Genomic DNA, 144,179 nt, shown 5'->3' with positions numbered 1-144,179 from the left:
AATGAGCTAGTGTTCTATGATGATTAATTTTATGAAGTCTAACAAATTCTGCGAAAAGTTGATTAGTGAACTCAGTCCCGTTATCTGTCACAATAGTCAAAGGTAGTCCATGATGAGTACTGAAATGTAATAGACCTTGAATGATACTTATAGCTGTACCATCTCGTAAGTGATATGCTTGGCCGTATTTTGAAAAAGAATCTACAAAGGTAAGATATTTTTCAGCTTGCGCTGTGAATAGGTCCATATGAACTATCTCAAATGGCTTTGTTGCAGGTGGTACTATGTTAAACTGTGGTCTAATTGGATTTCTATCATATTTAGTTTGTCCGCAAATTGTACATTCATTTATGTATTTAGTAATTTCTTCCCTCATTTTAGGCCAGTAATAACGACGTGATAAGGCTAAATAACATTCATTGATACCTCTATGGTTAGTTTTACCTTCATGATAGTGTTTAATTATTTCTTGCTGCCGTAAATACTCCTTAACATCTTCTAACTCGGTTTTTACTAAAACCAGATGCATAGAGTTACATTTAAAGTTATTTTGTAAGATTGGGATTATCGAATACATACCTAATGGTGGAGTTATTTTAATAGCAGTCTTTATTTTAGGATTGACAAATTCTTTTATTGCATTTATGACATCTTGTTCTAATGAAGACTCTGAGACTTGTATATGCGTACGCGTATGGGTATCAAAAGGTTTAGTAACATTCGGTCTTCTTTTAATGTCACCTACTATAGTCAAACAAACCTGTCTATGGAATTTGTTAAGTGGTTCATCTGTGATAGGTATTTCAAGGATAGGATTTTCAGCGGATGTGTGTGCTGTTACAGTAGTAGATCCTGGTGGTTCAGGTCTTACTGACACATCTATACCACATTCTTTAAGAAGTGACTCTATTTCCTCGTTATTAATTTGTACACGGGATAAAGCGTCAGCGTTGGTATTATATTTTCCTTTTTTGTAAATCACTGTATAGTCAAACTCACTCAATTTAAGTCGCCATCGCGTCAGTCTCGAGTTCGGTTCCTTCAAATTCATAATCCACTGGAGTGGTTTATGGTCTGTAATAATTTTGAATTTCCTACCAAACAAATAGGGTCTAAAATACTTAGTTGCCCAAACTATTGCCAAAAGTTCTTTTTCGATAGTACTGTAATTCAATTCAGTGTCACTCAATGTTCTAGAAGCATAGCAGATCGGTTTGTCAGAGCCTACTGTGCCTTGTGAAAGTACTGCCCCTAAAGCTACGTTGGAGGCGTCTGTTGTCAGAATGAACTCTTTGTTAAAGTCGGGATATTGTAAAATAGGATCGTTAGTAAGTAAGGTTTTGCATTTCTCAAAACATTTGATATAGTCAGAGTCTAAAGTTATTTTGTTAGTCTTTTTAAGACATTTAGTCATCGGTTTCGTTAGTCTTGCAAAATCAGGTATGAACTTCCTATAATAACCTAATAGTCCTAAAAATTGTTTAATTTCCTTTGTTGTTTTAGGTAAAGGATAATTTTCTATGGCTCTAATTTTATCGGGGTTCGGTTTAATACCTTCATTACTAATTATATGACCAAGGTAAGCGGTTTCAAGTTTCAAAAATTCAGATTTGTCCATCTGGATCTTGAAATTGGACTCTCTCAGTCTGTCAAATACTTTCTCTAAATTAATTATATGCTCCTGCAAAGATGTACTAAAAACTATGATGTCATCAAGGTACACTAGACATATCTCATTTTGTAAACCCTTAAGGATGTTATCCATTACACGCTGAAATGTCGAAGGTGAATTTTTGAGTCCCATTGGCATGCGTAGAAATTCAAAATGACCGTGTTCTACGTTAAATGCTGTCTTCGGTATGTCTTCAGGATTCATCTCGACTTGGTAAAAGCCAGATGCAAGGTCAAGAGTCGTAAAATACTGACACCTACCTAATTTGTCTAAAACGTCAGTGATGTTTGGAATAGGGTATTTATCGTCAATAGTCTTGTCGTTTAACTTCCTAAAGTCCACTACAAGTCGCCATTTTTGTCTACCAGATGCATCAGCTTTCTTTGGGACTACCCAAATGGGTGAGCTCCAAGCAGAGTCAGAAGGTCGTATTATACCTTGTTCGAGCATTTTACTTATCTGTTCCCTAACTTCCTGACGATGTACAAAAGGATATCTGTAACTTTTGGTATAGACTGGGTTTTCATCATGAGTTCTAATATTATGTTTGATTTTATTAGTGAAGGTTAATGGTTCACCTTCAATGTAAAATATGTCAGCGTAGCGCTTACATAGGGTTTCTAAATTAACTCGTTCCTCACTATTTAAATGGTCAGTTCTAAGTCTATCTAAAACTTGGTTTACCCTGTCTGAGTCTAGTTCAGTATAAGAACTTTCAAAGTTAAATAAGTCAAGTTGTAAAGGTCTGTCTATTGGAAATACAATGTCTTCGTCTGTCATATTCTCAACTTCTACTATACCAGTCCAATCAGTCACATTAGTAATGCATTCGTGAATAATGCAATTACTTATTATTTGTTCTGGTATAAACACGTCACCATCGTCATGATGTATCGGTATACCAACTAAATGAGATGATTTCGCTGGTATTATTTGTTCTGTGTATTTTTTACATTTATAACGCAATAGAGGGATTTTTGCATTGTCAGTGATTAGTATATCGTCTTTAAAATCGATTCTACAGTTTTCTAATAAATCTAATCCTATCAAACCATCAAAATAATTATGAAATTTATAGATAAATAATTTTATATTTTTAGTATCATTAAATTCAGGAAAACTAGGAATTGATATCGAGTGTTCATGAACGCTTGTTAATCTAGAATTAGTAACTTCAAAAGGATCGTACATTTTCGGAATATTAATGAAATATTTATCTACTGCTTCAGGGCTTATGAATGATTGGTTTGCTCCTGTATCAATAAGAAGTTTTAAAGGTGGATTGCTAATTTTGATATAAGGTAATTCTTTTTTTGATTGTATATTTAATTCTATTCTGGTGGGGATTTTCGATGGCTCTGTTGAAAATCCTGACGTTTTCTACCTTTGGAATGTCTCGGTTCAATGTCTTTACTAGTACTAGGCATGTTATTATTATAGCGAGTATCCTCTATTGGTGGTAAATCTTGTTGTTCATAGTACTGATAATTATCTGAGTCACAATAAGAGTATTGTCCATAATAGTCATTATAGTCATAGTCAGTATTACAATAATTATAGTCAACATAATCATTGTCGTATTCATAATCATTATAATAATTAAATTCATTAAAATTAACTTCTCTAAACTTAAAGTAATTAGATGGAGGAGGATTGCCGAATTTTTGCCAATCATGACCGGTAATTCTAGGTGGTAAAGGTTTTGTCACAAAATAACTCACTCCACTCATAGGCTTAGGGCCAGAATTATTCTGTGGAGGGTTCCTGTTAGGTATTCTAAAACCACTGTTATTATTAGGCAATGGTGCTCGGAACATTTGCTGAGTACGCGTTGGTTGCATAGGCATGCGCTGATGACTATGAAATTGGGGATTAAAATTGGGTTTATGCCAACTAGGTCCGGGTAAAAATTTAGGAGAATTAAAGTTATTATTCATAGGAGGAAATTTAGGCTGTGTAAATTGTTGGTGTGAGTTGTGTGGTGTTAATGGTAATACTGGTTTCTTCAGATCTGTTGCTAAATTATTTCGCTGCTGCAAGTACATAACATTAAGTTCATCCTGGACAAATTCCAAAGCCTTCTCAATAGTTTCAGGTCTCATACACCTTATTCTGGACCCGAGAGGATCTTTTAAACCTCTTACAAACGCTTGTAAAGTTAATTTTCGATATAAAATTCTCTTAGCTTCTATAGTTGTCTCTAAAGTCTCGTGCAACGATACATAAGACATTATAGTGCTAAAAAGGTTTTGGCATTTGTCATAGAATTCTTGTGGAGTCTCATTACACTGTGTCGCTAATGCTAAGTCATTGTAAAGGGCGGTCTCGTCCCTTTGGTCAGAAAAATTATTAATTAAAGTATTCCTAATTCCTATCCAATTTTCAGGAATACCATTTGAATTTATTGTACGAGCTGCGGAACCAGTAATTTTATTTAAAATGCCATTTATAACACATAAATTCGATAATTCATATCCTAACTCGTCCTTCACGCATTGAATTACGATCTGATCACATATTCTAATAAATCTAGGGAGAATATGTGGGTTACCGTCAAATTCAGGAACTGGGCGGAGAGCCTTATATACTGTATCAGGATCCATTTTATATTTTAAATTACTAAAACTTAAATTCAACCTACTATCTAAACTTTGAGGGCAATTCGAGCTCTCAGGAAAATTATTTAAAACTACTGGAGGGCAATTCGAGCCTTCACTTAATTGACGATTCGAGTCTACACCTAATTGACGATTCAAGTCTACTAAGCTATCCCTACGAATTTTATGCCTGGAGGACACAGGACTATTTTTCATAGGACGGAAAATTGTGACGAGGAGAAAGCAACACTGATGGAAAAATAATTCAATGTACTCACATAACTCGTCGACTTCCCTGGTTTTCTTTGCGTTGTACTGAAGTTTGAGTACGCCCCGGCTGCTTCGAAATGTTCTTTGATATTTCGGTGAACGCTTAAAAGCGATAGCTAGAACGACCGCGCGCGGTGTCGAATCTAGACCCCGGAAATCTTCTTTATAACGATCGTAGTAGCCCCGAAAGTATCCTACCGACTGCGCCAATTACGATTTCGTCAGCCCGGACTCCCAAAAAAAACCAATAGTTAGTTAGGTATTTATTATATTTAAACTTATAATTAAATTACAAAATTACATCCGTTATCGATGCTAGATATATACGGAGTGGCAAACATATTTTATTTTATTAAAATGTTAAATCGCGGTAAACACTGTGTCAGCAGAGTAATTCCATGAAGCCGGCACGTTGACCATACACGTGCCGCGATGTCAGCGATCTTCTTTAGGGTACCGTATGTAATTAGTTCGAATTACTTAAAAAAACAAAACAGAGTTGCAGTTACTTACGTTATTTCTTATTTATTGAAGTTATACTTCTTTAGGTGCGTTATGAAAAATTGATGAGAGTAAAATTTTACGATGCGCGCGCACCGTGACACAAAATTAACAGAATGAAGTTGCCCACGGAAGATGCTACGGCATTGGACATAATTTAAAAACAACATTCGAATAATAATAGAATTTATGTTACACTTAATGTAAGAGAATAATAATAAATATTTATTTATTTAATTTTTCAAATGTAAACTGAACTTTATTGACTATAATGACTCCTTTTCCAGTCTTTGATTATTTAATTGTAATTAATTATTTGCATGCAATCAAAAACTATTTTTAATAATGCCAAAGAAGTATAACTTCTTACGCGCGTACATAAGTACACGCACCCTTTTCAGTTTTTGTTTACAAATCTATAAACTGATATTAATTTAACATATAATTCTCGTAACTATAGTTTAACAACGAAACAGATTTAATAGAACCGAACTTTGTTTTAATTTTACTACGAGTCAAGTATCCATTTTAAAATCATTGTGAATACGCCTGCAAACTTTCCTGGGTAAATTAGAGTAATAGCTAATATTTAGAAAGTTACGTTGAAGGCTGTGGGGGCAGTTTAAAGTCCGGGGCTGTTAAAACTCTCAACTCAATCTTCATATTCACGGTGGCTGCCTCAGTCTTCATCATTTAATCATATTTTAATATAAGTGAGATCTTAATAGGGCGAGAACTTCTTTCATCGCACTATGACTTCAAATTTTCACGTATTAATGTATTTCTGAAATGTTATTACATCAATTTTGTCTTAACATAACATAATTTATTATAAATACTCACCGTGACCACGCACGCTGTAAAGCACGAGAAACGTCGGTTATATTTAAAATTATGTAAAATAATTGTAAATTTATAATAATTCATAACTTTAATCCGGTTAAAAAGTGTTTTCTTTAAAAAAATTTTTTTTTTTTTTTTTTTAATAACTAAAAGTCATGAAAAAAAAACGAAAGTAACATAAAACTGACTAAGATTATTATTATAATAACCAAGTAACTAACACGCATCAGAGGTTCTACTTCCGGCGAGACAATTGTTTTAAAAAAAATCAGTAAGATCCATACAAAAAATCAAATCAAAGTTTAATTTCATTTCGTTCATTTCTAAAACATCTGTCTGTGTTAATTCTTTAGTTATAATAATTCAAAGACAAGAGTAAACAGATAAGGCTTTGCAGATGTGATGCAGTGTCGCTAACAAACCTCGTTAATATGCGGCGCGTAGCTCTAGACCGTAGCATGCTACGTTCGTAGGCATTCTGCGCCACTGTCGGTTACACCACAGGCAATTTTATTCAATAGCCTAGAACCTGGGTATGTCTGATTTGTTGCTAAATTTATTAGGAAAATATAACATATTACGTCCTACCTAATTTATTAAATTTCTCGTTAAAACGAATAACTAAGAAATGTTTTAAGTAATACAATATTCATAGATTTTTTTTTTTTTTTTTTTTTTTCTGCGGTTATTTGCAATCAGCCCCAAGGCTATGAGCAAATTTTTTCTGTGGTGCTGTCATGTGGAGTGACTTCCCATTGGAAGCATCTACTCATCTTCTGTCTAGAGCTACTGCCGGTCTTCTAGCTCTAGAATATGGTGACGTTTTAGTCGACTCACATACTGTCTAATGGTGAGTTGGCGAGCAAGTGTATTCGGGTGACAGCTTAGCCGCTCTTTGTACTTAGCTGCCAGTCTCCGGATTTCTTCTTTGATTGTTCTTATGTTGAGGTGCTCGTGAACTTCGTTGTTTGTAATGTACCAGGGTACTTTTGCAACTGCTCTTAGGATCTTGTTCTGTTGTCGCTGGAGTATGTTTATGTTGGTATCACTTGCGCTGCCCCATAGTTGGAGGCCATATGTCCAAATGGGCTTAAGGATGACTTTATATATAAGAAGTTTGTTATCTAGAGAAAGTCTTGAGTTTCTACCTAGCATCCAGTAAAGGCTGTTGTACTTTAGCTGTAGCTCCTGCTTTTTACATTTGATGTGGTGATTCATAGAATAAAAGCTTAATTGCATTTGTTAATTGGGTCAGGCAAGACTGATCTGTGATCCTATGCATTTATGTTCCTTATTAAACTGCATTGCACTTCCCACGTTTGGTATATATGGAGTTAGGTTCATTTCCACATTACATTAAAACAAAAAAATATATATAAGTAACTACGTATACGTATATAGTGGTTAGAAATAAAAATTAATAAAAAAATTGGATTAAACAAGATATTATGGAAAAAGACATCACCTCTCTCCATTTATGAAAATCGTTTAAAATCGTTCTCTAGTTTAAAAGATGTAAGAGTACAGACAGAAGCAAGGTGAGATATCTCTCTATGTACATACATAGAGAGATTTAACATACATATGTTAAACACTAAATAAGCATTTAAATAAATAGTTTAAACAAAGCAATGTCTCGAAATTATTTATAAAGTCGATCACAATCTTGGTAAGCAAATTCAAGCCTGGTTTAGATAGTCCATTGTTAAAAGAGCCGCCAGCGCAAGCCTAATTGATATCAATTACCAACGAAATCTCTTCGAATCGCAGATATAAATGTCCTCGCTCTTCAGTATCTTAATGGAGCTTCTAATAAATTTTAATCATTCAAAGTTTCCCTTATTACAAGGTTTAATGAATTCCAATTTTATATTCAGAGGGAAATTTTGTATTAGGATAGAAATTATTGTTAAACAAACCAAGGGTAGTAAAACGAAAATGCCTTTAATTTGTATAGAAACTGCCCGAGTAACTTAGTTGAATAACAAGTAACACACGATATTAGACTAATAGACCCTGGGTTTCTTTCCTAATATTTCTTTGGGGTTGAGAGACATAGAACACAAAACCTTTATTATTTGAATAGAACTTTCGAATTTCAAATGTTTTTTTTAAATATGTGCTGAATCACTGAAGTACTTTCAAACCAATTCGACTTAGGTCCCTTCAAGAAAAGAGCGTATTAATTTATAAAAGGCTGGCAACCCACTTGCGAGGTGGTCCATGGGCGCCGGTATCACATAACATCAGATGAGCCTCCTGGCCGCTTGCCTCCTGCTAATAAAAAAAGAAGATTTCGAACATGAGTACAGAAGTACAGAAATAAAGGATGCCGTAAGATTACTGACTATATTTCCAAGAAATGCTAAATTTTAAACTTAATTATTACTTAGTTTTAATAAAGAATATTTTTTCAGGAAGTCATAGTGTTTATTTTATTGAGTGTGTCACTCCTTATATACATTTTCACTACATTAAAGTCGGAAAACATTTCCGTAAAGTAGTAATATAAACGACACTTCCAATAGCTAAACGCAATATGGACGACTGACGACTCTTTGTGAACATTGGAAGCCTGTAAATGCGTATGAATCGACGCTTGCAACTAACGCTTTTCAATGTCTCCAGTGGGGTATGAAAATGATTCCCATAAAAGGTTCTCCGTCGCACCTGAACTCACTTAACCGTAAATCTTAATCGTGCAACCTTCATGCATATGGCTCAATATATACGTAGTATTTATTTTATATATTTACAATTATCAAGTCAAGGAGGACGAAAACGAAATTCGAAGAACCCAATTGACAAGATGACCAATGACGCAATGACAAAACTGTTGTGTTTATGAACGAACCGGAACATTTCCTTAAAAACAAAGATGAAATTGGATCCGATTTTCCTTTATACTCCTGGTATAAACTGTCATCTGAAAGAAGAAAAATAGATGCTCTGCCTTGCGATTCTGTAACTCACTTTTCGAACTCTCACAGCGGTTTTCGCAGGGGCGGTCGCGCTCATATCAGTCGTGAAGTGAAGTTATTTTATGATTTGGCATACTCGCTGGACCGATCAAGTAAAAGCCATTACGTGTCTTACCATCACCCAGGCTCAGACGCTTGCCGAAGACTGGGAAGAGTGAAAGAAGTTGCGTGACGCCACTATAACGACCTTCAGAAATGAAGAGTGCGACTGAAAGATGATTTACGATTGTTGAGAATGGTGTACGAGTTCGACTTAAGGGGGCCATAGACGGACCGCATGTTGCAGTCAATATCGACTGCAATATGCGATTTGCTCAGGAATTGCTCGAGCGGTCCGTGTATTGCGAATATGAATTTAGTATGGAAACTGCAGATCGCCATGCGGCGACCGCATATTGCAGTCGGTCTTGACTGCAACATGCGGTCCGTCTATGGCCCGCTTTAGAGCGTGTAAATTTCGGGGTAAATGGATTTTTCTTTCAACGTGACTTACTCGTAGTAAAATAAACATCTCGAGGAAACAATTAACGGACTCTTTGCATCTTACAAGCTTGCTATCAAGCTTGTTTGATGTTTGGTATCACTTCGGTTTGTCAAAAGTGTTTTAAATTTCACTTAGCGCTATGTCTTGACTCTGAATCTGAGGGTTAATCGACAACAGACACTGAACATTTAGTTGCCTAAAAAGAAGGAAATTCATTCAGGGGCTAAAATCTATAAAGGGTTGACCTATTTTGCTCATACCTTAAAAAGTAAAAATATATCACATGATATAGGGGATAGTGGTACTTTTTGTCTATGTGCGAATAATATACTCGCTTGTATGATGAAGGAAAACATCGTGAGTAAGCCGACATGTATCAAAACCAAAAATCGACAACATCTATCATTTTTAAGAACATTTTCGACACGACGCGAACAAATGTGTTCTATATTTAAAACACAAATTATTTTATTCAAACTTATTCTTTTTCTTTCCAAGGAGAATGTATAGGTTTATCACTATTTATTAAACACATCTCGTACATTTTTTTAACACTTATTTTGTTCTAATTCTTTGTTGAGGAACGGAACAAGCTTCTATTTATATTAGATGCTTAAACACGATATCTGTAGCATCTCTCAAGTAATACACGTCTTTCAGCGAGAGCTCTCACCACAGACAGGTACAAGCATTCTTCAAACCGACTCATAGGCAATTCTGTCTGAATATCTCCTAACAAGTAACTCCGTACCCAATAAGATTGTATAACAGCTCTCAAAGGTTCTTAAAGTGGCTTTCATTGAATTACTGTAGTCAATCCATAGACAGACAATTATTAAAATTAATTACATTTTCTCTAGGGTTTGATGTATTTTCTATCTCTAACATGAAAATACCAACAGTTTACAGAAATTTTATGAATGTTAACATTATATCATTAGAAAAATATATAATTAATAAAGAAAGTAAAATGTTACTTTTTACTTTATTTTTCAGTATGTATCTGAAAAAAGGAATGTTTATTTAAAAATAAAAGTGCACTACCCTACACGCTAGTATTCCCTGTCACGTGGGCAGGTAGTCTCTTCCATTTAACATGTTAACGGTACTTGACGTAATAATTTAAACATAATACTTACATTTTAAAATTAAACTATTGTTGCGCAATAACAATATCTTCCCTTTCAGCATAGGACTGGTTTTAAAGATGTTATTTTAGTGAATTTATAAAGTTTAAGGTTAGTTAAAATGTTATTTTGAAGAAAGTGGTTAAATATGAAGGGACCGCCGAAGGAGAGAAAGTGTTGGTCGGAGAAAGTGCGTTTTTTTGGTGGCTTATATGCAGGTTTGCATTGTGTATGATGTGGGGTGGTCGGTGATTGTTTCCAAAAATATAGTTATTAAACATTATTTTAAACGAGAATCTATGGATACACGCACTGTTTCCAAGGGAAATTTCGCCACTGCTTGCTCCTAAGGTTCTGTAAGAGACTCAATGTCGCCGTTTCGTTTAGAGCAGGCCATATCCTCTAAAACTGACCGTAATTTGATGTCTATAGGGTCTAAGTCTGGGCTAGATGAGGGCCAGTCTTCAGCTCTTATAAAGTCCGGAACGTTGGTTTCAAGCGAGGCATGGGTATCTAATCGTTTGTGTAATTACTGAAAAATTTATAGTAAAGTACTTGTTGTGTACATCAGTTTCTTAAGTTGAATTTTCCGCAAACTGCTGAAAATGCACTCGTATAAAACGCCAGATTTAATTTGTCGCGGAAAATCATATTTCGCAGCTTTTCTTGGCTTCCAAATCGTGTTGAAATGAAAATGCTTTACATACTTCTTGACTTCGTATAGCTCGTTGTTTTGAAGATAGAAAATTCACTTTTAAGGTACTATTGTAAATAACTATTTTCCTCAAAAATAATCCATGAAACAGCCAATGCCAATTAAACACAGAAATGTGTCTGTTTCGTGTCTAATTAAAGATTTTAGACTTAAAATAATCAAAAGTGCAAATAATCAAAGTGATAATAATAATAATCCAAACGCTACTCAATGGGCTTTGGTCTCAAATCGCATCTGTTTTTTTGATATTTTTTTATAGGCACAGACTTTGTGATTGTTTTTGTTTAAATCCGAGGTGGAAATGTATTAGCGCATCCTCTGCCCCTGATAGTAGCAGGGGTATGTGGGACTCGACCCACACCAGAATCTCTGCTAGCGGGAAGTCAAGGCCGCATTAGAGAGGCTCCGGAATCGCTCTCGTATTTTACCGGGGCAAAGTACATTACCATTCTGGAATGCCCGATACATTTTGATTTTAGTCTAAATGATACTGGTTTCCTCTCAACGTTTACCTTTGCCAAGCGATTAATTGCCCGCATAGAGAAAACAATATATTGGTGCACATATTTAGATTTACGATCTCAGGGTTTAGACACTACTACGCTAACGATTTTTACAATACCTACTTTACTATATTAAAACTCAGCGCATACTGTGACTCTCGTGTCTCGTGTGTTGTAATTGACGTGTGGCAGTCATAGTTCGCAGTAAGTTTCTCTAGGCATTACCCTTGGGGTGGAAAATTCTAACGATTTACTTAAAGGAAACCTGAGACGCAATCACGTTCTTCTTCGTCACTGTCGAAATCGCTGACTCACGTTACAAATGCTTTTAGATAATTAGCTACGTGTCCGCATCAAAGAGGAGGAAAACATTTCATCAAATCTTGGAGTCCATTAATATCTTATGTTTCTTGAGATAAGGTGTCCTTTTTAATGAGTATATACGAATATAGATTATCTTTATAAAAAGAGAATTTAGAAAAGAGAAACTATTCACGTGTATGTTTGTTTATTATTTAACTTATTTCGTTTTTCAAAGTCAAACGATTTTAGTTTGGTTAAATAATTATGTTTACAAAGGAAAATTAAAGTTGAACACCTGGAATAAACACACTTTATCATTATCAGCATTTAGTTTAAATAAAATAATTTAATTAAGTAATAGGTGAGACGTAACAAAGTATTTTATATTAAACGTAAAAGTATTTTAATTTTCAATTTGTATTGCTTCAAAAAGTATTTCAATTGGAAATTGCTACTTTTTTTAATGACGCGCACCTGGCCTTTAAGGCTCTAGAGGCAGGCACTAGGACTTCCAGCGATCCCTGAGCCTAGAGCTAGAAACCGAAGAGAACAAACGACTATGGAATTGCATATTTACCTTAAAATCTTCTATTGGCCTCTGACAGCCTCAGACGCCAGGGTTCCTTTTTAAAAACTCTTCACCACAAGAACGTCGCATTATGTCATAAGATTAATTCAAATATCTTCGTTTATATGAAAGATTAATTTATAGTACATGGCCGAGTATATAATATAAGATATAAACCGTTGCACAGGCAGGAACTAAACGATTGAGTGTAATCCGTTCAATTACTGTAGGATTAGGAGATTATCTACATTAGAGTTCGCGATAGTTTCAAATTCGGTAAGGCAAAGCGCAGTTTGCTTGTTTCAGCGAGATAGCTAATTCGAGTAAGTGATTAAACCAAGATCTATTGTACTCCCCACACAGATGGATGGATTGATATTCAAGATAAGTATTGTACGAGCCAAGGCTGTATTTCTGCTCGATCAAGTTTTCTTAGTTTTACTGTTTATCAACGTCGTCGAAGTGATTCCCGTTGAGTTGGAAAATGTGAGGACGTACTATAGTTCTTCCTTTTATTTTCTTTTAGCATTAATATAATTGCTAATTATTTCATAAAATGGGATGGCAAATGATAATGAATAGTTACTGGTAAGGTATTAAGTCTATAAAATCAATATTTTTCGGGGCATTCATATTTTTTTGTGAAATTAACTCTGTCGTTCTCATAGAATAGAAGCCACACGAAACAGATGTAATAGAGTTTTTAGTTCACTTGAGGTCTGTATTACATAAACTGGTTTATGAAAAATTTTGATTAACGGAGTTTTTGAAGTTTCATGCCATGACCATGGAATGCGCGATATAGTTTGAGCTTCAATAAATATATATGCATATATATTAAACAAAGCCTTTATTGGAACGAAGTTCCTTATCGCGCGTTGTGAAAGGGGGCTAGACGGAAAAAATTCTTACGAAAAGTTGTCACGACACTTTTTTGCTATTTGCTATTGTAATACACCGGTTCTCGTCCGATCACCGAATTTAAGCAACGTCGGGCGAGGTCAGTACTTGGATGGGTGACCGCCTGAGAACACCTCGTGATGTTAGCTTTTTTTTCGTCGTAAGATTGGTGTCGAGAAAATCTATCATACATACATACATCGAAAGGAATTTCGTTTCATCCGGGTGTCCCTTGACACCTCTAAAGTTTTTATTTTTGATTATATATTGTAAAGTTATGAGTATACTTATGACGACTTCCACATCCCAATACATAAACACTTTTTTCCGAAGGCATTTTTAACAAGTTCCAAAGCAAAAGTGTGAAAAATTATAAGAAATTTGTTAAGCGGTAAGAAAACACGGAAATTTAAAGTTAACCAATCACAAGGTGAGCGAATTACTGAAGTATGTACAGTGCTGTAGAAAATGGCGGAAGATATTATATTATTACATGTTCTTGTTCAGTTACTAACGAGCTATCGTAGCGGATGAATTAACAAACGATTATGTTTTAATTTTAATTATCTATGTACGCTTTATTAAACATATTAATTATTGATTATTATTGTTATAATAGATTTTTTGTTTGTTTTAATGCTAACCTCTTAAGGATTTCATGATTTTGATCCGAATTATGAAATTTACCAAATCTTTTATACACTAAATTATTTACGTTATACAAACGTAAAATAAGTTTTAGTGAAACTTTATAATGATTGAATCTAAAATTTTTCCTTAGAATTAATTATATCAATGATTTGTGCTTATTTGTGGCACCATCACCCAGAATTTTCCATATTTGAATATTTCTCTTATATTACTTTAATTGTCGTTGCTAGATATTTAAGTTTATTTTATTTATAAATAAGCGTCATCTAATCGAACTGTAACAAATTATTTTTGAAGGTGCTTTTACATATAATCCATCCGCCATCTATATAAGTATCTGTGAAACAAAACAAACTAGCTATACCATTCACATTATGTTTCCAAACGCCATCTATTGGAAAACGTAAGAACTTCTACAAATACCTGAATAGTATAATAAACTTGATAACTGCCATCTACAAAAATTATAATAAATTATCATTCTTTAATTTTTAATAGTTCCTGTATGTTCCAATAGATGGCGCAATGCGTGTCTGACGGCAAAGATTTTAATATTAGTTTACTTAAAGAGTTTAAAGTTTGGAAGTTACTCATTGAAACTGATTCGTTTATTTTACTTGAAATTAAAAAGTAATTGATTTAAGAAGTTCAAAGTATTAGAAAGGATTACTAGTAAATTATCCATTATGATACAATCCTACCCATTAAAAAATTCACGCATTCATGAAATTTAATTAATTAAAGAATCCGTGGTTTCATAACGGAGTAATGAAAACAAATGATGATCGCTCGTCTGCAATTTTTATTATTATTTTTTGAAAGGATTTCGTCTACTTGCTGTTTGGATTCTCATAACAATACCACAATAAAAAAGACAGCCCCTTTACTATGTAAGACCTATAGAATGATTCATTTAATAATTTTAAAAAATCGTTTTTGCCAGCATTAGTACTCTGTAACTTGCAATACCGAGCTCGAGGCTGACAAGACTGTGGGCTATCTGACATGTTGTTCTAGCACAGATCGCAGCTGGAAAAATACTGCCACAGAATTGTCAAATGTGTCAGTAAGATGAATAGCACAAGAGGTGATAAATATCATGATATAATATTTCTGGAGTAGTTGTCGCCCGGGCCCAGTGGGAGACGCCAAGCCCATATGACCTTGTTGAAGCAAAAAAGACCCTTTTTATGAAAGGGGAGATTTGACATGGGCCCCGTAGGGTCTCGTGTAATAAAAACTTCCAATACCCCGCGGTTTTTTAATGCTATTTCTATGTAGTTGTCTTAATATCTCTTGGGATCGCGCAGTACAAAAACTTAACAGAAGAATCTCAATGCAATTGGGAGTTACATAGTAGCAAAGCGCTAGCAAAAAAATAAACACTTAAGGATAAAAACCCAAAAAGGATAAGGTCGTGTCGTTTAGAATTACGTATTACGAACGCCAATTTATTTACCATAAACATGTAGTATGTATGTAAGAGTGTGGACTCAGTTTCCGCACTTAGACTCCCATTTAGTCCGTTCTGCGTTTAGTCCTGGCTATTTAAGTCAGCCTAGCACCTTCCAGAAGCTCAGAAGTTACCTGGGCACTTCGCAGGCTTCACGGAGCGACCTTACTGCTCCGAGGTGTTCTGTTCGTTGGGAAGTTTTCAGGATTACGTGGGTGACTGATTTCTTTGCGCTGAAACAGCTTCTGCTCAAGTGACTGTCTGTCACGCCAAGGAAAAAGAGAGGCTATGTAATTCAGTTTTTTTTAATATAATAGGGGGGCAAACGAGCTTTCGGGACGACCAAAAAGGGCAGTCTACGCAGCCCATAGACACCCATTTTTAGTGAGTGCGTTGCCGGCCTTTGAGGGAGGAGTAGACTCGCTTTTTGAACATTTGGAGGTCGTATCTCTGAGGGAAGACCCCCCTGGGAGCCGATTCCACAGTTCGCTAGTTCGCAAAAGAAAATGCCTTGTGAAACGGACTGTGGAAGACCTCCAACCATCAAGATGATGCTGGTGAAATTTTGAGGTCGTTCGGCTCGTACAGTGTTGAAAAGAGGCAGAGGCAGGATTCGCTTAGCTCCTTCTCTATCTTCCTTTAAATCTCTACTGTACAAGCATTAGGTGTCCACATCATATCCTTAACTTTAGTACTAACGGATCTGAAATTATCGTGATTCATGTGCACTTTTTTCTTTTTCATGAGTCCTTTATTTTATTGTCCAGTTCACTGTTTACGTATGTTTTAATTGCTTTGTTTTGTTCCATTAGTTTTGTCTAAATGCACTTCTTGCGCTTACCTTAACTTTTTAATTTTTTTCTCACAGTAGTTGCCTGGAAAAGATTGCTCGAAAGCGATAAGCCCACCAGTTTCCCACCTTTTCATTTATTTATGTTATGTCAATAAATAAATAAAAATAAAACATTCTAAATACTAAGTTAAAGCTCGACTATATTTGCACCATATCTTGCGCAAATATGTTTCTGCCAAAGTAATAACTTTGGCCTGTTTATTTGTGTTTACGCTTATATTGTAGTAGCAGTTTCCCGCGGTTTCACCCACATTATTGTTAAAACCGTGCAAATCATATTGCGCATTTGTTCTTATTTAGTCTCAGAACCTTCGCAATCCTAATAGCAACCTGAACGTGTTACTGAATACGGAGAGTATTCAACGACTTCTCGGCTATAGGCTGCACGAGTAAAAACACTGACAATACGCCTTGAACTGAGTAACATCGAGTTATTCATATAAGTCTTACAGCTAACGCTCTTCTTTCTCGCTCCAAATGAACATCATCAGACAAATCCTCTGCAACCCAATGACCAAATTACCTCTATCCCGTCACTCTTATGAGTAGGTTACCGCTAAGCAACACTGGTGGAACTGTATCAACTTTATCGAGTGAAAATACTAATTTACTTTAAGCGGTACTGTATCTGCGACCCTCACGTATATACGAACTCAAGTAACCACGAGCAGCCTATCTGTTATAGTTGCTAATTTATTTATTTTATTTATTTATTTGAAATAAGTCTATAATTATCATTCTCTACTAGATATCGGTCTATAAAAATCTCCTGTTTTATTTTTGATTATTGGCACAAGAAACGTTTTCATACATCCAGAAGACTGGAGTACCTTATGTAAAATGTAAAAACATATATCCTAGGCGAGTGCAGGCCTTCGTGCAACAAGTGTTCGATGCTAAGATCATCATGACCCCGAAGATTTACCTCATAGAACTGTCGCAACTTCTGTTACGACTTCTGGAACAACCCTGGCAGCGGGCACCGTTGCAGCAGTTGTGAGTAGTGGATCGACCATAAAATACTGCCTAATCATGTTTGCTATTGGATTTGGGTGAGACAGCACCCATATTTAGAGGAACACCTGCACTAGAAGTTAACCTATTAGTATGTTTCTGTTGTGAGTGGCTAAAACACCATGCCCCTTTTAGCGTTATTTTGACATCATTTAAATATTTGCCTCGACTGAGCCCTAAATGCTGTTGTGGTTTTATTTAAAGATGATTTTGTCGATCATGATTATTGCCAAACTTTCGCTTTTCATTCGGCACACGCAACGAAGGCCTACAAATCATGCTTCCCGGTTTTGTAATTTTTCATTCAAGTAATTTTTTAATTCAAACAGTTCTTGAGTTTAGCGAGTTCCAACATTCAAACAAACTCCTCAGCTTTGTTATATTAAAATTCACGTCACCGTAACCTTGTAAAACTAGTTAGATTATAAATTGTCTAACGATATTGTAGTGTTATAAATTTGTAATTCATAGCACACAATTTACAATATCGCGAGATTGATTGTAATGTAACGGAATTTCAAAATTCGCGACATTCAAAACTAATAAGGTTGCCTATAAGTCTGTTTAAGACGCAATATTAGTGTCTAAGAGAAACTTGATTTAATGGACCCGAAGTTGGAAAGGTAGGCAAATGAAACGATCTATCAAACTGGCTCATGAAGACATAAATCAAAAGCTGTGATTGCTTTACTAAGCTGACCAAGATTATATATTAAATTAGTTCAGATACGTCATGATTTTAGGGTTATGATAGTTCGCCGTTAGGCTACACTTATTTACACATGATAAACCTAACAAGTATAAAACTATTTATGTTGCCTATAGCACCACAATTTTAACTTCGAACCTAAAGCAGAGTTTTCGAGAGATAGGTTTGTAGAACTCTCTGTTGTATCTTTCTGTTTATATAACATTCGCGGATGTACGTACCATTTACAGCGTGCTATCCTGTTGTTCCTTCTTTATCTTGTAATGGCTCCTCATTACTGGAGTAATTGTTACCACGAGCCCATTCAATGCAAGCTAACTCAATGAAGTAAACCATGCAGCGGTTAACTTTTATAATGTAATTGTTCTGTCTATTTTTTTATTATTTCTTCGAGTATGTTATGTTTTCCTATAAGTGTTTCATACGTTAAAATCTGTGTTTTATTTTTTTGTACTAACCAATATATCAGTGTGCGCAACTTTGGCAAGCGTGTTTTTGACGTGATAACGTCTTATAAATCGATAAAAGCCGGCTGCACGCACGAAAAAACATGACTCTTTGTTACGTTCCGCCTAAGCCAAGCATAACATGGCTGGTTGTCACGTTCTGCCAATGTAATATCAAAATATTTGTAAATCAAATCATCAAAATTTTATAAATAAGTAAATGCTTTTCACTATGTAAAAACAGTCCTGCATTGGAACACAGTAGTAAAACCTTAAAACCAGGGGTTATCCGCATCTATAATTGTCTAGGCATAATCTATGAGAAAGTCATGAACAGTCGACAAAGTCAATCACACGTATCCAAACATCTATTGTTTCGTTATCTGAAGCCGCCACGCGCTACAACCTAAATGTTCATATTCCTTTTGAATATACATATCTCCAATTCACACCTCAGCTATCTCTCACATAGCTTAGGCATAGTCTTCAATCGTTTCTGATACAATAAACGGAATATATTACGGTTTGAAGACAAACAATTCATTTATTTTATATAGGGTGAAATTTTTTATTAGTATAATCGAATTAGCAAAATTCACTCAAGTAAACATTACTTTATTAAGACAAACTATACAGTTTAAATAATTTTGTCACATTCGGAAATCGAATCAGCTATAACGCGGAAAAAAGTTCTGTATGTTTATGGCTTACATGGTAAGTAAATTGAAAAGAAAATAATGAAATGTAAACCTTACTAAATACTCAATCACACAAAGTTTAATAAAAACGAGTCCTATTTTTCGATATTTCGGTTAAACTCCTCCGAAACGACTCGACCGATTCTCATGAAATTTTGTGTATATTGGGTATGTCTAAGAATCGGACAACATCTATTTTTCATCCCCCGAAATGTTAAAGGTAGTCCGTCCACCCCTAAATATCTTTAGATATTTTTTTCTGTTTTTATGATACAGCATTAAAATATACATACAACCCCTAACTTTCACCCCTCTACGATCAACCCCTATTTTTTTATTATATATGTTATACATGACAAAACGGTGTTTGCCCGGTCAGCTAGTATTTTATAATTCCCAGCCTCACACAAACTTTTTAATAATTTTACAGCTTAAAAGAGTTGTAACATAATATATCGCGTTACTAACATAAAAATACAAAAGCATATCTTATAACATGCATTATACAAAATAAAGTCGATTATAATATGAAAAATGATACGCTTGGTAACAAAAAATATCAAACGCAAACGGCAGGAGGCTCACCTGATGTTGCCGCCCATGGACACTAACAATGCCAGTAGGTTCGCGAATGCGTTGCCTTTAAAAATTGGTACGCCCTTTTCTTGAGGGTAAACATACAAATTCAATTTTGTATGCTAAGAATATGACGACAATGTATACAATATGAAATTTAATAGGAATATACAACAAATATATTTGTTAATTATCTCAGAATGTGGGTTAATGAAACCATATACTATACATACTAGCTGTAAGTATCGTTAACTAAATTTATAACTGTTTTTTTTTATTAAATGTAATCTTAGTTAATTGAATTAAGTTAATATTTTTTCTTTAATTTGAAGATCAAGACAAAAACAAAAAAAATGGAAAAGGACCAACGGATTTTCGATCAAACACACTTCTCCCGGCTAGTCACCGTGGGGGTTATCGAGTTATTAGTTCAAACACTCAAACCCCAATCGAGAATAAGATAGTTTATATCGCCACTCTGAATTGTCTTTGAGAACACTGGAAGAATGAAAAGAGAAAACAGAGACACGCAAACAATATAATGAGAATAGGAGACACGACTTGGACAATAAGAGCTAACATTAGAAAAAAATGGAAGCAGCTTGAAGAGGCCTATCTGTCACAATATACGCTGATCACCAAAACCGACACAACTAATGTATTAGATTTAGGTAGGTTTTGTAACTAAAACAATATTTATATATATATTACGCTAGAAGTCAGCAATAAAGGCTTATTAATAAATTGTCTATGTTGCTAGGTTTATTGAAAGGCACGCTAAACGAATTATATTACACTCTTCTATAGAATGCACTCCGGCAAATGGGCCTTTGAACACAATCTGGTTCCGTCATCCACTTTCAAACTACGCTCGTCTAAAATAAAAAAAAGCACGCTGAAATTTTGACCCCTTCGTTGTTGATATCCCTAATCCTTTGGATCGTGCGTTCCTGAACAGCGAAGGACTCGTGGAGTGCCCTCTTCTTCCAAAATATAGATATAAATAGGTTCATTCAAGCGGCAGCTAAATAATCATTTCAGATCACCTGGACAGGTGATCCCTTCAATAGGCCACATCTTAAATCAGGCAGGATTGCGGCCAAACGCCTTGTCAGTTCTGTAAAATCCAGAGTTAATGTTTAAGAAACTAATACAACACGTAATTTATATCATTATTTAAACATATAACAGAGAATCGATTTATTTTCAACACACAATTATACAATATTCTTATATGTAGGTTAAGAATGTAGTAATAATTAAAAATTGATGAATAGTACAATTAAAACAAATATAAAAAGTTTGGTAACAACGTGTTACTATAATATTAAAAGATTGAATGTTAAAAATATGACGTTTGACTTCATAAGCTAAGTAACATTTCTTATTTACTCATCACACTTGTCAAAAAAATAATTCACATTCTGTGGATTAATGATTTTTCATCATAAACTTGACTTAGGTTTGAAATATTAACCGGAGTGCGTTATCTATCTCAACCCTTGTCAAGGTGAAAATGAAATTCCAAATATAAAACGCTGACACAGCGTATTTTGTAAATTAAATACAATTTTAACGGAATATCGCATATAATCCCGAAAAACAATTAATAACTTGTTCATTTATAAATACAAATTACGTATAGTGAAAATACACATTTGAGGGGTAGTTCTTTAAAACTTAAGACCACTCAACACAACACAAATTCCCTAAAGAACTTTTTCCCAAACCGTGTAGTGGCCGACTGGAATAGGCTTCCGGAAAGTGTGATCAGTACACCTTCTGTGAACACCTTTAAAAATAGACTGGGTAAGTTTCTCCAAATCCCATAATACACACGCATCAGCTTATTAAAAGCTGCCAGTGTGTTAATAAATAATAATAATAATAATAGTGAAAATTCTCTGTTTTTACATATATTTTAACTATGTTCACGCAGGTATGATCTCATTTCATATGTGTTTCAATCTAAAAAAAAAAACGTGTGGCACTCGGGGACTGCCGCGATAAAGCTATTGCATAATTTTTTTTACAACGTATTCAATTATAATTATTTATGCAGTATTTTTTTTCTTTGATATTAATTCAAGTTTTTTTCTTTGATAAATTAATTCAATCTACCACTCTACCAGACTCAGACTAACTCGCCTATATAGTCTGTCTCACTCTAACGCGCACCGGCTGCACCGATCTTGTCAGAGAGATGTGAATACGCAGTATGCGTTCTGTCCCGCTCTAACGTGTATTGGCCGCATCTATATTACGTCATCGCGTGTTAGGTTTTTTTCGTTACGGAATTTCTTGATTCGGTCGCCGCGCTCAAAGCCCGCGATAAAATCTATGCAATAGCTTAATAATAATAATAAAACTTTATTCATGAAAGAAATATGGTTGTAACAAAATTGATCTAACGCTACTCCCCACACTAGGGTGCCCCTGTATTGTGAGAGAGATCACAATTATTCCGTGGTGCATGGTATTTGTTTAAAACAATTTTAAAAATAGTAGCCTTAGTGGTACATCTATTCAAACAAAAGTCGTATAGCTGACTTTATTTGAGTGTGGCTGAGAGTTGTAATAAGCGGGCGCTGTCTGTGTTAGTTTTTGGAACCATCAGAGTCATGCTAAAATATTTAATAGGTCTCTGCAGAATCGAAATCCAATTCAGCTAGCATAATTTTTATACGTTTTGTGAGCTTATCTGGACAGTTAGACTAACTCAGAATTCATAGTTTGGAAGATTTTATTATAAAACAATAAACATGTTTTAATATATATTTTATCTAAAATGTATTATGCTTGCGTAAATAAAATGCTCCATTGCTGTAGTCTTATCACACCTTTTCAGGCTAATACTTTGAAACAAATAGCAGCAACTAAATATTGTCATTTCTCACTTCACAACTAAGTCCAAAGAAAGTTGACAAACTCCACTACAAAACAAGGTTTCCATTAAAGTTCTTACGACAGTTTTTTGAAAAAAGAATGATAGAATTTTTTAAAAGACTTCTTTTCTTAAAACAGAACAAAGCTCACTCGCGAATCTAGGTTTCTTTTAACTTTTTAAATTCCTTTACGTAAATAGATTGTATTCTTTGCCGAACACATTTTTAACGTCTTAAAAAAGTTGTATTCCTAAAAAGGTTTTATATTTAGGACTTTTTTCATAAAAGTTAAAACATTCTGTGAATAAGACAGGCCATTTCATAAATGATTTGCGTCATAACATCCGAAATGATCTCATTAGATATCTTAAGCAATTCGCGAAGTAATTTCGTAGATAGATAAAAGGTTTTCGTCGAATTATTCAAAGAATAAGACATGAGGTATTTAGAGTTTTTTTAAAGTATTTATTATTCTTTTTTCTTATTTAATGTAATAAAGCATTATATAAAGGATTTTCTTTCGCATATTTTGGAAATATATTTTCACGTGTTAGTTTTATGGTATGATAACTTTATTGATATTTATTTTAATAACATACTGGCAAAGGCGGTCATAATGTGCACAAACTAAAATTAGTTACATAATATAATCACGTCATGATAAGAACCATAGATAAATAGAACGTTGACGAAAGACTTGTGCGGGCGATAACCACTGTTAACTGTTTTAGTCTAAATCCTTTCTTTGTAATAAAATATATCTGTTAGCGCAATTTTTCAGAGTACCTAATACTTTGAATAGGTATAGTAAACCTTAATAGATATTATATTGCTATCGCTATTGGTAAATATATGAGGTATATAGAAATATAATATGATCAAATAGTATTTTAATATATACTAGAATTTTTTTACGGGAAATCTTTATTTAACAATATTTCAAATCGATTCCAATGATTGAAGTAAAATAATTTTTTAAATCAGTAATTACCGGAATCAAATATACAATATGACTTTCAACAGTCGTCTATCTCAAAGGCTGCCAACGCCTCAACTCTAAGGGCTGTTTCACACGTACCATAATAGACCAGTGCAGATAGCCTTTAAAATAAATAAAAAGTGAAAAAAATTACAGTAGGATGAAACCCATTAGAAAAGCTGGAGAATATGATCAAAATGAAAGGAAAAATAAATTACGGTCGATCTGAGGTCGGGAAGGGGTAGGGGGGGAGTTTTAAGGGTAAAAAACGGTTTATCTCGATTTCCGGCAAAACTACAAGTCCTATCGAAGAAAGTTAAATGGCAAAGTTGGAGATAATAAAAAGATCTAAAACTTTTGTATTCACACATTTTTCACATAACCTCAAAATTTATGTGAAAATTTCAAAAAACCAAGTTTTTGGTTTTTTATTTTTATCTTTAACAAAACTTATTTTTTTTTAACAAAATTTGGTGAAAACTTACCTTTCTATGTCCCAAATACACTGTAATTTATTTGATTAAAAATATTTATTTGTTCACCTTATTTTGAATTAATATCGAAAAAACACCCTAATTTTCAATCGAAAATTCTGACGTCAAAATTTCAGCTTTTTTCAAAAAGTTGGTATGCTTTCAGTTCGTTGAAATCTCTACTTTCCTATGGTAAAAAAATATATATATATTACCTTAGTAAATCTTCTCAGAAAACGCAAAAAATCGTATGCAGTAACGCCCTGACCTGTCATCCCCTTCCCTACTTCTCTATGAATCTTCTTTAAATTATAATCAGATGCCTATTTATTACTATTTTAAGATAATTTATATATACCTGAGTGACTTAAAAAAAAAATTTAGCCTTTAGATGGGCTAAAATTTTCGTATTTCATAGAGAAGTAAGGAAGGGGATGACAGGTCTGGGCGTTACTGTATACGATTTTTTGCGTTTTCTGAGAAGATTTACTATGGTAATATATATATATTTTTTTACCATAGGAAAGTAGAGATTTCAACGAACTGAAAGCACACCAACTTTTTGAAAAAAGCTGAAATTTTGACGTCAGAATTTTCGATTGAAAATTAGGGTGTTTTTTCGATATTAATTCAAAATAAGGTGAACAAATAAATATTTTTAATAAAATAAATTACAGTGTATTTGGGACATATAAAGGTAAGTTTTCACCAAATTTCGTTAAAAAAAAAAAAATTTTGGTAAAGATAAAAATAAAAAACCAAAAACTTGGTTTTTTGAAATTTTCTCATAAATTTTGAGGTTATGTGAAAAATGTGTGAATACAAAAGTTTTAGATCTTTTTATTATCTCCAACTTTGCCATTTAACTTTCTTCGATAGGACTTGTAGTTTTGCCGGAAATCGAGATAAACCGTTTTTTACCCTTAAAACTCCCCCCCTACCCCTTCCCGACCTCAGATCGACCGTAATTTATTTTTCCTTTCATTTTGATCATATTCCCCAGCTTTTCTAATGGGTTTCATCCTACTGTAATTTTTTTAGGTTTCAAAAATTATCGGCACTGGTCTATAACTACACCACATTGCAACGACAAAATGCTGTGAAGCAGTATATACGTGTGAATAGTGTCGCTGCAACTTTTTGTAGTTGCGTTGTGGTACCGACAAAATGTCGTTGTGGTTGCATTGTCGCCAGTAGTTGCGATGCGGTTACGTCGTGTGCTGACTCAGTTGCGGAACGTGTTTCCGCTATGAAAGCCGGAGTTGACTGACCAAACTCATGGAATTCGAAGAGGAAACATTGTCACCTTAGTCGAACGCAGAATGAATAAACCGGGGGAGGGCAAAAGCTGCGGGCGCGCACTGTCAGTGCGTCTACGCAACGTGTTGTTTGCGATGTGGTCGGCCACTAGTTCGCAGTGCCGCTGCTGGTCGCGTTGTGGTTGCGATGTGGTCGGTATCACACACACGGTCGATAACGACTGCAAGATGTGGTACGTGTGAATAGTCCTATTCATTTTCAATACAAAATATACGCCCGGCCACGTGGTGTGGTTGAGGTGTGGTTGTGGTGTGGTATGGTTGTGGTACGTGTGAAAAGACCCTTAGTGATCGGCCTGCTTTTGTATTCTATCTTCTTGAAAAATCTGCTTAAACCAATTACTGTATTTTGTTGATTCGTGTTCTTTAGACTGATGTTTGTTTAATACAAACCAATAGCTGATTCCGTTTATATTAATCACGTGCTAACGTATACGTAATTAGCCCTAGAAAGATAACGTGCGCCTCAGAGGCGCCCGCGAAATATATATTTCGCTGCCATTTTGTTACCGACGCGCATACAAGTTTGTGTTTCCGGGCCAATTCAGTCCTTGGTCATCACTTCCGAGAGACGGCTTCTTCTGTTCGGTAAGTACCACAGGTTTGCTGATAGAGCGATGCGTTGCGCTCGGGAGGCGCATGTTTATCTTTTGTGTAACTTTCGCCACTTTCATAGTGATTTTGTTTTTATAATTTTTTACCAATGTACGGTAAGTTTAAAGGTAGGTTTTTTTTATTGGTGAATACTTATTGTAATTAATTGTTTTTAGGAGCGTTTTCGCATCATGGCGTGCAGAAGAGAGTTGGATGAAAGAGAAATTGTTTATTTATTGAATGAAGAAGATGAAGGCGCAGATGTCGGCAGTGACAGTGAGATCGAGGACCATGTAAGTGAAGACAATGTGCAAAGCGATACTGATGATGAGTACGTAGTTGAAGCTATGATTTATAACAATTCGATTGATCCTTCATCGCAGAATGTCACTGAAAATACTGGACATGACCAACGCCGCCTAATGATATGATCAGGGGCAAGAATAGGCATGTTTGGGCTACTGCTAAAGGACAAAATAACAGAAGAACGTCTGAAATCAATATAGTTCATTCCAATAGAGGGCCTAGTCGCATGTCTTGAAATATTTTTGAACCACTTCCATGCTTTGAGTTATTTATAACTGACGAGATTATTCAAGAGAAAGTATTGAGAATATCCTCCCACAGACTAACCGAGAGATGTCTGAAGAAGCTGATGAGGAACCTCCAGCTAAAATTCGACGGTACTGTACTGCTTATATACAAAAAAAAGAAGAGAATGTCCAAGATGAGTTGCACAAAATGTAAAAAGACAGTGTGCGGAGAACATAAAAAAGATATTTGCAACAATTGTCTTTAGCCGTTGATTTTTCCAGTATTTTTTTTAAATTGAGACTGATTATATTATAATTAATTAATTAATAAGAAAAAAACACTATAAAAGTTACCTATTTTTAAAAATTTCTACCTAAGTACAGAAGACTTCAAATTTTTGTTAAGGGTTTATAAATACCTACAAATTTTCATATTTTGAATAAAAATTTATGATAATACTTATGTATTTTATTTACTTATTAATAATTCAACAATTTACAGTAGTGAATGAAATAAAAAAAATTGACATTCATAAAAAAAAACTGCTATTAAAACAGTGCGCCTCTCAGGCGCATGTTTATCTTTTCAGTACAAAAAAATAACGTTATCTTTCTAGGGTTAGTGTGCGTGGTAACCGCAAAACGATAATCATTAGACAGGCCATTAACGTGGCAAGTCACCTGGCCTAAACGTTACGCAAACCTTTGCTTAATTGCTTTTTATATGAAAATATTATTTCTGTAAAACAAAACTTGATATACAATTATAGGGATGTCACTGAGTTATTAATAATTTAAATTTGGTATTGAAAGTACAGAAAGCTGATCACAGTCTATGTAACATAATCTATGAAACACCGTAGAAAAACCGGATTCCCACCTGCTTATATATTATGTGTCTAGATTATTTAGTTTTATTTTTTTATTTATCGAAATAGTTGCTGTCGCTTACTAATTTGAGGCCAATTTTGGAAAATTAATTATGTCTCCCAGACAAAGGATCGGATTACGCAATCACAGTACCTGTGAAAAGTTTACTTTTAATTAAATATGTTACACTTTTACACCAGTTAAAGCTTACCACAACTTCAATAGTGATCCTGATAGTAAGTTTTCTTAGTACACAAATCCAAGTTTGCGTCATTAGCGCTACGGATATAAAAAAACAAACGTCGAAAGTAGCTTTCATCGTTAAAGGCCACCATTAAAATAGCGATTAAAGATATTTGCCGTTCGCTTGGAGATTAGAGTAAGTAAAGAACTGAAATGAGCAGTGTTGGCCTAGTGGCTTCAGCGTGCGACTCTCATACCTGAGGTCGGAGGTTCGATCCCCGGCTGTGCACCACTGGACTTTTTTCTATGTGCGCTTTTAATATTTGCACGAACGGTGAAGGAAAACATCGTGAGGAAACCGACATGTCTTAGACCCAAAAAGTCGACGGCGTGTCTCAGGCACTGGAGGCCAATCTCCTACTTGCCTATTAGATTTAAAAAATATCATAAAACAGATTCAGAAATCTGAGGCCAAGACCTAAAGAGGTTGTAGCGCCACTGGTTTATTATATTTTTATTTAAAGAACTGAAATATTTGTAAGCTTGCAGTTCTACCTGTTTTGGAAAACCAAATTAAAAATACAAGCTAAACCTTGGTCCTACTAGACGTATAGAACTGGTCAAAATCCGTAGACTCTCCAACTCGGGCGCACTAAATTATTCAACGCACGGCCACTGCTGACGTCCTGTCGCACTCGACTTATTCCCCTATGTACAGTACTTACGGAATAATGTATTACCTTGCCGTAATACGGGGATTATTATAGGAAAAACTAGGGATAAATCTCTGCATAGGTTCACTAAAAGGACTTAAATGTATTTTATCGCTTCAATGTTTCTTTTAAGTATTGACGTGTCAGTTATCTCAGGTCTGTCGTAACTTTTTAAAGATTGCCCTTTATTCATCAAATCTAAATCAGTCTAATTACACAGCAACTAGTCTTCTGTCTCTTTCTATCAAACCCTGAATACAATTTGTCAGAAAGAGACGACGACTTAAATGAGTGCAATTAGACAAAAGTTTACAGATAGATCATGTTGCTGCTCATAAATCGAATTTGAAATAGACAAAATAAATACATTTTAATTATTTTTTTAATAGATACAATTGCATGAATTATAATACTAACAGTTAGTTATCTGTGCCAATGTGCGAACGTAGATAATTATTTAGTTTTGAAGATATTTTTATAATCTTTCTACAATCTTGATAACGTAAAAGTACTTATTATAATGAGTAAATACAATATGCTGTTGTGGGTTAAATGGGTTAAGTGGGTCCGTGGAGCTAAAGCCCAGATTAACTCGAATCCATTTCCAAAAAACTTATTTTCCAAACTTACAAAGGGTTTTTGGTCGATTGCCTTAATAGCGAATATAATGTTAGTTTAACGTACTCTCTCCTAAGTGTAAATCGATTTTCAAATATTTTTGTAGAGAAATAAAGACGTACTCATTTGCCTTCCTCCTGGTGTATATTTGTTTTTTTTTTTTAATTTAGGCAAACAGGCACGATGCCCACCTGATGTTAATTAATACCACTTACCATCTAACACTTAGACCAACCATTTAAGAGTTGGTACGCTCTTATCTTGAACTCATCTCGCAGTGAGGTTACTCCGTGAAGCCTGCAAAGTTCCCAGGAAACTTCTGAGCTTTTGGAAGGAACTAGGCTGACTTAGATAGCCAGGGAGTGTCTAAGTACGGAAACTGAGTCTACACTACACTACATACACTTTTTTTTTTACTTGGGGAAATGCATTGCGCATACCCTACCGCGGTGCGACTGCTTAGTGCGGGAGGGTTATGTGGGACTCGCGAATGTGCATACCCACTAAAACCCCAAGGTGCCACCAACAATCGCCTTAGGCGGGATGCGGTAACAGCAGAGCCTTATCCGCTTCCCGACATGCGATGCGGCGGTTGTGTCCGCCTCTCCCCGCCCATTGCTGATTTGTGAAGATACTTGACACAGCAAGTATCCTTCACAGATCGGGCCATACGCTTTTAATAGCTAGGGGAGATCGGGTCCAGTGCTTGCAGGGATGGATCTCCACCACCATCCCACTACATACACTACGCTAAGTGCACACAAATCCATTAGTGCGCAGTCAGGATTTGAAAGCACGACCATGAATTGTATGTCCGCTGAAAGCACTAGACACTTATCAACTATTATATATTTATATTATGATCAAAACGAACAGTTAAATTTAAAAAAGATTTATTAATTATATACACTAATACACTTATAATGTCTGGTATTTATCCTTATACTCAAATCTTAACAAAATGAAAAATACGATACGCATAGCGTGAAGTTAGACATGAATCACTATTGACGAACTTCACTCTTGTGTTTTTCTGCTTACAATATATATATATATATATTATATTCATCTCGTAAATTGCAATTTAGTCCATAAATTCGACAAATCTTTGTTAAAAACTGAACGTTACGAAAGATCTCTAGTTTTCGAGCAATAATGGTACTAACTAAATGGTACTAGCCACAGTACGTCGCAGTCTACGTTATTGCAATTCCCTCAATACCTGAAGCATGTGAGACTGAAGATAAAAAAGATAGGCAACTATTCTTTTTATCTTTAAAACATTAGCTACACGCATCACTGAAGTATAATGAATGGCAGTAGAAGCACATTTAATCGTAAATGCCTAAACTTGCGACTATTTTGTTATTCTTATAAATATTGAATCTACCAAAATATACTAATTTTCTTCTATTGAGAGACCTCTCTTCGGTGCTTCAGTCTAATTTATTCTGTCATAGTATTAAATCGCTTAAACTGCGGCGTACTTACTGCACACTTACAGTAAAACTATGATTCAAAGCCAAAATCTTCTTTCAATACGTTTTTGACATATGGCAGATATACTTCGTAATAATCGCGCTTCTTAATTTCTTTGTCAACACTATACTGAGGTCCGTAAGATTTCAATGATTATCTTATTTTTTAATTATGCATTTACCAAGCCAATGCTTACATACATGCATATAAGGGTTATTTCTCAGGGATATCTGATCTCAAAATTTATTTTTTCGTTAAAGGAGGCAAACGGGCAGCAGGCACACCTAATGTTATGTCATTGTCAAGAATTGGTACGCTCTTTTATTGAAGGACCCTAAGTCGAATTGGTTCGGAAATACTTCAGTGGGCAGCTGGTTCCACATAGCGGTGGTGCGCGGCAAAAAGTGCCTTAAAAGCGCTCAGTTGTGGAACGGCGGACGCACGGGTATAATACGGGTGGAATTTTGTATTCTGCCTCCACGTCCGGTGATGGAACTTAGCTGCAGGTCCGAACAACTCCTCTGAACACTCTCCGTGGTATACGCGGTAGAAGATGGTGAGTGACCACACATCTCTACGCAATGCCACGATATGTCAAGTATTCCGATGCTGGCTGTGGCTTTCTATAGCTAATACTAAATTTGCATCAATATTTCGAAATCGCACGACTAGTCGCAAGTCTAACTCAGTACCAGTATGTGAGACAAAGGAACCGTTGAAACGAAGTAGACAGGAAATTAAAGCTTTCGTGTGGACGGTTTAAATGTTTGTGGAAATATTTCATGAAATTTATTGAAATGACAGTATAGCGACAATGTATGTAATAAATGTAAAACTTACCTTCGCTACATTACATAGAATATTTTCATTTTATGAAGCAATTTTTGCTCGACTAAGAACAGCCCTGCGATTCTGTAACTCACTTTTCGAACTCACACAGCGGTTTTCGCATCGGCGGTCGCTCTCAAATCAGTCGTGAAGCAGTCATTTTATAATTTGGCATTCTGATAAGGTGGGAGCTTGTAGTTTATTGTTTATATCTGTGTTGGAATTAACTAAATAAATACAATATTTAGAGATGTTATTCGAATAGTATGTAGTGATTATAGTACAACATATATTGCATATTTCCATTGAGTTTTTCTTTGTTAGCGGCTTCATTAAAATACTTTGAGTGTATCCCTCTTCAACATACGATAAATGTTTATACGGCTATGACGAACTACGAACTAATTAAAATAAATAAATAATGACTGATTCACGACTGATTTGAGAGCGACCGCCGATGCGAAAACCGCTGTGTGAGTTCGAAAAGTGAGTTACAGAATCGCAGGGCTGTATACTTGTGGACAAACTAAGGGGTGCAGTGCTAGTAGACCAATCTGAGCACTGACTGGTAAACCTGAAGGCCAATAGATATTGAGATGTTTTTTATGAGTGCTAACCATGGATACCGGCAACACTGGGATGCTTACGAGTGTGTTAAGAGTGTGGTAAAATAGTAAGTACTCTTTTCTTGAAGCCTCCTTAGTCGCAATGATGCAGAAAAATCTCTACTGGCTGCTGGATCCACTTCTAGTTGGTGCGTATCAGAACTGCCTTAAGCGCTGTGTTGTGGAACGCCAGGCGTCGAGGTGAAACAGATGCAATTCTACCTTACCACGAAAACATTCAGACACATCTGTGTGCTATCATCTGTTAGTCCGAACAACTCTTCAGAGAACTCCCCATAATATATGCAATAGAAGATGCAGTGGGAACCAATATATCTATGCAAAGCCAATTGAAATACTCCACTTCCACTACAGTCACTTCTAAACGTTGCGACAGCGCCATTCAGTGCTTACATGCCGAAACGTACAGTCATTTTCTTGAGTAAAAAATATTTAAGTGCTATAAACATTTTAAAGTGATATATTTAGTGCGTCGGTTTAATATTATATAACAAAGTTTTAGGGAATTTCCTTGTCGTATGTTGTGTCTAAAGGTAATAAGGTAAATAATATAGGTAAGGATAATGTTATGAGTTATATACGAAGCGATGGAAAGATTTTGTAATGTTTCGAAGAAAAATTTAAAAAAACTATTTCATCATATTCAGCTGCTGCTTTTGGTTTGAAAGAATATCCAATTATCAAAGTCAGATGATATTTTCAGAACTCACCAAGGAAATAAAATTAATGAAACCCTTTCAAATACGTAACTATACAAATAACTAGTTATATTTATTTAATTATTGTGTCCCCAAATATTCTACATAATTAAAAAAAATAAAACACAGATACAAAATATAAATTAAACTATTTACATACAAAAATTACATTCTAACCGCCTTGACCGCCTGCGGTAGTTGTATTGCAGTAACGCAAACGCAGCTAAATAGTAAAGCCAAATAAGCAGATTAAAATTGAATTATTGCTATAACAGACTATAACTAAAATCAATACGTTAAGTAATGGTATTACCAGTAAAATTAACTGTTCCATACACAGATGATAAATGTGCTTAGGGCCTCGTGGGAGCCACTCATCAGCCCACTATCCTAATAATTTATATTCGGGAAAACGAGACAAACAGTATTGATACATAAATCGATTATTAAATTGTTTCTTAGGAAATCTTTTACCAACACATAATTATAAATATATATCATACATGTATTGATTTGATTTAATGATTTATTTTTCTGGCAACCCAAATGAAACCTACATTTAAATTAAGAATGTGCGAACCCACTACTAAAACGTACATTAATATCGTTCGATGTTATTACTTCCTGTTCTTACAGTATACAATGAACACCTATTTAACAAAATGTGTATGCAAATCTCTTTAACTATTTCACGAATGTAAATTCATTCATTTTCGTCATCCTTGTGTCTCTTTATTTGCTGATTTATATTCTGCAAATAATTGGATAAGCCAACTTCCCTTCTCAGTTTTGTTGGTGCTACATAATTCTTAGGTGTCAATAGGCTTTTGCTATTGCATGAAATTTATTATCATCAAAATTGTGAATTGTAAAAAATGTAATTTCTTACACACTTGGTACGCAGAAATATTATCGATCAACAATTTATATATATCAACCTGGTATAGTGATGATATAAAAGAAAAGAAAACCTGCGTCGCTATCTTTTAGATGTGTGTCAGATTTATGTTTCGTGATCATTTGTTTTATAGGTAGATGTGCCTTCTGTGCCTGACACAGCCGTCGACTTTTAGGTACAATGCCGGTTTTCTCAAAATGTTTTCCTTCACCGTACGAGCAAATGTTAAAATATATGAGTGTATATATTTAAGACTTATATATTAGATATTATATATAAGACTATTTCAATAGTACAATCGAAAATAAATAAACGGCATAACTGTATTGTTATAACACGTAATGGAAAAGAAAGTTGTCGCCTCTGGGGAGAGCAACAAATTTTTGTCTCGGAATAGATACTGTACTAACAATAGATTGATTGATAATTCCACAGCGACTATAAGGCTATCTACAGAATACTAAGGAATAATATTTTAGATTAAAATTAATGGCGACACTCGCATATTGGTAATAAGCTGGAACCTTGTCACATCAAAATACATATAGCACAAGTCTTCTGCCACCTATGCATGAATTAGAATCATTCAATAACTTTGTTTCAATTTTAAATGAAACTAAGGCACTTAACATGTAAATATAGGTCACTAATCTGTTGTTGATTCATTAAATTTCACTTTATTATACTTAATTACACAGTTTGTGTGTGTGTGTTTTGTGTGGGCGTAGTTGAGCGACTATATCTATATACTATATTAAAATGAAACCCGTTTTCCGTTGTCACGACATAACATGAAAACGGCTTGACCGATTTGTCTGATTCTTTTTTTATAATATTCCTTGAACTTGTACGGGGATGCTTCTTACAGAGAGAAAAATTTTAAAAAAATTGAGTGAAAAAGTCTAAAAACAACACTTTTCTATATTCCCATACAAAATATTCATAATAATATTTAAAGGCAATTTGAACTTTAATACCATTTCATAAAGTTCAAGTGTTAGTGGAGGGGTTCCAGGAAGGTAAATTTTTATTTTTTGACATAATGTATTTGTTGTCTTATCAACTTTCTTTTTTTTATCTTACTAGCTAGATCGGTGTCCCGAATAGCACAATAAGTATTTAAAAAAATAAAGAAGCGACTGTTAGGCGGTACGATGTTCGCCAGGCCAGCTAGTAATATATATTACTCCAGCGTACGGTCTTTTTTTATTAAAATATAGCTAAATCTTATTCTTATATAATATTTAACGTTTATTTTTCTTAAAGAATAAAATGTATTTTTTTAAGGTAACTAAAAAATTGTTTTCACCATGACATGCGTAAATAATTCAAGTTTATTGAAGTATTGCTGATTTATTTATACCTAATCATGTATAGTTTCATAGACACATAAAAATAAAATAAAATAAAATAAAATAAAATAAAATAGCCTTTATTGCTGAACTTATTTTTACAGTAATTTTTCTTACAAATACGTTTATAACTTTTAACAGTTTCTTTTCTTTTCATAAATCCGGTATCGGTAAACGGTCGTTTCTACATTTCAGCTTGTCTTTCGACATAGGCCTCCTCTAAAGATTTCCACTCTGTTCTATTTTTCGCTATGCGCGTCCATATTGGGCCCGCCACTTTTTTGATGTCGTCCTCCCATCTTCTAGTCTGTCTGCCTCTGTTTCTTTTACTATCTCGTGGTTGCCATTCTGTTATTATTCTCGTCCATTTCTCCTTCTTCTCTCTTATCATATGTCCAGCCCACCTCCACTTTAAGCACTTGTATGTTGTGTATGCATTCTTAAATTTTGTTTTGTTTTTGATACATTTTAGTTTAACTCGGTCTTTTCTTTTAATTCCTATTGTGCTTCTCTCCATTCCATTCTGACAAACTTTTATTTTCCTTGCTTGTTCTTCTGTCAATGCCCATGTTTGGCACCCATATAGTAAGCATGGTAAGATACACATATTGTATATTCTCCTCTTGTTCCTCATAGACATATCCTGGTTCTTCATGACTTCACTGAGTGACCAATATCTCTTCCAAGTATTAGTTATTCTTCTTTCTATTTCTTTTTGCATACATTCCTCAGTAGATATTAACTGTCCCAAATACACATACTCCTTTACATACTCTATTTCTTCATCATTTACTGTTATGGACTCTGTTTGTGAGGAGTTAGACATTACTTTTGTTTTCGATAAGTTCATTGACAGGCCTGCCTTCTTACTTTCTTCCGCTAACTGTTGCAACATTTCCTTTAGGGTTTTCGGGTTTTCCGAAAATAAGATTAGGTCGTCTGCAAAGCGTAGGTGGCTCAGATTTTCGCCATTTATATTTAGTCCTTTATTCGTCCAATCCAGATTTCTGAATATCATTTCCAGAACTGCTGCAAATATTTTTGGTGAAATTGGGTCTCCCTGGCGTACACCTCTCTCAACCGGAAATTCTTCGCCTATAGATTCTAGTTTTACTTGTGCGGTGCTTTTTGTGTATACGTTTTTCAGTATCCGTATGTATTTTGCATGTACGCCTTGATCTTTTAGTGCGTCCCAGATAAATCTATGTTCAAGTGTGTCGAATGCTTTGTTGAAATCCACGAACCCTATGTAGTAAATTTTGTTATATTCTTTAAATTTCTGGAGTATTTGTCTAAGGGCGTGTATGTGGTCTATTGTTGAAAAATGTCTACGGAATCCAGCTTGTTCTTTGGGTTGATTTTCTTCAAGTGTGTTTGTGATTCTAGATAATATTATTTTTGAAAACACTTTGTAAATATTGGACATTAAACTGATTGGTCTGTAATTTGCTATATCTCCTTTGTCACCTTTTTTATGTAGTAGTATAATTGTAGATTTTGTCCAATCCTCTGGAATGTTTTCCGTTTTGATAATTTCATTAAATATATCTGTAAGTCTTGGAGCGATTACTGGTAACGTTGCTTTTAGAAGTTCGTTTGTAACAAGATCAGATCCAGGGGCTTTATCGAGTTTTTGTGTATTTATTGCTTTTATGGTTTCTTCCTTCATTATTTCCGGTATATATTCTTCATTAGTTATTTCGTCGTTTTCTTTTATAGTGTCTTTCTCTTTTTGACTTTGGTATAAGTTTCGGTAGAATTCTGTAGCGATTTTTAATATTTCGAGTCTTTTACCTGTATTATTGCCATCTTTCTTTCTCATACTTGGTATCCAGTCCTTTTTGTAGTTTAACTCCTTCAATGCCTTTTTTATTCCTCCTGTCTTTTCTATGTAACTTTTCATTGTATTAGATCTTTTAGTTTTTCTTTCTTTCCTAAGTTGTTCACTGATCTTTTTGCTTACTTCTGTTACTCTTTGGCGGTTTCCTTTAATTTCCTTTTGTCGTAAAAGTTCTTTTCGTTCTTGTAATAATTGTTTGATTGTAAGTGAGACTTCTTTCTTGATACTTTTGTTTGTTTTTCTGGTTACTGTTTTTAGTTGATTTAGTAATAGGTTGTATTTTTCTTGTATCGATGGATATTCTTTCTTCTCTAATTCCGCGGCATCTAGAGATGTTTGAAGATTATTAAGTAATAGTTTAGGGTCACCTGAGTATTGTACCGCTAATTGTTTATTTTGAAATCGTCTTGTTTTCTTGAACATTCCTGACATCGCAACTCGAACCATCCTATGGTCTGTGTGGAAGTTTAAATTGTTTATGATCGAAATGTTCTTGAAGGCTTTTCTATTATTAGACATAATAAAATCGATTTCATTCCTATATTGTCCATTGGGTGAGATCCATGTCCATTTTTTTGATGGTTTCCTTTTATAAAAACTGTTTAGAATACTTAATCTGTTTTCCAGTGCAAAGTTTACTAGTCTTGTTCCGTTTTTGCTTCTATTTCCATACCCATAGTTTCCTATGGTATTTTCTTCCCCACTATTTTGAATCCCAATTTGTCCATTAAAGTCTCCCATCACGATGACGTTTTTGTGTGCGTTATCAATAGCGTTTTGGAGATTTTCATAGAATTCCTCAATTGTTTTTACGTCCTCTTTTTTATCAGATTCAGTTGGTGAATATGCCTGTATAATAGACCATCTCTCTTCTTTATCTCCGTTCACGGGCAGTTTTATATTAAGGATTGCAATACGTTCCGAGAATCCACTAAGTTCTTCTATGTTGTTGACTAGATTTGCTTTCACCATGAATCCAACTCCATACAGCCCGGGCGTCTCCCCTTTATAATGTAGTACGTATTTGCCATGGTTTTCTATACCTTCTCCAAATCTGCGCATTTCGCTAATACCTATAATATCCCACTTTAACTCTTCTATTGCCAGCTCTAGTTCTTGGAGTTTTTCAGGTGTTCTAAGAGATCGACAGTTAATAGTTGCTATGTGGATGTCACTTACTTTGTTTTTCATGTTAGTGTTATTTTTCATGTTAGTGTTATTTTTTTCCTTTAGAGGGTCGTGGTCATTTTTCCCCACGATGACCAGTCGGCTTGGGGAAGTATTTTGTTTTGTTATTTTATGTTGGTTCATGTTGAGCTGTTTATTTTTCCGTTTACCGACAGTTAATTGTTATTCTTTGTTAGTTGTTGTCTTAGCGGGAAAAGACGAAAGAGAATTAGCTCTAATCCTCATTACGTCGAAAGCATTTGGTCTATTGTTAATCGGCGGCATTAGAGTTTGTTGTTTCCTTGGTTGAGCATTGTTTTGTGGGGATGATGATGTTTCTCTTTTGCGCTTTTCCTTATTTATGTTAGTATTTTTTTCTTTTACTACTAGTTTGTCAAATTTCAGGTACGCGATATTTCCCTTTTCTCTCTCCTCTTTTAGCTGCGCCTGCAACGTTTTCCTTTTCTCTATTACTTCCTTTGTGTAGTCTTCTGTAACATATACATTTTTGAAGTTTTTCTTCTTTCCCATAACTTCATTCTTCTTCCATTCGCTCGTAAAGGAAATCAGAATTGGTCTTGGTTTTCCAGAAGACTTTCCCTTTCCTAGACGATATATTTTGTTTATCTCATGTTCTTGTAATTGTATGTCAAGGTCAGTTTTGAAAATATGTATTGTATTTTGTATTAATTCTTGTGTAGACCTTTCGCCTTCATTTACTCCAAACATTATCAAATTGTTTTGCTTCTTTCCTCTTTTTAAACTTTCTACTTCCTTTTCGAGATTTTCTACTTTTATTTTTAAGTTTCTATTTTCTGTTATAATAGGTTGAAGTTTTTCGTCTAATCTCTCCATTATATTATTTGTTATCGAATCTTTCAATTCTATTGTTTGGTTCAAGATTTCATTCTTCATTTTATCAAACAATAGTTGAAACTGATCCTCCATTCTTGTAAACTAAATCTGCGTGTTATGGAACGTAATTAGTGGTAGTTTTTATTTACTTGCTCTGGCAACACTAGTTAGCTGTTACTGTGACAAGTGTCAATGTCATTGATCTTTTGTCTATGCTCAATATGATTGGTGAATTTCTAACCTCTAATTATCACTTTTTGGAGATACTTTTGTTGAAATTCAAGAACTTACGTGATATTGTGTGAAATCGGTAGTTCCACTACACGGACGACACTTCGATTTGTGTTTTGTGACGTCGCAGTCTCAAGAACAGTGTACGAAATTATTTTTTAGCACTCAATATTACGGAGCTACACAATTACGATGCTTACAGTATGACAGCCGGAAACGGAACCTATAGACACATAAATTGGGTTTAAATCGATTAAACCAAAGGTCAAAGAAAGGTAACGTATAAACACAAACACGCAAAGCGGGCGGCCACAGATACGACAAACATTAATTTTCCACAGACTATAGGAACTGCGCACTTCTATTTCAAATAATAATCAATTCGGTTATACAAACTTCTTGGAATTTACATTTCGCCAGTATCGTTATGAATATTACAACCATGAGCCTTAGAACAATTATGTTAAGTTTTTTTATTGTTAAACTATACTCTATCGTTACGATTTTTTATTAGGTAAATAATAGATTAGATAAATACAATTACGTTACAATACTTTTAATATTGTGAGTATACATTATTCCTTATATCTTTCTCGTGTATAAAGAGCTTAAATTGTTTCACAAAGATTTATGTCTGGGCCGTTATGGAAGGGCTGTAAAACTGTTACGTTTTTATTAAATTTTATTGAAACAAGACAAATCTATTTGACAATACCGCTATAAGCAAGGAAATAATAGGTACATACAAAAAATATCAAAACTAATGTTTGTTGCTTAGTCAGAAACAAAAATTACTAGAGTCTGGCTAATAAAAGAAGATAACGATAAAGCGCGGCAAATTAAAAAAAAATTAGTACGGTATCCCTAAAAGTTTGATATATTTTGTGGATTAAACTTACTTGATACTTGATTTTATTTTATTATTTTTTACATTGATAGTAAATGTATTTCTATGAAATTAAATACTATACGTATTTAGCCTTTTATTATAGATACTTAAAATGACAAGCATTGCATGGAAAACTAAAACTATATTTACTATAAAACACAACTTTATTCGGAATAATCAGAATCCAAAAAATCAATAAAACAAAGTTCAGGCTATTATACCTGTTAACTATTCGGAAAAAATATATAATAGAAATAAAAATGCGTAATTGCATGAAGTATCAAGACAATAAATCATACTAACCTAAGAAATTCAATGACATTCTGTGTTGCCATCTGAAAGTTTTCAAATAATTCAATTATCTACTTTCATTAGCCAGACTAGTATTTCTTTATGTCATAGATTTTTTTTTTGTAACATTTATGGTTACCAAAGTTGTCATTTATTTTAGAAAATATAGCTTGTAACATATACTGTTAATATAACGTACCTATTATGTGATAAACTTTAATAATAGCCTTCCTTTGAAAGGGGGCACGTTGCTTCGTCCGTTTTATGTATCTGTGCCCAATTCGAAATAATTTTCGCCCGGAATCGATCCTAGGACCTCTGATTTTAACATACGTAGTTTTCAACAAAGCTACATTAATAATATTTGAAACATAAGATCACTAATAAATAATTGTATGTGTCTATCCTTGTATATGATAATAATTACCATACGCATTAGCTTAAATTAATATTACTATAGAAATACTATGTATCTTAATTTATATTTACTACAGCAAACGCTTAACAAGGTGAACCCGTGTTGGGTCGTATAAAGAGAAAATTAAAAGGTTTGTTAAAAAACCCCAGCATAAAGCACACTGTATTAACGTTGATTACAAAGGGGTCGCGGAAATAGCTCTCATGTACATAACATTTTTCTTGGTTTAATTTTTAAATGCGCTGTGCATGTTTATTCTTTTTTTTCGATTTCTGGATCATAGACATTTTGTTGCGTAATGAGTTGATAGAATTCGAAACTTAAAAATGTCGCGTGCCATATTGAACCATTTGAATTAGTGTTAGTGCGTGTTAAGTGGAAAAGTTTAACACGAGAATAGTGACTGTATAGAATGTTATTGGACACTTTCTTTTGTTAAATATAAGTAAATTAGGTTAGATTTATATTACTTTACTTCTTAATCTAGATTGTATTGTAAATGATGTGTCAGTGAAGACAATTAAATTAAAGTAATTGTAATTTTAAAAAGAAAGTAACATTTGTTTTTAAAATTTGAATTTGGAATCGTTGACGCGTGGAAACTCATAGATAATAAAAAAAGACAAGAATAAGTTTGCTTTTGTCACTTCATGTGTTTTTAGAATTCCGAATTAAAAAAGCGCGGCAACGTCAAGTATACAGTAGTATACATCAATACTGTATCCTAAGTATCCAAATTCCTATCATATCATAGTTACACGTATCCCATTCAAACGATACATCAATTTAGTTCCTAATAAGTCCACGGAGCGATTCTCAAGTTTTCCATATAAAATGTATACTTTATTTGCTATTAGGATAGCAGCTATTGTGCGAAGATTCTGAAGGTGTCGTTTATTTCTGCTTATGTAGTTCCCTTTATGATTATTAAATATGTTCATATATCCAAATAAACATAGTAACGTTTATATCTTATTCAATTTCCACTCGTATGTACTTAGTTCTCGAATTCTATTGTTGGTTGAGCATTATATAGCGTGTCTCTATTTAAGTACGTGCTTAAACGCGTCGAGATTTCTCGTACGTTTCGAAGGGAAACTAATTGATTTACATCGTGAATATGTCTATTGGATTTATTTGCCTGTTAAGGGAGTAAAATGTATTTAGTTCTATTTTTAAATTCGTATCTCTAATCACAGTCTTGAGTAAATATGTCAAACTACATACAGAAAAAAAAAGACGGCTTGCACTCCGGGAGTGCCGGCAGAAGTGAAAACTTTCATATTAACGTTGTGCATTTTTGATATTTTGGAATGGTTAGGGAATAGTTTTGCACGAATTTCTTTGATTATCAATATAAAAGTACTATCATTTATGTGGTAGAATACAATATTTATTTATTGCTCTATCGTACACAAACATGACAATGTATATTACATTAAATACGCCGCGCCAGCTGTCTACTCTCCATCCGTCTTACGAATTTTCGATCAGGTCACGTGTCCTGACGCGAGTTTAACATGTTTTGCCCATTCCAAAAAAAGTGTACAACGCCGCTAAAGAAGTTTTCACTTTAAAAAACTTGGCAGAAACCTTGATTTAAGTTTGATTGACGTTCTAGAAGGTCTGTAACCTTAGACTTTCACGCTGTTTAACCCTTGTTAATTGAGAAAATAATGACTTTTGTCTCTGGGTTTCGTATACTAACTTTTTTAATAATTCTTCGCTCCTCTAGGTAGCGTGATTTCATTCACAAATTAACTTTAAACAAAGAAATAATCTTAAGGTTTATAATTGAGTCGAACATTGACGATGCTTAATTATTTATTTTGAATTTGGAACGCGTTAAACTATAAATACACATATTCTAAGTTCATATGGTATATGATATCAAATAAGAATAATAATTCATAAATATCTTCACACGACGCGATCTCTATATCCTTTGTAATTTATCGGTTATCCCTCTATTTAATTTATAACCAAATCGACTTCACTCGTTTTAATGAAATAGAAAATACATGGAAGCCTATAATGTGAAATAATTAACCAATTGAATATTAATTAGCATAAATTCCGTACTAAATGATTAGTTAGGTATGATAACATAAAATGCAAATGAATAAAATAATTGGTGTGGTATTAAAATATAATGATACTAGTGGACCCGACAGACGTCCTGCATGATATTTCAAGCAATTAGTAAAGCAAAGTATGAAAGTACCGACTGCAGCGTCATCTGGCGGGCTGATTTGTGAATCTAAACCATTCCCAGATCCCCTTGAACACACACAAAAAATTTCATCAAAATCGGTCCAGTCGTTTGAGAGAAGTTCAGTGACATACACACTCACAGAAGAATTATATATAATGATATAGCCTTTATATTCCGTAACTCTGTGATCTATGATCTTTAATGTATCTTTTCGATTGTATCCTTTGCGAGTCTTCGTCTTCTTCTTGAGCGATGCTAGATATATATTATGTTTTTTTGTTAAAGGGTGGTGGTCTGATCTTCCTGCGGGGACCAACCGTGGTGGGAAGGCTTCTTGATTAGGTTGTTTTAGAATGTGTTTTTTTATATTTGTTTTGTTAGGCTGGTTGTTTGTTTGGTGTGGTATTAGTGTTTTAATTAATTCTATATTAAAATCCTAAAGTATATTAAATATTGGAAAACTAAATCCTTCTTAAAATACAAAAATAAAATAAGAACTGTTTTTTCTGTGTAGAAGTCCTTTAATAATGTTGGTTATTTCGACTATGTGTTTGCGTGTTGTTCCCAAGAGAATGTAAGTGCGTGCTCCTATTTCACCATGCCTCCTGCTGATAGAGGACAAATCTTTGTTTTTAATTTATGTTATTATTATTAATTACTTAAAATGTCACATGGGACATGGTGTAATGGTTGCAGCTCCTTTCAAACATGGCGATTAAAAAGAGTGGCGGAGAGTTTATTGCCAGATCTTCTCTCCCGTTCTACGCCCTTGATTTGAGAACTGGCAGTAAATGTAAAATTAGAAGCATTAATATGTATTTATTTACTGACAATGTGTACATTATGTTACCTATTACTTTTTTTTTACTTTTTACTTTAACCCAATGGGGCATGAAACACACTGCATGAGTTTTGTTCATTTTAGGGCTTGCAATTTTCGTGAAACCAGAACCTGCTCTTACTCTGTAACCGCTAAAAAATCGCTGTTCCAATAGCGACAGCGATCCCGATCCCAACGTTTTTATGCCCATGAACACTCTTTACCAGGGTACGCGAGCGCGAGAATGTGGACGGTGCACTCCAGCCACCTCGTGTCGTCTCGCCTCGCCTCGCCGCCTCTCTAACGTCATTGATGTCGACTTTTAAAGTACACCTAAGAACGAAAAGTTATGAGATATTGTTTATTTGTATTTGTGATATAAACACAAGACACTATAATATTGGTAGGCACATAAAGTAGCTGACGCAGTAATACAATCACGTCCGTCTTGTCGTAGATGTAGCGAGCAACTAAAGCGAGAGTGTGGCTATCATTCGCGCAGCCTTTACTCAATATTCGTGGCGAGGGCTTCTTGAGATTCTGGAGCTGGCTTTAGTAGTTCGATGTAGTTCTCTCAATATGAGCGCTGATATCTCGACGTTGGGACCGCGGAATAAAATCATTATTGAGATCGGGATCGCGGTTGGACTTTACAGAAAGCTCTGTAGCTTATATTAAATGTTTTGTTTATTTTATATTGAATAAATGTTTCAATAATAAATTTGTAATAGCCACAGTGAAGTTTGTATCTGAAAGATGTTTTAGCTGAAGATCCGCTGTACATCTTTTATTTGTTCTATTTGTGATGTCAATAAAGTGTTGTCACTATAACAAAACTATATATATTAGGGTTGCCTGGAAGAAATCGCTTGTTAGCGATAAGGCCGCCCGTTGCCTTATAACTTTTGTAACCCGTTTTTTATTTTTGTTATTTGTATGTTTTTAATTAAGGTAATAAAGTATAAATAAATAAATATATTTTTGAAGTACGAAATATATTTCAAACGCCTTCATATAATTGTAATAAACTGACAATATTAAATTTTCCAGTAATAAAATGGTGCTGTTTATTAAATTTCATTCCTGGCTTACAGAAAGATAAAAAATGTTGCACCAGCCTCAAAGATAAGTGCCGCTATAAAAGTTTTATTTGAAAATCCACGAAATTAATTGTACCGGAAGTTTCATAATAGTGCTTTCCTTTTAATGACTGTTTCATTATTTCTAAGAGAATTTTATTTAGCCAGTTGTCGTTTAAAACAACCTTTAGTTTGCCCTCAGATTTCCGTATTGTTTTCTTGATTCTTAATAAGCAGTATATGATCAGCTTTCTGTGCCTGATAAACAATGTTTTTGCCGCGATCCGATCATAATATCATTGCTCTTTATGTAGTCATAGTATAAAAAAGTACACAAACTACCTTCATAAATTTCAAACAACGCTCACCTAGAAGCACGCTGAAGTTTCACCCTTTTGTTGTTAACAGATGCCGAACTGTACGATTTGGTTCGTCGTTTCTTATAAACAGCAAAGGAATCTCCTTGCCCCCCTTCCATATTCTCTAGACAGTATGAAATGGGTTCATTCAACCGGCGGTTGAACAAGCATCTCCTGGACAGGCGTGCCCTCCAATAGGCCAGATCTCACTTAACATCAGTTGGGATTGAGGCCAGATTGATGGATGATTAGCGCCCGTTTGCCCCTAGTTCTTTAAAAAAAGCTGAATCCTAAACCCGTATAGTAGCGCCACTAGATTATTATTACCCTTACAAAATAAACTACCTAAAATCTAATTGTATATAATTTATGTGAGTACATTTTCGCTTATTCGAAAACTTTTCCTTATCAGCCAGTCCACTTGTATTTGCAAAGGACACATTTGAGGCCATTGAGAATCCTAATGTTACCCGTTTTACCCGCATTCAATCTGCAAATAGACAAAATTAATCTTTTGATCCTATCCCTTGAGGTAATCATACAATCTTGCTAACCATGCCAACCATTTTGGGACGAGTCACACATTATATTTTATTTTCAAAAGGCTCAATTCATTACAATTATGGGATAATATTTCATATTATTGTATATTAATAGATTTTCTATTTCTGTTTCAAATTAAACTTGTAGTCTACCTGGACGTTCCTTCCTACATCCTAGTTTTTTCCAGTCTGTTCAGTAACATTCTTCTTAATCAGGGTCTGAGGAAAATGGGGTATTTTACTGGGGTTTTCTGTGGTTTGCTATCGTGGCGTTCCTATCATTTAATATTTTTAGGAAATTTTGTGTACTTTATTATATTTTTATTTCTTATTTAATATCCATTTTCGTTATAAGTCCTAATTTGAAACTTTTTATAGCTTATTTATTTATATAAGTTAAAGATTGACCCCAGTTCAGTTTGTATGCTTATTAGTTATTACCCTAGTCTTATGAACATAATGAAAGTGTTAGTATATGATTAAATGTGATTTTCAGTTTAAGAATGTTTATAAAGTACAGTAAAGGTATTGCGTGTTACATATATACATAAAGAGACATAAAAACAATTCAATTTAATATATAACCTTATTATGAAAACTGAAATTATATATATCTACTATCGGCCAGACAGTCAGTCGCAAGACCTGTACACACGTCGAAAAACAAAATCATCTGATTGTAAATTTAAACCATTGCTGTATCCACTGTGTGTATGTGTAAACACTCCACCCGTATAGGATAAATTAATTATAAACACACGCACAGAATATTTATATATAAAGATCCAAGCACATAAATAATTTAATTAATGTCTTAGGTCTGATCAAAACAAAGCAAATTATAAACGCTCCAGTACTTAGACCAAGTAGTTTAGCTGTTAGACAAATAATGCCGTCGGCTCATGACCTTTGTTAATTAAATGTTGGTAACTTACCCATTCAAGTATACACTGTATTTAGGCCGACATAGAACGCCTGTTAGTCATTTCAATATTAAGTAACTTCATATTATAACATGCTGTAAAAAAATATATTTCGTGTATGCTAGATAAAGACAGCCATCGTTTCGAGAGCTTTTATTGATGCAAGAAAACCTTTAAAATATCTTTCGAGCTATTTGCAAGACAGAAACATGAATAATTTCGACTATGTTGGATGTTATAACCTAATTTATAGAGAATTTTACCGTAATATGAGTCGAACAGCAGTTAATGTAATGTATTTTAGGTTCTAATATACAAAGCCTTTAAGATAACATAAAGAACTATTTACCTAGAAGTATGCGCTACCTATTACTAATATGTTCACAAGAATGAAATATGAAATGGGCGTAGGCACGAATCTGTGCAGTGGCGTAGGCGACTCAATCATGAGTAGATGAATTCAAATCCCGACAGAGCTATAATACTATCTAATCTAGCGAAATAAGTACTTAAAATAATAGATAACACAAGTACCAAAAATCTACGGCGAGAAGGATGACAATCTAAAGCCAAAGCCAATGGAGTGTACCATCCTTTTCTCGAAATAGTTCAGCCATTTTTGACCCCCTTACTACTTCGTTGTGGATAAAACTAGAAGCCTGAATTGTATTGCGGTATATTTTAAATTTCATTCAATTTGAACTATTAGTTTAAGTTTCTTAATTTGTCAGTCACTCACTGACTGACTGACCGATCATCATAACTCAAAGGCCCTTCAGAGATAGAAACTTAAATTTAGAATAAAATTAGGGTTTAGTGTATAAATCAAGTGAAAACAATAATACATTTGGTCCGGTTTTCTAGTTACACCAACTGTATAAATTACTTTGTAATGAATCAGAATTTTGAAGAAAGGGAAAAAAGTAGGTCTATTTTTTTTAGTTCTAAACAAAACAATATAATCACTAACACTAACATCTTATTTAATGTAACATTCACGAGATTGTGTTTTTATGCGATCGACAAATCAATCTATTTATTTAAAATTAAAAGACTTTAATATTAATATGGTCACTATAAGATGTTAGGTTAGCTAATTACGTAATTACTTAATACAGAAGGTCCCTTAAGTAAGAGTTTAATAAATTAACCGACATCTCACAACATTTTACGGTAGAAGAACAGAGTTGCAAGACTGGTTTTTTGTTACAAGATTTTTTACTAAGCTTTAGATTTTTAGAATGAATGCGTTTCTATTCGTTTTATTTTTGAGGAACAGTCCAGTGTGTGTCATCTAATATATAAAATTCTCTTGTCACAATGCTCGTTCCCATACTCCTTCGGAACGGCTCGACCGTTTCTCATGAATTTTTTTTTGCATATTCAGTAAGTCTGAGGATCGGACAACATCTATTTTTCATCCTCCTACATGTTGAGGGTGGTCCCATCCCTAAATTTTAATTTTTAATTTTTGTAACAAAACTTTTTATTTTTATTTTTTTATGATATATACAAAAATACATATAACCCTTAATTGTCACCCCTCTACGATTAACCCCTTTTTTATTATAGTAGATACTTACTTTTATTGAACTAAAAAAATATTTCCTAGAAATAATATACATGTCAAAACGACGTTTGCCGGATCAGCTAGTTTTATCATATAAACACCGAATATCCCCGACTCACATATAGCTAGTCAATGAAACAACAAATTATCAACAGTAATAATTTATTTATATCTCTGTAGGAATCTATCTCAGGGTTAGGTACAAGAGGATTACGTTTAATGCTAACATCCACGACCATTTGAGTGAATCTGGAACAAAAACATAGTTCAATAACATATTACGGTACTTGGTCGGTAATTTTCACGTAAAATCACTTTGATGACTTAGTTGTGGCTGGCTAAGCTTGTCCATAGGAAAATAAACAGTTTTCTTCTAATCTCAATAAATCTAAATCTCAATAAATCTCAGAAAATCTAAATAACGTTGAAAAATGGTGGATGAGAACATAATTTACATGAAATCATTGTCACGAAAATTTACCTTAAAATATATTTTTTAAGACAAGTAGATCAAAAACAATTTGTAACATTCACAAAGGAAATTTGTGATTATATTCAAGTCTATGAGAATTCAAATATTTATAAGAAAATCACTGTCTTGTCATGCGTAGTTAGGTATTTAGGTCCTCGCAAACATATTGTTGTAACATTAACGGATTAGATTTCTTGCAGCTATGACAGAATATTCTGAAGTTAAGAATACATTATTCAAGATGGTATCTTGGATAAAGTAACACTGAAACCAGATATTAAAACCATTGAAAGTGAGAGGTCATTTGGCCTTTGTCCAAATTACGAAAAAATGTTTTCGGTTTAGCTTTGATAATACCTTCATTAATCTTCATGATATGTATTCAAATGTATTTTTTCTTATACTTCCAAATCCAGTATGATTATTTTATTATTTACTAGCGAAATTCGTTTCGCCTAAATTTTAACATAGCCGCGTTTTTTTACATAGCCTATCTATTTAGTAGCATCATACCCACACGTGGAACATTTTGCTACCCCGTAAAGTATCGCTTTTCCGGAATAACAAACTAAGTACTAAATATAACAATTTTTTTTAATTTTCCTCTCCAAAAAAACTTTTAGAGTTCAAGGAATGAATTAAAAAATAACTCGATTTGTTCAAGCCGTCTTTCAGTTTTGCGCTTAGCAACATATACGATTCATTTTTATTTATAGATATATATAATATACAGTAGAAATCACACGTTTTATAAATTTTTCAATTTGGATTAAAGACATAGAATAAAACTTTTTTATCTACTAAACCTATTTGTCGTGTAAAATACATAAAATTCAGAAGAATTTCATATTTTCGCGAACCTTGTATGTATACTATTGCGAGGCGATATCGAGAGAAGGTAGCCGAGACTCTGAAACACGTTCACGCGAAGAACTACTAATAAAATGATTATGAAATGGTGATTGTAGAAGTCATCTTGATTTCCTTGAAATATCTTGTCAGGCAAAAAAATACCTTAAAGATAGTTTATATAAGTTGACTTAATAAGTCCGCATCATGTGTTATTTATTACCTTTGTTCATTATAAAGATTTCGTTAAATATTTCTTATTCTAAATTGAACAAAAGATTACATCGTTACTAAGGTGAATTTTCGTCACGAATACTGTTAAAAATAAGGATAATTTATTGTATAAAAAAAAACATGAAAATGGTAATTTAATCACAGCCTAGGACAGCCCTTTATATATTATTATTATTATTGGACAATTCACACCAATTGACCTAGTCCCATGTTAAGCTGGTGAAGCTTGTGTTATGGGTACTAGGCAACGGATATACATACATATTATAGATAGATAGACATATAAATACATATTTAAACAACCAAGACCTAAGCACAACATAACTTAGTTATGGAGCTGGGAACCCTGAAACAGGTATTCTTTACTTAAAAAGGTTAAAAAAAAACCCAAATCTTACACATTGTATTGCATATCTATCTTACGATTAATTAACACAAAAAAACCACAACTACGCTGGTGAAAAGTCAGGTTAACGACCTTTTTTTAGTAATATTAGAGACCGTGCGGCTCTTTACTTTGTGAAAATCATACGTTAGCATTTTGTATAGACGTTCTAACTCACCTGTACCACCAACAGCAGGCATATTTACGCTAACCATTTCGTTGTCTTTAAGAAAAATATAATTCGCTTTAAAGCCGGTGCCGTCCAGTCGGTCGTTAGATCTGAATGTTATTCTCATGAAGTTCTTCTTAGAGGTGACCTTTAATTCCTTTAATTGTCCACAGTGTCTGGTACCGCGTGAATTGCCGTCATACGATAACTGTACGTAGTCGCTGGCTGATACTGCCTCGCAACTGAAGAAATACATGTTTATATTTACATATGTTGCGGTCACCTAGTTTATGAGTGGGTTGGAAATTAAACATAATCAGTAGCTTATCGCAGTAGCCAGTCTTATTGCGCGCGGGAAGAACGATCGGCGCTACCAATTGTACGCTACACACTGTCGCAATCGGCAATACAAAGAGTGTGGTATATATGTCACCGTAAAATTGTAAACACCGTTAGATTGTAATCTATCTCGCGAGATTGTGAACTGTCGAAAGATTGTGAACCTCAACGTACTGCTTACGATTTAACGTATTATTATTCGGTAGATTGTAATTCACAATCTTTCGACAGTTCACAATCTCGCGAGATAGATTACAATCTAACGGTGTTTACAATTTTACGGTGACATATATAAACCAATACAAGGTAATTAAAACGCTTTTTATAAATTGCTTCTTAAGCGATATGAATGGATAAATAAAGCCATGGATTGAGTTATTTGGAAAGCTAAAAAGAATAAGGAAGGAATTTAGAATAAAGAGTAACAAGAAAAAATGTATTTAAAAAGTTAAAATTGTATATTGTTAACAATTGTAAAGGTTGGAAATAAACGGACTTAGAAGTAATTACAGTTTTTGTAAGTTCCGTAACCCCTTAATGGGTCTATCACTACGACTAGAAGTCATTTAATAGCGATAGAGTCGCCTGTTGCCTACGTAATCGTAATGTATGGGTTTTTTTCAAGGAAAGAGCATACTGATTTTAAAACGCCGGCAACGCACTAGCGAGCCGGCAGTTTTAATGTCCATTGGTTTCACTTAACATCAGGTGAGCCTTTTACCCGTTTGTCCTTATTGTATATTTATTTATTAAGAAATGCATCATCATTAATAATGCATTTTCTACAGTATAAGTTACTATCTTTTCTAATATACATGACAGTTACAGTGAACATAAATTTTACAAAATATAATAATAATATTTTACTTCCAACTGCAAATTTTAGTTATTATGCCTAACAACGCATGTATAAAAAACAACAAATTGTAAAAATGGAAACACTCACGGGTGCACGCCCTCTACATCAAAATGTGTGAAATGTAAATGCACTCTTTGCCCCTTAGTCCCATGGAAGAAGTAATTACACTCCGTATCTCGTGGATACAATCCTGGATGGTTTGGTGACGTCACCACACCTTTTGCCTTTACACTACTATTGTATACGAATGCGCAGGGGTACTCCAATAGCTGTTTTCCACTTGAGATTCCGTAATCTGAAATCAGACTGGGGTGTTAAACAGATAACACAAAGCATTAAAGACTTTATTACAATGAACGATAATTCAAATTGTTAAAGCAATCTCTGCAATTCTAATTCAAAATTCGAACATACTTAGTGTTTTCAATCAAAATGTTTTAGTTGAAATTACGAACATTGTAGTTGTGACGTCACATGTTCGATAGGTTATTGCCGCCTTAAAAACAATTACTAGTTAAACAAGATAAACAAGGGCGTAACTTGACGTTTACGTTTTTGAAGCCTGAGAAAATAAGTTTTTTTTTTTTTAATTTACTTCCAAATGTGTACTTTAAAAACATTGTACAGTATGTTCTATGTAAATGTTAATATGTATAACCAAAAAATCCGAATTAAGAGAATCCTACAAATTTAAGTCACTTTTTGTAACTTTTTAATTCTCTCATCAATTCATTTGGATCTCCTCGATTTAAGCTTCAGATAAACCACGCGAATCACGAATATCTAAAGTAATCTGAAATTTATGGGTCAGCTGAAAATTGTTGAGCAATTTCAATTTAATTTCACCCTTTTTGCGATTAATCCGTCCAAACAAAATGTGAATTTTATTTTGTTCTTGTTGTGATTGTGTTCGGTTTGTTACAGATAATAAACTTTTCTGGTCTAGTAGCTTCAGCGTGCGACTCTCGACTAAGGTCGTAGGTTCAATACTCCGCCGTGCACATCTATCACGTATGGTAGGAAAATAACGTATGAAAACCGGCATGTCTAAAATCCAAAAATCGACTGAATGTGTCAGACAGAAGACTGATCACCTTATTGTCCAGGAAATAACAATGGGTTGGATTAAAATTAAATGACAAAATTTGAGATGTTTTTAACCTACCTTCAACAAAGTGGTAGGATATTTTAAAGCCCCTGCTATACCGTGACGAGTAAACTCCCCTGAAGTCTACAGCGAGTTTCGGCCCATTGGACATGATGCCCTTAGGTACGTCACTACCGCAAAACGACGCCATTTTCTCTAATCTCCCGTCCACTTCCACAAACACGTCCAGCGAATCCATGCTTTCACAGCTGTAAGTTCAGGGATTAAGTCATAAATACCGTATAATTGCCAGGTTTTTTTTGTCAATATCTAAATTGAAAAATGTATTCCAATTAAAATTATTATGATTGCAGCTTACACGTCGTTTTGTAGCAAAAGGAGAAATTTATTTATTTGTTTATTTACAGCCAAATTAAAAAAAAAATAAAGCCATTAGACATTTAAAGTGATTTTTATACAATTACCAGAAAACCTTTTGCTATACATGTACGTAGTATATTTTTAAAACACATTATATTAGCCCCGTACAACCTTGCCCTAACATGGGTCATTGCAATGGACTGCGTGTGCCTACATGGTAAAAATACCTGTGTGGCTTTGTTGCGGTGCTGTGTGTGATTTTATATTAATTTTTTTTAAAAAATTTATACCTTAATACCTACTAATATGTATGATGTAACTAACACAATGCTGACCATATGGACCAATGATTGTCTGCTTAAATAATTTAATAATTAAAATATTAACAAATAGGTCGATCTTCGAAATGTACAGCCGGTCTTAATATATTTTGAAGCTAATAAGTACAATTCTAATAATAGTTATTAAGGTACTTTCAAATGTAATATTTTTTTTTAATGCCTAAACACAAGAACATTAGACAATAACCGATTTGACAGTAATAACCTTTTGACAGGTTCAGGTTTTATCATTTGTCAAAATAATATCTATTTTACAAGACATGTTCTAATTAAAATTAGACAAAGTTTTGATGATGACTTGATAATACCAAAATTCAGATACGAATAGAATATTTATTTAATTATGTCCAAAAATTTAATATAAGGAAGATTTCTTCACTGTTTTTTTATACCATACTGGAAATGGGGTTACACAATACACATCCCTCGAAAATGCAGCAGGGGGATTTGTGGGATTCACTCAAGGCACTCTGCTGCTCAACCGGCTATACCTACTAAAACCACCCCTGGTAGTACCAGCTAAACAGGCCCTCATAGTTACTTTCGCATTCTACCGAGGTCTCGGCGTATATATGAGCCATAAGGCGACGACAGTGTGGTGGCAGGAGACCGGCGATCCGTCTCTTCCCAATTGTTTTACAGATAATAAATAATTTAGGAATCAACAATTTCCGTGAGATTAGAGATACAAATCTGGGTAAATAGTTCAAACATTAATTATAACATTTACGTAAATAAGATCGACACAATAAACATCTAAATTGCTTTGCTATACAAATCGTTATATTGCGTGAACATTTTAATAAAATACGAATGAAGTACCCCATTAAAGCGGTGTCGGCGTTAATAAAAAATGTGAATTTTTCGTGGAAAACACAAAAGGCATTTTGTACGGTCATTAGTGTTCATTTGGGACAAGTTCTACACCTGAAAATACCGTGAAAAATGGTGAAAATACTTTTCATATTAGACGAAAATGTGTTTTTTAAGGAATGCGAAACTACTATTTAACAGAGAAAACGAACTAAATAGTTTATTAACTGTGTAGAGGGTTTATTAGAAAAATAAAAAAATAAAATATTTTATTTATATCTGGATTATTATCTATGCTTTTACTCGGAGATTTTGCTAAATGTTTTACGTATGAGGCGTTATCGTAAATCTGCAAGCTTACCACAAAACTTCAATAGCGATCACAACATCAATATTGAGATTTTACATAATTCCAAGGTTCTAAATTAATATCAGCGATACGGACATCGAAAGAAATGAATCGAAAATGGTGTACATCGTTATTTATTAAAGTTACGTAATACGCATGCAGCGTTGCGATTCTGTAAAATTTTACATTCTGATAAACAATAAACTACAACCTCCCTCCTTATCAGAATGCCAAATCGTAAATGACTGCTTCACGACTGATCTGAGCGCGATCGCCGCTGCGAAAACCACAGTGAGAGTTCGAAAAGTGAGTTACAGAATCGCAGTGCTGATGAATGTTACAATTAGAAGGCCACTTTTAAATCCAAATACTCACTCAATAATATTGCCTGTAACCCGTTGCAGGTTGAAGTCTTCGAACAGCAGTCTCACCCTCTGCCTGCCGCGGGCCAAAAAGTCATAATGACAGTGCGTTTTAGGCGGATACGGCGAGGGGTATAAAGGCGAGATCAATTTGCCGCTCCTACTCTTATCCGATCTGAATACTTGATGGCACGATGATGCTGAAACGTTAGCTCGTTTCGGTAATGGTATTTTTATGCGATGCCCAGATTAGGCCGGCTTTATTTCGTATAGAGTAGGATACAGCCTGTTTGGAACGGGTATTGTAAGGAAAATGTAAGTGTTGAGGGAGATCTAATAAACAAGAGTTTAAGAGGGGTTTTTAAAATTGCGTTCTTTTTTAAAATTTTATTTTTAGAACGGTTTCATTTGTACGAATTTTATATTATATAAAGAACCTCTTTTGTGTTTTTAAAATAATTATAATGCTGGCTGGTTAATACAATGATTAGTGCCTCCTAACGACGCGACACTGACAAATTACGGGTAACATTGACTGATAATCAGTCTACTATAGGAAATGTGGCCCAAAGAATATAAATAATATAAATTATATATACTAATATTATATCTATAGACGTAAAATTTTTATAGAACTACAAAAGTGATTCTGGAGATTCTTTCATCTCTAAAAAGGTACATAATATTTAATAGAAATATTAATGTATTTAATTTTGCATATGATATATGTTTTCCAGTTGTCATTTGATTTATACTTACTAGCGGCACTAACTGCTGGACCAACCGAAGTACCTTCAGAAGATTTTACAACATCTAAAAAAGAAAAGAGTTAATGTATGAGCTATTATAAAGCACTTCTTAAACAGTGTTTTATACCTACAGAATGATATGATACTTGCGCAACATAGATCCTAAATCCCCACAGGAAATGCAGTATTTACATGTGTAAATATTGTTTACATATAAAACAATATTCGAAATTCAAATTTAAAATATTGTCGCTACTCTTACATAAAGCTCACAGGTAACACAGCACTTTACTTTTGATTTTGGCGCATACACCATAGATTGTATCAAGCATGAATATCCATAGAGTACACACATCTATCATTTACGATTCAACACATACAATTCACCTACATTACTGAAAGTTCAGTATCAAAACAAGACTTTTACAAGTCGTCATAAAAATATCATAATCCTAAAGAATACATTTGTATGCTTACTAAACCTTCAATAGAGCTATCATCTGGTTGAAACTGGTATTTCGCCTTGAATCCCTGACCAGGCGTCTTGGACTTCGCTATAAATTCTACCAATAAGTCTGGACCCGTAGATAAAATTTCATAACCTAAAAATAATGGAACGGTCAAATAAGTGTAATAAGATTTCAGTCTTTTGGGATCATATTTAATTTTATATATTATACTAGCTGCCCTCGCGAACTTCGTTTCTCCTAAATATGATTTTACTTAGCCTACCTTTTTAGTACATACCAACAAGGAACATTTTGCTTTGCTACTCCAGAGGCTGTTCGGTTTTCCGGGATGAAAACTTTTTAGGTTTTTCTGTGATTTTTCTCTATATAAACATCAGAGTTCAAGTTATAAATTCTTAGTTAACAAATAAAACATAAGGGTTCATCGTAGGGGGTAGATGAAAATTAAGGGTTATATGTATTTTTGTACGCTGTATCATAAAAAATTAAAATTAAAATTTGAGGTGGATACCCCTTATTACTTAAGGGGTTGAAAGATACATAGTAGCCGATTCTCAGACTTACTGAATATGAATAAAAAATTTCATAGGAATCGGTCGAGCCGTTTCGGAGGAGTATGGGAACGAACATTGTGACACGAGAATTTTATATATTAGATATAGATCAGAACACTAAATAAAGCCATCTAATGTGTATAATTTTATACACATTAGATGGCTTTATTTAGTGTTCTGATACAAAAAGCAAGACAGCACATTATTGTGTAACAGGTTCACATTATTCTTATTGATATCCTGATTTAAGGACATTATAGTTTAATCAGCTTTTTATGTCTATGAATTATATCGTTAATTTAGAATGAAATTCAACTATTAAATCACAAAAACTAAAATATCTTTAAACATAAACCTACTTATAACTGTAGTCAGGTTCGTTCGATAAAATATATTTTATAGTGAGGTGCAACTCAACGAAGAAAGCCGTTTTAGTAGCTGTATGGTGAACATATTTTAATAATTGAGTAATACTAAAGTAATACTAAAGTAATACTAAAGTAATACTAAAGTAATACTAAAGTAATACTAAAGTAATACTAAAGTAATACTAAAGTAATATTAAAGTAATACTAAAGTAATAATAAAGTAATACTAAAGTAATACTAAATTGAGTAAGTAATCATTAATTCCCAACGAATGATTCTGAGTGCGGCACCTAAACATACGTTAAACATATTGCTACTAGTGTTGCCCAAATGCAAGACCAAGACGAGACTTAGGCCAGTCTTGGTATTGTCTTGCGTCAATACACCTGGTCTCGGTCTTGGTATTGGTATTGCGCTCTCAGTCTTGGTCTTGGTCTTGATCTTGCTGCAAGAGTCTTGCAAGTCTCGCAAGACTTGCAAATACCTATTAGCCTATTGCTATTTGTGGGGGCTTGCGGGCTATCCTGGAGCATTCACCAATGTACAATGTTCATCAACCAATAATAGCAGGCAGGCTACAGGCATTGTGTTGAGATTAGCAGATTTCATTACAGTGTGCGTAGGTACATTTTTTAGGCAACTTGTCGTACTCGTGACTGGCGCGCTTTGCTACGTAGGTACTGTCGTTAAAGTATGTGTAAGTAAGAAACGATGTAGGTACCTACTACAACAAAATTGTATTCCTTAGAAAAATAATCGTCGTACCTACACGACGATTATTTTTATTTATTTAGTCAATCATCGCTGAAGACAATAGTCGCTACTAGAGTAGGTACGATAGAAGTTGATAAACCGACACTGCAATTCTCAATATGACGTCGCTCATATTTGGAGCTTTTCCACGTTTCAAGTTTGTTAAAATCACCCACTTCCAATTTTGCAGTGCAATGTCCTTTAAAAAGGTATAATAGGTAATCTATATATATAAAAATGAAACCCGTTTTCCGTTGTCACGACATAACATGAAAACGGTTTGACCGATTTGTCTGATTTTTTTAAATAATATACCTTGAAGTACGAAGATGGTTCTTACGGAGAAAAATTAAAATAAAATTGAGTGAATCAGTCTAAAAACAACACTTTTCTATATTCCCATACAAAATATTCGTAATAATACTTAAAAGTGAATTTGAACTTTAATACCATAGCATAAAGTTCAAGTGTTAGTGGAGGGGTTCCGGGAAGGTAAATTTTTAATTTTTTGACATAATGTATTTGTTGTCTTATCAATTTTCTTTTTTTATCTTACTAGCTAGACCGGTGTCCCGAATAGCAGAATAAGTATTTTAAACAAATAAAGAATCGACTGTTAGGCGGTACGATGTTCGCCAGGCCAGCTAGTAATAATATAAACTAGGTATATTTTTATTACTTACAACAATTTTTATAAAATCTACCTATCCTTACGACTACATTCTTCCTTGCGAGGACAACATAATCTATTTGCGTCCGTTCTGAGCACCCGGAAACTTATTTTATTCTTTAGAACATGGGCAGTGGCGGCGACCTTTGACATGAAAGCGACGGCGGCAACACAAAGTCTAGAAGCGGACTAAATTTTTACCTATTTTGGTGGGGTTGTCAATGTTGGCATTAGCACAGAAAAATAAAATTAAGTAAACACAACGTTTATCCACTTTTTAATAACTAGGTATCCACGATAGAATATTTTTTCTACTAATTTCCTAAGGGTCGATTCGACCTAACTTCAATTTATACACGAGTAACTATACCAAGAATAATCTATTCCATGATTTAAATCTCGAGTAAATCCATAGTCGTTTGTCCACGTAATCAATAGTATAATTGCGCTAGGAATAACAATACGCGAATAGCAAGAAAATGGTGAACGAAAATAAAACTCGGCAAATAAATGTTGTTCTACAACGGGACAGTGTAAGAGCATACATCATGTCAACTCGATTTTGCCGTATTATAGTGTGAAAAAGTAGCTTTTAACAGGTGTCAAACGACGACAAAAAGTTTTTATTTCTTGTTTGTTTGAGGCTTTCGTCTAAAAAGGAACTTCTGTTGAGCCTAGTTGAATTTCATTCTAATATTATAGAAAATAAAAAAATCTAAAAATAATTAATAAATAAATACTAAAGTGTTTAAACGTTTCATTATACAATGCCAGACTATTAATTTAGTGCGTTGCGTTGACTTGAAATTAAAACACAGAATACATATTTGTGAAATGACAGAAATCAGCTGATTGGACTGACTGACGCCATTAAATTATTCTAGGAATAGCTGTTATTCCGTGCGAAACGGCGGTATAGTTGCAATTCCCGAATAAGCCCACTATTCTTAGAATTTGTAGTTGGTAAAACGTAAAATTTATTTACTCTCGATTAACTGACGATTTATTCTAAGATTAAAATTTACTCTTGTTTGGTCGAATCGACCCTAAGTACTCAGTCTAAATATCTTTTTCATAATTTTTGTTTTTCAATAATATGTTGTGTGTAATTGAATGGTAAACTCTAAATCTTACTAGAGAGCTTTTTTAAAATAAACTTATTGAAAGCACTGACATGGCATATACACTTTTCAATCTTGCTGCTCACATTTTAGTACCTAGGTATCACTCACTATCTATCATTTACCGATATTAACAATGATTATTTCGAAATCAAAATATTCGCAATTCAATAGATGCAATACCTACTTAGTTATTAATTATCATCTCGCCCGACAGCTTTTAACGCTGTAGTGTTCGAATTCAAGCCAGTGTGAGAATGTATTTAAATAAAAAAAACTCAAAGCATTCAATTTATACCTACCTACTGCTGGGACATCTTCAAGGTCATTTAATTTTATACTCCTATACCAACCCTACCAAAATAGGTAAAAATTTGTGTGCCTCTGTCCGTACTCTTTGTCGGCGAATGCGGCGCTCAGTGTCAAATGCTGTGTTACACTTGTTGCAAACCGCGGCGTCTTTGTCGGTAAATTATCAAATAAGTAGGTATTTAATACACCGACCGACCAACAGTTTATTCGCAGAACGTCACATTTCCCCAATCAACTTTGAACCTTAATTCTTTAGCGATAAACTTGAAAATCTGTTGAAGAAATTTGATAGATTGTAGTAGCTTGATGTGCTGGCGTCTGTACCATAGTATTGGCTGCCGTAGAAACAGTTACTAGACCTACTCGACTCGCTGTTAGTTTTAAATTTTGCTAAATAGAAGAATAATATAAACTTTGAAACATAAGTTTCACACCTACATGATGTTTATATAATTTTAAGCACATACCAACCTACGAGTACTAACGTTAGATCTGCACATTAGACATAAACAAGCATAACATATTATTATAGGTAGATACCTACAAGGTATGAACTTTGCTAGAAAGTTATTAGGGAACAGATTTGTGAGTATTAACACGCTACCTACTTAATAAATTGTTGAAATATAATAAGTACTTACCTACCTAATCAATACAATACGTTTCAGGGTGCTTTCAGACGAGCGGCACGTTGCCAATTACAAATACAACTGCAGCCCTTAGTTTAGTGTTATGATTTGTGATACCTACGGTTTTGATACTGGGGAACGTTTCTCAAAATCGGGATTGAAACCAAATACCTACTTAATAACGCCCAAATCTCAGTTTGTCTTAACTGCAAGACGCAAGAGTCTTGCAGGCTTAAGTATTGTCTTGCTCAAGTCTTGCAGGGTTCAGTCTTGGTATTGGTCTTGCTATAATAAGGCGGTCTTGGTCTTGGTCTTGGTCTTGCAAAAACGCAAGAACAAGACCAAGACTGCAAGACCAAGACCGATTTTGGGCAACACTAATTGCTACTAATTGAAAATGCCTAGAAACCGGAGACGGAAGCGCTTCTTAATCTCGCATTTGATAGATAACTAAGAATCTAGTAGCGCGACAACCCTATATGGCTATTCTCCTAATATAACATGTGTTTCTTTGTTCATTATTCTTTTATACGCAAGGTGATTTTGTGCTTGACTGCGTCTCTCTAGGCTTAGGGCGAACTATAATTCTCCTATGCCAAAAACCAATACATTTTTACGTACGGGATTCCGACGTTTCTGAATTTAATTCTTAATTGACACCGGGTTGAGAATCGCATTAGCTATTAGGCAAATGATTTGACAAGCAATTTTAAAACCTATTTCTAAATTGCGAATGTACAATATTCTGTGCATGAACTTATACCGTACTAACTCTGCTTACATTTGCCAAAAGAACGTTGATGCGATATATAATATGTACAGTATAGTTATTTATTTGCATTTCTTTTCAGATAAGGAAACATTCAAAATCAGGAATAAATCTAAATGCTAAAAGCAACGAGTTTATTACTGATTTTATCAGACAATCAGTGCGAAAGAAGATCGAAGAATATTAGAAGTGCAAAACAAAAGTGTAGTTCGAAGTGAAACAATTTAAATCCATTTAATTAAAATATAAATTATTCAGGTTCAAAATTATAATATTCGACTTATAAATGACTTGGGAAATTAATTTCGTGTCTTTTCATCTTCGACGTAGGCTTATGACAGTCCTTTAATAAGTATTTACAGTCCTCGAGGCAATTGAATAGAATTAATCAAAATGATCTGAATGTAAATTATATGTATTATATTACAGTGAGACTAATAAATCTGGATTTGATATATATGTCAGAGATCCACATCATCATGATGTTTCATATTATTTAAAAAAGGTAATAACAATTTAATTAATAACAATTATTTAGATTGAAAAAAAAAAAAAACTAAACTTAACATAAACTAAAATATATCATTAAAAGGAGTCCCTTTAGGCAACGTTCCGAAGATACTGGCAGCGTTCCCCCTTTGAATTGCTAGACTAATTCTTTGTCCGAGGTAGCTGCCAGATCTTCGGTCTCCTGTGATGTCGACTAACCTTTTTGAAATTTCTTTGAAAAGCCTTAAAGCGTTAGGACCCCACGGACCAAGGGTCTCGACACCGAATGGGACAAAATCATATTCTGAGCCTAGACCCCTGTATTTGAATGCTTTATTTTTTTCAGCCGCTTCACAAGCCGCACCAGCTCTGTAGTTGGTTCCATGTAGATGGGAAGGGGCCAGCGTGTCTGAACAGGTTGCATCCCATACCAGTACCCGACCCATCTTCCATGGAATCAAACTCATACCGTCCGGTCTCTTGCCATCGTCTCTTGCAATACCACTCGGCTCAAGTATACTTGGCACGTTGACGGTGGCAAGGGAACGGCGTATGATATCGTTAAGTGCGGCATGTCTCGAGAAGCGGCCTGCACTTTTTTGGCATGACAGGCCGTGATGTCCTAACTTGTCGACATCACAGCCACAGGGACATATATGAGGAGCGCAGACCGGAACCCCAAGCCGTAGACAGGTTGCGATTCGAAGCGTGTCAGGCTCAAGAAAAGTTCCTGTATTTGTCGATGGGTAAGCCGGTCGATGGGTAAGATGGGAGGCCGGCTACTGGCTTCAAAGCCAGTAGCCGGCCTCATGCGTACCCACGGCCAAAAGCCTAGCACGCGCCGAACCTGTACTACAACTCAAAAGATCGTCAAAAGTCAGTTTGCAGTGTATGTCATCCCAGCTCCTCTGTGAATTTAGAGATAATGGAAAATTTTGACCTGGGCATGCAATCAAGAAAGCGTTTCTAGCTTCTTCCAAGCCAGCAATCTCAAAGTTTGAAGGGGAAGCCCTTAAAATTTTACTTATGAGATTTGCTGAACTATGGACAGAAGATAGAAAGGCTGGCAAAGCGACACTGGAAATTTTGCGAATCCCTAAACCACCATAACGGATGGGTAGGGAAGCTTGGGTCCAAGATTGCTCGTTCAGCTGCATATTAAGAAGTGATTCTAAGCTAATTTTAATTAAGTCGTCTAATGGTGTTAAAAGATCTGGGTGATTCCAAAAGGAGCAGCAACGGAGCACATACGTAAATTTTGGGAGAAAAAGACAGAATTTTAGGATGCAAAGTGCATAATGTGGACTAATTTCAAGGAGACGGTCAGCAGAATTTTGAAATTTAGTAATTGAAGTATGAATATAATCAGAGATAGATTCTGTTGATGCCAACCCCCACGACACCTCAGAGACTCAGGCCTGCACAGGATTATACGTTTAGATGTTCGTTTGAGAACACCCGTGCAGTAACCAAAGTAACCTCGGCGCGGCTTTGAATACCGGTGGGGTTTGACTTCGTACGTACTACTGTTCTAGCCAATCCCGACGTCGCCTCAGAGACTCGGGCCTGCACGGGATTAGACGTTTAGATGTTCGTTTGAGAACACCCGTGCAGTAACCAAAGTAACCTCGGCGCGGCTTTGAATACCGGTGGGGTTTGACTTCGTACGTTTTGTCGAGACGGTTTGACGTATCGCTGGCACCGCCTCAACCCACGCACCCCTGCTAGTGCGTAATTGTAGGATGTTGTCTTGAAATGAAACTGCGCCTTGTTCTTGTGTCTTGCTTCGCCGATTATTCTTGGGTCCCAGTTCGTTGCGGAGGAAAAAGAGGATTTTGCGTAAATCTCGCCGAGCTTAAGTACTCAAACAGTATACCGCGACGAGAGCTGCGCTTACAGAAATCTGCGCGCGTATACCGCGACGAGAGCTACGCGACCCTTTTATTCGGCGAAGCATTTTATTAATTTATTTAACTGTATTTTTCCCTTAAATTATTTACATATTTTTATCTAACTTATTTATACTTAAATTCTACTTATGAGCTATCAACAATATTCTTATTTTACTTATAGCTCATACTTAATTACCAAACAATATTCATATTTAACCTATAGCTCATACTTAATACTATTTAAATCTATGAGTCGCCAACATTCTCCCCCTCGTGCGTAGCACCGTCATTCCTGCACGGCGACTTCGCAGGCACCAAGATGACGATCCTCGACGATGGTCTTCGTAACACTCCACCTTTGGTCGCGACGTCGACGATCCTGGTTCTTCCGTCGGGCCCGGGGTAGGTGGTTTCGATGATTCCCCTGGGCCAAGTGCATCGTGGTAGCGTGCGATCTACGATAAGAACCACATCGCCTGGCTGCAGCTGCTCGCCTTCCCGTCGTCCTGTCGTTTTCCTGGGCAGTAGCGTGGGCAAGTACTCCCGTAGCCATCTCCTCCAAAAGTGATCAGAGAGTCGTTGGACGGTCTTCCAATCGTCTCTGCCCACCAGCTTTGCATCAGGAAAATGCCCAACGCGTGCAGCTCCACTGGATCGCCCAATGAGAAAGTGATTTGGGGTTAGCGCCTCCTCTTCCGAATTGTCAGCTAGGTTCGTTATTGGTCTGGAATTAACCATGTGTTCTGCTTCCAACAGCAACGTATGCAGAACTTCCTCTCGTGGAACGCGCTCCTTTAATGTAGCGTCCAGTGCGACCTTAATGGAGCGCACCAATCGTTCCCAAGCTCCTCCCATATTTGGTGCGCCGGGAGGAATAAATTTCCACTGTATGCCAACCTTCTCTGCTTCTGTGACGATTTCCTCTCTTTTAAGCTCTTCAATGGCTGTTTGGAGTTCTTTGCTGGCCTTAACAAAGTTTGTTCCATTATCGGAATAAATTATCTTTGGCATTCCTCTTCGAGCAGCGAATCTCCTTAACGCCATTATAGTAGAGTCCGTCGTCAGGCTGGGCACTATCTCGATATGTACTGCCCTTGTGGTCAGGCATGTAAACAAGGCTCCCCATCTCTTCTCTCTTCGTCTGCCGATCGCCACGAGCATTGGACCGAAGTAGTCCACACCTGTGCACGTGAAAGGGGGCTCACCATGTCTCAGCCTTTCTTGAGGTAAGTTCCCCGCCGGATGTTCCGCTGGTTTACCCTTCTTCAGCTTGCAGTGCTGGCAGTTTTGTTGTATACTACGCAGCACTGATCTCAAGCCTAACATCCAGTATTTTTGCCGTATTTCGTTCATTACTGTGGCTTGATTTCCATGGTTGTATTTTTCGTGATAATGTTTAATCATCAATCTCCCAATGGCGCTCCTGCCATCCAGTACTATGGGCGTTAAATAGTCGTTGTCAACGCCCGCTACGGTTCTTGCTCTACCTTGAAGTCTTATGAGATTGTCTTTCATAGTGACGTCTAGCCTTTTCAATTGGCTTCTATTCTCCGTCGTGCGCCCTTGTTTGAGATTTTTAATGTCTTGTTCAAAGCTGCTTTGCTGACATTGGGCGATTAGAACTTCCTGCGCTCGTAATAGGTGTGTCTCGCCGATCGGAAGGTAAGTTCGCCTCTTTTTTGCACGTTTATTGCAGCGCTCGAGGTTCGACGGCTTCTTTTCTCTACATAGGTCGATGAATTGTAGCACCCTGGCAGTCGATCTCCACAATCTTGTCCACGATGATAAGTTTTCGGGAACCGGAGTAATTTCACTGCGGCGAAGTGTATTCACCTGCTCAGTCGTTCTGTCTTCGTCGCATTTTTCCTTTTTAAAACTTCGTGGAGCTGGCCATTCTTCTTCGCCTTTTGACAGGAAATCTGGACCCTTGAACCACCGATGTTCCGCGTTAAATTCTTCCGGTGGACTCCTGGTCGCATCATCGGCAGGATTCTGCGCTGTAGGCACCCATCTCCAGTCTTGCGGTTTTGTCAGATCCTCTATCTCCGCAATTCTATGAGCTACGAAGGTCTTAAACGTTCTGGGATCTGCCTTTATCCAGGAAAGTACCACACTCGAATCCGTCCAAAACGTTTTCCTTGTAACCTGCAGGTCGAGTTCTTTTGCCACTGAGTCTGCAAGTCTACTACCTAATAGAGCTGCCTGCAGTTCAAGCCTCGGCATAGATGTTGGTTTCAGAGGCGTTACTCTTGACTTGGCGGCGACGAGGTTTATCAAGTATTTTCCTTTACCTCTGGTTCGCCAGTATACTGCGGCTGCATACGCTGTCTCACTCGCGTCAGTAAAAGTATGCAGCTCCCCCTCAGTGCAGAATGGTGACATGCATCGCGGCAGTCGGATGTCTTTTATTCTACCGATATGCTCTAGGTAGCTCTTCCAAGCTTCGGTGTCGTCTTCAGTGATTTGGTCATCCCATCCAACACCACTGCGCCATATCTTTTGAATGAGCTTCTTTCCTTGTATGAGAATGGGTGATAGCAGTCCGAGTGGGTCGAAAGTAGACATCACAGCTCCCGTGACTTCTCGTTTTGTTGGAGTCTGCATGCCTCGCGCTACCTCGTTAGGGATTTTCCTAAATTGGCTTCTAAATCCAAGACAATCCTCTGACGTCAGCCATCTCAGTCCCAGGGTCTTTTCTTCGTTTTCACCTAGGTGCACTTCCTGTTCGCCGTCGGCTTCTACGATCTCTTTCTTATTCGACGCCCATCCTCGTAGCTCGAAGTGCGCCCTCTGGTGGATTAAGTCGACTTGCTGCATTACTCGTTTGCAATCGTCAACACTGTGGAAGCTTTGCAAATAGTCATCCATATAGTGATTGCGCTCTATTGCTTGCGCCGCTTCTGGATATTTATGTAAGTGGATCTTTGCGTTCTTGTTTTTTATATAAATAGCGGTGCAAGGCGACGACGCAGCTCCAAATATCACTGATGTCATTCTGTATTCCTTCACTGGCACTTCCTTGTCTTTTCGCCATAGGAACCTGAGACTGTCTCTATCTTCTTTACGTATTTTCACTTGCAGAAACATTTCTTTTATATCGGCCGCTATTGCTACAGGGCCTTGGCGGAATCGCAGTAGCACTCCAAATATTGACTGTAGTAAGTCCGGGCCGGACAGCAGAACGTCGTTAAGGCTGACTCCGTTGTATTTGGCCGCAGCGTCGAAAACAATTCTCAGCTTCTTTTTCAGAGGGTGAACCACTGGGAAGTGAGGCAGGTACCATTTTTTGTTAGATGTGCAGTCGGCTGGTGCATCTTCAGCGTAGTTGCTTTTCAACAGATTGTCTATCTGCGCGCTATACTCATTTTTTAATTTAGCGTCCTTACGCAGCTTTCTTTCTATGCCTTGAAATCTGTTGAAAGCTGCTGCGTAGTTATTTGGAAGACATACATCTTCCTTTTTCCACAACAGTCCGACCTCGTATCTGCCATCTTCCAACTGTCGGCTGGTTCTTTCCAATATGTCCAGTGCTCGCTGTTCGATATCCATTGAAGGCTTCTTCGGCTGAACCCCCAAAGACTCAATAGTGAAGTGTTCCCTCACCAACTGATCTATTTTATCTTCGACGACGCTGGCGTGTGCACATGTGTTCACGTAATTGATCGGCGACACGCCACTGCTGTCGGAGCCGTGGAGAACCCATCCTAACTTCGTTCGTGACGCCACCGGCTGCCCTGGCTTTCCACGTCGTATTTGTAATGAGACAATATACTCCCAATTGTCTTGGCCAATGAGCAGCTTCGGCGCCTCAGCTTCGTAGCACACGTCTTGTAGTAAGCCCCGCAAGTGATGACACTTCTTTAGTCGACTTTTATCTACGAATTGAGGGGTTAATTTGAGCTCCTTGATAGTTCTTGCCCGCTTAAGTGTGCTCTTCTCGCTTTCCTTGATCCCTTTTAGTTCGATATCTAAAATCATGGAGTCGTGATTTTTCATTTGCCCTCCGCCGATAGTTTCTATATTCAGGGCTTCGCGAGGACCCTTGATGCCGATGCTCGAAGCCACGTTTTCGTCAAGCAGTGTCACCGTTGAGCCTTCATCTAGCAGCGCCAGTACTTGTTTGCTCCCAGCCGGTCCGTATATCTCCACCTTGAGCATCTTAAGAATAGCTTTCGGTGTGCTTATTGTATTGACCGTCGCTGTCTCGGGCGGTGCCTCTTCGTGACATTGTTCGCTCTCCGACGTCACATGTAGTAGGCTATGGTGCCATCTTCGACACAACTTGCACGGTGGTCTTCGGCATGTTTCTTTCCGGTGCTTCCCAGCGAGGCACTTGAAGCAGACCTTAAGCCTCTTAACTGTTTCCCATCTCTCGTTGACTGCCGCTTTTAGGAATCTTTGGCAGTCTTTGAGTTTATGTGTACCTTCACACTCTGGGCACTTGATTTCTTCAGGTCTACTCATTTCAGCGATATTATATGTAGCTTGTTTCACTGGCCTTCTTATCGCTGCGCTCGGTCGTACGCTTTTGCTGTCTTCGAGTACCGCGAATGCGCCGCATTTGTCCGCTTCTAAATTGAGGAAGTTGCTTATCGACTGGATATCACTGAACGATTCCTCTTCCCTCGCAGCCGTGAAATCATACCATCTGAATCTGAGAATTGGAGGCATCTTCTCTATTATAAGTTTCACGATTTCAGGCGAGTAGAGGTATTGCGGTCTCTTCAATCCCTTTATGGCGGCCACGCTGTTATTTATTTGGCTAGCGAAGACGCATATGTCCCTGGGATTTTCCGTAGTTCTGGGAAGCGCCTTTAATTTCTCCAGTTCAGCTAGCACCAGCGCGTCGGGTCTACCAAATCTTCGGCGTAAAGCGTTAATAACTTCTTCTGGCATCGCCTCTGAGTACAAGAGGCTCTTAATGCTTTCTCTCGCTGTGCCTTTAATCGCTTTACGTAGCCGCGCCATATTCTGAATGCCAGAGAACATCGGAGATGTGTCTTCATATACGACTCGAAACGCCGTCCATTCGGAGCTGTCGCCTTCAAATATCGGCAGCTCTTGAATGTACTTCGGTTGCGGCGCTACATGTGTCGTCATGGCTTCCTTTATTGCGTCAGCTATTGCTCGAATGTCGCTCTTTGTTCCTATTTCTTCTGGCCTTTGTGCCGATGAGCGCATCCAGTTTGCCACCTTTTCTTCATGGTTATCGTTGACGTCTTCTATAAAGGAGTCTTCATCTTCCGTTTCTGCTTCTAATCGTAATCTGGCCAGGCGTGCTGCTGCCTGCGCTTCCCGCAGCTCGCAACGAGCCAGCTCTTCTCTGGCCTCGGCTTGTCTTCTTGAGCTGGCTCTGGATACGGCTCTCGATGCGGCCCGCCGGGTGGAACCCGCTGGTGCCAGAGTCAATGCTTGATCTGGCTGGCTGGCTGCACTCGTCGACGTGGACTGCTCTATCGTTATCTCTTCGCCTGTGGTCCGGACTTCGGACGTAGTGGCGGAGGTAACAGTCGTCGTCGATTCCCCTCGCTGCATCCCGTTCTGTGACCTTGTGACTGGCATTTTCTTTTCGCAGTATTCACTTCTTGATGACAACCGTTGCAGGATCCGGCGCTCGAAGGACCACTGTTGTGGTCAACCCCCACGACACCTCAGAGACTCAGGCCTGCACAGGATTATACGTTTAGATGTTCGTTTGAGAACACCCGTGCAGTAACCAAAGTAACCTCGGCGCGGCTTTGAATACCGGTGGGGTTTGACTTCGTACGTACTACTGTTCTAGCCAATCCCGACGTCGCCTCAGAGACTCGGGCCTGCACGGGATTAGACGTTTAGATGTTCGTTTGAGAACACCCGTGCAGTAACCAAAGTAACCTCGGCGCGGCTTTGAATACCGGTGGGGTTTGACTTCGTACGTTTTGTCGAGACGGTTTGACGTATCGCTGGCACCGCCTCAACCCACGCACCCCTGCTAGTGCGTAATTGTAGGATGTTGTCTTGAAATGAAACTGCGCCTTGTTCTTGTTTCTTGCTTCGCCGATTATTCTTGGGTCCCAGTTCGTTGCGGAGGAAAAAGAGGATTTTGCGTAAATCTCGCCGAGCTTAAGTACTCAAACAGTATACCGCGACGAGAGCTGCGCTTACAGAAATCTGCGCGCGTATACCGCGACGAGAGCTACGCGACCCTTTTATTCGGCGAAGCATTTTATTAATTTATTTAACTGTATTTTTCCCTTAAATTATTTACATATTTTTATCTAACTTATTTATACTTAAATTCTACTTATGAGCTATCAACAATATTCTTATTTTACTTATAGCTCATACTTAATTACCAAACAATATTCATATTTAACCTATAGCTCATACTTAATACTATTTAAATCTATGAGTCGCCAACAGATTCATTGTCAGAGATTATGTAATAAAAGAGCACTATGGCATTTCTTTTATTAGAATGGCAACACCGCGCAATATCAAAGACATCTTACAGGTTGTAAAGTAGTGTAGTGCGTTGAATCGATCGTTGAATTCAGTTGCTATCTGATCGGCGCCTGCGCCGCTAAATAAAAATGTCGGACAACGGTAGTGACACCAACTTTACAAATATTAATCACAGTGAATCTGCGACATATATTTAATTTATATCATATAACTAACCCAAATTAAGTAGGTATTTTATTAAAGATTACATATATATACTTAAAGAATTAACAGTGTTAAAAAATTAATAACTCAAATAGTTTTCATTATGAAGACATATTCGTAATGGTTGGTCTAGCAATAATATGCTGCTTTTTTATTTAATCAAAATTTTATACCATATAGAAACTAAGATTTTTTTATTTATTCCTTGAACTCTGTGGAAGGTTTTTATAAAGAGAAATTTGTAAAAATATGAAAGAATTGAAATTTTTGGTTTTCTCTAGTACTTAGGTTTTTATTCCCGTAAACTGAATAGTTTCTAAGCATAACAAAATTTTGCATATGTTGGTATGTAGATACTAAAAAGGTGGGCAAAGTAAACAAAAAACATAAGGCGAAACGAAGTTCGCGGGGCCAGCTAGTTGTTGGTAATAAAGATGTATATATTTGTACGTATATTGTTGTGTTTAAGATTTCATGTGTGTGTTTGTGTATATCATAACAGCCTTTAAATCCTGCATTTCTATATAACTTAAGTTCTGCAGCATAACTCTTGCTAATACAAAAGTTTTCACGTATATTAGATATGTGGCATTAAGATACCTTTAATAAAGTTTCTTTCTTGTTTTTGTGAAATTTCTATTAATAATTCATTAAAGCATTTCCAAAGAAGAATAAAATTGAAAGCCTATTTCTCTGTAAATAAACAGCTTACCTATAATTTCGTTGCACAGCATTGCGATGACCGGTGCGCTTGCAACTTTCCCATCAAAAACTTTAATTGTGTCTGCGCGGTTGAGGCAACTAAAAGATAAAGTTTCAAATTTCAGATGACATTTCCAAATTGAAATGCATGAACTAAATTAACAAATTCAATTTAATATCTGGACTCATTTTGAGATTAATAAATGTTTTAGCGAATTAGTTCGATTGTGGACACAATATTGCGACACTGTTTTTTTTTATATCGTGGCGATAAATTTTTTCCTTAACTATTCCATAATATGTCATTTCATGAAGCGTTTGTTTCTACGATTTGGTTACGATATAAAAACTTAAAAACTATGCAAAAGGCTTCGATTTTCACCAATAGATAGGGTTCCACGAGAAAGTTTTAGGTAGATATATTAAATAAAAACTGTCCGGTTTTAAGAGACATATTACGGGAAATAAAATATATAATAATAATAACATATTACGGTTTGCAATTCAGGAGTAAATATAAAAATTACTTGTATAAAAGAATTCTAACCTATCATAGTAATAACTAAGAGTTCACAAATCTACCTTATTTCAAATAACTACATTATATGGTCTGTTTTTACACTAAGAACATGTCTTCAACCGTTATAAGTTTGTTAATTTTGCTTTTTTATTTCGTAATCATTCTAACACATTCAGTTGTTTAAAGACATCTTTCTAGAGAGATAACGAACGCGACACTTCTATGTTAGGTTTGTTGTGTGGGATCGCGCTGGATCCCAAGATGACATCAGCGCTACGGATATTTTTATATGGTTCATTCACTATATTGTAATTGCATACAAAAAGGTCAGGTTTGCTACTGCTATTGGTACAGAGTATCAACGCAGTTATATATAAATATACTTCTGAATCAAAACGAAGATCCTTCAAGAAAATATATACGAAAAGGACACTGTGTTCAGCAGTTCCCAAGTAGCATCACATTAAAAACCTTCCCTTCCTGGAAATTCCATTTTGCGTTTACCCACATGTAAAACGCTAATATATAAGCTTTAAGTAATAAGCTAATAAGTTGAATTAATAACATGGGTCATTATCTCAACAGATATATTTATAATAAGCAATAAACAATTGAAATACGCATGTGTGTAGATCCACCAACCCTCTAGCAATATAATTTAATTTACCCCTAAGATTGAAAATCCTACCTTTCATCGCTTTTCTGTAGAAATGATTCTTCGAAAACTAATTTTACTCGCTCATTTTTCCTGTAAAATAAAGACATTATTTTCCTGGAAATAATTTCCTCACTTGCAGCAAACGTTCATTAGAAACAATATATAATCGGGTTTAATCTATATATAATATATTTGTATTTTCTGAAATACTACTGGGCAGATATGTATTAGAATAATATAATAAAATAATATTAGAATGTGTGTCTAGCTTATATTTATTACCATAATATAAAAAAAAGTCCAGTTTTCCTAAGCCGGGTCAGACTCGTTAGAAATAGAGATATTTATCGTCAGCAACGCATTCGCGACTTAGAAGCGTTGTTTATAATTTCTTTAAAAGATAATTTGATAATATAAAGTAAGATAAGTTAGTGGTTGCCTGGAAGAGATCGCTCGAAAACGATAAGGCCGTCAGTTGTTTCCTTTTCATTTAATTATGTGTATTATATTATATTTCTGCACATGCAACGTAGTGTTTATAAATAAATAACTAATTTCGAATACCATGAAATTATGCGAGCACATTGTCCTTTCACTACGACTTTTTGGGTCTAAACTCTAAGGCATGCCTGTTTCCTCACGACGTTTTCCTTCACCGTACGAGTGAGTGTTAAATGCGCATATAGAAAGCCCATTAGGGGTCAGTCGGGGTTCGAACCTACGACCTCAAGAATGAAAGTCGTGCACCTAAAATATGTATTAGTAAAATAAACATCTCATCTACACACTACATACATATATTATCATATACATACCTTGCATGAAAATGATAATAGCATTGTGAATTGATAGGATAACTCGAAGGGTATCTTGGACTGTAGAATTTGCCCTGGCTAGGTCTATTTGAGTGACTGTTGAAGACATAATCACAGTCCGAATCTGATACTAGAACTCCGTCGGTTTCGAAATTACCTGTAAAAAGTTTATTTTAAAAATCGAACTACCTTCATAGTACAAGACGGTGGACAAACGACTTCCTGATTCTATTTGCAAAATACCTTCGTGATAGTAGTAAACGTAAATTACGTGAACTTGGGGTTTCGGGATACAAGTTTTGAGCAGTCAGGAGTGCTAATAACATACTATGCTTATACAGAATCATGAGTGGAACAAAACTAGAAAAGTATATTACTTGTTATGAGAAATTACTTAAGTCTACTACTACCTTTTCAAAACATTTTTGATGATTTAACTGTAAATAAAAGAGTGACATCTAGATTCTAAACACACAACATCATCATTGTTTTAATTTCCCCGTACTAGACAGTAATTGTGGCATAGGATAACGGAAAAAATAAAAAATTTAAAAAAAAAAACAAAAATTTAAGCCTTAACGATCGTAATATTTATATCTTGAAGTTGATTTTTTAAATGAGGTGATCTGTTCATTAATTACGATTGGAAGGTGCTCAAGTCGCCATTTTATTAAATTCTTGATCTCTAAGGCCATCAAAAAATGTAATTAACTGTAATTAGTTTAAATTCGTGAAGTTTTCCTCGAAGTTTTCCAGACTTTGGCAGTTATCGAGTTGAAATTCTGTAATTTATTTGTTTTGTTTATTAACCCTCTAGCAGGTATAAGTTTGAACTCAGCCGTAGACTGGTTTATACTAAGTGTATGGAAAATGTGTTTGAGCTGTCTTAAAGTAACATTAATGGTATTAAGAGAGCTTAGCGCTACATATAATAATAAGCTTTCCATTATCTCTAAAGTTTTTCAGTTTGTTTACGTTACAATATTTACGAGGAGTATTTTTTCAAGTTATACTTTTTTAGGCGCGTTATAAAAAATTGATGAGAGTGAAATTTTACGATGCGCGCGCACCGTGACACAAAATTAACAGAATGAAGTTGCCCACGGTAGATGCTACGGCATTGGACATAATTTAAAAACAACATTCGAATAATAATAGAATTTATGTTATACTTAATGTAAGAGAATAATAATAAATATTTATTTATTTAATTTTTCAAATGTAAACTGAACTTTATTGGCTATAATGACTCCTTTTCCAGTTTTTGATTATTTAATTGTAATTAATTATTTGCATGCAATCAAAAACTATTTTTATATTCTTACGCGCGCACATAAGGTGCGTGTGCACCCTTTTTTTTATGTAGACAGGGACCCCTAAATCATAGCCTATCAGGAACGCAATCAGGCAGATATATATATGTATAGAAAACCTTCTTATTTTCATTTCAATGATTACTGTAAAATTAAAACAAAAGCAAATAAAAATGTCGCTGACTTTAATACCAGGTGTAACGTCCTTATAAAAGCGTAAGTTCGTGAAATATTTTTATGATACTTACGTCTATCTATAAACTTATATGTCCCAATAAAACCCGTAGAGTTTGATTCCTTTTCCCCGCTATTTAGTTCTAGAACTAGTGCAGAACCATGCGAGTATAATGCTGGTGGGGCATCATTTCTGTTCCCGCACAAGATTCTGGACCACTTCGAATGTTCGTTGACTCCAGGTGGCCCTGGCCCGTGAATACCAACTTCTGAATACACTTTAAGGTAGTCACCTCGGGTACAACTGAAACAAGAACATTGATATATTAAAAATTCAATTATTGATAGAACTGCATTTCTAGAACATTGATAGCATTAAAATCAGCAAAATTTTTCAAATTCTGACGGCAAAACCCAACCTAGGAGTTCAAGCACCTCTATTTCGAATCCTTCGCAATTAAACAATACATATCCGGAGCTGTCTTGCGATTCTGTAACTCACTTTTCGAACTCTCACCGTGGTTTTCGCAGCGGTCGCGCTCAAATCAGTCGTGAAGTAGTCATTTTACGATTTAGCATTCTGATAAGGGATCTTGTAGTTTATTGTGTATCAGTTCGAAAAGTGAGTTACAGAATCGCAAGGCTGGATATACTCGGTAGTGGGCTGATCAATTTTAAAGAAAGCATTCTTAAGTACCTATCTCGTACCTAATCTGCTGTTTGCCTTGTTTTGTTTTTCTGCTTAACAAAAAATTCTGGTATTCTTATTTTATCTTGTATATTTTAATTGTGTTTTTTATTATATTTTATAAAGCTTTTTCATTATTTTTTTACTCCAGTTCTCAAATCAAGGGCGAGAAGAAGAACTGGCAATAATCTCTGCTAGATTGTTTTTGTTATTTAAAAAAATTCTATACTGCAGGTGCTTACAGGAGGTATGGAGAGAACCTCAAATGGACTTAATTATTGTAATGAAAAGCGGATGTGTAACCTTTATCAGTGCGTCTCGGTGAAATAGGAGCACTACATTACAATGGAAACAAACGCAATCCCGTCGAATTTGGACCAGAATCAGTGTCACCGCCGCAGACAAGAGCGTACCTATTCTTAAAAGGCCGGCAACGCACTCGCGCGCCCTCTGGCATTGAGAGTGTCCATGGGCGGCGGTATCACTTAACATCTGGTGAGCCTCCTGCCCGTTTGGCCCCGTTCTATAAAAAAAAAATATAAAAAAAAAAGACCCAAACAGTCAATGGCGTGTGTCAGGCACAGGAGGCTGATCACCTACTTGCCTATTAGATTGATAAATGATCATACTTAACATGGATTTTAGTTTATTGAAATGCTTAACACCAGAATCACAGACATATCATATTCCTAAACATCATATAACCTTAGTGTAGATAAAATAATGTTTTGTTCCGTTTATGAGATTGATGAGGACAAAACGGTTACCATAAGGCTAACGTATGCCAACATTTTTGTACTTTTTGACGTACGTGGTACGTTTACCTTAGTGGTAAGTCTCGTTTATGAATCTTACCTTCATTAGCTATTTGACGTTTTGTGTATATTTATAAAGATACCTATATCAGATCAAAAGACACACTCGTATAAATTGCCTATATATTGGACAAACATATCATTATTATTATTTATTGCACCTATAAATAACAACGACACAAATAAATATAGAACAACTCGTGAACACTACCAACCAAAAATATTAGACATTCTATAAATCTGACAACAGCGTGTTAGTGCAAGAGCAAACACTATTCCCTGAAGACAAACTGGGCCTTACAGATGCTTCCCATGTGAAAAATATCTCACTGAAACTTTAAGTAAGCCTTCGTGTTTGTCATGACTCGCTAGCTATAAACATTTTGACCTACTTTACAATGACGAGCTATTAAATGTATTAAAACAGCACGGGGTTATGTGTAGATTATGTTTTTTAAATTAAAATAATGTTTATTTTGTTCGACTTACTTTGAGTTTACATACAATAAGTAATATAAAAAAAATGTGAGCCGTCACGGGACGCCTGGCAGATGTGAAACATCGCCATTATTTTGTAAAAGTAATATGCAGAAAAGAACAGATTGTGATAGCAACTAAATATATCATAATGTTAAAATAAAATATTACGATTTTTTTCCAGATAACGATGACTATTTATTGAATAAACATTTATTTTCATTACATACAAAAATGAACAAATTTATTTCAAATCGTGACTACTTAATTCGTTTAATCAGTGACTTCGAAATACACATACCGTAAACACTACTGCATATAGACTGTATATACCATCATATAGCGTGGCAACGCGTCGCCACGGCATGCGTCGCCACGCCTGAAATGGGTTTTACGTGCGTCTATAGATGTTTCACATCAATAATAAATGAAAGAGATGCGGAAATTTCTTTTTTTTGAAGTTTCCTACTTATACGTTATTCATACCCATATAATGATACTTTAAGGCTTCAGCGTGCGCTACTCAACCGCCGTTCATTAGAATCATAGACTTTTCTTTTCGATGAAGGAATACATCTTAAGTAAACATGACATCGTGTTTCAGACGCAGTATGCTGCTTATATATTTGTTTATTAAGAAATGATCACAAAACAAATACAGAATTTCGAGGCGTAGAGGTTGTATCTCTGTGTGGCAACATCGTATTGGATTTTGATTGGAATCATGCCCTATAAGTATTACATAGAATATTTTTTTATATGTTGGTGATAGGTACCTAAAACACATTTAGCTCATTGCCGATTTAAGTATTTCGGAACCAATTTAGGTTGCTTTAAGAAAAGAGCGTACCGATTCTTACTTGCGTGCCTTCAGTATTCAGCCCGTTAGCGGCCCGTTCTATATAATAAAGTGTAATAATACATTCCTGTGTTTCTCTTCGATTGTTCCAGAACACTATCACGCCGATATTATTAGAAAAAGGTAGTATTTACAAAGGTTAATAGAGGTTTGACGAGGGAAATCCTCACGGAATAAGATAGTAAACTTAGCTAAAGATATCGATAAGTTTCAGATAAAATGTTTCCAGAAAACCTTGATAGTTGGGTCATTGTTTGTCTGACATACGAAAACATACCACAGTCCATAGCACAGATGGTGTATTTTTACATAATAAAAGATAAAAGTAATTAGGAAACACCAACTAAGTTGCTAATGAATTGGTGTCAATAATTACTTAGTTGGCAATGCATCTTATACGCATAGGTTTGAGTTTGGATCCCGGTTTAATTAGTAATTGAAGTTTAAACACACTTTTGATTCTTATTTATCTATATAAATATGAAAACGAAGTTAGTTGTTGGTGGATAACAGATCAATCTTAAAGGTCTACAAGCTTGATTCATGCTATATTTTTTTTTATACAACAGCAAACGGGCGGGAGGCTCATCTGAAGTTAAGTGATACCGCCGCCAATGGACACTCTCAATGCCAGAGGGTCGCGAGTGCGTTGTCGGCTTTTTAAGAATTGGTACGATCTTTTCTTGAAGGACCCTAAGTCGAATTGGTTTGGAAATACCTTAGTGGGCAGCTGGTATCACATAGTGGTGGTGCGCGGCAAAAACTGCCTTAAAAACGCTCAGTTGTGGAACGACGGACGTCGAGGTGGTACGGGTGGAATTTCGTATTCTGCCTCGACGTCCAATAATGAAACTCAGCTGCAGATATTAATCCAAATAACTCCTCTGAACATTCTCCATGGTAAATGCGGTACAAGATACAGAGTGACCCCACGTCATATCTACGCAACGCCAAGGGATCAAGCCGCTCGGAAAGTGATTGGTCGTCGACGATTCGAACCGCTCTTTGTTGAATACGGTCAAGTGGAAGGAGCTGGAAATGAAATGAAATGAAATGAAATGAAATGAAATGAAATGAAATGAAATGAAATAGTTTATTCTTGCAAGTAGGACTATATAAATCACTTTTACAATGTCATCCTAAACTAGATGAAGTCGACATTTCCTAACTGACTGCCCTGAGAAGAAATGTCGAAACAAACTCGGGGGTCTTAGTCTCTTTTATAGTCCAGATAATACAATAATAAATTAATAAATTGGTGTAAACAAATGCAGAGTATTTACTGGACTGGTCTTTGGAAGAAAGAACCAGATCGATCTGAGCAAGCCTGTGCCAGCAGACGGCTAGCATGCCCCGAATAGCTCATGCAGCTCAACCATTTTTAAGGGAGCTGCACAACCCGGTACATAACAATACCGCCAGTGGCACCATAAAAATATGTGGGGCAACAACTCACTCAGATCGCCAGCCCAAAATAACTATAGACTAAAATGTATCAAATTATAAATCAAGCAAAAGAGTTTATGATATACCCGCATAATGTTTACACTTACAATGGATACAAAATGTATTTTTAAGGTGTACCTTAAAGCAAGGAAAAAATAATGAAATTGAAAAATATAATCGAAATATAATCATTATTCACTTGGCATGTCAAAGTGTAAAATATTGTATGCAAAAGCACAAAACATGTCAGTATTGTAGAAAAAGAAAAAATGAATATGCACTAAGCACAAAACATGTCAGTAATATAGAAAAAAAAAAAAAAAATGTAAAAAAATGAATATGCACTAAGCACAAACATGTCAATAGAATAAAATAAAATGCATATGCAAAAGCACAAGACATGTCAGATTGTAAATATGTACAACATGCAAAAAAAAAAAAAAAAAAAAAAAAAAAAGAAGTGAAAGACAGCTTACAAAAACACAAGCGATAGCTGTATAAGCGAGCAGCTCAATCCCAGGCGTTTCTATCATTTAAATAATCGGATATCCTGTAATATCCTTTAGTTAATAATTTTGATTTAATAAAAAATTTAAATTTCTTAAGGGGAAGTTTACGAACATCCATAGGAAGTTTATTATAAAAGCGTATACATTGACCCATGAACGAGTTGCTTATTCTATGAAGGCGAGTAGCATGAACTGTTAAATTATTTTTGTTCCTAGTATTTCGGGAGTGAAGATCAGACAATTTGACAAAATCCGGTTCGTTTTTGTAAACATAAAGTAAATTTTCAAAAATATATTGTGAAGTTACAGTCAGAATGTTTATCTCTTTGAATTTCTCTCGGAGAGAAACTCTAGGACCTAACTTATATATAGCGCGGACAGCCCTTTTTTGTAATAAGAAGATTGTATTAATATCCGCACAGTTTCCCCAAAGGAGAATGCCGTACGTCATCAAGCTATGAAAATAACTGAAATAAACAATTCTGGCAGTATCCACATCAGTAATTTGTCTAATTTTCCTTACAGCATAAGCAGCTGAACTGAGCCTTCCAGACAATTTGTTAATGTGTGGGCCCCACTGTAGTTTGGCGTCAACAGTAATGCCAAGAAAAACAGTTGACTCAACAGGGTCCAACTCTACTCCATTAAGTTGTACATTGGTGCTTAACTGCCTCACATTAGGCGTAGAAAATTTTATTAATTTAGTTTTACTTGAGTTCAAAAGCAGATTATTAACATTAAACCAATGGACAACCTTAGATAGTGCCAAATTAACTTGGTCAAAATTTTCAAGTTGACGCTTAACTTTAAAAACAAGCGAAGTGTCATCCGCAAATAATAGGATTTTGTGATCATCCCTTACACAAAAAGGTAAATCATTGATATAGATAAGGAATAAGAAAGGACCTAGAATTGAACCCTGCGGAACACCCATAGTTACCACAGATCCTTTTGATTTTTTGCCATTAATATCTACACTTTGTATTCTATTGTCTAAATATGAACTGAGAAGTCTAAGAGCCTTATTTCTAATGCCATAGTGGTGTAGTTTCTTGATAAGTGTGTCATGGCAAACACAGTCAAAAGCTTTGGACAAGTCACAGAATATGCCTAAAGCATCCTGTGAATTCTCCCAAGCCTCGAATACATTTTTGAGTAGTTCCACACCTGCATCAGCAGTAGACCGACCCTTAGTAAATCCAAATTGTTTGGAGTGAAAAAGATTCTGTCTGTTAAAATGCTTTAGCATTTGCTTTAAAATTATTTTCTCAAAAATTTGCTCAGTGTAGGCAAAATTGAGATAGGGCGAAAATTCGTAGGATCGGTTGTACTACCAGATTTGAAGAGTGGAATCACCTTGCTTAACTTCATTAAGTCCGGAAACACACCAGATGCGACACAAGAGTTGAACACAATTGCCAGAAATGGGGAAATACATTCAATTATTGAGGATATTATTTGAACTGACAACCCCCAAAGATCGGTGGACTTTTTTACTTCCAAATCTTTAAATGCATCTAGAATGTCCTTAGCACTAACAACTGTAAATTCAAAACTTGTCCCACATTCTGCGACACAGTCTTTAAGTATGTTGTATGCGGAGCCGGAAGATGACAACAAAGTTTGAGTTGTTAATACAGGAATATTAGTGAAAAAAGATTCAAACTCGGTTGCCACCTCCAAATCCGCCCTAACATCTATATCATTAATTTTAAGATGAAAATCATTATTCTTGACTGTGGTTCTTCCTATTTCAGAATTAATAATATTCCAAGTAGTTTTAATTTTGTTTGCAGAAGATCGTATTTTGTTTTTAATGTGTAAAGATTTTGCGGCAGCACAGGCTCTCTTAAAAGTCTTAGAGTAATTTTTAACATACTCCCTAAACCTTTCACTATGATCATGGTTCCTTTCATTATATAATTCAAATAATCTTATTCTGCTTTTAAAAATACCTGGTGTTGCCCAGTCACTAAACAAAACTCGATCACTAACAGAAACTGATCTAGATGTAAAAACCTTCTTAAACTGAGAATTAATCATGTTAAATAATGAAGAGTAAGCTTGGTCAGGGTTATTGTGATAAGGCAAACCAGGCAGTTTTTCATTTAAATTATTTTTAAAAAGTTCTAAACGATAACTGGTTACTGGAACAAAATTAACATTTTTTCGATTTGCTTTAACAATGTCTTTAGTAAATGAAACCAACTGGCCACAGTGATCTGAATCTAACAGATTAATAATTGAGTAGAAAGTTGGCCTCACATTTGTAAAAACATTGTCAATACAAGTGGCACTGGTGGCAGTTATTCTAGTTGGCTCAAGGAAAATATTATATAAATTATATGATTTCAATAAGATTAAAAATCTATTAACAATACTAGATTTATCTAATAAGTTAATATTAAAGTCTCCACAGACGGCAACTGTTTTATTAGTATTAGATATTTTTATTAATACATCTTCTAGGATTTTTTCAAAAGTATCGTATAAAGTACTAGGGGGCCTGTATACACTCAATACAATGAACTGCTCAAGCTCAATACATGCTATCTCAGCAACTCGCTCAACAGACAGGCTCACTATGTCGGTACGTTCTTTAAATTTAAGATTATTCCGAGCAATAATTAAAGAGCCTCCACGTATTAAATTAACTCTGCTGAACGAGCTGGCTACCAGATGATTGTTGAAGCTAAACATGAACTGGTGGTCCTTTAACCAATGTTCAGTAATACATAAGATATCAATGTTATTACAGTTCATGAACAACTCCAACTCCAATTCTTTACCCATCAAACCCTGAATATTCTGATGTACTAAATTTAAAATATGCTTATTATTGATTTTATTATTGACATTTAAGGAGTTTGATGGATCTCCTAATAAACAACTATGACTAGAACTATTGCCAGAGATCACCTCTTTTGTCTTAAAATCTAATTTAAATAATTACTTGGAACAAATTCCAAGGTATCTTGAGAAAAGGTACTATTATCTATCTGCTCAATAGGAGCAGATTGGTTAGCCAAACATTTGGCTTCGTTTAAAATACAATATGATAGCGAATTTGCTACTTGTCCAATATAATAATTACAAAGATAATAGTTATCTTTTGTCAAAAAGTAATTATAACTAATGATGACATTAGTGTCAATAAATTCAAATTGTTTATTATACTGTGTCATTGTATGAATTTTATTATTGCATCTGTACCTAGCATTGTTTTCGGTCTGTGACATACCTTTTCCATAAGGAAAAGCAAATAAGACAACTTTATTTACATTAAGTTTTGATAAATTCAAATTCAAATTCAAAAATCATTTATTCACGTAGGTAACACAATGTACACTTGTGATTCGTCATTAAATAAATAAATATTAATGCTTCTAATTTTACATTTACTGCCAGTTCTCAAATCAAGGGCGTAGAACGGAAGAGAAGAACTGGCAATAAACTCTCCGCCACTCTTTTTAATCGCCATGTTTTTTTTTTACACAACGTTTGTAAGGAGCTGCAACCATTACACCATGTTCCACATGACATTTTAAGTAATTAATAATAATAACATAAATAAAAACAAAGACTAGGGGACACCCTATCAGCAGGAGGCATGGTGAAATAGGAGCACGCACTTACATTTTCGTGGGAACAACACGCAAACACATAGTCGAAATAATTAACATCACCGCATACACGAATTCAAGTACGACCAGTCACCACAAGTAGCACCCGTTCACGAGTATGACGCATGGCCAGCCATCGGCCCCCTCGCCATATTTTAGGGAGAGAGACAACCCGACGCATGGACGCCGCCACAAGCAATGACATTTAAGCGAGCATGACGATCCTTGAAATGTGGACTTGGCTACATAAGAAAATAATAATAATACTGAAATAATTGGATACCACATGGATCACGGTTTGTTCCCACTTTACATTAAAACAGTCGTGGATGTTGACGATCGCCCCGGAGTCTGGAAATGCAGCCGAGAGATTCAGTCGTGTTACCTATAATACATACTGGAGCAACTCATATCCAAGCACTAGGATCGTTTAAATATTCATTTATATAATAATAAGCCTTAGCAAGCAGTTTTACTTTAATGTACGATTTAAATTTATTTATTGACAACGCTTGTATCTCACTAGGGATTTTGTTGAAAAAACGTATACAATTGCCTTGGAAAGAATTACTCGTTTTATGCAGCCTTCTGGTTGGTGCGCTAATTTTGTCTTTATTACGAGTACTATAATTATGGAAGCTACTATTCTTTTTAAAGATATCTATATTTTTCCGCACATACAAAATATTCTCATAAATGTATTGACTTGCCAGAGTCAAAATATGTAATTCCTTAAATTTGCTTCGGACCGACTCCCGTGGGGACAACCCACAGATCGCTCTTATAGCCCGCTTTTGCACCACAAATATCGATTTAATGTCAGCTGCATTACCCCACAAAATAACACCATATGACATAATACTATGAAAATAGCTGAAATAAACAAGCTTTGCTGTGTTCTCATCCGTAAGATCGCGTATCTTTTTTACTGCGAACGCTGCGGAACTTAGCCTATTCGAAAGACCTTCTATGTGTCGGCCCCACTGGAGTTTACTATCTAAAGTAATTCCCAAGAACACCGCATTATCAACAAAGTCTATTTCCTCGTCTTTAATTATTATTTGAGAATGACTACTTTTTACATTTGTAGTTACAAATTTAACACATTTTGTCTTCTTTTCGTTTAACTTAAGATTATTTGTATTAAACCAGTGAACTACACTGGAGATGGCACTGTTTACGTTATCAAGTGATGGATTTTGTCGTTTCACTTTAAATAAAAGCGAAGTGTCATCAGCAAACAGTACTATCTCGTGAAGCTCCTTTACAAGAAATGGCAGGTCATTTATATAGACGAGGAATAAGAAGGGACCAAGTATGGAGCCTTGCGGTACTCCCATAGTAACAGAGGATCCCTGTGATATAGCTCCATTTACATTTACCTTTTGAATTCTATCGCTTAGGTATGATTCCACAAGATTTAGCGCTTTTTCGCCAATGCCATAGTGTTGAAGTTTTTTGATTAGGATTTCGTGATGGACACAGTCAAAAGCCTTTGATAAGTCGCAAAAAACTCCAATGGCATCATGAGAATTTTCCCAAGCATTTAAAATCTCGGAAATTAATTGAATGCCAGCATCTGCTGTGGAGCGACCTCTTGTAAAACCATACTGCTGGCTATGCATAATTTTATTATTATTAAAATGTATCAATAATTGTTCAAGAATGATTTTTTCAAAGATTTTACTCAAAGCCGGCAGCACAGATATGGGTCTAAAATTTGTGGGGTCCGAAGTGCTGCCCGTTTTGAATAACGGTGTGATTTTACTTATCTTCATCTGGTCTGGAAAGACTCCACAATCTATACATTCATTAAATATTATAGCCAACTCTGAACTGATAGTATTGATTACTGATTGTAAAATGAAAACAGATACACCCCAAAGATCTTTAGTTTTTTTTATTTTTAGCTGTTTAAATGTTTTTATAATGTCATTGCAGCTAATGCGGCTAAATACAAACTTATGATTGCATACAGGAACATTCTTTTTCAATAATAAAAGGGCGGCTGATGGTGAAGAATTCAAAACGCTGGTTGTATTTAAAGGAATGTTAGTAAAAAACTCTTCAAATGCAGAGGCTACTTCGAGGTCGGAACTAATTACTTTGCCGTTTATGTTCACTTTAAAACTTTTCAAAATAACTGATTAACATATTTACTGTTACATTACCTCTTCTCCCAATTAAAAGTACAATAGTTGTGGATGGGCAATAACTATTACTTACTATTTTATCTAATATTTGTTTATAGGAAGCTCCAGGCATACAACAATTTATGACCTGAGAACCTAAATTTTGGTATAACTTATGAGATATGTTTTTGCCCATTTCATCGCTAAATATCATTATTTGATTTTTGTTTATTACATTAGATTTAACATTCAGGTTTACATGTGTGGCGAAGGAAGTACTTGTGAGGCTATTACACAACTCCGCAGAATGAGTCACAGGTGGCAACGACTCCAGAGAAACAGCTGGCTGTGAACAACCCAACATATCTGTTTTACAGTCTGATGTTTGACTGTTTACTAAGGAGTTGAACATCCTTTCATTCTCACTACACAGATCTATCAAGCCATCCATTGCCAGTATATATTCTCCTATTTCCTTTTGTGAGGTGTCATATTTAGAACTAATATTGTTCAAGGATTCCTGCAAACGGAGAATCTCTGACTGAAGGCTGGTACTGGGGAGCTCCTGTCCAGAGGTGAAAACAGTACTCCATATGGGGCTATATTTGCGCTTCATACAGTTATACATATATGTCCATTACCGTACGAGAAAATATACAGAAATATTCATTGTTGCGGATATTGGAACGCACGACGTGCTGCCTGCATTCTTTACATAATATAGTATATATATATATCGATAATAAATAATGTGTAACTCTTTCATCTTAAAGTAATTTAAGAGAGACTTTATTGCCAAAAATAAGTGGCCTCCAGCGAAGATGTCGATGCAGTATATTTAAGTGATCTTCATCTAAGATAAATCGAATAAGCAGACCGTAAAATTAATGTTATAATATCCAGACAGGCTAAGACTAATAGCTACGATTAATAATTTGATATGCTCAAATCCCTGGAGTTATTACAATTTCATACGTAACTACCACAGGAATGAAACAATTTTGCGCTTTTTGGTATTTGTTTGGGTAATTTAATTGGGAACGAAAACACTGAGGTTGTATGGGAGGTGATAAGGCTTTATATTAGAAACATTAAACGCGTCTGTCACTTCTGCAATCAACTCAACAAAACTGGTTCACAATCATTTTTACATCACTATCTAAATATTAAGTTAGTACCATTGCAATATTATTACTTGGTACCTATTTGAGTTCCTTACGAGTAGGGTACATAATCCAGACGCGTTAGAGAGGTTCGTGCAGTACCTATTAACCACACTAGGCATATGAACGGCAACTATTGTTCGCTGTGCCGCGGGCTAACCTGCTCAGAGATTCACCACTGACACAATCATTCTGTGTTAATAATGTTGCGGTAATGACATATTCTGTTTAACAAGACGGACTCACAAGAGTATAATTGTCCAATATCTGTTATGAAAAGCTTTAGGTTTTTTCCCATCCAATTAGTATTAAGTTGCTTTATAGAAAACCACTTTTTTAACGTATTTGAAGTTTATTATAAGCTGTGATACTTTATGACATTCAACACCTTTTGTCTTCAGTCACCGTGACCACGCACGCTGTAAAGCACGCAAAACGTCGGTTAAATTTAGAATTATGTAAAGTAATTGTAAATTTATAATAAAACCGTCAAATCCGTTAAAAAAGTGTTTTTCTATAAAGCAACTTAATACTAATTGGATGGGAAAAAACCTAAAGCTTTTATATGTCTAAAAGTTATGTCAATAAAAGACAATGTCATGTCTTTATGTCAATAAATACTAAGTTGCTTTAGTAGAAAATAAGGTTAAAATAAATAAATTTTCGAAAATCGCAATGTGTTCGTTATCTCTTAATGGGAAATAAACCCGAGATAATTAGTTGTTAGTTAACTAAACCAATAAGACAGTTTACTAGAGTACATACTACAGTTAGTTTAGTCTACATATATCGTTTACTATGATTTCAGGATATCAATATAAACTAGAATTTTTACAATTTACAACTTTTACTAACAATAAACGTTTCTGCAGTGCATCCTAAGAAAAGTTCTCGGTTGCAGGGAAAATAAATATTTTATAGATCATAAGTTTCATATAATTTTCACATCGCAAGCTTCTATATTTAATGCATACGAACACTGTTTATTTTTCAAACTGTAAGATACGTTATGAATAACTTACATACGAGTTAGCTTTTCATGAATATAGTGATGGAGTTTTGTATAATTTGATTCACTAATTGGCATTGACCCCATCTGTAGGCTGTAATGTAATGTCTGTCCGAGAGGTATTTTACTATTATTTTTAATTATTTTAAATTCATGACGCAGATTGATTAGGTCTTGTCCTCAGATTTCTAAATCTGTTTGTTTTTTCCTGTGACTGACATGGTTAAGACATGTCGGTTTTCTCACGATGTTTTCCTTCACCGTTCGAGCAAATGTTAAATGCGCACATAGAAAGAAAGTCCATTGGTGCACAGCCGGGGATCTAACCTACGACCTCAGGTATGAGAGTCGCACGCTGAAGCCACTAGACACTGCTCACCATGACGCAGCTTGCTTTGTAAAAAGTTTTAATATTGTTTAATTAAGTAGAAAAATGTGTTAAAGTAAAAACTATACCTATTAAAATATGCTAAAAAGAAAAAAATTGTAAAACAATATTGTGTAGGGACAGGGACAAAATACATATTTTTTTCTTCTAAATATAATTTAAACTGGATAATATTTCTTCCAATAATAATTAATGTTAATTGTAATCTTGGAAATTGCTCTATCAACCACAACTTATGTTTGGTTGTCATTAAATGGTACATCGTATCATGTATGTGATTAGACTAAAAATGTCGTTAACCAATCAGAAACAAACGAACCGCGCCATCATTTCATCTTTTGTTTTCCATTTTTATCTCTCTCGTTTTACACATAAACCTAATATAAAACATATTATTGCCTGGTTTTAGTTCTCCAGTTGAAGTCAAGTAAAATGTTCGTAGCGAATATTCCAAGCAAATTATGACTCCGGGTTGGGACTGTTTGTAAAACATTTTATTAGACGACTCGGCGGTTTGCGTTACCCTTTTTTACCATTTAAACTTAATTTAATGCAGATTGTGTTCGTACTACAATGTATTTGTTTTTACATGCTAACGTTAATTGAATTTTGCTCTCGTAATTATTTTATTTAAATTACATTTCTTGGATATGAAAATCTCAACGCGTACATTGTTCTTAAGATATAGTTAAGAAATACGCGCGGAAATAGGCTCATCTTCTACTTACTTACCTTAAGAAAATTGGCAATAGAAATGGCCTATGGTGTATGTAATTTTCACCATTATAATTGAATATTTCAATCCTTATACACCGACTATTATATATTCATTATATTTTGAAATGTTTTAAATAAAATTACTCATAAAAATGGAAAAAAATCTCATAATGGTGGCAAATTTCCTCAGTGAATTGCGACAGCGATGCTAATTCACTATGCAAAGAAAATGTCAGCTACGTAGCAAAGTTCTACGTGATCTAGATAGTATTTCGAACTCACTTCGCGTAGCTTCTAGATTGGCTCAGGGCAAAACCCACCAATTGCGGCAATGGGTTACTTTGCTCTTGAATTTGACAATCGAAATGGACTTCTATCTATGGTGTAATTTATTATGTTCATATACTCATTACACGTTAGACTTAGATGCTAAACAGAAGAAAGTGGATAAAAAATAGTAAAAAAGAACTAAGTGTCTACCCCTTAATAGAGTATAGTTATTGGACAGTGGACACTTTACTATGTTTAATATCCTTTTTAGTAAACTAGCTTAGTTTTTAATTACTTATTAGGCATAGGTTATTAAACTATGCTCTAAAGCTTAAATGGAGATGGGCAGGTCATGTAGCAGGACTCTCTCACGATCGATGGACCATAAGGGTGACCAGGTGGGGTGGCCCTATTGGGAAACGAAACAGAGGAAGACCGCTCACGAGATGGGCGGACGACATTGCTCAAACGGCTGGCTCGGTCTGGATGCAGCTCACCCAGAATCGAGATACATGGAGATTCCTGGAGGAGGCCTACACCTGCGGAAGGGTTCTTGCAAAATAATAATTGGGAAATAGATACAAAAATTAGGAAAATAATAATAATAATTGTTTAATTTACTTTCTTAAAAATATATATGTAAAAATAGTATTAAGTTAACTCTGTTCTTTTGCAAGAAATAAAAAGGCTTTTTTTTTATTATTTTTATTTATTAGGCTTCAGTTGGGCTAGATGGTATTGTTCAATTGTGTGTAGGTGCGGAGACAATTTATTTTTAAAAAATGTACTCTTTGATTCAGAGCAGTGTTGGCATAGGGGCTTAAGCGTGCGATCCTTATCCCTGAGGTTGTTCAAATCACGGCTATGCACCAATAAAATTTTCTTTATATGTGCTTCTATTACGGTAAAGGAAAAATTTGTTAGCGTATCTTAAACCTAAAAGTCGATGACACGTGTTAGACACTGAAAGCATCGACTTGCCTATTAGAAATGATTCGTAAAAGATACATAAGACTTTTTATATAAAAAGTCCTTTATTCTTTATTGGCCTTGAAAATAATATATACAACATTCGAGGCTCACCTTGAAAAATCCGCTGAATCAGCTATATTAAAGTAGCATGCAAATGTCTAATAATAATTAAATTATTATAAAAAAAAGCAATTACATTATTTACTATCTCAAAATTTATAATCTAAGAACTCTCTCACATTATAGAAGCACCGTGCCTTTAATAATCTGTAAAATCACCTTCCCTTTGGAAGCATTACACAGCGCAGTGCTATTATATGCTGGTACCCACAGCCGTGTTGGAGCCCTCGCTAGATACAGAAGTATATTTAAACGTTTTGTGTAAATTACATACTTTTAATAACTGATTCTTTAATATTTTTTTTTTCTAAAATAGGGGGGCAAACGAGCTTGCGGGACGACCAAAAAGGGCTGTCTGCGCAGCCCATAGACACCCATTTTTAGTGGGTGCGTTGCCGGTCTTTGAGGGAGGAGTAGACTCGCTTTTTGAACATTTGGAGGTCGTATTTCTGAGGGAAGACCCCCCCCCCCGGGAGCCGATTCCACAGTTCGCTAGATCGCTAATTTTATATATATATAGTAATATGTCTACTATATATATATAAAATTGGCTTACATTTGTATTCATTGATTTAATGATTTCAGGCATTTCTAACAATAAAATGTAATATAATTATTATTATATTTATTTCATGTGCAGCCCCAAAAGAGAAACTCCCAGAATAGAGATTATTATAATAAAATAATCTATTCTTTGTTTCACAAAAAAATATATTGGAAAACACGACTGAAATAATTTGGGGCCTGGGAGCCCCCAGCTAAATCCAGCATTTTTCGTGTATAAACCATCTAAGGTGATTCAATAACGTACTAAAATGATTTACGAAACACTGAATTATGAGAGCCAATTCGTTCCTGCCATACAATATTAATAGCATAAATAAACTACTTCTCAGCCTTTTGACGGTGTGTTGATTTATATTTCAGTAATATCCTTGCAATTTGTCTGTAGAACTCAAACATTTACTTTAAGAACATAATAACTTCAATAATTTACAAGCAAGTATTGCTCTTATACTATGTTTATATATAATATGTTATTGAATATATTTCAAATTCTTGAATACATACGAATTCCTGATTTATAATCGGAATGTAAAGATTTATCAGATCAATAACATTAGTGTAATAATGTGACAATCTGGGCCACACCTGTATAATGAGATTTAATAAAACCTGCGGACGATGTTATGACGTTCGAAATTTAAAAAAATACGAGGTAAAATAGTATTTATTGCATTATTTGTACATATCTCAGGAACTGATCCTAGAAAAATTAGTATTGTGTTTTATAGTCCAATTATAGGTTATGGAACAGACTGAAATAACACGGATAAAACTGCGAGAGATATCTATCATATGGAGTCTGTGCGGAAAGAGATGATGGCGATTATGCGAATATAATACTTTCGCGTCATTTTATTTAAACACAAAAATTGTATACTTTTAATTTAATGCTAAGTATCAAGATGATGGTCGAACTATAAAGACGTAACAGTGTTGGCAACATAAAAAAGGTAATTTAGCACTGCTGCGACCTCAAATCCCACGACGGTTTTCTTTCCACAGACTCTAAGTCCCCCATTGAGCAAAACCTTTTTAAGGTAAAATCTGCGCATTACATTTTCATACGAGACCATATCTGCGTGTTTGTTATTGAATATATTTCAAATTCAGTTACTTGAATACATACGAATTCCTGATTTATATTCGGAATTTAAGGATTTATCAGATCAACATTAGTGTAATAATGTGACAATCTGGGCCAATTGGTATAATGAGGTTTAATAAAACCTGAGTACGACGTTATGATGTTCGAAATTTAAAAAAAATACGAGATAAAATAGTATTTATTGCATTACAAAACTACTGCAACGAGAGAATTAAAATTTATCGAAAGCAACTAACAGCCTTTTTAAGGCAACCTTTGTAAGAAAAAAATATTAGAATATGATTAAACCCGCTTATTGGGGTGGATATAAATCCGTGTACTGATTAAGGAAACAATACAATTGTAGGGGAGAGTTGGATAATACCAAGCCTCTAAGGACTTGGACCTATAATTTGGAAACTGTTTGATATTAAAAGACACAAAATAGAGTAATTAGTAGGACATTTATTCAGGTATGCATACTGTATAACAAAAACTTCCAAAATATAAACAAAATGTTATTATTGTTAATTTCCAAAAAAAATAAAGACGCGGTATTGTCAAACTGGTCTGATAATATCGTGCCCACATTTATTGCATACAATAAAAGTAAAAATAAAAAGTTAATACCATTCTAAGTAATTTTCTTGTGTGAAGATAGGGAGACCTATCTCTTTCTAGAAATTAAATCAGTATATACATTACTCTTTTATCGAGGTATAAACTAGTTAATGTAAATGAAACATACTTTCCATAGTTTACAATTTCGCGCCCTATTCGCGCGGAATTATCTAACTAGGTCATTTTAATTTTTAACCTCAAAATTATATGGAATATATTATAGTTTGTATAAACGTATTCTGAAATAAATTCTACAGTATACAAGCATTAATATCTATAGTATTAAAGTATTACAATATAAATACAGTATTATTTATCTCTTTCCGAAAGTACACGAAAAATTATAAGGAGTGACGAAATAAATATGATAGTTTTTGACTTACGCTGCCGCGCGGAATTATCGACTGCGCGGTATTATCCAACTTTCCCCTAAATATAAATTGGACGGCTTCGTGCCTTGGTGGTTTTATCACTAAGCAATCTCGGAAACGGTATAAAACAAATGACGACTTCAATAAAGTATAGACAGAAAAACATATAATTTAATCAAAGCATAAACAATCACTTAAATATTCTTTGTGTAAACTTAATATCTACTTAGATATAAAATATCTGTCGCAATGACCTATTTTCGCGAGATATCCGATGTCTCAGGATGAGAATATCTTCATAGAGTATTAATACGTGTCTGATTTTTAATGGAAATCTAATTTAACAAACGATTCTTACGATTATTTCTTGCTTGAGAAATTTTATATTAAGATTTCGAAGAATTTAAATGATTTATGGCTGTGCGGTAGAAAAGGAGATTTAAAATTAGGACCTTTCTAGTATTAAATTCTTCTTCAACTAATGCCATTTCAAATATACGTTTTGTCCCAATCTAGATATAAAAAAACGACCACAAATATAGTGACCGTGATTTTCATTATCAGCCATTGAATGTCGTTCCTTTTTTAAATTCTACATAATTGTTTGTACGAATACATACGTTACAACATATACATGTTTCCACCACGTAAATACAACTACAGCGAAATGGCGCAATTCTTCTTTCGCATAGGTATACAAAGGTATACCTATTTTCGCGAGATATCCGATGTCTCAGGATGAGATGTTCTTCATAGAGTATTAATACGTGTCTGATTTTTAATGGAAATCTAATTTAACAAACGATTCTTACGATTATTTCTTGCTTGAGAAATTTTATATTAAGATTTCGAAGAATTTGAATGATTTATGGCTATGCGGTAGAAAAGGAGGAAAATTAGGACCTTTCTAGTATTAAATTCTTCTTCAACTAATGCGATTTCAAATATACGTTTTGTCCCAATCTAGAAATAAAAAAAAACGAGCACAAAAGTGCGACCACAAATATAGTGACCGTGATTTTCATTATCAGCCCTTTAATGTCGTTCCTTTTTTAAATTCTAAATAATTGTTTGTACGAATACATACGTTACAACATATACATGTTTCCACCACGTAAATACAACTACAGCGAAATGGCGCAATTCTTCTTTCGCATAGGTATACAATTTATTACTAACAATAGTGTAACAGGACTGAGACAAACGACGCCCAAATAAAAGATAGGAGCCCTTACTATAGAAACTCGATAATAAATGTGTATAAATTCTGATACATATAATATTTATGTTGATATAATATTCGAACGCTGCATACTTTCGTTTAAATATTTTTTTTGTATAACATGTACTATGCATTGAGAGAGCAGTGTTGGCCTAGTGGCTTCAGCGTGCGACTCTCATACCTGAGGTTGTAGGTTCGATCCCCGGCTGTGCACCAATGGATTTTCTTTCTATGTGCGCATTAAACATTTGCTCGGACGGTAAAGGAAAACATCGTGAGGAAACCGACATGTCATAGACCCAAAAAGTCGACGGCGTGTGTCAGGCATAGGAGGCTGATCACCTAGTTGTCTATTAGATTTAAAAATGATCATGAAACAGATTCAGAAATCTGAGGCCAAGACCTAAAGAGGTTGTGGTGCCACTGATTTATTATTTTTATTTATGCATTGAGAAAACTACACAATAACATCAAGACCAATGATTTCGACCGTTTTAATCCAGATTGGAAAACCTTATAAAATTTAATTCTCGAATTCATTCGTAACGGAAATGAAATCGCTGGTCACTTAGTAACAAATAATAAATCGAGGAATTTATTGATCGATCGAAATATGCCATCAATCCATGGCTTATCAATTGCACTTAAAAATCCTTACGCGAACTTTTTTTGAGATAATGTTTAAGTTTAAAGACAGAAAAAATATAAAAATGTTTTTGTATGAAACATGAGTAAGAAAGAATAATTTAGAATTTAGTTAATCTTTAGGTACTAATATTTCTTGTAAATACATATAATTGTAGGGCTATCCATTTAACGTTTTTACTTAATATCCAACGTACTTAATGAAATAAAAATGACGACGCTGTTTTGTAAGATATAAATATTTACTGAATATTTTCTGCTTATTCATTTGAAAAAGAAAATGAATATAATATATTTTTAGTACCACAGTACACACACAGCGATTCTCAACAGGGCAATAGAGTATCAACCTCTTATTGCTGCGCCCTGTGATAGAATCACTAACCAATTAATATTTAACAGGAAATATCATATACAACTGAGAGAAGAGGAACATGATCGGTCGACCGTAAATGAGCTACGTATATATACAGATGGATCCAAAACAGGATCTGGCTCAGGCGCTGGCATATTCTCTCTTGATCTCAACATCAACATACACCTACCCTTGGGCACACAGAGCACGATCTTTCAATGTGAATGTGTCGCCTTAACCGAAGCAGCCAGAGCCGTGCAGCGGCTAGGGATTAATGACTTTTGCATTAAATTCGTATCCGACAGTGCATCCGTGCTGATGTCGCTCGGAAACAAAAAAACCAACAGCAAACTAATACTGGAGTGTCATGAAGCACTGGAGGTTATAACCCGAACCAATAGGGTTACCTTGCAGTGGATAAAGGGACACAGTGGATCTCTCGGCAATGATGCTGCGGACGAGCTTGCGAGAAGAGGCTCCGGAATGATGCCTGCTGGCCCGTATCCGCTCCTTCCTTTGCCCTTCTCGCTGGTGCGAACCTGGATCCGCCAGAGATCCGCTGAACTCCAGCAACAACGATGGTCGCATGGTGCGGCCTGCAGACAGTCCAAAGTGGCTCTGCCATCAGTAAACCCGCAACTGACAAAGCGACTACTTAACTTAAATAGAACCAACCTTAAAATAATGATAGGGACAATAACGGGTCATTGCCTCCTAAATAAACATCTTTTTATCCTAGGCGCGACAGACAGCCCCCTGTGCAGAGGCTGTTTCAGCGCAGAGGAAACAGTCACCCACGTAGTCCTGGAATGCGAGGCTGTGGCTAATCAACGTGAAAAAATCCTCGGAACGGTGAGGTCGCTCCGGGAAGCCTGTGAAGTGCCCAGGAGACTTCTGTGCTTCTGGAAGGAACTAGGCTGGCTAAATTAGCCAGGACTCGCACGCACAACGGACCAACCACGAGTCTAATTGCGGAGAAAGGAGTCCTTCTACCCTAACCCTAACCCTAATATATTTTTAGTACCAGCATTATGACTTCAACGGATGTCTAGGACTTGCTTTAATGGTGGTAATTCGAAATCTACGAGATATAAGATGTATCGAGACAGTCTTTTGTTTCATTATCGGTAAAATTGAATTAGTACAAAGTAAAGTCTTCTTAGTTCTAACAACAAAATAAGCTTCAATTCAATTTCTTAATTCTCAATACGTTTCCAATTCGAAGCAAACGAAGTTAGGAGCAGAATGAAGTACTGTTTTAAACGAAAGATTAAATAAATTCCCCCGGTTTTACTCCGTCACTTTTGGATCTTATTTTTGTTTCCTCTCCTCACCTAGTCACTAAGCATGGGCAACTTCCTGCTGTCGCCTTCTCTCACCATGACCTTCTCTATCTCTCCTTTAAGGCGAAGCCACCCAAGCAGAAGCCCACGGTGGTTATGCGTCGCAGCTTTGGTGGAATCGACCATGATAGCCTGCTCAGTGATGCATCCAAAATTGACTGGAGTGGTCTGTACGACTTAGCTTACCTCGACGACAAAGTTGAGTTGTTCACTTCTTCCATCACAAACCTCTATGATAAGCACGCCCCATTGAGACGAGTTAAACTTAAACATTTACCTGCTCCCTGGCTCTCTGATGAGATTAAAAGATTGATTCACAAAAAAAACAGAGCCATAGCTAAAATGAGAACTGCCAAATCTGATGCGGAGCGCGAAAAATATAAAGTAGTTCGCAATCGTTGTAATACTCGCTGTCGTGATGCTCAAAGGCAACATATCCACGACTCAGTATCCAATGGCGACACCTCAAAAATCTGGAAGTTCCTCAAAACCTTGGGGATTGGCAGATCGGCACAGAATGTTATTTCTTCAGCAATAGATATAAACAACCTTAACTCTCACTTCACCTGTTCTCCTGCCCACGATAAGTCTTCTCTTAGGAAGACAATCAATAAACTAGCTTCTCTTCCAACTCCAAACTTCATGCCTTTTAATTTCACTGAATTCACCGAGCGCGAAGTGGAGGGTTGCATCCAGTCTATCTCGTCGGATGCTGTTGGATGTGATGAAGTTAGTCGTGCTATGATCTTACCTATCTTGCCAGCTATTCTTCAAGTTATTACTCATATTTTTAATTATTCAGTTACTAGTGGTAAATTCCCTACTTCTTGGAAGGATAGTTTAGTTATTCCTATTCCCAAACGGCCCGATCCCATTAACTTTTCTGACTTCCGGCCCATTTCTATTCTACCATTCCTATCTAAAGCTCTAGAGCGCCTTATACACTCGCAGCTTAGCAGATTTCTGAATAAAAACTCAATTCTAGACCCTCTCCAATCGGGATTCCGCCCGGGGCATAGCACGACTACGGCATTGGTTAAAGTTTGTGACGACATTCGCCGAGGGATGGATGGTGGGCAGCTCACTGTTCTCACTCTGCTTGACTTTAGCAATGCTTTCAATACTGTGAACTTTGAAATTCTGCTTGGGTTGCTTCGCTCTATGAATATCTGTCCATCCGCTATTGACTGGTTTCATAGCTATCTAAACGGTCGTCGGCTATCTAAGCGTATTAAAATGAATGATGCTTACTCTCAGTGGAATAATATAAGTGCTGGTGTTCCGCAGGGTGGCGTTCTTTCACCTCTTCTTTTTTCTATCTTTATCAATACCCTGACTGCACATCTATCCGCTAGTTATCACCTTTACGCTGATGACCTCCAAATCTACGTTCAGTCGACACTCGTAGAGCTTCCTCTTGCAATACAGGCGATGAATGATGATCTTGAAAACATAGCCAACTGGAGTAAAGACTTTGGTCTTCAAATTAATCCTGCCAAGAGTCAAGTCATCATCATCGGAAGCCCTTTCTTTATTTCAAGAGTCAAATGGGCTCAGCTCCCTGGTGTTTACCTTGACGGTGTGGCCTTGGCCCTCAATAAGACTGTTAAAAACCTTGGGGTCTTCTTCGACCAAACGTTTTCCTGGGGTCATCACGTAAAGGAGATCAGCCGTAAACTTTACGCCGCTTCTTTTACTCTGAGACGTCTTTCTAATTTCCTTCCTATCCGCACTAAAACTATGTTAGCGCAGTCTCTTCTGCTTCCTATTCTCGATTATGCGGACTCATGCTCCTCTGATTTGAACGAAGAGCTACTTGACAAGATCGAACGCCTGCAGAATTTCTGCATTCGGTTCATATTTGGTCTTAGGAAATATGACCATGTGTCTAAATTCCGCAGGCAGCTGGGGTGGCTACCTATTCGATTCAGACGTCACGCTCATCTTCTTCAACTTCTATACTCAATTCTTTTCAATCCGAAAACCCCTTCTTATCTCAAAAATCACTTTAAATTCTTAGGTCCTTCTAACTATATGTTACGCTCTTCTAATAGACGTTTATTGGAAATTCCATCTCACACTTCATCCTTCTTAGGCAATTCATTCACGATCTCCGCCATTAAGTTGTGGAATACGCTGCCCGACTCCGTACGATTGGCTACCTCTCTATCATCTTTTAAAACTCTTCTGCATAAATATTTCTTAACCTTATCCTATCCTGATCAATCGTGACTTGTATAAATCTTATGTTTCCTTTTACATAACTATTTGCTGTCCATGTATTTGTAAGATTAGCTTTTAAGTTTTTAGTCTGTTGTTAATTTTTTTTCTTTTTGTATTACTTTAGATTAAGGTACAATGTATATATGTATTTTTTATATAATATCTGTTTCTGCACTTCTCGCACGAATCATGTTTCTTTGTTTTTAGTTTTTTCTTTAACTAGGGTTGCCTGGAAGAGATCGCTTATTAGCGATAAGGCCGCCCGTTGCATCCCTTATTATGTTTTTTGTATTGTGTTTGATTTATTGTTTTTAGCAACGAAGTGTAAATAAATAAATAAATAAATTAATTAATTAAAGCATGCCGTAATGTGTTGACGGGCACTTAAAATGTGGTGAGTAAATGAAAATGTGCAAATTTAAATTACTATTTATTTACTATCGATTACTCAAGGAGATGCACACAACATTTTTCTATGGAATTGTTAACGTTTTCTTGAAACAAATGAAGTTTACATTATATATACTTCAACATAGTATGTTCCATATATTTTTCAATTATACAGTAACTAGTGTTAGTAATTACTATATACCTGCTATCATATAATGAAATTTAATCGCTCGTTTTAACTGAGTTACATAGATTCTAGGCAGGGAATAGTAAAATCTAATACAATTTGGTATAGGTGCAACTTCAAAAAAAATTAGTCGAATTTGTACTATAAGTTTGCCATTAATTCTGTTAATAACATAGAAAAGAAACAAATGTATCTTGAAATAACAATGAGTATTGTAGAACATTAATTTACTCGTAATTGGGGCACAATTTGACGTGATTAGACGCTATTTGGGAATTAGATTGTATCCAATACATTTGTAGTAATGGAATCGATTTAATATGTCTTTGATAAGTTGAAGTTGTATTTAAAAAATTCTAACGTGTCGTTCAATAGGAGTTAACTGTTACTTGAGGCATAGTGGTGCTTTGTATATAAACATTAAATGAAATAAATCAGTAGCGCTTCAACCTTTTTAGGTCTGGGCCTCAGATTTCTGTATCTGTTTCATGATCATTTGTCAATCTAATAGGCAAGTAGGTGATCAGCCTCCTGTGCTTGACACACGCCGACTTTTTGGGTCTAAGGCAAGCCAGGTTCCTCGCGATATTACACCGTTCGCGTTGTTATATGTGCATAGAAAGAAAGTCCATTGGTGCACAGCCGGGGATCGAACCTACGACCTCAGGGATGAGAGTCACACGCTGAAGGCACTGCTCGATATTGGTACATTAAGAAGCTAAAAATTAACCTATGCTTCCTTGTACAGTCCTTAACTAATATGGCATAATTTAGCTGAGTTGTATTGGTTTTAATATACCAAATAGTATAAAATAAGCTCAATTTAAATTGTGCCTAATTTTCCATTGCTACTACATATGTGAATTGATAAGTGTCTTCGAATTCATAATCAGACTATTAATTGCACTAAAAATTACATACAACTTGTAGAGGAATCACAATTGGAAATTCATTACACGTTTAATGAACTCTAGATATTGATTGCAAGAATACGCTGAAAAGACGTCTTATGACAAGCAATAATCTGATAAACGATCCACGTAGACGAAGGCACTTCATTGTCGAATAAAGTTTATTGCGCCCAAAATCGTCGCCCTTGAACGATGGAGTAAAGGTTCCAGTCCACCGCAATTTGGAGCGAAGGAGCTGACTCTGTACTTTATATATAACAAAGAAATAGTGGCAGCACTTTATAGCATTATCTATTTTAAAAGACTGAAAATATATACAGATAAAAATTTGTTCTGTTACTATTTTGGATAGAATACAGATACGTTAATCACTATACCGAGTTAATAACCTCTAACCGACTCTTATTTTCTCCTTTTCTATACTTTTGTTTGTATTCTAAAATTTGGTTGAATTATTTCTAAAGGTTGCTTTAATTTTTATAGTATTTATTCTGTTCAAAAACTGTATTTTCTTCACCTAATTTGCTTTTTAACGCTTGTTAATATAGTCACAATTAAAGCGACGCTACGAATGGAGGAGTTTCCTTATTGCTCAAATGTGTAGCAAAATTGTGAATTGGTGCATTATGTAGATTTTAGTGCTACTTCGAGAGTGATACTCGTGTTACATGTCAATTGCCAGATTCCTTGGAAATTGGCAGACATTACAACAGATGTTCGGAATATGATTTGTTTGGTTATCTAGTTTCGCGGCACTTGATGGAATATCGTTTTACGTTTTTAAGTTTAATTATATTAAATTTATTTGGATTTAAATTATTGTCACATGTTTTAAATGTATTATTTATTAGCTTACCTTAATGAAAAACTTAATAAATTATCAAGCTAAAGAGTTTGTACATTTGGTTGAACGCGATCCTAAAATTTAACAGTTTCTGGTGTTGGATAGACCATGTATTGAATACGTTATACATAAAATATGCTACGACCAAATTAGCGCGAGTGAAGGGAGTAGGAAATATAATATTGAAGTTGAAAGAATATATTGTGTTTAGTTAGAAACACTAACATACACTTGATTAAAAGGTATGTCAGGAATAAATCTTGGTAAACACAACTTCGATATTTGAACACGCCCGCTATACTTTATCATATTAAAACACATCAAACGGATGGATTTACGAGGTCACACCTCAATACACAATATAAATACAGTGAAATCTGGTTAAGTGGGACCTGGATAAGTGAGAAACGTCTATTATTGAGAATTGCACGGGTCACGGCACTTTTAAATCCTCTATTAATGGGACTTTTCAAGCCTGGTTAAATGAGATTTGATTCTAAGACTTTTTTAATGTTTACCTCTATAATTGAGGTTCTGTAGCTGTTCGACACGTTCTTTTACAAACATTTGAATTTCTTTCATACGTTCTTTATTTCTGCAGGAGGCTCATCTGACGTTAAGTGATACGGCCGCCCATGGTCACTCACATTGCCAGAAGGCTCGCAAGTGCGTTGCGGCCTTTCAAGAATTGGTACGCTCTTTTCTTGAAGGTTCCTTACATATTCTTTATTCGGAAATTCTTCAGGGTAATAAAAAAGCTAATAAAAGTGTACTAAAAGCCCAAACAAATTATAAGCATATAAAAAATGTAAGCTTGTATCAGATTATAATTAAGGAAAGTCGATATATTTCGACCATTATTTGCGGGGGCCTCCCCAAATAATGGTAATTTAGAGAGGTCTAAATAAGACAACTATAATTTTAACCCTATCTAATTGGAAAACTAGATAAATGAAAACTTTTTTAAACAGTACGAAATCCTTGGTACGAAATGCAAAGGAAGCTTCCGTAGCCAAGAAACAAAAAAAATACAACTAGCCCCCGCTTCCATAAGTTGTGACTTACTCTAGATGTTCCTTGTGAATGTCAAAGTCCGTGAACACGATCTCAACGATCTGATGAGGCTGAGCAAGAAAAGTGTAGAGCAAGCAGAGGGAGCGTGGGTACGCTCGCGGGTAATCTGGACTGCTGAAAGTTCCACGAGGTGCACCTTCGCCGCCCGATGTGAACCGGATACAGGAACAACCTGAATGAAAAAATTAAATAAGTTCAGTTATATTTATTTTGTTGTATGTTATATACTGACGTGATGGAAAAAGGAAAAGAGGAAGACCGAGCACGAGATGAGCAGACGATATAAAGATAATAGGCTTGGACAAGAAGAGCTAATAACAGAAAATAATGGAAACAAGAGGCCTACGTGTCACAGGACACGCTGACTACCTAAAACGGGTCAAGTCAAACTTTTAATAGTAGTCAAACTTTTAATATTTCAATGACGTATTAGATTAAGTTTTCTTTATGTACTAGAATTAAGTGTTTTTTTATGTAACTTAAATAATTGTTATTACATTGTACTGGGTGTCAGCAATAAAGGCTAATGAAATGAAATGAAATGTTATATACTTATGCGACTACTGAAGTGTTAAAATACAAAAGAATTTGTGAACTTTATTTTATTTTTGATAAATTGTATGTTATTTAAGAAGCTTTTAATTTTTAATTATGTAGCAAAAAAGTTCGATAAATAAAAATCTGATCTTGTGAAAAGTTATAAAATGATTTGACGTTGCTGAAGTCTAATTGAAAGTTACGATGCACGGCGCCCCACCGTTACAACGATTATAACAAAAATCGCATATTTGTGCATAGCCGCAAAAAACACCAAAATATTTTTAATTATTATATTTCAAGTATATAGTCAGAGTTCGACTTTCTTTGTAATGTATAGGATAAAGGGGCAAATGGAACGCTAGAAAAGGGCAGTCATTGCAAGCCCATGGACACACATTTTAGTGGGTGCCTTGCCGGCCTTTGAGGAGTATATTCTTTTTTTAAACAATTGGAGGTCATATCTCCCAGGGAAGAGTTGGGTGTCGATTCCACAGTTCGCTAGTTCGCAAAGAAAAATGTCTTGTGAAGCAGACCATAGAAGACGTACGGACGACGGTGTTGAAACAAGGCAGGAGGGGTCGACCCAAACAACTCTTCAAAACACTCTCCATTGTACTTCTTCTGCCTCTCAGCAGTAATTTTATTTTTAACTAGGCACATCATATTTTAATTGTCATTTTTATTTTACAAAGGACAATATGCGATCGTGTATATCAATAATTTATTAGATGACCAATAATTTAAACAAATTTACAGTCTTCGATTCAAACGTACACTTTTTTGTACAATGCCAGAGGGCTCGCGAGTGCGTTGCCGGCCTTTTAACGTTTAAATCTATTTAATAATTAATGTACAAGATAGAATTTTTACACTGAACTTTTTCATAAAAATTTATCTTGAAACGACCACAAAAGATATTTATCTACAAATATTATGTCAAAAGATGAAATAACTCTTGCAGATACAGATAATCACAGAGTTAATCTCAGTGCATAGAATATTACATATGATCTTGCATTGAGCACAGAATATTATGATGACTATTGAATGTTATTTGTGAATTCAAGAGCAAAAACCTTCAATTTCAAATTGTTATTAACTTTTTACGACTTTTGGTTTTTATTTGTTAAGTTTGTATATTTTAATAACAAATATTATGGGCACATTAACCTTTAAGAGGGATACAAAACTTGAAGCCCGCCGTTCTGCTTTAGCTCAAAATTACCCTTCATAATAAAGCTTGTTTGTAAGACTACCCTACAATATATTATAGAACCAGTAGCTCGATAAGTTTTACGACTACTTTCCAGTAGTTTCAGATTCTCGTCTCAAATGCATTAGAAGCAGCAGAGTCGTAACTTCGAAAGTTCTAAGCACGAATCTCGGTACCGAGTCGCATCTGCAGTAAACATGACGGACCACGATTGTCTAAACTCCAAAGTGCAATTTGGTTATGTACTTAGACTAAGAAATCTGGATGCATCTTGTTTAAACATGATTTTACGTCGATAAAGCAGTCCGTATTAAAAAGAAGTTATACGTTTTTACCGACAGGTAAACACTTGGCAGAGAATGTTAAGGATTCCATTTTATTTCGTCACACTGATTCTATATTTGAATTTCTGTCTCTTCTTGACCGAAATGTTAATAAGCCTTGAGGATTCTTACCCTTGTCTATAAATAATTTGATCAATACTTAATATAATGAATACAAGACAAATTCCATTAAAAAAAATTATAATTTTGTCTCTCTTGTGTTTTGTCAGGTACACTACTTGACAAAACGCCACCACCTAGCACTTCACCGCATGCAGAAATACTCTTTCAGTACATTATTACGCATGTGTCTTGACGCTTAATTTTCATTAAAACGTAGTAGATTACAACTTTACAACTACTACTACAACTCATAGTGCACGATTACTGACAAATGCGTGCACTGACTTGACAGGTTCACTCAATCTGTGTAGTTCTTTCCTCAAAAGACCATTTCAGACTGCAATCAAAATCTACATGATCTTCACATGATCTGACCAAGATTATGTCTGGACTTTAAAAGAGACTGTGACCTCTGAGTTTGTCTCGGCGTTTCTTCTCAGAGTAGTCAGATAGGAAACGTCGAACTCATCTAGTTTAAAAAAAAAATGCATGACGTGTAAGAGTGTTTGTACAAACCTACTTACAGAAAAAAATGTGACGCGTAACGAAAAAATGTTACACAAAATTTTTTTCCAACCCCGATAAAGAAGTTTCACTTCAAAAATGTGTGCGTGTACTAGGTTTACACACGTAAGAAGTGAAACTTCTTTATGACCTTATTTTTCGAAAAATGATCTACTATATGCAACTTAACGAAATTGGTTAAATAAAGTTTAACAAAAGGCTTTTATTATCATAGACATGAATACAAATACAATTATTTCATTTTACCTTATTACTACTAAGATTATTACAGAATTTCATTAATTGTAATAGAATTATTACTATCATTGTTATCGTTATTATATATTTTTGTTATTAATGGCTTCGAATCTCTTCGGATCAACCGTGGTAGGGACAAGAAAAACGTGACGATTTGCTACAAAATTTCTCCCATACGTCGATAAAAAATTCATTCTAACGCCGATAAAGAAGTTTGACTTCAAAAAGCAACATGGCGCGTAACCGAAAAACGTGACGCGTAACGAAAAAATGTTACACTAAATTTTTTTCCAACCCCGATAAAGATGTTTCACTTCAATAAATCATTTATCAGTAACAAGGTACTAACTTTAGTCCATGTTTTATAATAAGGACACAGGAAACTAAAAAATCGATGAATAATTTTAAACAAGTTGTTAGAGACATATGTGATAAGTATTGGCCATATCACTTTATGGTATATACTTATTTCAACTAAGTCAAGTTTAATTTAATAATGTTAAAGAATTGTCTTTGATTAACATAACCTTTACACATTTAACACAATCACATCGGTCACGGTGACACGTGACCGTGACCACGCACGCTGTAAAGCACGCGAAACGTCGGATAAATTTAAAATTTAATTATAAATTATGTCAAATAATTGTAAATTTATAATAATACATAACTTTAATCCGGTAAAAGGTTTTTTCTTTAAATGTTAAAGAAGTTATATATATGAGTATGTATCTTTAAAAAAATGTGTGCGTGTACTAGGTGTACACACGTAAGAAGTGAAACTTCTTTATGACCTTATTTTTCGAAAAATGATCTACTATATGCAACTTTACAGAAATTGGTTAAATAAAGTTAAATTAGATAAAGTTTAACAAAAGGCTTTTATTATCATAGACATGAATACAAATACAATTATTTAATTTTAACTTATTATTGTACTACTATGTAGTACTAAGATTATTACAGAATTTCATTAATTGTAATAGAATTATTAGTATTACTATCATTGCTATCGTTATTATATATTTTTGTTATTAATGGCTTCGAATCTCTTCGGATCAACCGTGGTAGGGACAAGAAAAAGATGGCGCGTTACCGAAAAATGTGACAAATGTGTGTAATTTTTTTCCAACGCCGATAAAGAAGTTTGACTTCAAAAAGCAACATGGCGCGTAACCTGCTACAAAATTTCTCCCATAGGTACGTCGATAAAGAAGTTTCACTTCAAAAGATGGCGCGTAACGGAAACATGTGACGCGTAACGAAAAAATGTTACACTAAATTTTTTTCCAACCCCGATAAAGAAGTTTCACTTCAAAAATTCAATAAAACAGAAAGACGTAGAAACATGTTTGTCCTGTGACCCATACACTGACTTCAAATAAATTATTATATCACGATACCGGGGCAGAGACATAAACAAAATCTCAATAAATCTCGAAAAATAAACAAAGCATAATTAGAAACATTAAGTATTAATGTCCTAAATATACGAAATAAGATCGACATCTGACAATTAAAACTTAAGAGAATCTGAAGAGTAACTTTGAATATTAGATATCGAAAACACGCTTTGTACAAACTTCATAAGGAATAAATCTAAGATTACAAATAATTAAAAAATGATTGTGAATGAATTGTTTCCCGTATAGTTATATATTTCCAACTAGTTCGCATACATTTTGTGTATGTTGGCAAGAATTTTTGCAACGTAATATTTCAGGCAATTTACATAATAATATAAAACCATAACGAATTATATACCTATCCCTTCCTATGAATTACAATATTTATTGGTAGTAATATGTTAGTATTAGGCAGAAATACTTTACCCTTATTTGTATCTTCGCAAATATCTTGTTTTAAATACGCGCTTTTAGTGAGATTGCATCGGGTTTATTAACTTAGTTGAGCGGGTTTTATGATGTTCATGACCTAGTGCACGATAAAAACCGTATTTTTTCACTTTTAATAGCTTTGGTTATAAAGCTTTCGTTACTTAGAAAAATGTAGATCTATGTTGACTTTTTTAAAACGTAAACTTAATAATCAAATATTATTTACAACGTTCTGAACCTACATAGTAATAATAAAAAGTTAAAAAAAACGCTGACAGCTTTTCTACCAGCTCTGTGGTCACCGGTACTATCTACCAGGCGCCAACCCAATTCTTTAATGTGGTGTGCACTTGAAACAGAATACCTACATACCCTATATGTTTAGAATTATTATTGTATATTATTCTTGTTTAGAAATCTAATATCTAAATATAACACGAAATACGTCAGATTATTAGTATATCTATGCATGCATTCTTAATTATTTTCTCTTTATTTACACACTATGTCTCTTAGTTACCGTTATATTTGGAGAACAAGAAATTCCTGCCTGAAAGAAGTGCCTGCAGATTTTTTTTCAATACAAGAATGTGGTTGTCCCCAATGAAAACATGGTGAAATTCCATGTATTCATATTAAAAAGCCTAGCCAGGCATGACGCATACAACTTTTACTGTCTTTTTTGTATAATATTAATCTGTCTCTGGTCCGATCTAGACTTAATTCAAGTCAGAAAATGAAAGTCTCATAGAATCTCATCATCCCTCTAAAATATATATAAATATATTTCTTATGGTTAATTTTATACTTATACAAATTAATCCAGTTTTAAGTCAATTATGGACAAAAATGGATAGCAGAAAGCCAGACATGCCAAACGATTTCTAAGTTATATACATATACACTAGGATAGTAAAATATGTATATATTGCCATCTTTAGTAAATATAACAAGAATATAAATGATCCTTCCGATTTCGGATCAAATGTATTCAGGTTTTGACAAAGAATATATTCAATGCCGAAGATATGCGATACAATGAAATAAAGATGATATGTTCCTTTGTATTCAATAGGTTTAAAAAACAAAAGCTTATAGCAATTTCCTCAGGGTGCGTACAGACTATGTAACATATTATATAACTTGTGTTTTATAACACGTCCACATTATGTTCCTAACCTTGTTATTCAACAACATGCAATATAACAATGTTATATAACCATTTTAAATAACAAAAGAAAAACAAAAAAACGTAGATGCTGGGTTAACATGTTATTATAACATGTTTTATAACATTCAGTGTCCACATTATCTGAAACATGTTGTATAGCAATGTTGTATAACATGTTATGTTATATAGTCTGTACGCACCGTTATACATGTTTTCCTTTGCCTGCCCTTAAACAGGAAATTCCTTAAACATATATTATAGTGTATAAATTATGTATTGTTATTATGATAAATGACTATTAAATTATTCTATCCACCAATCTCGGGTCACTTTAAAAACAAATAAACTGTACTTAACATTCTTCAAGTAATTAATTTTTATAGTATGTTATATATACCATGTTTAAGAAATAGTATGATACATTGTGGGTTGGTGTATAAAGTTACCTACGCTTTAAAATAGGGTACTTACTTGTATTCCATTTTTAAATTTATAAATTTCGCAATAATGTAATATTCCTTATAAGTAATAATTGGTATCTACTTATAAGGTATATTACAATATCTTTTCTAAATAAAAGTTCTACTCAATGGGTCAGACATATTTATGTGTATGTTCTACTTTCTTGTAAAAAGTAGTTGATCATCCAAAAATACAAGAAAGCCGGAAACGAAATTATACACCTTTTATTAAATGCCACTAAGCCTAAGGTAAAAAAAAAACAAAAGAACGCCTTAAAACCTTATTCTTCGATATTCAAAAAATAACAAGATTATACCTTATAAGTAAACTTCTCCATTTGATATCCCGCGTTCAATTTCTCAACATTAATCCATTATTCAGGAACCAATTTTTCGAAGTACATACGTAACAAATAAGAAGTCAGGCAAAATACAACGTTTTTACGTACGTTAATCCAATAAGCTATGTTTAGAAGAAAATTATATTATAAAAATACATTATTTCAATAAAACAATTTAATGCAGTGTTAAAATATTTTAGTCATTTGACATTTTTTACTAGAAAAAGTCAAAGGCTTAAAAAAACAAAAGAAGCAAGCATTCATGGACGTTGGTTGTATGCCTGGGACTCTTAAACATTTTTAAGAAGAAAATTATATTATTTCAATAAAACAAATTAATGCAGTGTTAAAATATTTTTGTGATTTGACATTTTTTTCTAGAAAAAGTCAAATCTCGTAGGCTTAAAAAAACAAAAGAAGTATTCATGGACGTCGGTTGTATGTCTGGGTCTCTTAGAACGGATTGACTAAATATTTTTAAGAAGAGAATTATATTATTTCAATAAAACAAATTAATGCAGTGTTAAAATATTTTAGTGATTTGACATTTTTTTTTCTAGAAAAAGTCAAATCTCGTAGGCTTAAAAAACAAAAGAAGCATTCATTGACAAAACTGTCGGTACACGCCTGGGACTCTAAGACTGGACTGTCTTAAACATTTTTAAGTTAACTAGAGAATTGCGAGAATACCAATATTTCGTAAACAAGGTAAAATTCATAATTAGTTTTGCAAATTGAGACGCTTATAACTCAAAATTATTTCTTAATACAATTCGGCTTCCTTTTCTAATTAATTTCCTTTCAGTTATATTCTGTTAATTGTTTTTTCATAGAATCAAATAAAAGAGCTCTTAACTTTTAATTGCCATTTTGTTTACGATCACAATATTTTTTTCCTAAGTTCATCGACATATACAATACGCGAAAGGTGAATGTGATATCCATAGCCTTCTGACACACATCGTTATTTGGTTATGAGATGGTTTACACTACGAGCGTGTGTAAAAATATAGAAATAAAATCTATTCATTGATTTAGTGGCGGCTCATTGGTCTAGTGGTTAGTACCCCTGACTGCGAACCCATGGGTCCCGGGTTCGATCCCCGGCTGAGACAAACATCGATGTGATGAGCATTTGGTGTTGTGCTTAGGTCTTGGGTGTTTAAATATGTATTTATATGTCTATCTATCTATAATATGTATGTATATCCGTTGCCTAGTACCCATAACACAAGCTTCACCAGCTTAGCATGGGACTAGGTCAATTGGTGTGAATTGTCCAATAAAAAAAAAATTAAAAAAAATTTGATTGATTAGACAATAGATATGAGCTGTAACTCAAAGTATCTATGATTGCGATCCCAACTTCAGCGCTGAGTTCTTGTACCACGAGATCCCAAGGTCCCAAAGCGACATCAGCGCTACGGATATTTCGATATAGTTCTTTCTATATCTATATCTAAATTCTATATCAAAAGGTCAGGTTTCCTCTCGCTGTTGTTACAGCGTATCGAATGAATATATTTCCGAATCAATACAAAGATCTAGAAAGTATATATATACCAAAACGACACTGAGTTTATTGAATTTATATCCGTAAAAAATATAAATAAAATATAAAATATGTTTATTATGGAACATAAGATACGTGTATCACTTATTCCACGTCATTCACTTTGAATTTGTAGGCGTCCCTACTCATCGGCAAAGAAGACAGAGGGTGTAGGCCGAGAGAAAAAGCCGGCGTAAAAAACTGTCGGTACTCTTTTAAAATAGCAAATCATCAAACAACACTTATTTTAAAACAAATATCGCAAATTAATTAGAAGTAGCCTGTCTAGCACTAGTCCCAGGCCCTTTTATCAACTAGATAATCGTTAACTTTATAGTTAGCCTTTTTACACAGCTTTTCTTTAATACATTTAAACCATCAAGGCCTCACACAAGAAAATAAAAGAAAAAAAGTTATACAAAGTTGAACCTATGTATTGCCTCGATAATAGATGCGGACGGCGTGCAAACATATTGAAAGAACTATATCATAATACAAAAACGTCGTAATCGCCGTCATACTGTGTATTGAAGTAATTTGGCTTATTTTAAAATACTTATCGCGAAAATAGTGGCCTCAAAATGGCGCCATTATTATTTCTTTTGTTATTTTAGATACTTACTGGGATTAATAGCGTAGCCTTCATCAACGGTGTGAAGAGATAAGTGTATCAGCAGCACGAGTGTGGTTGACGTCTGAAAACAAGAGATTCGATTAGAAATTGTTCTTGGAAAATTCTTATTATGATAGGTTTAAGACTTAATGATATATTGATGAAGCGAAATAAGAGTATGTTGGACGAGGTATAGTTAAAGTATGATGAAATACAATCAAGTAAAAATATTATTAATTCAATGTGCTGGATTTGAAATAAACTAAGTATTAAAGTAAAAGACGTATATTTCTTTGAGTGGTATTACTTTTTATTACTTGGTAATAAGAATTTCTCTATCGAGTTTTTATAAGTTTTATTAATTTACTTATGTTATATAAATGCGCTCATATTATATAATTTACTAATATGATTGCATTTAACATTCGTTCGGTAAAAAAGTATCGTGTGAACTCGTATGTGCCTTAGACCAAAAATCGACGGCGTGTCAGACACAGAAGGCTGATCACTAGGGTGGGTCACTCTAGTTAGGAAAAAAATAAAAGTTGATGAATCAAATTCTAATAGTAATATTATGTTGTAGTGTACTATAAAAAGTATGTTTAGCTAAAAAACGGAAAATAAAACATACATCTTCAGCCCGCGCATGAGCTTCAAAGTTATTAGTTTTTGAGAAAAACATGTATTACTAAATACGATAGTTCATTATTAGAAATTACTTAAAATACTATTGAAACATTACAAATATTTAGTGAAAGACATATATATTCACGTTTAAAACAAAACACTTAAACAAATACACATAAAGGTTATCAAAAAATTATTTATTTTTATAGAAAAATCCCGCCTACTATTGAATTTCGCCATAACTTTCCTTGAAGTGAGTTTCACTTCCGATCACATGCCGACATTGCAACTTCTGTCACTATCTTTACACTTGGTTCAACCGCTAGTATATGGCAAGGTAGCCTAATAAACAACATCCTTTCGTCACCTTTTTTTCCATTATCTGAATAAGTTCGTCATTAGTTTGATTTCTTAGAATAGGTGGATGAAAGTTGGTTTCTGACCAGTTTATTCGATCAATGTAACATTTAGCATCAAAATTAAGCTTAGGAACTTCAAAAGTGCGTGGTAGTTTTCCCGTTGTAGATGAACTACTTTTAGAATTCTTCTAGCTGCAAGTTCTCTTATATGCTTTTCTTTATCTGTTGACATCGCTAATAGTAGATTTTGAGGGTGGGCAAATATGTGTTTCTGTGAATAATAGGATCTAGGACTGCTTTTAATGCACTTGATAAAAATCGCGAACATTTAATCAATGTCCAGAGGTGCCGTGATCCGTCTTTGTATGATGAGTGTGTCTTTATTTGGAACCACTCGGGGGCATATACTTTTACAATGTATTGGGCCAAAATTATAAAATTAGTTGATGGCGTTGGTGTAGAAATGTAAAGCCGCAAGATCCGGTTTGCCTTAGTCAACCAACGAGCATGTGATATTTATCCAGGTGATTTATTTGCTAAGTTCTTCCAGTAATTACTGCTAAGGTAATTTCATACAAATACTTTTGGTCTGTGCTTAAGTCATCAGGTTTTGACCTGGTATTGACTCCAATTCAACTACAGCTTGCGTTTCACACTTATCCAGCAACATACCAATAGGACCATTGTACGTAGATGGGCCAGAAGTTTTACCATCCATATAATCAAACAAATGCCTCAAGGGCAGTTCATTTCAATGCAGCAAGCAAATTATCCATTGCAAAGGTCTCTGAAGTCTTTTTTCAAATAGCCTTATGACACTACTAAATTTACCTGTATTTGTTACTGTTCCATCGCATCCAATAGCCAGGAGGTCAACAGTACTTATATTTTTGGCGAAAAGAAAAGCGTTTATTGATACCTCAATGGCCTTTGCAGTTCCTTGTAATGCTTTCAGGAGCTGAATGACTGTTGTATGCAAGGCCACAGGGATTGATGCCTTTTCTCCTTCAATTTTCTGAGTTACAATTTCTGCAATTTCGGAAAACGCAGGCTCTTATTTACTGCTATTTTTAATTTTCTCTAGTCTATCCACTCGTAACATTTCATGACATCCTGGTATATTGATAATACGATTTCTTTTATATCTTCTATAGTTCTTAATATATATAGGGCACTTGTAAAACTGTCTATTATTTGACATGATAGAAAAATTTGATTTCCAAGTTCTTAAGCAAAAACACATAGTTTACAATTTCGCAACATTTCACTAGAAACTAGCCACTTTGATACATGAATTCTCTGAATGTACTTACCTTAAAAAATCTTCTTTTAATAAATAACACAGTTTATATAAGAAAATTAATGTGTATTTTAATGGATACTTATTAAAACATTAAATTATACCCAACGTCAAACGTGTAACTTAAGGTGTAAAAGTGGGTACCTGAGCTATTTTTTTCAAAATTTCGAGGGCGTTGCGCGGGCTGTTACACTTAAAATAGTTAAATAATATTTTTAAGGGTTTATAACAATACCTAACTACAACATATTTTCGCTATTAGAAATCGATTACTTAAAAAAAATTTTTTTGACCCACCCTACTGATCACCTATTTGCTATTAGAAAAAATCGGTTGTCTGTAAAGTCGGTTACTGACGATAGTTGAACGTGACAACGTCACGAATCGCTCACTTAAGTAGGAGAGAGACAGATGTCGAACGCTGAAGAGCGCGGAGTCCGATTGTGCCTCTCTGTCGCTTCGCGCTCTCGCTTGCACTTCAAGCCTTAAATGGAACGCCTCAGAGAGAGGTAACGCCGCATGAGTCATGTTTTTTCGTGCGTGCAGCCGGCTCCATCGAATTAAGACGTTGTCACGTCAAAAACAAACGATCACAAAACAGATACCGAAATCAAAAAAGACCAAGGGTTATAGCGGTTTTAATTTTTTTATACGTTTTGGCAATTTTATTATTTATTTAGTATAGTATAAGTATAAAATTTTTTTTTTTTTTTAATATTGATTAAACATACTCTGGACTGAAATTTGCTAGGCAACCCATATGGATTATATTTATTGACATATTAAATTATATATAAAATAAGTTTCATTAAATAAGCATCTCGGTGAAGGTCGTTGTATAGCGGGATCTTAGACCAGTAGTAATTCCTCTATCATCAAAAATATGTAAATTTGAAATGAAACCACGAATTGTGCAGTGCAGCAAGCCCAAGTTAATAAACCTTATATTCTTATGTATATGCTTGTTACAAAAAATACTATTTGTGTTATAAAATTTGTATTGTTAAGTGAAAAATTAATTTAATAAATCCCAATAAAGTTGAAATTCCTAAAAAGTTCTCCGGTAGCGATAAGACAATTTGTTTGACATTGTTACGTTATTAAATAATCCAATAATAAAACCGCAACACGCCGGGTTTAAATCTTCTTAGGTACAGCGGGGGTGGCTACGTGACCTGGACTAATTAGGTTTAGCCTGAGTTTTATGACTAACTTCAACACGTGTCCTGTTTCTACTTTATTTCGTTTGAAACTCAATACACTGAAGTACTAAGAGTGTTACTTTATTCAACTGAATTGCTAAGTATACGATTCTAAACACTTTAATGACATTTTATTAATATACTAGCTGACCTGGCTAACTTCGTTCCGCCCTACAACCTTATAATATCGTTGTTACTTTAATTTAACTTATTTTAGGATTTCATTAATGTTAAGTATTACATTAATACAACTTTTTTGCAAATACAGAAATGTTTTATTGCTTGCCATTGCGAAAGAAGAATGGCAGTTTTACACATTAGGCATCTTCTCTCTAGCGTCAATATGGCGATACTGCATGTTAAGCACTTTCTGATATCCAACATCTTTTGATCAGGATCAAAGCATGGTTATGCATCTCCTCATTCACCTCAAGATCGGAATTTCTTGAACTGACACGAATTCGACGTAAAATGATGCGTAGTTTTGTCAACAGATGGCACCATATGGTTTTTGCGTTCGTAAAATTAATTAATTTATTTATTGTTATTCGATAACTTATCCGATATTTTATTGCTTATTCTGCTATTCGGGACGGAAACAAATCCAACAAATCAAAAACCATGGCAATCGGTCCAGCCGTTCTCGAGTTATAAGTGTTGTAACAAACACGACTTTCTTTTATATATATAGATGATATACAAAGACCTCTCGCCTCAAGGATTATACCATTTTCTTTAATTTTTTTTACCATAATGTGAACGTAACGCACGGTCACAGACTAAATTTTAAACTTGTGCGTTGTAAGATTTAAAAAAACAATCATGTATTTAATCCGTTTCTTTAATCTTTTTTATGCTTTATAGACAAGTAGCCTTCTTCACGATGCCTGTTTTCATCGTAGAAGCAAGTGTTAATTGGGCACATAGCAAGAAAAATCTATTGGTGCAAGGTCTTGATTCGAACGCACGACCTCATAGTTGAGAATGCTTAAGTCACTAAGCCATAGGCGGTATAAGATTACGCCAATGGCATACACATATATTGTACGTTAGTAGCTATGTTCAATAATTTATTATTGTAAGCTTGTTATTGTCGTAGCAGAACCGTGCGTCAGCTGTGGCTAAGTACTTTTATTTTTAATTTTTTCCCCATAATAGGCGTTTAATTCATACATGTTTTTACATTTATATACTTTATGTATGGCGCCAGAAAACCCGTTACAAATCATTAAAAATATAAATATTTGTTCTATAGTATACATTGCAGATTTTAAAGATTATTTTTCCGACCCTAATGTCGGCCAATAGAATTGCACCATTCGACGTCACGTGGTACAACCTACATGGTATTTATTATACTGAAAATTTTTTGTGAAAATTTTCTCTGGTCGTTGCTTCAAGAAAAGTATTAAGTAGTTGTTTTATTCATTATGAAATTCTTATTTGTTAACTGTACATTTCGACTCATGGTGCAATTCTATTGGCCGACATTTGGGTCGGAAAAATAATCCCCCGAATACCACTCGAGCTTCAAAATTATCGGGTATTTCCCGATAGGTTCGTTGCAAACAATTAATATAGTTGTCATGACGACTTAGTCGTCTCAAGCTCTTGTGGTATTACATATGAATATTTCATTCAAAAATCTGTAAACAATAATGCATCAAAAATCCTGTGTTCGAAAAATTACAACCAAAGAAAAGTGGTTAAATATAGCACATCTCTGGCCTAATAATATTATAGAAACAAGGCCAGTGTTGCCTGTATAAAATACATTAATCTAGGATTGCATTTAATGCAATAAAAGTATCGGCGATGTATAACGTATGGCTTCAGAAAACCTACATATTGAATATGGGTCAGCACTATCATTATTTTAAACAATTTTCTGTAAAACATTAATGAAATACTACCGAAGGTAAAAAAATATTCATAACGAAGGTCATATTGTTATTCGTATTTTATAAATGTTACGTTTGCTAAGATTTCTTTTCCTTTCGTTTTTTTCTCATTTTAAGTACTGGAGCCAGCATCGGAATACTTGGCGTTGACATATAGAACGACATTCAGTTTCGCGATCATTTGGAGGGAAAGGCTAAATTAGCCTTCAAGAATCTTGGTTTCCTCAGCAAGGAAAGACGGTACTTCACTTCTGGCCACCGCTAGCAACTGTATAAAGCGCAAATTCGGCCCCACGTGGAGTACTGTTCTCAGCCGGGAGCTCCTCAGTACCAGCTTGACCGTTTTCAACGCATGTGGTTCGAATCGTCGACTACCATTGCCTTTCGGAGTGGCTAGGTCCCTTGGCGTGGCGTAGAGATGTGGGGTCACTCGCCATCTTCTACCACATTTACAACAGAGACTTTTCACAGGAGTTGTTCGGATTAATACCTGCAGCTGAGTTTCATTATCGAACGTCGAGGCAGAATACGAAATTCCACCCGGATCACGTCGACGTCCGCTGTTTCACAACTGAGCGTTTTTTATAGCAGTTTCTGCTGCGATTCGCTCGAACGGTGATGGAAAACATGGTGAAGAAACCGGTTTGCCTTAGACCCAAAAAGTCAACAGCGTTTGTCAAGCACAGGAGGCTGATCACCTACTTGCCTATTAGATTGACAAATGATCATGAAACAGATACAGAAATCTGAGGCCCAGACCTAAAAAGGTGTCACTGATTTATTTTTTATATATATATACATAATATATAATATCACTAAAATAAACGTTGTAAAGCGATCACACTGGCCTTTATCAAATTATAGTGGCATTATATTTTTTACAAAATATTTTTAAAACATTAGTCTAAAGATCAAAGTCCTCTTAAAAAAAGCCCACAGAGCATAAAACGATCGCGATTACTTGAGACAATTGCTTTAGTTTCAAAGCCATTTGAAATGAAACCAATATGAGGATCCATTGACCGCGTCAAAGGGAAAAAAGCTTTGATAAAGGTAAGCCTAGGACAAAATAAAAGAACCGCGATGATCTCATTCGAAGAATGATTACTACTTTTTCAATTACATTTAAAATGTACTGTACATTACAGTAAATTTTACTGGCTAAAGCCCTTGTAAATACAAAAAAATATATATTTTATTGTTTGGCTGAATGTATTTACGAATAATACTGCTTTATTTTCTATATCACATTATGGCATCCTATAATTATTTAAATATTGAATATGCAAAAAGATGAATATGTCGGAAATATACTCGTAGTTACATCAATTGTGATTTAAAAAATTAGTGGCAATAAAAATTGATGGCACAAGGAATCAATAGATCTGGAGAAATTATAATGAAATATGTAAGACTAGGCGGTACGGTCGAAATACCACAGCTTGCCCTCAGGGCGAATAAAGGAAAACTTAATGTCAGATTATATACGTATAGTGCTTTTCATGAAAGAAGTCCCGCGGATATTTTTGGAACTAAATTTGACAGGTCGGCAATGTTGTCATTCGTCGATGTTATCAAGTTCGTTTGTTGTGGTAGATTTTTGTGAATTTTTAACTAGCTTAGTGCATTTTAAATATTTATTACAACGCCAAAAGTTGTAAAAAGTTCGGCTCGAGAAATGATATTAAAGGTGAAAGAGTTCTGTGAAGCGGAACATAAGAATCAAGGTGTTTTAATACAACTAAACAATGTTCGGAAGAGAATTGCCGCCATAACAGGTACTTTTTAGAGTTGCCATTTAATATTTTTTTGCTGTATTGATGGGACTTTTATGATATAAATTCGTTTTTGCGACAAAATTGAACAAATACATAACGTGATGAAACTAGGTAACTGAAATTAAAACATATATTACATAAGCATTATAAACTTAAAGTTATTATTATTTTTAGTTGTTCATAATTTAATTGCAGATGTGTCAGAAATAACTATAACAAGAATTACAAACGAGGGTATAACAGCGGTGTGTACTTCGAAAAAAATTGTAACCCAACAATTATGCAATAAAACTCTGAATAAAATTTTTTATTGCTTTTCTTTACCCTATTTTCTCAACTTTTCCCTGTAAGTAGGTAGAACACCGCTAATATAAGTAAATAAATATGTATATACTTTTTACATAACAGAAATATTGTTTCATCGAACTATGCAGAAAATAATATTACTTGATAAATTACATCTGCTAAATGTAAATAAAATAAGTAAATTTTTTACTCATAAATGGCAACATTACGTCATGCGATTGCAGCGCCGCGTCTGGGGGACTTCTTTCGTGAAAAGGACTATAATAATTTCGTATAGTTTAATAAACTATCCCAAGACAAACTATCTAGTATTTCAATTCGAGTTCTACATAATACACATATTTTAGAAATCTAATAAGCTACCAACCAAAATTTGTCATGAATATAATATAACATATTACACTTTACGACTTATATATACTACTAGCTGACCGGGCAAACGTCGTTTTGCCATGTATATCATTTATAGTAAAAATAGGGGTTGATCGAAGAGGGGTGAAAATTAGGTTGTATGTATTTTTTAATGCTGTATCATAAAAAAATAGAAATTAAAAATTTTGTCTGAAAAAAAAAAAATTTAGGGCTGGACTACCCCTAACATTTAGGGGGATGAAAAATAGATGTTGGCCGATTCTCATAGATACCGGATAAGCACAAAAAAATTCATCAAAATCGGTCAAGCCGTTTCGGAGGAGTATGGCAACGAAAACTGTGACACGAGAATTTTATATATTAGATATTATTAATCTTATACAGAAATATTTAAAAAAGTTACTTTTTTAGTCTTAGGAAGGAGATGCTGCTTTCTCTTCTAAAGAGAGATCTAAAGAGAGGATCCTCGATCATTCTAAACACAGTGGCTAAGATCGAGAAGTTACATAATATCCTTATCCGGAATAATTTTGCTTTCAGGGTATGACGTTGTATTTGTGGTCGACGTTGGGGGGACGTTGTGGGGACGTTGTAGTCATTCAAACAATAAATAATAAAAATAAATCAGTGGCGCTACAACCTCTTTAGGTCTTAGCCTCAGATTTCTGAATCTGTTTCACGGTCATTATTAAATCTAATAGGCAAGTAGATGATCAGCCCTCATTGCCTGACACACGAAATCGACTTTTTGGGTCTAAGACATGTCGGTTTCCTCGCGATGTTTTCCTTCACCGTTCAAGCAAATGTTAAATGCGCATAGAAAGAAAGTCCATTGGTGCACAGCCAGGGATCGAATCTACGACCTCAGGGATGAGAGTCGCACGCTGAAGCCACTAGGCCAACACTGCTCCGACAATAATATGTGTGTATATACCCAATAGTATAACGCTGGTGGTGTATAAAGTCAGGGGCTTCTTAGCAAAACGATTCATTTTTCGAGTTATTACCGAAGACTCAAACATACAACAGCAATTAGACATTGAACTAAATAAAATATAAATATTCTAGGAAAAAATTACTTTTTATTTCTTTTATAAAATATATATGATATAAAGTTTATTGGACCAGCTTTTAATAACAGTCCGGATATAGACGGTAACAGGAAAAATATCCAGCTTTTTCATAAAAGTAAAAATCATTCGAAAACCGTTTGAAATATTTTTTGGATAATAATTAACAGTTTAGATGAAATTTTTACTGATAAAGGAGTGTTATTTTTAACTGGAACGGATAAACTATAATTGTAAGAAATTGAGAGTGTCAATGGGCGGCGGAATCACTAAACATCAGGTGATCCTCCAGCCCATTCTATAAAAAATGAAAGCGTACAGTATACAATTTCAAGATGATGTTGTATGTTGATATTTTCTGTTTGTCTGTTGAATGTTGTTTTCTTTTAGCAATTAAGACTTTTGGTATTTTGCATACCCTAAGATCGACTGTTTCATCCTACCCTATTACCTACTATAAACCTATGTGTATTCAAGCTTTTTATTATATTACTAGTGGTCCTGGCTTCGCACAGATGGATATTTTTTTTTAATTTTAGCGTAAACGTACAGGTAATGTTAAAATCGTATAAATATAGACAAATATTGACATTAATATTTATACGATACTAACATTGCTCAATTGTTTCCGGTAATAATAATGTTAGTTTATGTTTAGCAATACTGCTTTTTAGATTTTGGACATTCATATTATTCTATAACACAATTTTTTGTGAAATAAAACCATGCTACAAAAAAATAAGAATAATAATATAAATATTTTTGAATTACTATAGTTTGGTTAGCAAGCTAAGTTCTAAGAAGTTACATAATTCTACAGCATAATAGTTGAAGATGAATCTGAGAGATAATTAAAATCTTGTCACAGTTGACCGATATTTCATTAAAAAGTAATTCCTCTCAAGATTTCTATTCAAGGAAGTGACCTAAAAACACGTCTGTTGTATGAAAATGTCGCAAAACTTACACCATTTATTATGCAAAGGGTCAGAAAATTCACAAAGTTGTAGGCTCTCGGGGGATATCAAGGCACAATTTGTAACATATCAATATTGTAAACAGTTACTTGTTATGTCAGATATGAATACATCGTTCTAATGTCACTTTATTGCTTTATTTAAGATATTGAAACAATAAGGAATAAACGTTTAATAAACCTAGTGTAGTTAATATAAGTGCAAAGTGCGGTATCTCGGACACACAAATATAGTGTTAAATCATTATGGAAACACTAAGACTGTTAATGATCATTAGCTTTAATAAGCATTAGCTTAGTTTCAGCTATTTATTAGTATTGTAGAAGACTAAGTCAACATATTATTTAATAACCATTATTATTGAGTAGGTTCGATAGTAATTCATGTAAAGTCGCACTCTTTTTTTTGAATTTTATTGTAAGAAAAAAATAATAAAAACTTATAGAATACGCCAGTTTCATTTAACGTATATTATATTATAGTTACCGGTTTAATAAACATACTTATAACTACTGAATGTTTTGCGTCACTTTATTAATTGTATTAGAAATTCGTTGGTTTAGCCTTTAATTGGTGCAGAAAGTGTTTTTATAGAAATACAAATCAATCTGTGCAGCAACCGAGACTACAAAACACAACCTTCGTGTTATAATACGTAAATAAAATAATAAATAGTAACTGTTTTGTAAACGCTTTACGCCCATATATATTATTTTACTGTGAGCTGAGTTTTAAGGAAATAAACTAAAGTACAAACAAAAACACTGAATACAAATAAAGCGTAAAATGTCGTAACTGGCAAATTCGCGGTCTTGTTATGCTAATGTTGGACGGAATTGTTATTTGCTAACGGAATACAGACTTAACTTGTAAAATACTTTTAGTTATTGGTTAATACGTTATTTAAGGCAAGATTAAAAGACAAACATAATAAATAATGACATATGGGAGTCCCAGTTCAGCTTTATCTACCCATAAAATACTATGTCACGTGTCAAGTGAATGTTGAAATATTTTTAATGAGAAATAAATATCTTTATCCTTAAAATCCATATTATTCTTCATGAAAATATTTCAATTAGCCTATAAATGACCAGTTTATATTTGAAAAAGAAAATTCCTACTTTTGATTAGAACTTCAGGAGTTTTTAAGAAGTACACAATATACGAAAGAAAAATAATGATCATATTTTTCCTGTTTTTCTATTCAGGGTTACTCGTATTTAACATCATCTGAAGGCCGGGGTAAGGGTGGATTTAGCGATTGCGTCACAAGAGATTTTCTTATTGAAATATAATTTGAAACCATAACAACGAATAGGAGTATTAATATTTTAAAACTGCGTTGCGATTCTGTAACTCACTTTTCGAACTCACACAGCGGTTTTCGCATCGGCGGTCGCTCTCAAATCAGTCGTGAAGCAGTCATTTTATGATTTGGCATTCTGAAAAGGTGGGAGCTTGTAGTTTATTGTTTATCAGAATGCCAAATCATAAAATGACTGCTTCACGACTGATTTGAGAGCGACCACCGATGCGAAAACCGCTGTGTGAGTTCGAAAAGTGAGTTACAGAATAGCAAGGCTGTATAAAATAAAAATTACTTTTACCCTATATAGGCCCGTGTGCCCCAAGGTATAACCCCGTCTCTGTATCCACCCTTTCCCCAAATATCACCATCAGAAGATATGGTACGAACAAATAATACATGAATACTATTTTAAAATGTATAGTGCTCATAGTTCCATTTTTAGTTTATACGGATCTGCTCAATATTTTCATACAAAAATTATTTTTGTTCTATCGTTAACAAGTCGACTGTATTGTTAGTGCTAAGGGTACTGAATAAAACTATATAAACAATAGACTATTTTAGGAATAACGATATTTTTACTGAGGTTTAAACAGTATAAAAAAAAATGTGTGCGCGTACTAGGTGTACACACGTAAGAAGTGAAACTTCTTTATGACCTTATTTTTCGAAAAATGATCTACTATATGCAAGTTTACAGAAATTGGTTAAATAAAGTTAAATTAGATAAAGTTTAACAAAAGGCTTTTATTATCACAGACTTGAATACAAATAATACAATTATTTCATTTTACCTTATTACCACTAAGATTATTACAGAATTTCATAAATTGTAATAGAATTCTTAGTATCATTGTTATCGTTATTATACATTTTTGTTATTAATGGTTTAGAATCTCTTCGGATCAACCGTGGTAGGGACAAGAAAAAGATGGCGCGTAACCTGCTACAAAATTTCTCCCATACGTCGATAAAGAAGTTTCACTTCAAAAGATGGCGCGTAACGGAAAAATGTGACGCGTAACGAAAAAATGTTACACTAAATTTTTTTCCAACCCCGATAAAGAACTTTCACTTCAATAATGCAAACAATAAAGATAAATAATAATAATTTAGTGGCACTAACATGCTGAATACCTGTTGGTATCAGATTTCTGCATCCGTGATTATTTATAGGAAAAACTGGATCTGTCTTTTGAGTCTAAGGTAAACACTTAGCGCTAAGTGGGATTGTCATATATTGTCTTTGAATAAATGATTCTATATCGTAACAAACGAGCCTACGGATTAGCCATAAACGCATACCCCTGTTTTATGCATGAGTGCGTTGGCGGCCTTTGAGGTAGGAGTACGCTCTTCTTTTAAATACTTGCAAGTCGTCCTTGGAACCACTTCCAATGAGAGCAGATTCCAAAACTCGCTAGTTCGTAAAAGGAAATGCTGAGTGAAGCGGACTGTGGAAGATGTCCTGCCATCGAGATGCGGTAATAAAACGACACAGCAGGGTAGAACAAATACTTCTTCAGAACACCCTCGTACGGTATGACGGGAGTCAATCAAAGAAATTACATTTCTTACGATTCCGACATACAAGCAAATGCAAGCTGTTGCCCTAAAGTTGAATTATTATTATTATAGAACAGAGGGCCAACTGGCACAGCCTCACCTAATATTCAGTGATATCGCCGCCGCCCATGAACACTCTCAATGCCAGACGGCTGGCGAGTTTTTGGAATCGTTACCCTCTTTTCTTGATGGACCCTTAGTCAAATTGATTCGGAAATACTTCAGTGGGTAGCTAGTTCCACATAATGATGATACGCGGCAAAAACTGTCTTAAATAACGCTCAGTTGTGGAACGACGAACGTCGATGTAATGAAGGTGGAATTTCGTATTCTACCTCGACGTCCGATGATGAAACTCAGCTATTAATCCGAACAACTCCTCTCAACACTCTCCATGCTAAATGTGGTAGAAGATGCAGAGAGACGCCTCATCTCTTTGCAGCACCAAGGGATAAAGCCACTCGGATCAAGCAAATATAGTTAGTTGCACACTTAGCTCAATAAATAAAGATTATAGTAAAAAAAAATTACCGAATGTTCAATACCAAAAGCCGTGATTTTAACGACATTTGAGGCCACAATGTACGTAAAATTGAGAATTATTACACCATTTCTCAGCTGTTGAACTTGAAGCATTTATAATTCTCATCATGTCTAATTGTATAAATTAATTTCAATCTTAGAATGGTTGGTATCTTGATATTTTTTAAGTACAATACGAAATTAAAATGGTATTCATTTGTATTAACGATATATTTTGTCTAATTATAATAGACTATAAGTATATAAAGTACTTAAAAGTCTTTATATGACTAGAAATAACACTGGAATAACACAGCTAGTATCAATATAAATAGCAAAGAGTTGGAAATAATTTCAGCAAATAAGGGGTTCTCTATCCGCGGGGTATGATTTAGAATTTTTCTTTGCACAAATTTGTCAAAGGCAGGCACGTCGTACTAGATTTTCCCTGGATTTTCCGAGGTAATGGAAAGCTTTCGAAGTGGTCGGTATCCCTTTAAATCGCACCTATTTCTCGCCTACAATTTATATCAGGAACTATTGAACACGTATTATTAAACACCGTAACTCATATGGTCATCCCCTTGGTATATTAAATCTGTCCAAAAGTTTTTTACTTTATTCGTTAGAAATATACAGAGATTTCCTTCTCATAATTTTAGTTTAGATGACACACTCCAAGACCATCTTAAATGTAAGTCAATTAGTGAACGATATTCAACACCATTTTTACACGCTTTATATTAGCTTCACCTGTATGTATGTATGTATATAACCGACTCCTTCGGACTCGATTTTGACCCACTTTTAACGGACAGATTTAATTCAAACTTTGCGCACCTGTCAAAGATCGATGACAATGCAATAATCAGAAAAAAAATAAAAAAAAATTAACTAAAAAATAAAAAATAAATAGTAGTTTAAAAAAACTAAAAAACACGCTTTTAAAGCACATCAAACTAAAAAGTGAAAAATAATTCCTAATTCAGGCTGAAAATGGTAATGAACAAAAAATACTGGTATTATTGTGAAAAAGCGTGGGGCGCTCTATGGCATATTTTTCGTCTATCGAGCAACCCACGCTTTTTCATAATAATACTAGTATTTTTTGTTATAAACTATAAGAAGCCGATCCCAAGTTCGTTTAGTCACATCATTTGCGGTGGCAAAAACTAAGCTCTTACAAACCCAAATCAAGTCATTCGTATCCACATTTCCTCAACACCTCGATAATATAATCCTCTTATCCTTAGATGTCGACAGTCGCAGATTAATTTGACAGCCTAAAGCTCGCCTTATTGCTAAACACATATAGCTTAAAATGCGATAACAGGAATACGTCTTTGAAATTGTGTCTCGCTGTTTCCATTCGCATCGGATGTCGTTCAAGGATCATTGAATGATCATACATAATGTTCCTTTATTACTTAGTTTTTGTGAATTTGTTCGCGTACATTTTTCCATAGTGAGGGCATTTTTCTTGTAAAATGAACAAAGACTATTTAAATTGATTTTCCGCTGGATTAAATTTGAAATTGTATTACAAAAAAAGCCGGCAAAATTCATTCATTTTCCATAAACGTCTTATAGACATAGACTAAATAAGTCAATTATTTAATACTGTTTTAACTTACTTAATCACAGTATTAACTCAATATGACAGAATGAGATGAAAAGGTTCTAAAGTTAAAACTACGCAATGACTGTTATAACCAAGATGAAAATAAAATAGAATAATATTTCTCTTAACAAATAGTTAAAATTTGTTTGTTAGTATAAACATTTTAATTCATGTTAGTAAGAGAACCCCCTTTCGAGTTGAATGTTCTTCAACAAGGACCAGTTTTCTCTCGATTACCAAACCTTGCTATTTCTAATTTAATCGTCCCATCTTGCATAAGACCTCCCTGGTTTTCTTTTACCTAAAGGGTCATTCCACTTTATTATTCTTACCCATTGTTGATTCTTGAGACGCGCTACGTACCCGGCCCAATTCAACTGTGATATGATAAATAAGTGGTGAAAGGAAGGAAAAGCAAGGGAAGAGATGTGAAGATAGGACATAAGAACGACATTAATTGGTGACATTTGGAGTGGCAAGCTTTTAATTAGTTGCAATAATAATAATAATAATAATTAATGTATGTAATTTTTGTCTTTTATTGACATAACATTTATACATTTAAAGAAAACACTTTTTTACCGCATTGAAGTTATATATTAAGAATTAAGAATTATTTTACGTAACGTAAGCACGCGAAACGTCGGAAATTAAAATTATGTAAAATAATTGTAAATTCATAATAATAGATAACTTCAATTCGGTGTGTGAAAAAAAAGTGTTTTCTTTAAATAATTAATGTATCAAACATATAACTAATTTTATTATTATGAATAAAGTGGCAAAGATTCCAATCTTACTTATTCGTGAATAAAGTAAACCTAAAAGCCACCGGTTTCTACATTGTGCAGACCGATATTTATTTCGATTTTATCTTCATAAATAATGCACCTACGCTTTGCAACTAAAAATACAGTACGCCCACAAAGTTAGGAGAAGTCCATTTATCACGGCAGTTTAGTGATAAGAGCGTTAAGTAAACGTAATACCAGTTATAATAGTGTGCTATAAATCTCACCTCCGGGTCTTTGTTGGAACTAAAACGGGCGATTGTTTATTATTATTGTTATTTATATAGGATAGATTATTGAATTTTAAATTACTACTAAAGGTTACTACAATATTATACATTAAGGACAGATGTGCAGTGTTGGCCTATTGGCTTAAACATGCAACCCTCATCTCTGAGGTCGTGTGTTTTAATCATGGCTGAGAACCAGGGGAAGTTTCTATGTGCGCAATTAGCACAAGCTACTACGGCAGGCAAACATCGTGAGCATCGTTATATTTTACTTAGCGCATGGAAAAGGATATCAGTGAAACAAATACGAAAATCACAATATGTAGGATAGTAGACACACTGTATGTAAAAAATCATCACAATCAAATTGATGACGTCATACTCTTGACTGCGCTTTCGAAGTGTATTCAACCGCTAAGTTCGACTTCACATACGTTTTATACACACATGTCAGTCTCCAGGGCCTTTGAACCAGCCAGTCAGCGGTTAGACTGATACTTTTTTTAGTTTGGAGGAAGCGCAAACCGCAGTACACAACTCGCCATGGGACACCGAATACTACAGTGTGTTTTAATTTTCCTAGACAGGCCCCTATACATTTAGACTCGAATACATTATTTTCATTGAAAATCTGAACAAGGGGAGCAAACGAATTGAATGCGTGTAAATTATATGGTTAATATAATTGGAACAAAAAATAATGTATTCAAAAATAGCACACAAATCAAATGCGCGCATATATCATAAAATATTACCACTTTTCCCGCATAATAACAGTAAAATAGAACACTCTTTAAGTAAACCGTTAGAGAAACTATGAGGATAACGGCTACGATGTAAGTGGCTTTCACACAGTGTCAACAAAAGATTTTGGAGATTCGCCAAAGAAAACTGCATAATATTAAGTGGATTGTGTAAACGAAGAAACTACTTTTGTTCTAAATATTTTTCACCACTCTGTTATATGGTCAGTAAGCTCATTAGGAGCAGCTCATCATTATGAGCAGTGTTGGCCTAGTGGCTTCAGCGTGCGACATCCCTAAGGTCGTAGATTCGATCCCCGGCTGTGCACCAATGGACTTTCTTTCTATGAGCATTTAACATTCGCTCGAACGGTGAAGGAAAACATCGTGAGGAAACCGACATGTCTTAGACCCAATCACATTGAAATGACAATCAGATTGAAAAATGATCATGAAACAGTTTCAGAAATATATAAAAAAAGACCTAAAGAGGTTGTAGCGCCACTGATTTTCTTTTTTAATTTAAGCTCATCAGGAAGGATAAAAAATTGAGATATACATATGATAATATACTATTGCCACTGAGTTTTATTAGGTTTATGTACCATATAAATATTAATGTAATTATTAAAAAAAAGGTCGGTAGGTCAGCTATGACTTGCATCAATAATAAATAAATAAAAAAAAAATATTAATACCACCTGAAGTTTTTAATATGTACTGGCTTGTTACCACAACTTATGTACTAATAACGATCAAAATGACAATCTCTTATTAGATTAATTATTTAGCTAATTTACAAATGTTAAAAATATTGGCAATTATTAAACTACGTAGTAATCATAATATTTATTAAAAATGGATAAATAAAAAACTAAAATATTTTTAATAATTTTGGCATTTCCTTGTTGTATTGCCATTCGTATTCGTTGAGCGAGGAAATCACCAGTTCTGGGGTCACCGGTACTATGTACCACCTTAATCTTTAATTTGCGCATGTGCGTTTAAATCCCGCGGCCCAATCTTTACTCCAATGCAAAGGGAACAAAATCATATATACATTTTATCCACAAACAAATGTAATACCAAGGTATTATTTGGTATTTGTAATACAAGGTATTAATGTATCATTATTAGTAAAAGTACTACACAAGTAATAAACAATAAAACGTATTAAAATACAGTATGAGATCGTACTTAATTCATGACATTTATTTGTCAAAATTCCAATCTGAAATAGCATTTAATAATTATACTTCAATATAGCAACATGCCTCCATTAACAACCACATTACCGATTTTGTGGGCATTGCCATGTATTAAACCAAGCTGTGATGTATTTACTTTGTCGAGATTGGTGTTGAGTGACATCATTGTGTGACTTGGAACTAGGTATCGAGTACAATTTCTACATGTTTGTCATGCTTTGCACATTTCAATTGTGTCAGGAACTTGATGGGTAAAGGTATAAAAAACTTTCTATTTGAGTGTATTTATTTAATCGATGGCTAGCTGAGTTAAATTATATTTTATAGTACTTTAAAGTTTAATTTGATAGATTTACTTTACATGCTTATAAACCTATATTTTTCGTAAAATTTTGTGTGTAAAATGTTAAGGTGGGAACTGACCAAAGTTACGAGGTGTAATGTAGCATTCGCATCGAGCGTGTAACGCATCGAGCATGTTACGCTGTGTTTTAAAATCGGCGTAACATGCTCGTCAAACGTCTGTGCTCCGCTTTCGCCGCCAGTGTTCACGAGATGGCTGACAGCGAGGACGCGCTGGTATATTTGATTCTACTTAATTATTGTTTCATCCAAATTAAGAAGAAGAAAAAACGTTACTGGGCATTAAACTTATTTAAAAACAGAGGCGTATGTGGTGGTTTGTCATTGATAGCAACTTTGAAAAACCAAATGATTACTAGACAGTATAAAAATTTTGTACGCATGTCTCCGATCGATTTTGAAGAACTGTTGAATTTATTTGCTCTGGATGAGCTGGGTTCCACAACACTTCCTCATTTTATAGAAAAATACAGAGATTTTTCTTTGTCCCACTCCATGTTTGATTGATTGATTGATTGACGTGTGATTACTCGCTACGCGCGTGCGCTCGGGACGACTTTTGACAAAGAGCGTACTGACCGAACCGCGTAACACTCAAAGGATTCGCCAAAAAACCGACAGCCGGGTGGAGCACTCAAAGCGAGCAACGAGCGGCTCGTTGCTCGCTGGTTTCCCCGTAACACGACGTACTGACTGCACGAATGCTCGCTGTGTAACATTACATTACATGTTACATTACACCTCGTAACTTTGGTCAGTTCCCACCTTTAGAGTTTCTACACGAACGTATTTTATACAAACGGGCTCCTAGAATTAAATTCGAAATTCAAATACATCTACGGTATACTTTGTAGATATTGCACATTCTCGTAGAACTTACAGCCTCAGGACATAGCTAGTCAATACACGCACGACAACGAGGCAGATACTTGAGTCAACAGTTATAGCATAGCATACAGCTAAATTAATCTTCACATATTACATATATTATACATTTCAATGAAACTTTATAACACAATGACAAGGGTAACGCTGCGGTTACAATAATTTGACACTGAAATAGTAAACAGTCCCCTTGTCCTTTAGAAGTATATAATTGGAGTGCGGTGAATAGTTCGAAAGTTCGCACCAAATTGTTTTAAATGGTTACAGCAAATTGTCATGAATTACGGCAGTTTTGATGTACGCTAGCTATTTCTCGTGATCATTATAATTTCACATCTCTGTATGTAAAAAGTACTTTCCTTAAACGTGTTTATATGCTGTGCTAAAATGAATTTTCTAACCACTATTTCTGTGATTTCTTACCTATCTTTTACAAATAACATAGAACAAAATAATTGATTCTAAACATATGAAAGTTTTCTCATAGTGTTCTCTAGTATAGGCTATTGAAATTTGTAAATTACGTGCAATAAAACCTAACCTCTAAGCGATTAAAACTCTGTAAGAAAATACAGTTTTATAATTGTTTAATATTGTACAAGTATTATTAATATTATACAGTAGTCTCGAAAAACAAAGACAAATGGAGCTGGATAAAGCCTGTACCCAAGATGGGATTCAAACCCTACACTAATAACACAACCAAACCCTAAACTTTATATAATACATTCTAAATTAAATTTAACATGTTTTTTGTGTTGGAAATAAATAAAGTGGTTCTAAACAAAGAACTAGTTTTATAAACAGAGGACCGAAAGTATTGTAATTGTAATATCCTATACAATTTAACTTTACTAAGTCCTCAAAGTATCTACGAACTACGACCCATTCAAAACAATGACCCAAATAAATAATTGCTCTTCATTTCTTGACAAAATTCGTATCAACGAAATGATTTATAATTTCCACGGAATTTTGAGACATGAAACAAAAGAATAATTGGTTTTGTTTTATCGTTGTTTTTTTATAGACCATTTGTTTCAAGTCTGTCTCCATCATTATATTAATGATTATTGACGCAAGGTTACATCATAGTAAAAGCTTTATAGATATTTATTTGAGATTTCGTGGCACATTATATATAAAGCAAAACGATCAAAGAAATTTAATTACGACTTACAAACGACAGCTTTCGGGCAACCTAAGCTTACATTGGGTAAGATACAACATAAATACAAAGGAGCCTTACCTTCATATTTCTCAATCCAAGTTACCTGAAAAAAAAACAAAATATATTTATAACTAACAAACAGCATAAATTAATTCATTAAAAATGCGTTAATGTCTTCTTTAACAATTCAGGCATATTTCTCTTATATATTTATTAATAAAATAAATATATAACTGTTTTATTTTTGGATAATCTATAAATATGAGACTACCACGACGTTCCCAATCGTTTTTGCCCAGATGCTTAAAATATAACTTGACTTTCGTACCTCAATCGATCTCCTCTGTCTGATTCGTAAATAGATCTTATGTTCAGATGAATCTATTCTTGTTATTTATATTTAGAAAACTGAAAAGACCACGTGCAGTTTTACAATAAATTCATACGCAAGATATGTATCTTGTTCGCAAAAGAACTAAACTAAACCTGGTTGCAATTAGGATTACTATAAACTTTACTTCATTGTTCAAGGAAAATAACTGAAGTGGTGTAAAAAAAAAATCTTCTTTTCACTATTTAAAGAATTTTGCGTCAATCCGGAACAAGCAGAGAATTTTGTGTTGCCGTAAAATTCCGTAGCCAGACAATAAATGCTTCGTGTTGGAGGACACAGAACAACTTATTAACAACTTTATTTAAGAAATTATCAGTGACAAGTGACGTATATTATTAGGGGACTTTAGCAGCTCCACACTAGTCTTGTAGATTAAAAAAAGAATAAGTACCAAATTTCTTAATCGCACTAGAACGAACAACGGTCCGAGCCTAAAATAAAAAGTAATTCAAACGTGCTAAGTTTAATAAAGTTACCTTGAGTTATTAAATTTTAGCAATAATCTTATTATATTAAATGCATTTTGTAACGTGGTGTGTCCCACACTGTAATTGAAATGTTATTTTAATTAACCAACACGGTAATTCCAAACTATATGTTAGGTTGTCTTCCCTAATATCGTTAGCATAAACACGTAAACTGCATTAAATTATTACTATGTACACAATATGCGACAACGTTTGGTTCCAGTGACGTAATGTCAACAAATTAAGATAATTCTCTATTTTATAGCATACTCGGAGATTCGTGTTTAGAAATTGAATTAAACCCACGTAAGTATCTAGGTCGTAGGACACTTATGTTTAAATTTGATACTGTGAGCTCAATATTCCGTTTTTACAATAGATTTAAATTTTTCTAGTTTATTGGACAGTCTTGAAGCTGAGATGAGTCTTATGGTCATTGCTGATAGGGACTTCAAGAATTTATCATTTCTATAATGACATGGGAGACTCTTTCTTCCTCTACCTGGTAAACAAATGCACAGCATTTGTAGAAGTTTTTATTGAATATTTTGTCGACGTCTGAATATTCGCGATCGTCCATAACTATGTGTTATCTGGATGAAAGTATCTCATGGCAACTCTGTTAATTTTTATCCACAATATTTTTATTTTTCCATTAAGATTAGTATAACTATTTATAGTTTATTTTAAACAATAGTTCCCGATCTAACTAAATATCCGAATATGAAAAACCTTTTCAAGAGTCTTTAAATAAATAATCGAATTTATTTTAAAAAATAAGGTTTTGGTTATGTTTGGTAGTTTTATAGCACACACAAAGACTAGAAGTAAAAATATTGTTTAACAAATTATTTTATTTATTTATTATATTTTATTATTTATTTCACGCCATTTTTTCGAAGGAATAAGCAGATACCACGGATGACCACTTGCTACGGTCCTGACATACCTCTCGCTTCATCCACTTGACATTCACCATGCATGCTTGTCAGTTATGGGTACTTATAACTTGTCAGTTCTCTAGTACCTTTTACTAATTATTTATATAATATTATTTTATATCAACCAAAAAAGTTTATACCCCGTGGATATTGCACATCTCTTTTTTCAAAATACATACATATTTTAAGCAAAATAAAATTCTCGATTTGTTTTTCGTTTGATCTAGGTTGTTCATAGAGATCTCCTTAGAGAGAATTGGGACGTTAAATACTTATCGACGAATGAAACTTCTGTAGCAAGTTTCTTTTATGTCAGATTTATTCCTATATTTAAACATCTATTGTCAATCAAATCCTTGTTTATTGAATAGAGGATTCCTTATAAATTTTGTATATGTTTAGTTAATGTCGTTAAAGGTATATCTCTTACCAATTATATTAAACATGGCTAGAAATTTTGACAAAATAGTTTTAGATACAACTTTAATGTGACACGTATTGTACTTACAATTCCAAAAATTTATTCATGAATTTCTTGATTGTGATTTATATACACGTGACTACGCAACTACGATCTGCTACGAAATTTGCTACAAGTCTGGCGTCTACGTCCGCGCGCTACGACGCTCACATTCGACTGAGCGTCCGTAGCGAGCGGAAATTTGTTCTCAGTAAATAATGAGGTGTGAATTTTTTCAACAATTTCACTTGTTCCCCTTCTAAGTATTTGCCAGATTTCTCTTTTCCTTATTTTCTCAATTTCTTTATTACCATGTTACAAATAACAGCGCGTGTGAATACTACAGGAAATGTTCACATTGGCTTGCCAAATTTAATAAAATGCGTAATGAAAGATAGGCCTTACATTATAATGAGAATTCCTGTGAAACCTCTGTAGGTGATGTAATTTACATAATTCCATATTATTACGATAAAAAAGATTGTTTTATAGCAATGTGTTTATCTCAAATCATTTTATAAAGGAAACTATAGTTTTTAAAAGAAGAGTTAACTGAAAGTTTATATATCTTTAGAGATATACCTAGATAGACGCCACTCAACAAGATTCTGACAATTGAAATTTTGTATTCATAAATTTTTAATTATTATTTAGGTCAAAAATATAGTCAACGAGATCAAAAAAAATATATTTAATGCTTATAAAATGTGTTTGATTAAGAGTCATAAATAATAAATAAATAAAAACATTACAGTATCAAACGGCCTATGTCAAATTATACACACTTTGACATAGGTTGTTTATATATAATTAGCTGAACTATTATAATTACACCTAACTGCAAAAATACACGTGATTAATTTTCGTTACTCGAATAAATTAATTCTACTTTAATAAAATAAGCAGTGAAAAGCATAATCCATATTTGAAGGCTTAACGTATCACGCTCCAAAACCTGCTAATAAAAAGGCTATGTGGGCTTATTGAGCGATTTACGTTTTATGCCTTCACATGCTTTTCTATGAATACACGGCCTCTTATTTGTAAGAATCAAAATATATCTAGTTATTATAACAATGATAAATTAATTTTATTTATAATATTTAATTACATATGTTTTGTTATTTGTACGTGTAACGTACGTCAATTTGATTATTACTATAACATATTAGGAAGGATATATACTAATATTCTTACAGCTATATTTCTCGGCGACATATCGAATGACTTTCAGTTTCGGGGTCATTTGGATGGAAAATGTAAATTAAGGCTAAGAAGCTTGGTGTGCTCAGCAAGGCGAGACGCTACTTCACTCCGGGCCACAGCTTGCAACTCTATAAAGCGCAAATACGGCCCCACATGGAGTACTGTTCTCACCTCTGAGCGGGAGCTCCCCAGTACCAGCTCCTAACACTTGACCGTATTGAACGAAGAGTGAATTAAATCGTCGACGACCAGCTACTTTCCGAGGGGCTTGAGCCCTTGGCGTTGCGTAGAGTCTCTCTACATCTTCGACCGCATTTACGAGGGTTTTCAGATGAGTTATTCGGATACAGCAGAGTTTCATCTCCGGACTTCAAGGCAGAGTACAACATACCATCCATATCACATTGACGTCCGTCGTTCCACAACTGAGCGATTCTTAAGGCATTTTTTTGCCACGCACCATCATTATGTGGAACCAACAGCCCACTGAAGTATTTCCAAACCAATTCGACTTCAAGAAAAGAGTGTACCAGTTCTTAAAAGGCCCGCAACGCTCTTGCAAACCTTCTGTAAATGTGAGTGTCCATGGGCGGTAGTATCATATAGCATCAGATGAGCCTCCTGCCCGTTCGTTTCTTGTTACATAAAAACAATTTGAATAACTGAAACTTTCTTTTCTGGAGTTTGCATGTATATCATTTAACTCGAAGATGTATCTATTTCATAGGTTAATTTTCCAATAAATATACCCACTTATTAGTATTCTAAGTTAGTCTAAGTCTCTTTCTGTCAAATTCTCATTACACTGTGAAAAAAGAGATACACGAGTACTTTATTATAATGGTGCCAGATTTATTTATATAAATAACGGAGTTTCCATCATTTTGTTCATCATTGTTAATCATTTTAACCATTTATTTGGTACAATTCAAAATAGTATTTAAATCCCTTGTAAATCTCTCGAACGTGTAAATAAAAAATAGTTTACTAAAAAGGGGTTTATTTCAGTTGTGAAATGTTTATCATAAATCCGTTCGTACAATGGATAGTGAATAATAAATGATGGCTGTAAATCTTGTATGAAAACTCTATAAATTTGGGAAACAACTCAGGTTAACCGCATTCAAACAAGCAGTTCAGCACTCTATAATATACAACTGTTATGCTTATGATCTGTTTATAATGTTTTTAGGATGTCTGGCAGTACACAAATCAGCTGTTTCATACAATAAAATTTAGAAATTAAATAGTTTCCTGTAGTTATACAAAAATATGAAAGCACTGTTTTAAGGAACTGCGTAAATTTTAAGTTGGTTTTGGTACCTAATAATAAAAAAAAACTAAAATGTTGATTTAATTAATCAGCGTAAATCGTTTTCTGAAAGCAAGAATAATTACAAATTAAGTGTATACTGATTCAGTTTTTAAGAATAATCTTCTAAATTTGAAAGAAATACAAAAAAACAAAACATTTTTTAAGAGTTGAGGAAGAAAGGATCAAATTAAAATAGATCGGAAAATAATTTTGATCTAAGTTATAAAATACTTTTTTAATAGCATAGAGGAATATGATTTTAAAAGGCTATCTAACCTAGATAGAGTATATAAATATGATAGCCTACATAATATTCACCAGGTTCCAGATTTCCATTGAGCCTAAAATAAGGTTGAGGCAAAGAACCACTTTATGTTCATATGACAAAAAAATCTTCTAACAGGTAATATAATAATAATGTTAAGAAGAATGGATAAAGAAATTTTCTTAAATTAATCTTCGGAACTGTCTTATAAGGCTTTTCAAATATTAATAGGAACACAGAATCCACATTAAGGCTGTAAATCTAATTGCGGAGGAAAGTTTTTCGAATATTTTAGTCACTTTTACTTAAATGAGAAGCGATGTTCATTTGTGGAAATATCAATATCATCTGCATTTTATATTAAATAAATAAATATGTTTAAATGCCTGAATATTATTATTAATTTTTACTGCATATTATATTTATATGCCTTGTCTGATTATTTATGGCTGAACTTATTAGACACTTGTGGTAATGCTCATAAACATACTATGAACAGTAGATTTTGTGTTTCAATAAAACACCCAATTTAAGATAAGGTTTCCTTATTCATCAAAACTAACTTAGTCTAATGGCATCGTTTAATGTATTCACTCTCTTTTTATCACAGCGTAAACCTGATTTGAAAGAATGAGAAGAACGAGGTCTTTAGTTAGGAGTGTAATTATGGATTCAGTTGTTATGGCGCTTTTATTTGGGGGTTTATTCATTTAATAATTTCATCATGATATCAACTGCTCTGATCAAAAGCATACCAATTCTTAAAAGCCTATAAATGGTTCTAAAACCATTATTTTGTAGGTTAAAAATAAGAACTTTATCGCCTAAATATTTTCACATACACATAGATATCAAATGAGTATACATAATAAAAAAACCTGATACTTTGTGCTCTTCTTATATTAAATCGATCTTACAGTCAGGGTCGCAATATGGCTTCGAATTATAATTAAATTACGCTTCGATCCGATCAAACTTTGATAAGATTAAATCTGGAAAAGAATATTATGATGGCTTTTATATTGAAAATATTTTTAAGCATGTTTAATTTAAAATTTGCTCACTTATAAAAATGCTCATTTCGTTCATTAGGCAAAAGTAGAATACGCAATACATGGCTAATTTAGGGAATTTAACATACGAGTTTCGAAAAATAATATTATTTAGCACAAGTCGTTAACCTTTAACTTCCTTACTATAAGAAAAGTACTAAAGCCTAGTAGTTTCACCGTGCTACTCACATCCCTGAAGAGGTAGGTTCGATCCCCGACTGCACCAACAGACTTTCTGTTTTTTTGCGCACGGTGAAGAAAAATATCGTGGGGAAACCGGCATTTCTCAAGTCCTAAAAGTCATTGAAGAAACAGACAAAACAAACAGAAATGAGGCCTGGACGTAAAATTTTGTAGCGGCACTGCTTTTTTATAGTTTACTTTTTATATCTATAATATTAGTTCAAATAAATATATAGCAGTAGCAATAATATAGCAATAGCATATTATATTAGAAATTTTCTTCGAGTTGTATAGTTTGCTATTATTTTGTGTCATGTTAGCCATTTGGAACACATTTAAAATTCGTTTGAGCTAGTTATTATAACGGGTGTCTCAGTAAGAGTGCACTTTTTCATTTTAAAATAAAAACAAGTATTTTATGACAGAGTTGCGATATCTTATACATGTAGTTTTAACGTATTATATTACTTATTATATTACGTATTATATTATATTACTTAAACTAAACGTTTGCGTACAATATTAGCAAAATATTTATTGAAAAAAATCCTTGTTTGTTTACTTTGTTTTGTTATAAACCTTAATTAACCTGATTTTGTTCACTTCTGATATTAGAAGAGCCTACGAAATAAATGGACACAAATATATCTTCTATAGAAACGATACTGACGAACAGCCTTTGATCCTCAATCTTATTATTAACTTAAGCTGACATTTTAAAGGAGCATTGAAGGTTGTCAAGGAAGCCAACGGTAAGAAATCTAATTTGCTATGCGGCCTCACTCTCAAGCCTTAGTGTTCTCGGGTGACATATTTCATATGTACAGCCTTTTCCATGTTCGGGAAAATTTAATTCCACAGATTATAAAAATTAATCTGTTACAATATAAGTCTACAGAGTATGTGAACGGCGAATTTTAAAATAAGAACAATCAAATACATTATTGATTCCTGCTGCTAACGAAATGCGTAATACATACTTTTATATAAGCATAGTTCTACAGTGTTTTACAGATAAGATTATATAAGATTTTGTTTGTTAAAATAAATGATTATAATAATTTCTTTTACACAATTAAAAGATTGCCAAGATCGTGCGTCTTTTTAAGCGCTTGAAAAATCGGTACATTTATTATGATATTAAATTAATTATAAATAATTGTATTATATGACAGAATGAGTAACTTACTAGTGACATACTCGTAGAATTATGGTTTTGATCTAATTTGACTTTGATATTATTAAATTATAATGACAATAGCAGCTTATAGTAACGCTATTGCTCTAAATATCGATTTAACCATAGATATTAACTTTAATTTGATTTGACTTTGACGTGGTTAACTTATGACCTCTGTGTCAAAATTACAATGGCAACTGACTGCAGAGCCATTGCTCCGACATATTTGTAACTAGAAATGAACGAAAGTGATATATTTTTATGCTAAGATGTAATTATCTTTGTTGTTCTTAAGAGAACAAATAGACATAGGTGTTTAAGACAAAAAACTATATTATGAATATTTCTACGTAGATAGACGCACAATGGACCTAATAAGAGTCTAAGTTGCGGAAACTGAGTCCACCAACCATTTATTACCTACGTAGATAGCTTGCTATAAAGTTCTGTATGCATAATTTGATATCAAATCATAATTTGGTTATGTATGTATCTCATTACAGTAAGGAAATGCTGCCAGCATAAAAATACACTGACACAAGAACTAAACTTTTAAATTCATTTTAGTTTTCTATTTATCTATGTTTAATTATTACTATGTAGGTTAAGAATGTTGTGAATACTTTACTATCTGAATATCATTCAGATAGTAAAGTATTCACAGACATATATCAGGTTAAATGTGATTAGTCGTTCGTTTTTTATATATATGTGTATATTTGATAAATTCATACATATTTTGCGTATAATTTGAGAACCACTCAACTCAATATATATTATGGTAACGAATGTTTGGTTCTTAAAAACTATGTTCGACTAATTAAAACATTAAGCCCATCAAGCAAATATCCTTGAAATACACATTATTTTAGAGTGAATAATTCGTATGGAAAATGGCTTGTTGCAGTAGAAACAACAGGAATATTGGAATTGATTGAGTTCATTATTCGAAATATCGTGTAAAGGGATATGAAATTCACAATTTTGTGTTTCAACCATTTCTGTGTAATGTTGGCGGGATTTCGGTGAATTATTGTTCGCTGGGCGCGTAACAGAATTAGTAATAGGGCTGTCACAAGGGAGTACCTGTGGGATTTTTTCATACGAGTATCCAAAATCAAATCAATCACTTATGAACGTCAGTAAAATTATTTTTTATATATTTACGTTTACTGCCAGTTCTTAAACCTAGGGCGTAGAACAGACGAGAAGAACTGGCAATAAACTCTCACTCTGTGAGATCTCTGTCACTGTTTCAGATCGTCAAGGTTTTTGTACTATATGTTTGTAAGCACCTGCAAGCATCATGCTATTAGACGTAACTAATAATTTAAACGCAAATGTATAACTTAACTCGACGTTTTAAATACTTTTACATGGTCAGCGAGAAACTGGCACACCAATTTCATGATTAAAGCCACTTAGCAAGCGTCTATCAACTTGGTGTAACAGACGCAGAAGAGAATATGTAAAAAATCATTTTATAGTTTGCATGTAAAATTGCAATATTAAGGGTCTGTTTCGCAATGTACGGATACGTTCCAAATTAACTATTTATTACTTATTGGTAGGATAAACACTATTGTTGCGTTTCACGACTGTCAGATAGCGCTATTCGTCACATAAAGTCCATAAAAAGTTATGAGTCCGATGAAGTGTCAAATAGCACAATTTATCTTCCTAATAATTTATGTGTTGCATAGCTATTTGGTACTTTATCCATACATTGTGAAACAGACCCTAACTCTGTTAAAGTAAATATATGTGGTCTAAGATCCCGCAATACAACGACCTTCACCGAGATGCTTATTTAATGAAACTTATTTTATATATAATTTAATATGTCAATAAATATAATCCATATGGGTTGCCTAGCAAATTTCAGTCCAGAGTATTTTTAATTAATTAAAAAAAAAATATTTTTTTAAACATTTCACCGGTATGATTATTAGATAAATTCTATACCAATCGAAAGTATGAAGCCCATAGAATATGCAAAAGTTAGGTTGTTTTTAATCAATTAATTATTTATGTGTATAATATACACATAAATAATATATATTTTTTATGTGACACTAAAGTATATATACATCTTTAGTATAAAAGAAGGTTATAGTGCAAAAGTTAGGTTGTTTTTAATCAATTAATTATTTATGTGTATAATATACACATAAATAATATATATTTTTTATGTGACACTAAAGTATATATACATCTTTAGTATAAAAGAAGGTTATAGTGATAGATATATAATACTACCCTGATTAAAAATATTGATTGAAAAAAGTTCAAAAAATTTACTACATGCTAATTATAAAAAAAATTTTTTTTTTTAAATATTAATTAAACATACTCTGGACTGAAATTTGCTAGGCAACCCATATGGATTATATTTATTGACATATTAAATTAAATATAAAATAAGTTTCATTAAATAAGCATCTCGGTGAAGGTCGTTGTATAGTGGGATCTTATACTAATGTGTAAGTGTAATCTTATATATAAAATTCTCGTGTCGCGGTGTTTGTAGTTAAACTCCTCCGAAACGGCTTGACCGATTCTCATGAAATTTTGTGTGCATATTGGGTATGTTTGAGAATTGGACAACATCTATTTTTCATCCCCCAAAATTTTAAGGGTGGTCCACCCCTAATTTTTTTTTTTAATTTTTACCAACCCCTAATTTTCACCCCTCTACGATCAAACCCCTATTTTTTATTATAAATTATCTACATGGCAAAACCGTTTGCCGGGTCAGCTAGTATTATATAAAAAGCATCCAAAAAACCGAATTATAGAATAGAATAATATATACACATGAACTAAAATTATGAAGTATATATTTGTAACATAAAAAAATAATTGCACAAAGTATAGATTGTAAGTCCATGAATAGGAATAGATTTTCACGAGTGATCGCCCTAGACATTTTAACGGTTTAGTAACAAACACTATCAAATACGATTAATTTGCTGGATCTGCAATCTATTTTTATAGGTGAATTTATTTGTTTATTGTGTTAGGTTAGCCAATTTATTAGTCAATATTTAAAGAATTTAGAGTGTACTGCGAAATGAACGCAGATTTGTAAAACCTTTTTTTTTTGTTATGTAACTAGTACGCAAAGAGGATAATTGTGATGAAAGGTGAAGTAAAAGCGAGTCCATCCGTCTACTATTGAAAGCACTTATGTACCTGTCCCTTTTTATTAGAGTTTAAAATCTATTTCATAGAAAGAGACAAATGAGTACTTTAGTTAGTATCTAGTAATTTAAAGAGACTAAATTGTTTGCGACGATGGTGTTTGGCGTATTTGCCTTGACGGCAACATCGTCCAATTCATAAAACGCAACAGGCTCAATTGTTCGGGGCATGTGCACCGAATGGCGGACGAAAGAACCACAAGGTTCTCACTGAATGAGTACAACCCGGTGCCAAGAGAAAACCTAGTAGACCGGCGTTCGTGGTCGTGAATTGTTGTCAAGTACTAACTAAAAAAACTAAATTGCACCACGAATTAAGTTCGGTTGTTATATCGAGATATTTAAATAAAAAAAAATATTTGAAGCTGGGTAACAACTGACTTTAATGGTTTAAAATATGAGCTTATCGCTAACACAAAATTAGGGGTAGACGGGTCGCGACGCTAACAAAAACAAACTTGGCTTATCTAAGGGTTCATAAATCTAAATGACACTTATATTATTGGACATTATCGGAGACGAGAATGTTAAAATACAATTTATAAGTGTGGTAAAAACTGAAGGGCTCAATTTCGGCTTCAAGTGTACGATGATTGTTCACATTTGGTTTACGATTCTAATTATTACCTAAAATATGTATATTTTACTGTAAAAGTTCGAACTACGGTTAATCTTAAGATTTAAGTGTAAGTCTTAGGATTTACCGACATGAGTTGGTAAGTATTTCTGAAAATACGACGATTTTTTCGAGCTTTTACCATTCGAATTCAGTATATGCTAGGTTTTACCACTGTCAGCTGGTAGATGTTGGTTTTAGGAATAAAACAATGAGTAATTCTTCATTATTTACTTTTATGTACTATTAGACAAAACAGGTACATAGTATTATAAAGGTATCATATGATAGTAATAAGTACAAACTAATACCAACTTATTTAAATTATTTTGAAAAAACAAATAACGTATATCTCTGAATATCTCAATCTCTATCATATCTATCTAACTGAATCAGTAGTTCTCTATTTGGAATTTAACAACGAAATACAAACATAATGCTTACATAAGCTAGTCTAACTTAATAATAATTTTTGTTTTTCAACATTTACCGTGTCATTAATGTAAATCCTAAGATTTACCAACGGAATGGTGGTAAGAGTTCGAATCGCAAACCTTTTGGGACATTTACCATTAAGAATTGGTAGATCTTAGGTTTTACTGGAATATCTTAGGATTTACTGCAGTTCGACCTTTTACAGTAACATATATATGTAACTTAAATAAAGTTAGGTTACATAACTCACGCGTGAGTAAATTTTATTACAGATACACTCATGCCTTCAAGAGTACATTTCTTTATTAAAACTTAGGAAATATACTATAAACTTTGCACCGAACCCCAAAGGAATCTAAAAGTTAGGCGTGTGAAAACAACTCATAGCTAATGCACTGCTGCAAATTTACATCAAACTATATTGCTCCCCCAATAGTTGTTAGTACCATAATTTAGGTACATTATAATAGTGCAATGCTCTTTGGAACTACACTACTAACCAGAAAATACTTTATATTATTGTCATATATTTTTATTTATATTGGTGTTTATTAATAAAAAATACTTTGAAGCTTATAAAATTAAATTAGGAACCGAAAGTACAACCTCTTTACTAAATACAAAATAAATAGTTTGAACAATACGTCAAACCCTTATTAATTAATGGTGCAGAATGCGTGTGGGTAGCGCAAAACTTTTAGCACCTCCATTATACCTTATTAAATAGCCATATATTATTTTTCCTTGAAACCTGTAATACTTGGTACTATTATTATGACTACGTATTAGTAGTATTTTTATACAGTAGGACGAAAAATGTTGTGTCATGTTTTCGCAGGCTTACAATATTGTTTTTGCAATTCGTGATTGCGAACGACGAAAAAGACCTCGTAAAAATGTTTTGGTAAAACCCCATCCACACGCTTGTCAAACAATGGCATACAGCCAACAGCAAACAGCAAACACGGACGTGTGGATGGGTGTTTGTCGTTGTTTGCCTGTTTGTGTTTGTGTTGGGAAGTGTTCGGCATCGGTGTCGGTTTATCTTGCCAGATCAAAGGATGTTTGGCAAACAGTTTGCTACGTATCCACACGTTTGGCAGCGATCAGTATGCGCGCGAGCTTGCGGGAGGCGGACGTATTTACTTGCTACACTTTTTCAATTAAAGCCCAAATAATAGGTCTAAAGCAGTACCTTGTACGATTTCTATGTATTTTAATCATCCACCATCGTCTTTGCTTTCTTCTTTTTTTCCTTTTTTCTGTCTCTTGCATTAATTTATAATAAAAATATGTCAACCCGAAAGTAATAGCTGCCACAAGCTCGTCGTCCGCCATGTTTGCCGATTCGGAATGTAATGAACGTTCGCCAAGCATGTGGATGGCTGTTTGTGTTGGGTGATAGTGGTTGGTGTTTGGGACTTCGTTTGCTGTCTGCGGTGTTTGTGACAAACAGCCAGCGTGTGGATGCCCCATTAAAGTTCATATCTCGATGAACAAACTTGTATAGGAATCAACACTTTGAATTGTATACATCTAGTATTGTCTTTTATTGACATAACCTTGACACATTTAAAGATTTTTTTTTTAAACGGATTAAAGTTATGTATTATTATAAATTTACAATTATTTAACATAATTTTAAATTTAACCGACGTTTCGCGTGCTTTACAGCGTGCGTGGTCACGTGGTACGTGGTCAACTTTAATCCGGTTAAAAAGTTTTTTCTTTAATTGTATACATGTTGTGTAATACATCTCCTTCTATTTTCGAAGTAATATTTGATAAAGTCAAATTTTCTGATTGCAAGGTGAACGAATTTGTATAATACCAATAAGT

The 144,179-nt window shown here is 34.4% G+C and overlaps 1 protein-coding gene across 1 annotated transcript; it reads right to left on the bottom strand.

Annotated features, from left to right (window-relative positions):
• Positions 1-48,256: 48,256 nt before the first annotated feature.
• Positions 48,257-133,050, bottom strand: LOC125055750 (suppressor of lurcher protein 1-like). Its single transcript, XM_047658308.1, has 15 exons — positions 132,934-133,050; positions 130,702-130,726; positions 110,329-110,401; positions 101,374-101,554; positions 74,432-74,661; positions 72,871-73,027; positions 72,086-72,145; positions 70,888-70,976; positions 55,983-56,102; positions 55,511-55,564; positions 54,765-54,951; positions 52,584-52,774; positions 51,506-51,713; positions 50,230-50,462; positions 48,257-48,360 (listed from the first exon to the last, which is right to left on the bottom strand). Exons 2-15 carry the CDS (start codon positions 130,705-130,707, stop codon positions 48,296-48,298), a joined length of 1,854 nt encoding a protein of 617 aa, XP_047514264.1. The 5' UTR covers positions 130,708-130,726; positions 132,934-133,050; the 3' UTR covers positions 48,257-48,295.
• Positions 133,051-144,179: the final 11,129 nt, after the last annotated feature.

This window comes from Pieris napi, chromosome 14, assembly GCF_905475465.1.
Source record: "Pieris napi chromosome 14, ilPieNapi1.2, whole genome shotgun sequence".
NCBI lineage: Eukaryota > Metazoa > Arthropoda > Insecta > Lepidoptera > Pieridae > Pieris > Pieris napi.
This window is presented reverse-complemented; position numbering and strand designations above follow the sequence as displayed.

Coding starts and splice junctions, on each gene's coding strand:
- LOC125055750 (XM_047658308.1), bottom strand. Junction 72,146..72,870: donor TATTATCATTTTCATGCAAG/GTATGTATATGA, acceptor TTTATTTTACAG/GAAAAATGAGCGAGTAAAAT. Junction 52,775..54,764: donor GTTACAGGCAATATTATTGA/GTGAGTATTTGG, acceptor CTGAACTTACAG/CTGTGAAAGCATGGATTCGC.